This window comes from Aythya marila, assembly GCF_965140915.1.
Source record: "Aythya marila genome assembly, chromosome: 5".
Lineage (NCBI taxonomy): Eukaryota > Metazoa > Chordata > Aves > Anseriformes > Anatidae > Aythya > Aythya marila.
Genome location: NC_139046.1, coordinates 61,300,059 through 61,412,668, shown reverse-complemented (window position 1 = coordinate 61,412,668; position 112,610 = coordinate 61,300,059). Strand labels below are relative to the sequence as shown.

Below are 112,610 nucleotides of genomic sequence, written 5' to 3'. Positions count from 1 at the left end.
CAAAACTTTTCATTGCAGAGGATCACAGTGTTGTCTAGAAAAGAGATCTAAACAGACTGATTTTAATTATCTAACTTACGTTTAAGCTTTGTGATTAATAAATAATAATAAAAAAATACTTTGATGTGAAATAACTTTCTTTCTTCAACACTGATATATAAACAGGATATATAAACATTTTAAGTGAGCCTACCAGCCTTCAAGTTACAGTGAACTTTCAGCAAATACTCCTGTAGTCTCTGCTCTAATGCCATTCTGTAACAACTTCCTTACAGCAATAAGTGACTCCCGAAAGGTCTGCTTACTCCACCTGCAGTAACGGAACAAGACAGATATTTCCTTTCTTTTGTCAAAAGTATATTAGTTTTCATAGAATGCTAAACTACGCCAAGACTCTATTGTTCTGTATATATACTGATAAGAACAGGAAGTAATGTTAGGAACCACATTTCTGGTAATAAAGAGGCAGGATTTTTTAAAACTTCACACTAGAGAATTAGAGGAAATCTATACAAATGAAGAATTTTTAGAGGCCATATCAACTATTACATAGGTACATTAAATTGCAACTTCAGCATTTTCCTGCATTTTTTTTTTTAAATGTGTGGATAGAAAAATACATCCAAAACTTCAAGCTATGAAGTCCAGCTATTAAGAAATTCCTCAAAACCAAACTGGCTCAAGTACTGTGGCAGTGAAAAGTGTTGCACGGGAGCTTCTTTCCCTCATTTACTGATGAGCTGGGCAAAGCAGCGAGGCAGGCACTGGATGGAGTTTCAGCTGCTCCCCCGAGTGCTTCAGACAGCGTAACTGCTACCACATTCCCAAGGCAGCAACGCCAGGAGGTTATTAGAGACAGGAGTATTCTCTACGAACCAGGAAGTGCTTAGAGGGCAAGGAAGTCATTCACTTCCCTCTGAGTACTCCTGTGTCCTTAGGCTCAGTCTGAGCCCTTTACAAGCAGGTGCAATTCCAGTGCTTTTGCAGTTTATTTCTATTCACATCTTGGATGCACTACCGTTTAAAAGTACAAAAATGAGAGAAAGGAATCAACAAGGCAAAATCAAATAGCTCTTTTTCAGTTAACAAAGTTATCAAACCAAAAAACAAAAACAAACAAACAAAAAAAAATTTATATATATTTTTCCCAAATGTACATATTACTGAACAAACAATTACTGAAATGAATGAAGTTTGTGGTTTTCCAGTCATCTAAAGTTGTTACGAAAATTTGAATGAAGGCCTTAAATTATGGTGTCAGTAAAGTTTAAGCAATGGACAAGTGTGGTGGTGACCTCTGCACTAGGGAAAATGTCACTCCTGATATATTTAATGGTGTACAGTGGCCTGCATGAAGTGATCTGACAGTTTTAGACAGCTTCATAGGAGATAAAAATCCTTGCCAAAAGATTAGAGCAATGCAGGCATAGCTGATTGACACAGCAGGAAAATGTGTGCTTCTCACTTCTCCTCCGATGCTGGAATTGGGTGCCATTAAAAGCAGCAGGTTCAAGAAAAGACAAGGATACTTACAGAGACACAGAATATCTGCACTGTGGAAATGCTTGCAACTGAACACAATTTGGTCACAGATTCAAAGATCAGCTGGACAAATTCATAGACAGGATGACTTTTCAGGCCACCTTGCAAAACTGCTGATACAATATTTGAATCAATTGCAGCAGGGAAAAAAACAGCAAACCTAAAATGAGCATATAAAGTCTCAAGAGAAATTAATGATGCTCTTTTGTTCTGTTACATTCCCAACGTAGTTATAAACAGCATCTGACATCTGAGCAATGGCAGGCTGGCTCTGAAGAGATTAACATACAGGAACTAAAAGGGAAGGGCACTTACGCCCTCCCTACTGCTGATTCATTAGAGGAAATGATATTCCACCAAGTCCACCTTTGGGATACCACTCATGATCAATCTGCATTAACCATTGTGCTGCTGAGTACTATGATCCTGTAGTTTTACGGTGTGGTTTTTTTTGGCTCCAACAGTAACACACCCAGCATCTGCACATTTTGTGCTGTGTAGGGATAGCAGACTGCAAAAAAAAGGAAAGAAAACTGTTGTGCTAAAATAAGAGACAGACTGAATTAAGGTGGCATCTTCATCCCCTTGGAAAAGGGGAAAGGACAGGGAGATAATGGAGCCACTCCTGGCAGATGGACGACTTATTACTGGCAAACGGCAGTGCTGTTACCATTTAACAGGTAGGAATGGTACCACTGTAAGATTCAAATCCATTACTTTAATTTCCTTAGCCTGCATTTCATGACTTGTGTTGTACAGCTTTCTCCAGTAAGTAGCTGTTTACATATAAGAATAAGAGCATTATCAATTAATCTCAATATTCCTCAAATAATAATAATAATGAAAACCATTGTTTAATATCTAGTAGGTGTTGGGAATTTGATTATTATTACTGGGCAAAATAAGTGGTCAATATTAGCCTCAGGAGACTTGTAAGGTACTGGTTTAGCTAAAGAAAATGAATGGAGAAAAGGTCACGAGCCAGGCAAAGTGACAGACCACTCCTACAACAAGTGGCATAACCAAGAAAAAGTGGAAACAAAATATTAGAAGCTGCTATGAAATACCATTGATGCTCTATAATAAGTATGCCAGCATACCAATAGAAGCTACAAAATACCACTGTTTCACATACTGCCTTTCCATTTTGCCATTTCAAAATTAAATATTAGGTAACAAACAAACGACAACAAACAAACAATAAAAAATAAATTATTAATGAAACAAAAAGTTTTAGGCAGTCTTTGTTGTGGCTTTGTAACAATGCTACACCTGTTAAAGGGAAATGTGGGATGTTGTAAGAAACTAAGAATAACAAAATCTTGAGACAGGAAGAATTTTATTTGTACAGTTAGATCTTTTTTTATATCCTATGGTCCAAGTACATTTGATACTCAAGTCACCTAGGCCAATATATGAAATGGTGGGTACGCTTTTCTGAAAATGAGTACAAGACTCTCTTAGAAATGATAATCAGGAAAATGAACAGACCTTGAAAAGTAGTCTTCACTCCCCTATTAAATCTTATCCACTGTAGTCTACAAATACATAGGGCAGAAATAGCAATCACATGTTGTAGAAGACCCTTTAATTTATATGCCATATTTAGTAGGATTACGTTTAAACCTAATTTAGTCTCAAGTCACCATGATTCACCATCACCTCACATTAAACTCTTACATTTCTCAAGTTGATGATTTTTGTCCTTTGATTTTAATGCCATGAACCTGGATCTCAATATATACGGTAAAACTGGCCTTAAGAATGCCCCAAATACCCTTATTTAGACAGAAATGTGAAGCCAATGTTCCATCTTCATGAATGTTTTATCAAAATAAGGCTACTTAAGATTAAATTGGATATTGTCACATCACATTCAGGACTGTACATTTTGATTTTTTTTTTTATTTTTTTTTTGAGAGCTGTCATACTCTCTTGACAATGCAAACTGCAGACTGTCTATACTTGGAAGCAATACAGCTAATAAATTTATGGCTATTAATGGCTATCATTAATGGCTACTTTATAACATCTAGAATTACTTAATTTTAAGCATCTGCATGGGACAGTCAAATATGATGACATGTCCATCAACTAGGTTAAGACTGACAGCAAATATTTATGACAGCTGCTGTAAACATACATACTTGACCCTAGAATTATTTAACGATGATCTCAAAGGTCTCACAAAGAAAAAAAAAAAAAAGAATGAATCATTTTGCATTCAGTATCATAAATAGGAAAAATAACTTGTCCCTACAAAAGATGCCAAATTCCTTTCCTATTCTTCTGCAAGTTCTCAGGAGAGGTACAGACATCATTTCTCTATGAGACATCAGTTCTCTATGAGAGCCTTGCATTTATGTTGCCAAAGGCATTTTTAATGGTTTTAAACTACTGGCCAATTCAAAACACTTCAATATTCTGTCGTGAAAAATGTTAGTAATACAAGACTTTAAAGTTAATTCCTATTTTTATAAAAATCCATAGCTTTTGTGAACTGACATCAGTTGCCCTTTTCGGGGAAAACCTTCAGAACAACTAACCTTGTTTGATCACCACAGCTGGTTGAGAATGATCAGGCAGTCTGGAAAGCAGGATAAAATAATCCATGTGTTAAGAGAACTGCACAAAGGAGAAAGGAGTCTGGTTCTTTCTGTCCAGTCCTGGAACAGATAAGGGGAACAAGGTTCAACACAGCAGTGCTGTTGTAGCATATGTTAATAATAGGAATAGTTTTGATTTGTAACTTCTTGTTTGAATAAATCAAACTAAAATATATTTAGTTTGAAATTCATGCAGATGTTATTGCTAGTTCTTTCTTGGTCTTGAAATTTCTTCATGCCCAGTGAGGGTTTCTCTATCACATACATTAATTATATAATAAAAATATATATTTTGAGCTATAACTTGCTAGTTTACTTTAGTTTATTTTACTTGCTAGTTTACTTTACTTGCTAGTCTAGGAGGTGTGATTTAAATTCTGTATATTGTATTGTTTGAGTCATCAAATGATGATGATAATTCTTCAGGTGTCTGTTACAGGAGTATTGTGAAACACCTTATTTACTTTTCCAAAAATCTGTTAAGCTTTTTATTTCAATGAAAAAACAGTAGTTATTTTGAGGGTCTGAGCATAAAAGCACATTTTCAGCATGCATATTAGTGAATAGGCTATTTCAAATATATAAATTGCTGCTGTTGACTCATTTTTGGATTTTTGATTATGAATAAAACTGAATCAAAACCAATCTGTCAGACATTCAACAGTAGATACATAACATTCTGAGACAGACATATATGAATTACACGAGTTCATGAATGAATATTGTGTCAGTTATATTAATGATGAAATTTTTCAAAATTTCTACCTGTGAAAGAAATAATTGTCAGCAAAAGTTGGAAATCACAGAGTGATACAGAGACAGAGAGAAATCCTTTGTAATCCATGAGAACATTAATGGATCCTATTTCCTTACAACAGACATTATTGTCACATTAAATTAATGGCTAGACAAAGTATTACCTTCTTAGTTAGGCATTTACATCCCATAAATATTTTAAAATGAGTACTTATACATGGATTGCACAATGAAAGGTTCACAGAGTGTTTTTGCACTCATCTATTGTTGCCAAAATTTTCTGCTTGAAAAATGGAAATGCATTCACATACACAAATAAATTTGACAGAGACAATTAAACTATGTTTTTTTTTGTATAATTTAAAAACCAGGAAAGACCACCCTAGGAATGACTTAACATTCCTGGCAAGACTTAAAGGATTTGCATGACACTTAACTTTACAGGCATTTTCAAGTGCTATAGGAGCATTGAACTTACTGTAACCTTCAGTCACTATTTAGGCAACAATTCTGGTTGTTTTTCAAAAAGTGACTCAAACCATTCATAGCATGGATTCGGTTTTTGATTAGGAATGACTACAATACAGAATTACTATGCAGGAAAAAAAATAGATGTTTGAGTAAGCTTTAGTCTTAAAAAATCTTGCTGTCATCAGCCTCTTCTTTTTCTAGCATTTGCCAAGCTCCTAATTTTGCTGCATGCATTTTAACAGCTTTGCTGTCATTCATATCCCTGGTTTTCATAGTACAAATTTTGTTTGGCACTGCCATCTTTATTGCATATATTCCAAAACTAACAGCAGTGGGAACAGAAACCTAAGCCTGTCCTGACAAACGTAAGATAGGTTCTGGCAGCATAACGTCCATTGTCTTCCATTGTTCTCGCAGATGACTGAGCTCAGACAGTGCATCATGCATGCCTAAATTGTGAACAAATTCCATTGATGTAAGGGTGGTTCGAAATCCAAAGTATTTGGTGCAACCCTTGGCTTCTAAGCCCAGTCCATGGAAGGATGCAGGGAAAGGCCTGAAGAGCTCTAAATTAATTCCAGTCTTATTATAACCCTGTCTCAAAATCAGCTAGTGAGTATCTAAAAACCTCTGCAATAGTTATTAGCATATTAATATTAGCATATTAACATAGTCAACCCATCTGCACAGCTGGCTTTGATTTTAAGAACTATAAATCAGCTAAATTTGTGACTATTTATGTCATTCACAACAGGTTCTCTAGCACTAAAACATTTTTGAGATGTTCTTATCACATCATTATAACAACATGAACGATTCTTCAGACAAACAGAAGATTCCATACTTGAAACAGGGAAAATAATTTTACAAAATGAGAAAATCAGAAGATCTTTGCATTTGTATAGACCCTTTCAACTATCATATAGCGATTAATAAAAGCAGGGAGATACTTTTGAGCTTGATAATTGAGCATGTGCCTCAAGATTTTGAAAAGCAACCCGTGACTGAGGTTATCACTTTCTAGTTATGCAACTCAAAACACATTAGGGTGATACAGTTTCCAGAAAGTCCTGAGTACCTCCTGGTTTCAGTGAGCAGCAAATGTATTCTCACTACTGACTTTATACAATATTCAGTACACATTATTTCTTCAAAGTAGCATTCTTACCACTAAAGCAAAACATTACGTTAATTTGTTTAGGATCTTACCCCAAAAAACATTCATACAATGCAATTTTAAGTATGCCCTGGTGCTGCTTCATAATCAGTAATTACCAATCTTCACCCAAGTATTCACAGGCTTGCCGTATATCACTGATGTGACACCAAAATGTTTCTAAAGCTAATCACGCTCATCGTCCATTTCTTTAGGTATTTTATTCTTCAAAATATATTCAACTTCAGCTTTAAAATCCAGTTTCTAAGTTACAATCTTCATATCATGAACGATGATTTTTTTTTTTTTTTTTTCTGCACTGACTTCAGTATAGCCATGGTTTTAATTATACTTGGGACACGTAGTTTGTATGTGTGTACTTCTCCAAATTTCACACCAGAAGCACTCACATTATTAAAGGATTAAACTATATCCTGGGCATCAACCTATGGAAACAAATCTCTGAATAGTCCTTTGGCCTAAATCTGATAAACCATAAAGAAGGAAAGAAACTCTAAAATATCAGAAAAACAACTTTGTTATGCATATTTGCATTTTTACAAAAAGTTTTAAGAATGTAACACTTGCAACTGTAGCATATGAGTAAAATGACAGCAATGCTTCATTGCTTTGGAGTGGTTTATGTCCCCTGTAGCAGACAGGGGTATCAAATTGACCAGCTTTCTCTAGTTACTAGCCAGGGAGGAATGCAGTATGCTATCATTTCTACCAAGTCCAGCGACCATGAATTTCACAGAATGTTTCTCAGATCAGGAAATGTCATTTCTTAAGTCGCATTGCTGCACATGCATATCTCCATTTTATGGTCAGTAACTTTGGTCAGTATGGTTAGTAACTTTTTAAAGAAAAGTTTTAACACAAATCTAGCTTTGTGTGCATTCTTCCATACTTTTACTTTCTTAATGTGTACTTCTTCCCAAGATCTCAATAGCATAAGATGTGAAGGACTTGTGACAAACATTTGACAAGCACTTAAAAGTGTAAGTACCATTTCTGACCACTCAAAAAGTGTTCAGAAACAGAGGAAACAACTATGATGTTCAGACCGTACTTGAAAATTGCTTCATGAAGGAGACAAAACTACTAACCCTTCAATATACAATTTCTACAGTATCAACAAAGCCAAAGAAGCCACCAGCTTGGAAGTGCCCTGCTGAAACAGCTGTCAGATAGACTGAGCTGCCAGAGGAACCCAGCTCCATCCAGGAAGCACAGACAATGAGGCCAAGGACAGGGAAATTGACTTTTTTTGTGTATCACATGGTGAATTAAGTCTACTTAGCCCAATACGTTTGCCTCCTATTTGTTCCTTTATTAATCATAGTATTTCTCTGATGGGCAAATAAATAGTCTCTGGGCATTAAAAAAAAAAAAGGAAAAAAAAAGATTTCAATAATGAAGTTGAATTCAATAGAGAAGTTGAAATCTTGATGTCAAGTCAGCCTTATGTTCATACTTAAAAGATATTGATGTGAAGGCAATGGCTTGGGATACTGGACTGAAAGACAGTAGATTTTGGCATTAGTGCAGATTCATAAATAAGTGCTGCTTACTATCAGCTAGCTTTAGCTATTAATGTGATCATAATAACCGTTTTATCTTCCAAACAACTCTGAAGATTAGAAAACGTGTGGCTGAAATGGTTGTGCCTGTCTCATTTAACAGCTGAATAAGCAGCAGGTCTGGAAGACATTCTGGAGGTGGCATTGCCTCTTCATGTCCAAGGAAAGAGTCAGTGTTGGTTAACCATATTCTTGAAGAGAGGTGCCCAGAACACTCTCCCAAACTTCCTGCCTGTGATACGGATGCTTCAAATGACTTAATCTATATTTCCAACTCATTCAAGAACCCAGGCAGATTTCTAGCAGGAACATCTCACATATGATGCTTTACTGCTCAGGAGGACAGCACAGCTCCCTGATCTCAAGTCACCTGAGGACAACTTCTAGCCAAGAAAGCAAGCATCTGTTACAAAGACCTTAAAGAATGGGTAATTAGGTAATGATATTGCCTAGACTCAGCCACAAGCCTGTAGTTTACAACCAGTTGAAGAGCAGATAGTCCTTCCACTTCTGCTTGCTTCTGGTAAGATGTTCCAGCTCACACCCTTTAGTGTGTACCTTTGTAACGGCTGCTAAGGAATCATTCTTTATAATTGTTTTGTTCTCTCTGGGAACACAGAAGCCAAGGAAATTGCCTAAGAAATAAGGAGGAGGTGAAAGCACAGGCTGCTGTCCCCGCTGCGTCACGCAAGGCTTGCAGGATTCTCGTAGATGACACATTGCCCTCAGTAATCAGAGCGCCCAGCTTCCTGCACGCGGCTTTAGGCAGTAATCAGGCAGTAACATTAGGCAAAGCTTCTGGCAAAAATCTTTAGGCAGTATCTTTAGGCAGATAAAGGTCAAAAGATGGTCAAAGATCTTGTGAAAATAGTATGAGAACACAAGTTAGTTCCAAACTTAAGTGAGACTGAAGTCTTTACAGAGCACAAGTAACTCAGGAGTTCTCGGAGAAGTAGCCTTGGATGGTACTTCAACACTGAGGGGTTTGTGAAGATCTAGAGCATGGGGAGATCTTCCTTCAGGACATTACATTACTCTGGTGTTAGAGCTCTCTTTGGAAAACAGGCAGTAGGAAGCTGCAGGTCTGACAAACCTGCAGCCCACATTGGCCCACATTGCTGCCAGGTACTAAGGTCTTGGTCAGCAATCAGAGGGAGAAACAGAAAAAGATGTCAGATTTCTTATCAGAACAACAGGCTTTCCTGGCTGTTTCCAGGCTGTCCTGGAATATATTGTTTGCATTCCATGTCTAAATAATTTGGACTTGCATTTGTGAACTCTGTCCAGTGATTAAGTAGTTCTAATACATGGAACATACCTGATTCTGCAGGTTGATGTTACACTTATATTAAAATTTCTGCAAGTCTTTGTGTCATGTAAGGCTAACTTTCCAAGTAACTGGTAAAGCACAGCCTGATTTCACAAAGGTTTCATAAAGACATCGTAAATAACTAATGCCCATTTATGGAAATAGTTTAATAATCTTTTACATGAACAAAAAGACAAAATAAATGTACTTAATGCATAGTGCTCTGGCAACTGGAATCACTACCTCACATCCAGTAAAATAAATGATTATACACATTTATGTCCCATGCCAATAAATTCCCATATCTGCTATTAAAAACTACTTTTAGCTAGATGTCTCAGAAGCATGATCCTGCTTCTAGATGGTTACTGCCTAAAGCACCATTATAAGAAACATCTGCTAAAGCAGCATTCCTGCCTGTCCTCTCTAAAGCTCCTTTATTTTGCTGGGCAGTGTACAGAATCAGGCCTCTCACCTCAAAATCTGAATACTCCTCAGTTACTTTAATATCCATGCCAGATTAATGTATTTTACACCAATTCAAAGTTATTCTATTCAGAAATATGTGAATCGCAGCATTACATCTGGTGAAGACCTACTTGTGTAGGAGTCCTGGCTGCGGAGATATCTGAATAGGATTTATCCCAGGTTTTCATTTAACACTGTCACTGCTCCATGCACATTTTAAAAATTCCAGGAAAGCAGAGCCTAAACTATATAGTGCATAAACAGAGCTTGGAAAATGATTTTTTTTTCCCCTAATATATCAGAAAGCATTAAAAGTTTAACTAACCTTTTCCTTCAAATAGGAATGCTGTTTTACTTCTTCCCTCTACCCCTTTCAGAACTTGCATGAAAAAATGTGGCAATCACATAGGAAGGGGACACGTTAATAAATCAAGGAAAACTACATTTACACGTAGAAAATAGATTTCTCAATTTCAGCATTAAAGAAAGCAAATGTGCCAAATGCAAAATGCTTTAATTAATAGGGCTACTTAAGCAACTTCCCAGTGAGTAAACTATACCAAAAGTAAAGAACAAAAAATCGAGCTTAAACGCAACCTTTAGCAATACCTTACATCTGATGTTCACTTTTAAACATAAAATGCCTCAGAACTAATAGCAGCAATTTGAACCCATGATGTGAGCAACTTCAGTCAAAGTACGTCACTCAGCTTCTTTGGTATTTGGCTAACTCCCAGGTACATAGCTGTTTTGGCATTTTTATACATCAGATAATGAAAGCAGTGTGTAGTGTTTTAAATCCCAGAGGTTGCCTGCATCTGTGAGACCTACAGTTAGCAAACTGCTACACTGCAATAAGCCTTACAAGAATTAAGTACTAAAAAACAAATGACCAGGAATCACAAACTTTCAAACTATTATCTAGCACGTGCTAGCATATTATGTGGTAATTCTTAGGAATTATAGATTCTTTGTAATTAACAGCACTCCCAGAGAAACTGATTATAAATCAGCAAATTTTAAAAATCAGCAAGTAAACAAAACTGAAGGTTAACACAGGGCACACGTTCACTTCATTTACTAATTGTGCTATGTTTGTTCATTATGCTTTTTTTCTCTAGCAACATATTGCCCTAATATTAATATTAAATAAACATAATTCTAGTTAAAAAAGACATTTTGAGTATAGCAGTACAAGTAATCAAGTAAATGTTGCACTGCAGTTTGTTGTGGATCACTGCTAGGGAAGACTGTCAGTGAAATTCATCATACCACATCTATTTCTCTGGAAAAACAATGTTTGAATGCTAAATAAATAAAATCCCTGTAATTCAGTTCATGACCAATGTTATGATAATAGTTCTGATAAAGTAAGGCACGTGCTTTTCAAGTAGTTTGCAATTGATTTGACACTTTTGTCCAAATCTAAAGAAAATGCCACCAAGGCCAAACTAGACAGGTTTCTAGGTCTCAAAAACACTCTCTGGACTTATTTCCATGCCTCCATAAACTCTTGCATGAACAATCACAGCAGGAATCATTATGGAATGGTTTAAAGAATACTGCAATAAGAAATCAGTTAATGATGTAAACTTAAACATAGTTCTTTACTGACAGAGTGTTTGAGTTTGGTATATTAAGCATCAGTCATAGCTAACTAGTTATTACTAATCGAACATAAGTGCAAAGATATCATAATGTAAACTTCTGGGTCTCAGTGATCAGCTCCAGTAAAACCTATTGCTGTGGCCAATTCCCTCTCTTCCAACGTCCTTTCCTCTCAGGTTGTTGGTAATTCAAACAGAAAACCTCCAAAGCAACAAAAGAACCATTCTAAATGTGTTGCTTTTGCGTTTGCGGGTCAATTATTATTCTTTCATTGCAAGAAAGATCAAACAGGTGCACGACTGATTGCTTCTACATCATTACTTTGTACCCAGGTATGCCAGACACATTCTAGTTACAAATAAGCACATAAAAATTAGTCAACTGAAAGTTAATACACTTGCATTACCTACAGATTCAAAATTTGACAAGTTTCCATAGCGTACTCTCATTTTTGCTTACAGTCAATTCAAACATGTTTTTAAAAATAGGGGAGAGTATTTTTTATGATTGACTGGTCTTTGCTGCTTGGGTAAACCCCACAGCGATTAGCAGTGTTTTCTAAAAGCTCCTATTCACTCTTTTGGAGCATTACCTAAGAAAAATGACCATCTTGGAAACATTTAAATACATTTTCATATCCAACTGTTCTTCCTCTTCTTACTGTAAAACTATTCGTAAAAGTAATAGGCACTAGTTTTGAGCAGAAAAACAGCTGGATTTAATCATCGTGTGATTTATCTGTTACTCAATCTTGTGAAACTGCCATCTGCTTCACCTACATGTTCGCCTTTGACAACTAAATACAATCCCTCCGTTTGGAAATAATTACGATGCATCACTATATTACGCAGATGGGACAGAAAGCAGCAAACCCTTCGAAGTTACAAAAGCATTACGAGTCTTTATTTGGTGCGCAGTTTCTGATGTGGTAAATTCAGGCTCTGAGCTGTCTCAAGCCCAAAGTAAGCTTTTCTGTGTTCAGAAATTGTGACTGCTGAAAAGGAAGGGGGAGCTTCAGTTACGATGCTAAAAGCAGGCTGATAAATTACTGCAATTGTACACAGTATTGATTACAAATGCCTAAACAGTCATGTTGGATTATATAAGTAAGAAAGGTAACTTTTAGCTAAATATGTGGACTTAAATGCAAATAGGCAAGATTGCCAAGACAAGTTGTTTGAAATGAGAACTCATTCACTGAGTGTCATGACTTCCCGGACAATATATAAGTTTCGGGTTATGTATAACGAACAATTTGGTCTTAACAATTAATCAAAATAAAATTAACCTAAGAAATGCTTGTGCATCGCTTAGCTTTTAGAGGACAGACACAAAACACAAATTTATCATTTTAAAACCAGACAATTTCTGTCTCCAGCCACAATTTATTCCTGTCTGCTTTTTTACACAGCTGAATTCTTTCTGTGGCTAGAAGGACAAAATACTTCCACATTAATGAGCTAATCAGCTTAATTGCATAAACTTGCCTTTGTGTGTGTGTTTTTTTTTTTTTTTTTTAATCTCAAGTTGAATCTCCAGAAGAAATAGTTACGCAATCACCATTACAGGATTCTGTTATTTTTTCTCATAAAAGGAGAAATGTAAAGTTTTTTTTTACTTACATGTTCTTTTTCTGGAGATTCATTTACAACGACTTACATAAGAGAGCATTAAATATAATGAACTTCTGAATACATTAATGCCTGCAAGGCTTTCCTACACATAGCTGAATGCTACAGTACAGCCAAGCAAACAGTTGATACTCGAGCACGTGCTGAAACACAGGCCAGGCTCTGAAGAGGTACAACTGAGCACAATCTCTTTACTGGTTTGTTTTATGCCTGCTGACAATATAATGTGATTTCAGCAATTTAACAGAATTCTAATGAATGCTAATTAACAAGGACCTGTCTCAATGATTTAGGGTCAATACAGTGGGTACCAAAAGGCATGGAAATGAGAGAAGCTGACTGAAAGATTCAGCTCGCTTTTATCACCACCACCACCTGCAATAAATGACCAGGCTTAGACTGATTTTGATCTGTTTCAAAACATATTTACGCATATGATGCTCATGTGTAAAGTCAGACTTCTCTGGAAAAACCAAACCAGTTCCCCAGTCAGATTTAATCTTCAGCAGCATTAATGAGTGGAGTCCATCAAATGCCTCTATTTCAATTCAAGAGAGAAATGTCAATTAGCAAGTAAGGGAATGAATTACCATAGAAATATTACTGTGTATTCTTAAGTTTAATGCTTTTTCACTGGATGGGTAGATTTTATAATAAAATATGATGTAGCATCAAGTAAACTTTTTATAGTGAGAGGCTACATATGAAGCCACCTATTTTATTAATCTTCAATTTTGCTTATAAGATGACAAATTTTACTCAGTTTTGAGAAAGTGAAACCTGTCAAAAGTTTCTTAATTGAGAAATTTCTGCATTTTTATTATCAACAAATTGAACTCTCTATTTTCCAAATAAATAAGCTCATGTGAAACTGCAGTACCACATATAATTGTGCAATTCTCTAAGAACTTAAAGGCAGAATTTTGACAGCGATTTGTTGAACTTGATAGCCTGTTATCATCATTTTTATTAGGAAACAAGCATCTAAAATCACTGGTACTTTAGGGGGGGGGGGGGGGGAATCAACCATAGGCATTTACATTTACTTAAATGGGCACCAGAAAAAAAAAATAGAGACAAGATAAAGATGTGTTTTCCTAGTTTTTCTTCAGATTTAGAATATTTAATTAGGTTGATGCAGTATTTCTTCTATGCACTGATTGTTCCTCAGGTTTGTCACTGCTGAGCTATATCTCGGAGCCTGCCATCACACTGATGTTCTGATACTTTCCATCTCCAGAAATAGGAAGTCTCATCTAACAATGCCCTATCACGCTAGCTCCATATTTCCAGTGAAAATGGAACACCCATGCTTTTAAAACTGACTAGTGCTGTATCTGCTAGAGACATCTTATCATACAAGGAACATTTTTTTCACAACTTCTTTCCAGTTTTCTTTGTCACGTGTCTGTTTTTGAGAAGTTAAACTCACAGATGCACTCTGTAGTAACTTGGTCTTTCCTGTCATATGCTGAAGATCACAACGCTGTGACTTACCTTTGAACCTGACTGCTTTGCTTGATGTGGAATGCAACTGAATCTCTCTTCTCACCCTTAGACATGACAAATACATCGGCTTCTCACTGCAAGTACAATGACATCATGCATAGTAAATACACTTCCAGAAGACTCTTTTCCTGTCGTTTTTTCTCCACTTAGCAGCTGCATGACTATCCTTCATTCATTTTTTTTTCCCATTATATCTGGTTGCCTGTGAACCACTGCAGATCTCTCTAGGCCTTTAGTGCCGAAGACATACAACATCACCTTCTAAAATACTTGTATCCTGTGTTTAAAAGACAGCACATTACACAAATATGTTTGAAATCATCCAGCACCCAGTTGCATCCTTAAGCCTCCAGCTGCAAGCACTCAGTGAGCTGGAGCACACGCTTCTCCAGTTCACCACCCAGAGCAGCCACAGTGCTTGCCTCAGGACAACTTGAGAATGGTAACACACAGCACTGGTGTTTCTCCAAACACTGATTCAGGTTTGGTTAAGCCTTTTGATTTCCCTAAGGGAACTGCACTTGTATGAGTATGCATGTGTTCTCTGGGGGTATGGTATTTCTTTTGTTTTCTTTGCTAAGTGATTGTGATTGTAGTAACGCCATTTCTTTAAGCATCTAATGTAAAACTGAAAACAAAGCTGAGGTAGATACAATTACTGCTTACACCACCTTAACTGTCTTTGCATTAATTTACAAATTAACTTCCCAACAAAAGTCTAATGTTCAAAGAAATAAATAACAAAATACAGCTAACATTTCCACAAAGACATCTACAACTGCATTTACAAGACAGCAGGGATTCATACAAATGTTTTGGTTACACACAATTTAAAAAAATGTTTTGCAAAAGCCCAATTCACTTCTGATTACTGCAGCCTACAGACAACTTCCTCATAAACAAGAAAGAAAGAAAAGCAGTAATTGTAACAGCCGTCCAGCTCAGAGCTCCAACAGAAGACACATCCTCTGTTCCCACCTTCTTTTCTCAACCACACTCACACTACACCAGCATTCAGGTAGTAGCAATATGTTCCTTGAACAAGGCATCAGTTCACTCATTCTTCAGTTACACAGAAGAATCTCTAAGCAAATGAACCCAGATTACAATTAGAAAGCCAAGCTATTTAAGCCATGTAGCTGGTTTTAATTTTTTGTGTGTTTGCTTCCAATTTCAAAGGATACTTTGTTTAAATAATTCGGTACATCTAAATACATTATTCAAAATGAAGCTTAAGTATGACAGGTATACGTAGGCTAAGATAAAGTTCAGTCCTCAAGAAAGCTATCAACAATCACTGAGACAATTTTGTAACAGAAACACGCAAAGGATTTAGAAAGCATGGATGGCTCTCATAATTTGCTGTGATACTGCCTTGTGAAAGGTTCCAAGTTAGGCATCATAATGGTAAACCCTTTCCCCATGTTCAAAGTGCAAGGTCTACAGTCGGGGTACGATTATACACTGTTAGATGTAACTATTATTACTTTGACGAATACACCATGGAAGGCCTGAAGACAAGCTTGGAAGATAATTTCTTAAGCTTTGATTAATCTTTCCATGCTAATACAAGAGAAAGCAGAAAATAGTTTCCTGAAGACCTGGGCAACTGCATCCCATATTATTAAACAGATAACAAAGTTGTCCACAGGGTGAGAAACTCACCAGAATCACAGGACTAGATGAGGGAGGAAGGAAGGATCAGATTCTGTATATGATGTGTCTGAAGAAGGAGACAATAAAGGTACTCATAGGTAAAAACCATAGCAATTCTGAACAGCACAGGAATTATCCAGATTCCAACATTACAGGGCACAATAGCCAGGACATGGCCAATAAAAAAAAAGGGCAGCACAGACTGGAGGGAATGATTAAAACTTAAAAATATTCCAAGGGATGAGGTAAAGTTTAGAGATAGTTCTGGATGTGCAGGTCAAAGAAGCGAAACAGGCCAAAGATGCCAAAATTACAGCTTTGAATGACAACACTTATGGTTATACTCTGTTCTTTCCAGTTACAATGGCTTGGAATGGGGAACAGACAAAGGAAACAATAACAATTTTGAAATATCAGCCTGATTACATGAAATTAATGTCTTCACTACAGCTTAAATACTTTGTCTTTTACTGCAACATTTTCTGTATTCAAGGAATATTGGCCTACCAGTGGACAAATGAAAAGATACTTCTTTACCCTTAAAATTTCTCTCTCCCAAGAAGAACTTTAGTTAATGCTCCTAATGATGGCTTGAGTAAGACAGTATCTAACTTTTCCTTATACTGAAATTGTTCATGATTAGATTGTAAATTGCTCAGGATGGGGATCTATTAATAGTCATATCCTTTTACAAATGAACACGCTAAGACAAATATTGTTAGGCAACAGGGATGCTACGAGAGAAAAAAAACATTCTCCCGTAGAATGAGCTGTGAAGACATTTCTTCAGGGTGTTTTTGCACAAATGTACCATTGAATTAAAAGCTAATTACTTCATGATAAATGATCTGAAGACAAATAAATAGTAAGGTGGTGGAGTATGCTGTTGATGCTAAGTTACTGAGGGCAGAAAAAATAAATCTAGCTGAGCAAATCTGCAGCCTCATAAATACATATGCAGGTCAAATTTATGGTAAATAACCAGAAAGTACACTGGGGAAAAAAAAACAAAACTCTATCTTTGATTTGTAAAACTATCTGTCAGCTGTAGATGTTAACACTCAGAAATGATATCCTGTCATCTGTATAGTTAATGTCATGAAAACAATGTTCAATGTTTGTTCAACAGAACAACACTCAACAATCCACTTTCTTTCTTCGTTAACAAAACAAACAAACAAGACTACAGGCATTTTAAAGAAAAAAATCAATAATGACACAAAAACCATTATTTTGGCTCAGCATAAATCCATCTGCTCGTGTCTTGAGTACTGTGCGTGACTCCTTGTTTCCTCATCAGCAAAAGCCTATGCTAGTGTTCACAAAGTACAGAATAAAGAGAGGAACTGTACCATGTGAAAATATCAGATAGACTAGAACTCCTCTGCTTGGAAAACACAAGACTCACAAGCCTGGGGAAAGATATAAAATCACAAACTGAAGAAAAAAGATGACTTGATAGGAACTGTGATCGATTAAGACAGATAGCAAACACGAAAACCATTTCACACAACGCAGTCGAGTTGTACAGAGTAAGGACCTCCTTCCTGCAGTACACGGCAGATGCCACAAGCCAACGTGGACTTAAAAGTAAACGAATACATAACTGGTTGTGCAAATTCATGGAATAAAAATGCACTGAGGACTGTGTTAAATATAAGACACCACTTCTGATTCAGAAAGCGCTAATGCCACAGTGGGTTGCATATGGGGTATTAAGGGGTCATATGATGTCCTATCTTTGTACTCTTCCTTTGTACGCTTTCCAATGCCCACTGTTATAGTTGCTTATATTCATGGATGATGTTTATATGAAGATTACAGTATCTGTGAAATACGAAGTGTTTCAGGAATGCATTTATTTATAGCTGAATCTAAAAAGTGAAGGAGCTGTGCAAAATAGCAAGATTCATCTCAGCCCTGAAAACATTCACGTGTACACTTGATCGCAGGCTAACTGATGTCAGTAGCATGTGAGTTAAAGTCAATGCAGGATTATTAGCCCAGAAGGAAATTCACACGCTCTCTTTTGAAAACTTGTAACCGAGGAATCTGTGCCATCATAGCGGCTGTAAGCGTGGCAAGACAGGACAGAATTCCTTTTGCTCTTTTTGGGGGAAAGCGCGTAGGAGGTGTTTCTGACAGAGGGAGGCCTGTGACGGCACTGAAGTTCCGCCGATTTGCTTTGCCTTCTGAAGCACAAACCGCTGCTTATTTCCAACTTCTTACGTACAGAAGCGACTCTGTTCGTCACCGCGCATTGCAGGCGCTGTCAAAGCGATCACGCTGGACGGCTTCTGCTCATCGTCAGCCCTCAGGCCCGGGCCCTGCAGCTTCCTCTTCCCCCCGCGGGCTGAACGAGCCCTGCGGGCTGGCAACCAGGACTGCGAGAAGCGCAGCGAGCCCCGCTCCTCCTGCTCCCTTCCCGAGCGCTGAACGAGCCGGGACGGCCCCGGGGAGCACCAGCACCGGGACCGGCTGCTCCCTGCACGCCGCCTTCCCTTCGGGGGGTGCCTCGGGGAGCCCCCAAACTCCTCTCAGGGTGCGTGGGACCTGCCTCGGGCTCCCTCACAGCCTCCCGGAGCCGATCTCGGGCTCCTCCGCTCCGGGGCGGCCGCCCCAGGGCCTCGCCCACCCCCGTCCCCCGCCCCCCGTCCCCCGCCCCCGCCGGGCTCCGCCAGCGGCCGCTGCCGTCGGTGAGCGCTGGGAGGCGGCCGCGAGCCCCTCCCGCTGGATCCGTTTCGGGGCAGAGCGAGCGGGCGAGCGGGGCTCGTTACCTTTTCTCTCCTTCCCCGCCGCTCCCCCACCATGCTCCGGCCGCCGCCGCCGCTGCCCGCGGAGGAGACGCCGCGGCTGAGGGCGGCGCGGCCGGGCCGCCGATAGCGCGACCCGCGCCCTGCCCCGACCACCATGAGGGACGAGAGGGAAGCCCCCGCCGCTGGTCCCGGTCCCGGTGCCGGTCCCGGTGCCGGTCCCGGCGCCGTCCGAGCCCCGCAGCGCTGCCAGCAGCCGGACGGCGGCGCGGAGAGCCTGCGGAACGGCTACGTGAGGAGCTGCGCGACCCCCCTGCGGCAGGACCCCCCGAGGAGCTTCCTCTCGCTGCTGCTGCTCCCCTCCTCCTCCTCCTCCTCCTCCTCCTCCTCCTGCTGCTGCCGCCGGGCGCTGCTCAGCCTGGCCGCCCTGGCCGCCCTCGTCCTCTCGCTGCTGGCTCTGCCGGGCCGGGGCAGCGGCGGGGGGCAGCAGGACGGGGGCGGCTGGAGGAGCCCCCGGGCGCTGCACGCCTTGCTGAGCCTCTCCCGCTGCCTCAGCCCGCTCTTCAGCATCGCCTGCGCCTTCTTCTTCCTCACCTGCCACCTGGCCCGCGGCGGTGCGCCCCGCTGGTGGCTGCTGGCGCTTCCCGTGTGCTGCTACTCGGGGGACTTGGTGGCGCTGCAGTGGCTGCCGCCCCCCGCGGGGCGCCAGGAGGAGCCCCGGGCCCCCGGCGAGCCGCAGATGCTGGCGGGCCGGCTGCTGACGGTGCTGAGCTCGGTGGCGGCGCTGACCCTGCTGCAGAGCTCCCTGCAGCTCCGCCGCCGCCTCCTCGTCTTGCTCTTCTCCAGCCTGGTGTGGCTGGCGTCGCTCGGCAGCCTCCCCTCGCTGCCCCCGGCCCTCCGCCCGCTGCTGGCCGGCTGTGTGGGGGCGGTGGGCTGCCTGCTCGCCCTTTGCTGCGGTGTCCCGGCGGCCCGGAGCCGGGCACAGCAGCAGCAGCAGCAGCATCGCCAGCACCCGCGGCTCCCCAGCGGGGAGGAGAAAGTGCCTGTGATCAGACCCAGGAGGAGATCGAGCTGCGTGTCCCTCGGGGAGAGCCCGGTCAGCTACTACGGCAGCAGCAAGATGTTTCGGAGGCCCTCGCTGCCGTGCATTTCCCGGGAGCAGGTAGGTTTCCTCCGAAACCGCAGGGAGAAACTTTCCGAGGGGTGAGAGCCGCTCGCTCTGCCCGGCCTCTCAGTGGGTGCTCGCTGCTGTCAGGCGCCCGCTGAAGAAATGGAGGAAAATAGTGGTTCCTCAGCGGGGCTTCGTTTCTCAACTTGGGTTTCTGCACGGCCGCTGTGACCCTCCCTTTTGGTCTGTATGGGAGCTAAATCCTACCAATGCGTTTGCAGTAGCATACAGGGCTCGCTCGCTTTCCATGCGATCTTAAATATTAAAGCGTAGCCCCTTTTCCTTAAACAAACAAACACCTTCAGCTATCAGCTACCTTGTCTCTTTTCCAAAGCCCAGCTCCTCCACTTCTGGCAGACTTCACCAGAGAAAGAAACCACAGCTTGCTAGCTGCTCGGCACTTCACTTTCTTCCCTGCTTTCTGTCGACAAAAAGGTGCTAAAGAAAAACACAAAATCAGGTTTTGAGGGATATTTTGTACCGATGTTTAGCGGTGTTTGAGTGGCATGCGCCCTTCTGCCTTGCAGATTTCTCTCTCTGCCTCTTAGCCATCTCTTCCTCGCTCCAAGTAACTTAACATTAGGTTGGGGTTGATTGGATTTAAGCAACTACTTTTTTTTTTTTTTTTTTTTTTTTTTTTTAAACTGAAGAGAGAGCTGTTCAGTAGAGCCTGGAAAGATGCCTGCAACGTTCAGTTTTCTTGAATGGAACTCTGTTGGTTTCTCCCTCCTGGAAAACTTGTCAATGAGTCTTGTTTTTTCGCAGCGCGAAGCCCCGTGTGGGGCCGGGTTTGTTTATGTTCGGCACATTGCACGTGAAATGCAGGACTCCGAGCAGTGTGCCGGAGGGAGAACCAGCCCTGGATGGACGGGGAATGAGGGCACAGCTCGGGAGGAACGTGTGAGCCAGCAGCTCCTGCAAGGGGTGGTTGCCGCGCAGCCCCCCATCTCTCCTTGTCGTGGATAAAATTCAGGAAACTTGCTAAATGCAAGTTTCTAACCCCCCTTTATCGTGTGTGCCAGACTTGTGATCGACTGTGAAATAGGTCGGAGGAAACACGAGGTGAATCTGAGCGAGCAGGGTGGTTTTCGAGCATGTCGTGCTCCGCGTTTATGTCCCAGAGTAAGACAGCAGCAGTCGCTCTTTGCAGGAAAGGTTGAAATGCAAGTGTGCTGCAGCACGCTTCGGAAGTAATTCAATCAGTAAGTTTTTAAATTGTCCAGTGCAGACTGCGAAACGAACGATAAACATTGTAATAGCAATTAAGATACGTAGGGAGTATTGTGTTGTAACTTACTTTCTCTGCCCTGATCCCTTCTAGATAGCAAACGCTCTCTTTTTGTGTCATATAGTATAAAAAAAAAAAACTCAGAAAATGCAATAACAGCTTTCATTAACCTCTCTAGATGATAAAAGATATTTGTTCTCATCCAACTTACTAAATGCTTCCTTTGATATGTAGCTCACTTCCTAAAAAAGTGTGTGTATATTTCAAGTTGAGGCATTTATTATTCTTTAAGTAACATCATAAATGTCAACCAGAACTAAATACATGGAATTTATTGGCAGTACTTAAATCATACGTGTTCATAATAAAATGCAACTGTTTGGTAGAGTTCCAGAATTTGATATCTTCATTATCACCAGAGGTGAACAGAAACAACAAAGAGATCTAAAGTTCTTTATTTTACTAATAGTCTATTACACTTTACAATAAATATTTGTGCTTTGTTAGCCATGGTTTAAATTGGATTCACGGGTATATGTTCTATGCAGTATTTTATGAGTGGTTTTTATAAGGATAATACAGGCTAAATCCTCTGATCTCCTGTCTGACTTGGAGAGAGATCAGACATTGCAGAGCTGATAAAACGTCAACTGTTTGGGCTGGGGGTGGTGGCATGGGGTATAGCCTGTGACATTATTTGAATAAACACTGTAAGGTCTTTATATTGCTTCCTTGAAACAGAAGAAAAATACACACTTAATGCTCCTCAGAGAGTGTTTGTTTTGTGAACTTTCTTGAAAGATTCATTGCATGTTTTGCAGATGTTTATACAACGTTGCAAAGCTTCTTTTTCAATATTAATATTTTAAGATAGTGAGCTTAATGAGCATTGTTTGGAAGATCAGTGCAGTACAAGGAATGTGTGGCAAGTCAACCATGCCAAGCATACTTTGGTGAATGACAGCTGAGTAACTATTGTGATGATATTTGATGTATTTTATCCAATTATTCATGCACATTGAACCCCTGCAAGCAGGGACACACGAGAACAAAAAAGGCAGATGTAGATTTTAGTTACCCTGGGGAAAAAGAGAGAATGCTACCATTGACCTTAAGTTTCCACTTACTTGTTGATTTGAAATTATGGCTGACTCTTGTCTAGTTAAAACTATGAGAAAATAATTGTATTGGGTTGACTGTTTTTTTCTTTTTTTTCTTTTTTTTTTTTTTTCCCCCACAAATAAGCTGAAGCTAACAATTGTCAGGGGGGAGCAGGAGTGGTCAGCAGCTCCACGTATGTGCACCCAGCAGCGTGCACATGCTGGAAGCAGGTGGAGCTGTCACTATTTTCCAGGATAGAGGTGTGGGAAGAGGCCCTGTGAGCATGATGCTGCAAGTGCTTTCTAATCTGAGCAGCGTGTTTGTCATATTCAGAGTATTGCTCTCTGTACTTGAACAGCTATGGCTACTATAACACTGAAAGGTTGTTAAAACTTGTTCTTACTTTTTATAGGAATGTCCATGCTTACTTAGCCACCAAAACCTACGAATTCATGGTGCATATGTTTTTTTCTGCAGTATGTGTGGCTAGTGATGTTGGTTGGTGAGTGGGGGAGAAGTCTTGAGTGGATTCTATCTTTAAAATTTCATACGAGTATACTTAAATGCCATTACCAAATATATAAATAGAAATACACATAGAACAGAAGAAAGCAATATGACTGAAATTAAGGCTAGAAATCATGCAAGTGCAGTGTCTTTTCTGACCTCTACTATATTAACAAGAAAAGTTCATGGAAATTCATATAATTTTAGCAGTACACAGGCTTTTTGAATCCTTACTTCAGTATTCTTCGACCTAGGGAAGAATTGCTTATTAGCAGTATGATTGCTATACAATATTTTGCATAGAAAATGTTTTGATTACATGTATTAATCAAATGCTAATGTCAGCTGTACCTGCTGGTATCAAAGGGATTATCTTCATTGGCTGATGAATACTTACCACTCCGTTGCTTAATTTTATTTATTTATTTTTTTTCCTGAAAGACAAATCAGGATTGGAAATCTCAAAGGTGTTTGTCAGATCTTTCTACATAATATTCGTCTTGAAAAATCCTGTAGTAAAGCATTATTTTTCTTTAACAAGCTGGTGAACGTGTATATGAGAGGGAATAACTATATTTAGGTTTTCTAAAATGTCCATTTTTTCTTGCAAAAGAATAGGCCTTCCTAATTATGCATAAGAGACGTGTGTCCAAAGCAGCCTGCAACTAGAGCTGACTTTTTTTCCCCCCTAACTCTCTGAGTAGGTTCAAACAAATAAAGAGGCTGAGATACTTCCTTGATAAAGACATTCATGTTGCATCCTTAATCAAGGAGGAGTTGTCTTGTAATTAGGCTGCTGAATTGACCACCACCTCCTGCCAGTTTCAATTTGTGGCTATCTTGTATATTTTATGCCTTATCTTAGGAAGGTAAGGACTTAATTTTAAGAATCTAAAGTGTTTATGTAACTTGAAATTAATGCAGTAACTTGAAATTAATGCTCCTTTATGTAGACAATTCGTGTCTATTTCTTATTCTTATATTATATTTTGTCCCTAAGTATTGAGGCTATTAGCTTCCTAGTGGAGAAGCTATCCGTTGGTATGTATTTTACACTGTCTTAAAGTTATTAAATTCTGATACCGCTTGCAGCCTTAGAAACCTGAACATTTTATTATTGGTTGCACCCAATAATATGAATATAATATGAAATGGAGCTTTTTTTCATCGTACACAATTAGCCCTTTGCAACGTTCAGTAGTGGCTGCAGTGACCTCTGCCTAAAGTGCACCTGCCTGTGAGGATTTGTTTCTGTTGTTACCAGAATCTTTGTATCTTTGGGGTTTTTATCATCTGTTTTACGTGAAAAATCAACGTAGAAAGGGTGTGTTGAGCTGTGAATGTAATCAGTTTCAGTGGGAAGCAAGTGAGTGTTTGGAATATACAAAGAAAATGACTACATGGTGAAACTGACTGTCTCAGGAAGCCGTTTTTGCATCTGTATTTTTGATAAGTAAGATTATTTCTGTTTAGTTCTCTCTGGCCTTGAAAAATCTTTTGTGCTTGGTGAAATGAGAAGACTGAGTGCAATTAAGAAGACTGACTCCTATTAAGAACTCTGTTAGCTAAGTCCATTGTAAGCTGTTCTTTAGATATGCGAAACTTGATGGCAGTTTGTTTTGGGCAGAAGTAGTACACTAAAAAGGAGGGAAAGGTGTTTATAAGTTGTCGGTGTAGCAGAAGGGGTTAATTGTTTCTGCAGGTGTGACTTCCTGCAGAGAAGATGTAAAGAGAAAGGAAGGAAATCAAAGACAACTGCTGAGGAAATGATGGAGAAATTTGGAGGAAGTATTGCAGGTGGTGTATTGCAGGAGTGACCAGAGTGCAAGTAGGAAAGAAGTGGAAGGAGCTGGAAGAGAAGTTTCCAAGAAGTGAGAGAGTTTCCATCTGTTGTCAGTACAGCTTTATCAGGAGTTCATAAAATAGACTCTTCTGAAAGTGAGTGAAACTTAAGGCTTGCAGAGGGAAGTTTTATCAGTTTTACTGAAACAACAGCTTAAATATGAAACCTTGCACAGGCGTTCTGGTATTAGTGTCTCTTTTAACCTTCATTATTGGTCATATTGTATTTTCCTGTGACTGGATTAAACCCTTTTAACAGGATGGGAACTAAACTAAAGGCTAAGAAAGGCATTCTTACACTAGACTCACTGTCCCCATCCTCAGCATGATTTTTGTTCCAGTGTGGCCTGAAATTAAAGGCTTATAAACACATTCTGGATCTCTGGGTCACTGCTTTTCCTAGTTCAATTTTATAGATGCAGTTATAAACTATATTGTTTTTTCTAAAACCTTTTTTCCTAGGTACTCTTGGGTGACACCTGTTTCCCAATTCAGGAATCTTGTTCCTTCTGTCTGGCAGATTCTCATAAAGGAATTCTGAGTCACTGGGTGCTCTAAGTTACTAACGTAAGAAATACAGGTTAAGAACAGGTATTGGTGAGTTTTCTAGTACTTTTGGTTCTTCAGAACAGCTTAAATCCTTTAATGGAAATTGCTTGTACAAATAATATTCTTCAACATTTGATTAGCCTCTCAGCTGGGCTTGTAGCTTTGGAAGCTTTTGAATATGTACTAGCTTCTTGTAAGCTTTCTCTGAGGCAGGTATTGATTTCTGTATTTCCAGGACATTGTTAGTACTTAATAAAATTCCGTGTCATACATGTAGTTTAATGACATTGACTCTTTTTTAAAAAAAAAAAAAAAAAAAAAAAAAAAAAAAGTATTTGAGAAGTCTGAAGTGATTGTCTTGATTGACATCTACAACAGCCTGCATTTCATCTGGTTTGCCATCTAAACATTGTAATGTGTAAACACACAGGTTCTTTGATATCCACTCCTGCAGTTCTGTTATCCTGTACATTATCAGTCCATCAGAATTATTCTCATTGCGGAGTCTGAACTTCAATTTCAGTTCATTTAGGCTGCATTTTCGTAGATACGAGTGGTTACGGTCCCATGTGTGGGTAGCAAGGGAGGTAAACTGGTGTTAGAACCTGAAGGTGTGATGAGCACCTGGGAGAAGTTTAATTCCTACTGTGCCTGTGAAACACACTGCCCTGATGAATGGGCTCTGACTGGAAGACGTAAAGGCACGTGAGCAGTTTTCCTCTTGAGTTGCTGGACCTGTGAGATGCAGGCTTTAGTCACCCAGGGAAAGCTGAACATTGATCTGCATTATACTGCTCCCTCTGAGATGGTACATACAGAAATGCACTGAAACAGAGGTACGTCTACTGTGAGATGCTGGTTACAGCCTGGGGTAAGCAAGCGCATGCATTCATCAGTTGGGGGGCTTTGCTCTTCCCAGTGTGTCAGTATAGGATAGAGCAGTATCTTTCATATCTTAATTAGAAAACACAGCTTTGTGGTATTGACCCCACATTTGTCCTATTTTTGTCCTTTTTTTCAACCTGCTCATTTTTTTGGGGGGCAACATACCATTCATATGGGGGTTACTGAAGTGTTCTTGGAAAGCAAATTTCAAATGGAAGAAGTAGAATTACAATGAGGGAACTTCAATTGGTTATGCACATAGATGTTTATTGGCATCTTCTAGTTTTTTTTTAATTTTTATTTTTTTTAGTAATAAAAAGCTAAGCAATGTTACTTAGGATCTTTCCAATGAATTAAAGAAATGTAGCCTGTCTAGATGAAGTTAAGATGAGTGATTACCATTATGCAAATAAGAAATAACAACATTGTGCTGTTATAGCAAAGCATAGTTGAAAGTATTTTGAAGACAGCCATCTGTTCACTTATTTTATGTAGTTATAGGAAAATATTAATTAGAGTCTATCTTGGAGTTACTTGCTATTCTTTTATTCATTACGGCAGACTGCTTCCTTGCTGTGGTAATACTGGAAATCTGTTTTTTCCTTCTATTTGGAGTTTCTGGTGAACAAATTTACTTGAGAAGGTTTTGGAACAGCTGTTGTGTTAATGACCAATGTTCATGTTGGTTTTAATTTTATTTATGTCTCATGACTAGCAGCACTTCTGTTCAATGAAAAAATTTTTGAAGAAGCTTGAAAATAACAGGTTTGCACATGACTTTATGATGTCGGGGAGGAAATAAGACATGAGTAGATGAGCAGAGGCAGACACTGGCTATTGCTTTTAAGGTTAGCCGATGTTTTCAGACCCTCTGAGACAATGGTCATTGCATCAAAGACTTCTGCAAAATGTTCTGAAGAAAACAGCACTTCAGCCTGTGTGAAGGATAAAGATTTTTATTGAGAGTAAAAATCAAAACTAAGATGCTGAAGTCGAACAGTCTTGGTAAAACCAAGTAAAACTGTGTTTACATATGAAGTGTAACATTGTTAAGATTATTAAGGATAAAAAATTCAGGACAAATTAATTTGGAATTTAGTGTTGTATCTGAAAACAATAAGTTGATACCTTGTTTGAATTTGTGTTCAGGAAAGACTCATACAGCTTTGGAAAAGATGCAGACAGTGTTTCATATAATAAAGAAATGCAATTTCAGAACTAATAGCAAGTCAATATAACTTCAGTAATGCACGTATCACAGTTCTCCATGAAGGTGTCATTTTTCTAGTATGAGCCTAGCTAATGTTAAAATTTAATTGCTAAAGATTCATAAGTTTTCCATACTTGCCTTAACATTTGTTCTGTTAGGAAGCTCTCTAGAGTCTGCACAGAGCACATTAGCTTTCAAATGGAAAAGAACATGTGTTTAACAGTGTTTAAGGAATGAGATTACAGTTCTCACTTGTTAAAAATTCACAGGGTTTAATGTAATTTATAACTTCAGCTCTAGTTGTAGGTGTTAACAACCTCAAATGAATGCATTCTTAAAGCTATGTTCCTTCCTCCTACCTGATGATGGACAGGTTTGGTGTGCATTCAAAAGGTTCATCTTTTGTTTTAAATTAACTTGGCCTTGAAAGTACAAGAAAAATAATATCCCAGAAGATATAGTACATATAGTTCAATAGTAAATTGCTTACTTGCTTGTCTGTTTTCTCCGTAATTCAATTTTTCCTTACCATTCCCTGTCCTTAGCTGTTCCTAATTTTGCAATCGTTTTAATACCTCTTCTCACCAGTGTGTTCTCTTTCTGCACATTACAAGACCGATAACTTAACTTTATCCAAAATCACAGGTGTCTTTCAGCAAAGACATAAAAATGTCCTGACTGGAAATATTTTCACTTTTTTTTTTTTTTTTTTAAACCTTTCAAGCTAATTATTAGGAAAAAAAAAAAAGGCAGAACGTTTGGTAACACAATTAATTAAACAGAAAAAATAAGTATTTATTTGAATTTACAGCATTAAAATGTTTCTAGAATCCCTTACATGAATACTATATAAATGTCTATGAATGAAAAAATGACAAATAAGTAGACTGCATTTGAAAAGGCGTGTATATTTCTTTTTGATATACTCATACAGACCGTATCCTTTATCTTGATCATCTGCAGTATTGTGAAGTTCTTTTTTTTCGTTTTGTTCCTTTAGTTCTCTAAGTTACAAGCAAGGTGTTCACTCACCTGCTTCATTTTCTATAAACATAACTGCAATTCTCTTTGTGAAATGTGAGCTGTTAATATGTAGACTTCTGTAGCTGGGAGCTTATTCTTTGCTACTCAGAGAGAGTCTGTACCTCTTCAGTAGTTGCAAAGCTGGAAATAATCCTCCATTTATTTTTTTGCATAGATGGGACAGGTTTTCTAAGTTTTCTTTGGAGAGCACCAAGCATTTAACCATTTTGCTTATGGTTTGCCTCTTTCCTAGTGTAAGCAAGCAAAGAGAGCAGTATTGGATTGGGTGCTGTTGCAAGAGTAGCTACCTGACAGGTAAGGAATTGTGCCTCAGAAAATATTTACTGAACATCTTACTCTCTTCAGTTCACCTCCACTTAAAAACAAAGGCAAAGAATTAGAGGATTTGTATCCTTCAAAATTCTTACAGCTCTCAAACGGTGCAGGAAGGAAGCTTTGCCTGATCTTTTTGATACTGAAGTTCATATGTAAATTTGAGGTGTTAAATTCTGATTACAGTTTGGGTTGTAACAGGATCAGGAGGAGCAGAGAAATATTTTCTGTCTTGAGTCTTGAATTCTATTTGCCTCCACAGGGCAACCAAATTAAGCTGAACTTTTGCAGAACTTATTTTTAAAAGAGATTCTGAACTGTATTTCCAGTTTCTCAGTAATACTTCAGCTCAGCATTTCTGCTAGACTCCCAGCTGTGTCCCGGGTCTGTCTTTTTCTTCCCATCAGCTCTGCTTCGCTGTTTGAGATGTTCTGCAGTGGTATCCCTGCCGATTTCAGGAAGAGTTATAAGCTGAGAAAAGCCAGAGTCAAGAAGAACTGTGAGTTCCCTGGATCTGTCTTGTCACAGATGTCATTTGGGAGGTTATCCAGCTCAGTGGACAGAGCTGTATTTCTTCTTTTGTCACGGGCAAAGTATGGCTGGAGGCAGAGCTGGAGAAAATGTATCTGATGGTGGTACCTCCTGTAGCTTGTGGATTGTTACGAAGCATGGAACAGTTCTGCCTGTTGCAAAATGCACTGGATCATTAGTAATTGGATAGACTTCCAAGGCTATCTGAAGGCTCACAGAGGCTAACCCTCTCCGCAGGATGGCTGTGTTATACATCAATGACATAACTGAAATGGTGAGGTCACTTGGTGCCTATTCAGATATGAGCCATGCTTTGTGCCTTCTGAAAGACCTCGTCTGTGGATGTTCCTCTGGTTCTAATCCAGACAGCTAAAAACTCATTTTATCAAAGACATCCGATACAACCATTATGTTAGTTTTGTAAAAACCTTCCTGAGCCTTGAGTCCCATAACCTAAGGCCACCAAGTGCCATTAGAAATATACCTTGAAGAACTAACAGAAGAAAATTGCTATCAACAGTTCTCAGTTTGGATATGAGATTTTTCTCAGGGCTCTCTGATCTCTTGTTGAATAGGGGTGAGAATCCTTTGGATCCCAGGAACCAAACAACGCAGCAAAGTTAGTCTCCCTGGTTTCTGCTGGCTTGTTGTTTCTCCATTCAATTGAAGAAAAATGCTTATTGGTGACGAAAATGTTTCTTTCCTTGTCATATTTTTCCTTCTGCTTTCCTATCTGCTATACTGGTGCTGAGACATCAGAGCAAAGAGGAATGCAGGTGTGTGGGAAGAAACTTAGAAGTGATGCAGTGGGAAACTATACTAGTAAGGTAGAAAAGCCTGCTGGCTGAAACATCTCTGGTCAGAGCAAAATGTCACTGGGAGGCTAACAAGTAGTTAATTGCTAACTAAGCCTCAGCATTGATTATATCGTGTAAACATGGTGGCCCTTTTTGTTTCTGCTTCTCCAGATAAGTGTGCTTGCCAGTGCATGCCAGCATACCGCTCTTCAGAGCCCTATGTCAGGACAGTCAGTTGTCTGTGCACCTGGGCTTCTTGCCCTAGTGCTTTATTTTTCTAATATGGATAAATTGTGATAGGAGATGTGAGCAAGAAGGCCTCCTGAGGAACTGGAGAATCTAATGAATTTGAAAGGTCGAGATTATTTCCTGTTATTGGAAAGCCAGGACTATTTTGGAGTTCCTTTCAGAGTAGTTCTAGCTTGGTGTGAACCCGGCCTTTTTGAAAAAAAATCAATAGACAGTCACTAGCTTGGTCTCTCCTTGCACCTTGACATTTCTGATACCTAGTTCTCTTTTAGTGGTCAGGAAGCTGCTGTGACAGGTCGTTCTTGTGGCTGTCATCTGTCTGTTTCAAAATGCTTCAGGGGATTTCCCACTTAAAAATGCTTTGAGTACATCAATCAGTGAAGGCGGGAGGCTTTTTTTTTTTTTTTATCAGTAAATTTCACATGCATTTTGCCTTTATGAAGCATTGCTTACAGTTTTTAATTAAAAAAAAATGACTTGATCTTTCCTTTTTGCTTTCTTTGTGCTGCATGTTTATTCCAGAGTACAGAAAAACAGTTAAGTTTGACACCAGATAAGCACCACTGTCAGCACGCAACAGCTCTGTGCTAGAAATAGTTTGTTGCATGTTTATTTGTGCCCTGAAGTGGCCAAATTCAAATTCGCATTTAAAAATAAACCCTCAAATTATCTAAATTGTCTTGTGCAACATGTTGTCAGACAGGCCAGTGCTTGTGCTTTTTGATTAACATCTTAGATTTTATTATTTTTATTTGCTCTAGGATCTGCAGTTCCTCTGGAAGATAGCTCATTGATGATGAGGCCAATGCCCTCTGCACTTTTTGTTAAATTAAAATGCTATTTTTCTTTTCCTGTGTGTATACAGTTACCGTTTCTTTGGTACGTTTTTAAAGCATGCTCCTGACTGATATATGAATACACATCTATTTTAAGCAAATGAGAAGTAAATTTGATATTTGTATCTAACGTGTTTTTGGTGTTGTGTAAAATCAGGTAAATTCTGGAGTTAGAAAATTAAAATCAGAGGCACAAATAATTTTGATATTTTAAGTAAAATCTGCAGGTACTTAAACTTCTGTACATCTAGTTTGTAGCAGATGCTTTCAGTAGTTTTCCTGCATTTTTGTTTTAAGTGCAAGTAACAACTTTATTTTTTAAGTTTTAGATGGTTTCTTTTTCGTGTTCTCCTCCTCAATTAAAAAGAAAATGCAGCATGGACAGTTGTTGCCAAGGTGTGATACAGTTAAAAACATGTTCGTAAAAGGTTGCTGTGAGGGCTGATTTCCAGATCCGATAGGTTAGCTGTTGAGATGCTAGTTAAGGGTTAAGCTCGGCGTGTTTGGCTGGCTGCTGAGTGAAACAGGATGCAGTGACTACATTGTCAGACTGCTGGTGTGAGTGCAAACAGATGAGGAAATGCTGGATCAGGCACTTCAGCAACTTGGGCTGTAACCGAGGAAACCGCTTGCGTCATACTTGCCAGCAATTAGCTTACAGTTCTTTTCTTTTTGATAGTGTTGCAAGCTGAACTCAACTGTTACAAAGGAAAAGACTGGCTTCATCTCCAACTGTTAGGTTGCGGCTGAGGCCACGGTGCTCATAAAAATTTGCAAGCGTAACTTAGGGTAATGTGAAATTATCAAAACTCTCCAGCTCACCTCTGCAAAGAACATTGCAGTTGTGCTTGGTTCTGAAAGATGTGCAGTCATTTTTTTTCTTGTTTGTGAGAAAGTGATCGTTCCTAGCTACCAAAATGAAGTACTGTGCAAGGCTCACCGGTGCCTCTGATTATCCCCACCATTTCTAGCACTTACACTGAAGTATTCTTGTGTGTGCTGCAATGTTACATATTAAAAATTAATTTTCAAAGTAGGTGCTACCTGAGGTTTAACCTCTGAAGTAAGGGATTCTCTTCTGAAATCCTGCTTTTTCTTTGTTGATTAAAATTCAGCAACTTTTAGTGGTGTTTAAAGCAGTGGGTGCTTTGTCTCAGAAAATCAGCGTTTCTTTTGCATTTCACTTACAAACTGAACAAGTTCACAGCTACTGATTTAACACTAATGTATGTTTTTAATATGAATATTCCCTTATTGGCTAGCTATGGATAGTTTCTTTTTAGAGGAAAATCACATAGTGAGTATACTAAGCCAAGAGTGCTTGGTCACTGTCTTTACCTTTGTTGCTGTTGCTTTTTGTTACTTGAATAAACTTAGATGTTAGCAAATGACTGCTGTAGTACGTAGTTGCAGGCTGAACCTGTTAAAATGTCAAGGTTAGTACACAATACACATGTTCCTGTGTTTGTATGAAGGTTAAAAAGTTAGTATCTTTTAAACGTTTGAGCACTAGGATTTTCTTTTTTTTTTTTTTTTTTTTTTTTTTTTTGAAATAAGCTGTTCCTATTAAAAAAAAAATAAACAAAAAACGCAACTTGTTGAAAAATAACATTGGCAGATCATCAGTGAAGGCTGTGTCAGTATTTGAAGTGTAAACTCAAACCTATTTAAAAAAACAAACAAACAAACAAACTTGAATGCAAGGCACGGAAAGACTACCATGGGTATCTGTGGTTCTGTGCTTTTGCGGTAGATAAACTTGGCTGTGAGAGCCTAGCAGCCCATATTTGGGGGGGAACGGGATGGGACATTTTTCACACTGAATGCAAGTGCCATTTGTATTTAGCTGGCCGTTCGTATTGCATTCCAAATGGAGACCACAGCCTGCCTTGCCAGGGATCGCTCCTTATTCTCTCTTCTTCATTGTTATTATTTTAAAATAAATATAAGATTTGAGTGGGTGGAGGTGTTTAAAGCACTGAGATGTCATTCTAAATGAAGACCAACTGTTTCTGCTGTCCATTAAAAATCACTTGGCTGACTTCTCCAGCCTTACTAACACATGTCATTGCATGTGGTCGCTGCTTTGTATTTGCTTTATGTGGTGTGCTTTCACTTTAGCTCAACTGCAAGTTAGGAAGTTTTTCCATTGGAGTTAGTACTGGGATTTAAATCTAGATGGCTAATAAATGGTTAATGTAGGTGCTAATAAAAACAGTGTCTGGAAGTCTGAAATTTATGTGAATTTTGTCCCTAATTCTATTTATTGCTTCAATTCCTGACAGTAAAATGGAAATTACAGTGTCGACAGATCACAGTTGGTTCTGTGATTGTATGCTTTGTAACTTTGCCATTTATTTAGGTGAATGCCTGCAAATTATGCAATACATCACACATATTGGATATTGTGCCTTACCCTCGTTTAGTATTTTTGCCTCTTAAGCCTTGTCAGTCTTTTTAACTGAAGATTCTCATCCCTGTTTTTCTGCACAACTTCTAATATTCTTTAATTATATGAATTTAATCGTCATTCTAGTACTTCCTAGTTATTTTCAAAGTGCTTATATGAGCTGACAATATTCAGTTGTTGCTTCCTGAGTTTCATATTCTCAGCCAGACTGTTTGGCATACAAGCATGTTTCAAAAGATAAGCCTGCAATAACAGATGCAACAGCGGTAGGAGTAGGACACTCTTTGGTATGTAGTCTTGCAGGCCTTATAGTAAGGGACCATGTTTTTCCAGCAAAGTCTGTGAAGTTCCATATGATTCACAGGAAAATATTTGTTTTGTATATGTTGTGGTCTCCTGACTTGATAAGTCAACTCATCTCATACTGTATGTTCTGCAGCTTTTAGAACCAGACACATAGGGGGGTGCTACGAAAGAAAAGGCTAGCTTCCATCTTCTTGTGATCGTGAGGCAAGCAAATCCATAACCAGTTATTTGAAACTCTTACACTATGCAGTAGTTTGTAGAAAATCCACTGAAAATGCCAAGGAGATGGCTGCTAGTCCATTATTTCTTTATGTATGTAGCTAAAATGGCTAGCTGTCAGATCACCTAGAGTAGAGAGTTCTGTGTGTCAGGAATATTGTCCTGCTTTTCAGAGCAATACAAAGGGGTTTTTCTTCATTTTGTTTTCTGATACAACAGTTATGTTCTTAAATGATCATTAGAATCACCTAAGATTATTATTATTTTAATATTGTTATTCCCATTGTCTAATTTGAATAGATTTCTTTCAGGCCTTTTTGTTTTCAATCCATCTGTGCCAGTTACACAGCCTTGTCTCAATGCAGTGATGTAGAACTACTACTCTTCATCAGCTCCTTTTTCCCAATTTCCCAATGTTAAAATATCCTTGCTTCCTCTGAATAGGAAGTTTCTCTGCAGCTCCACCCCTAGGAAATCCCAAATTCATTGTGCATTAAACCTGTTAGTGGCCTACTTTTTTTTCTTTTTCCTTAGGGGGAAATAAAGGCGAACATGTCTTTGGCATCTCTGGGAAAAAAAAAAAATTAAAATCCTGGCATGTCACAAGATTTCCTTTCCTATTTTGTGATTTTCAACGTTTATTTATTGTCTGTGTCCAAGTAACTCTTTCCCAATTTCTTCAGTGTCAGGCTTCACCTCAATCTGTTTTGTATCCACGTAGAATTTGAGTCCTTAATTCACCAATATAACTTATCAGTTGACTAAAATGCTGTGGATCAAGGAGCTTGTTTCTCATTCTTGTTGCCTTAGATGACAGTTGCAGGTGGTCTTTCTCAGATTTCATATCCCACCAATCTTTTCCTGGGATACTAATTTTATTTAAATAAATAAACAAACCTGATTTAAAATGATGTTCTTGGTGTACAGCAGCTATTTAGAGGAAATGTTTACTAAGGATGTACTTTGGAGGCAGGGATATCAATGGCTTTTAAAGACAGGTAATATCACTAACTGTCCCATACCTTTTGCATTTGTCTCTGTTATCTCCTTTCAGCAAGCCTTCTTCATTGTTTTTTTCACACTTTGATTTTATTTTTTTTATTTCCCTTTGCCTCTTTTCTGCTGATAACACCACCAGCAGAATTAACTAAACTGTAAGGTTCAACAGCAGCTTGTTGTCTGGGAGGTACAATTGCAGTGCAAGTTGTAACCAAAATCTTGAGCTCTGGTGTTAGAACATCTTAATCATATATGTATATACATATATTATGCTAAGAACTACATTAAATTGATATAAATCTTTACATAGCCGTTAAATATATATATATATACACACACACACGCCTTTAGACGTATCCTTTCTAATCTGAACATCCCTACTCAACTGTTGCAATTGCCTGAGTGCTTCCTAGTGATTCCACTGCTGGGAGTGCTCCTTCCCAGCACTGTCTGCTTATTCCTGCCCTGGCCCCATCCCCCTCCGTGCTGACACAAGCATTCATGAGACTACGCAGTGAACTAAATTGGGGAACTAATCCATGTTAAAACTAATCAGTTCTTTTTGTAGTTCCTTGCCATGTGTCTGCGTGAATGCTTTTGCTGCATAAGGAGGGAGTGACACGGGTTGGGAACGAGCAGCTGGGGGAGGGCAGGGCTGCTCCTTTATTGTGGCGATGCCAAGTCATGCTGATTTAAGGCAACTAATGGCAATGCAGTGTAAAGAATGGATGTGTTAGAACTTCCCACCAAATAATTCAAAATAGCATCCTCTCACCCCCAAAAACTTCTGTGTGTTTTCTGTGTCTTGATTGAACTCCATGTTTTGCATTTTTTCTGCTTGAAGTGAAAGGAACAGGAAGCTTCAGTATTGGAGAGCTGGAATATGCCTAACAGGTACCTAAAATATAAGATATTAAGCAACTGCTCTCATGTGTGGTACCAGGTTTGCCATATATAAAATATACATGAAGTCCCTGAATAGGAAGGTGTAATTTAGGTATCTAAGTAGCCTTGTATTTGAAGTGAGGCAGAGGGTTCATTTGGAAAACAATTTAGGATTGTGTGGTAACAGACAAACATACCACATTCGCAGGTGAGAACAGAACTAATTGGTAAAGGACGCATGTGAAACCAGATTCCGTCTCATACCTGGGTATTTGGCTCTCATTTATAACAGTGTTTTAATGTTAAGTTTATGTGAAAAGCCTTTGTTATTTTCAGAGTGAAGTAAAATAACATAAAACTGTCAAAGCACGATTTTGGGTCACCTTATGAGTCTTGTACTCAGCAATTCATCGTGCTTCCATCTACAGGGCTAAATATGTAATATGGTAATGGAAAAAGGCTATTATCTTAGAATGTAGAAGTCCTGTCATGCTGAGTCAGGAAGTATGGCTCTCCCTCTTTGATGCTCTTAGGTGCTTTGATAATTTTTCTGCCTGCTTTTGTGAGTACTTTAAGTTTCAAATAAAGTAAATTGCTACAGTAAGAAAGTTTCAGTCTGGCTCTTTGCAGTAACCTTCCTTGGCTCTTACTTCTCATGTTGCCAAAAATTGACAATTATGACAGCAAGAAAAGGGAAATTGTGATTAAAATAACCATTTCTTATCATTAGTTCAAGCTCAAACTGAACTTCATGGGGCAAACAGGTCCCATAACTTCATTCCTGCCAGCTTCAGAGATCTATCAGGTTTATAATTTTGTGTAATACAGAATTGTGCAGTCCACTCGTGTCACTGATTATTTTCATAATAACTCAGTCTGTTATTTTAATGTTATAGAGATCTTTGCTTATATGTTCTTTTCCACCATCCCAGTAAAATCACCCAAGTGAAAGGCATTAGCCATTGCCCTCAGTATTCATAGCTGGAGGGCTTAGGGATGGAGAAATGGAAGCAGGTGCACCACACTTCTGACTTCAGCTTTTGAATAATTAATCTGTTGGGGAGTATACGCAAATGGCTTCAGTTAGCTACTTCTGTTGTGATGTTTTGGAGGTTGTTTTCTACCTCGCGCTCGAGGTTTGTGTTCAAAGAGAAACTCTCGTGAAAGTACTTGCGCTCCTGCCACTTGGAAAAATTTTAGTTCTACATCTTTATGAAATCCAAAACAGCAGATCTTTCAATGTGCAACTAATAATGTTTTTCTAATACAAGGACAGTGTCGTCTGATCACCTAATTGAGGTGTTGGTCTGTCGTGTTCTCCCTCCCTCCCCCCCAAATACTAAAGAAGATAAAGTAGACATTTGCATTTAAATTCACATTTTTTAAACCCAAAGCATCAACAACATTATTGATTGTATCAATGCTTGTCAAAGATTAGACCCAGAAGTGAGAGGAAACAGAAAGAAACAATAAACTTTAATCATATAAAGGAGAAATGTAACTATAACCAAAAGAAGCATAAAGCTTAAAAGTGAACTAAATCAAAACTTGATTAAATACAACAATACTTTATGTTGAAAGAACAGGCTAAAGCCTGATCAGCCTGATGATTCTTTATATTTTTTGATTTTCCATGCCAATTATTCCTAGCCAGAAGGTGGAGTTAGAACACTTTTTTGATTAGGTAAAAATAAGGATTTTGCAGTTCTTAGTGCTTTATCTATTTTGTGAGCAACAGTACAAGACAATCTGTTCTGAACAATGTTGTGTGAAGTATGCAGTGTCCAGGTTCTTCTGTCACCGGAATTCCCTGAATGTGGTCTGTAAGATTTTTTTAAATAGTATGGCCAGCTGGCAGAAATATGCTGGACTTAGAAGCAAAGGCTTCTAAACTGAAAACATTATTAGAAAAATATTGCAAGTAATAGTTGAGAGAAAACATTCAGGGAGTGAGAGTTGGGCAACGACTTCTGAAGAGTGTTAAGAGTGTCCCTTAGCAGTCAGACATTATAATGACTACACAAAAGGATAACGGCCCTACACCATTTTAAGAAAAGGGGTACAGTTTGAGATAGTTTCATAAAATCTTTATCTAATGCTGCTAACAGTACAAATGAGACAATTTACAGCATACTGTGAAACCTGCTGAGGAAATTGGGTGGATGTTTTGCATTGAATTATATTCTGCCATTAATCTTTTTTGACTAATTGAACATTTGGAAAAGGAGCCTATAATGCTCAGGTATTTTGCCAATGCTCCTTTTTGTGTCTGATGAGCTGTCAGAAGCTGTAAGTTTTGTGAAATTTAGTCGATGTTTTCTGCAATTGGTCAATGCTGACAGGGATCCAAACCAAGGTCAAACAAGGTAATTTTAATCTGATTTCCCTGCCTTGTTTTCTAGCCTGCACCATCTGGGAGTCTCCACTGAAAAAACTCTTTTCCCCTGTATGTTAATGTCTTTGTTCTCCATGCAAATGTACTGTGTGTTGATTTGATTAATTCATTAGTCCCGTGTGGGTTGAGGAAAATTCAGGATTACTGAATTCAGGATGATCTTTTATATATAGATCAGAAACATCAAACAGAAGCAATTCCAGAGTCTCTTATGTATTTTATTGTATTGGTATTGAATACAGCTTGATTGACAATAAAGTTACAGAGGGTTATAGATTGTGTTGCTAAACAAAAACCTCACCCACAAGCTGTAATGGATTTGTATTTATTAGACTTGATTGTATAAAATGTAACTTTGCTGTGCAAGTGTCCTGAGAAAAGAAAGAGTACAGGGTTCTTATTTCACCAAAACGCTTAAAGATAGCATTCCTGGTAGATAATATTTTGTCAGAAAAAATATAAATATTCAAAATGTTTTAAATTTTCAATAGGGAAACTAGGAATATTGAGATTATCGTGAATACTGTGTATTGAGTGGATGTGGATTTTTTTTCCACTTTATAACTTTTTTTTTTTTTAAAGATGTATAGCTTTTTGGTTTTATTTGATTGAAAGATTACTGCATTGTGCTAGGTACTCAGTAATGACTCTTTTTTCAAGTAAATCCATGTACCCTTAATTCTAAAATTTATAGATGTTAGACACTTTTTTACTTTTATTAAAACATTTTGCTTTTCCCACTCAGTTTTCAAATCTGTATGTTTAATGACTAACCTGGTATGGTGTACCTAAATACAGTAAAATGTCCCATATGTTCACACTGAAGTCTCATAACTTCAAAACAGCTACACAACCTTTTTATATTAGGAAAACTATTGTCAGTCAAAACAATTGTCCAAAATTTTTGAAAGGGACAGTTTATCCTCCTAAAGTGCATGTTTTTTTTTTTTTTGTCTTTAGAAACATGTTGCTTAGTATTCTGACTAGTTTCAACATCTGCATAAACTGTACAGTGTGCTTCTTTCTTTAAGCATCAATAATCCTTTTTAATAGCCATTTATACACACTGAGAAACTTAATTTTCTACTTTGCAAAGTAGTAGTTCATTTTCCATTTCCTGATGCAATTAATTTAAATAGTTTAAGTGTGATAGTGAGGGTTAACATTGTTTAAGCGTAATAGTGTGAGTCAGTCTTACAGTGTTTGCAATAACAAGTTTTCACGTCACTATTATTTTAAGCAGCAGTGTGATTTATTTTTTTTGCATTGAAGTATAAATCATTGTAACTGTTCCATTCTGCAAATTAGTCAATATTTCTTTTCTAGTTAGCTTTTCCTCGTCTTAACTAATACGTTTTGGTAAACTCCAGGTTGAGTGTCTTCAGCTTGCACTACCTTTTGAAAACAGTCCTTTCAAGAAGTCAAAGCATCTTTAAACTATATAAATGATTGTTGATGATGGTTATCTGACAAGACAAAAAGCTTTAAAGAAATAATTTCTTCTCTCCTATTTTACCTCCTTCTTAAATACAAATAAATGACACTGCCCCATGCTGTCAAATACCTGTACTTGGAAAAGAAATCTGTTCCCTTACCACAGGCATCTAGTTTTTCCTGGCACTCTGAAGTTTCTATTTTGTACTTTAAGTTGGAGCTACCTCTATAGATTAACTTGCTGGCAATATAGCCCTGTATTAAATTATGACCTTAACATTTCCTAAATATTTATGGGTACCTCAGCAAGAGTTTTTTTTTTTACTACTAAAATGTGTACAAAGCAGTGTATGTGCGTGTATATGGTGCGTATGTGTGCACGCAGTCACTAGCATGACTGGTGTCATCTAAGTACGTCTTTGTCTTTTGTGATCATCCATCCCTAGCACCTTTGGATCTATTGACCTTTCAGTTAGATTTGACAGAGGATAATGATCTTGAACCCTACATTTCCTGTATGTTTCATGAAAATCAGTAGCCAGCAAGAGGGGAGAGCCTACTAGCACCCTTGTTACGAGAAATACCAAAAGAACCACAAAAGACAGAGAGAGTGAGTACTCTAAAAAAGGGAAAACGAAGCACTTAAAGCTTACAGCTCCAAGGTGCCAAGTCATTTAGTCATAAGACAAATGTCCCTAGGATTTCATCACTTACACTCCTCACAGAACTACTTATCCCTTTTTCTGGAAAAGCATGCTTACTCTTAAGATGTTTTATTCAAGTTTTGGGAAGATGGTCTTCTGTGTAGTGCAACACGATGGTGTATTTCCTGTCATGTTATAGGACTCCGTTTACTCCTCTTCCGTCTTTACCAGTTTCAGAAATAAGCTGTCTGGTGATGGCAGCCTCATGATCAATGAAATGTTGCCTTATTAATTGGCCAATTTACTTATCCTCTGAGCTTTTCTTGCAGTAGACTACAATTTGTTTGTTTATAACAGAGTTAGCTTGCTAGGTGGGAATAGCAGTGGCTATGGCCTCTCTTTGAAGGAAGCACTTGAACAGCTTTTGCTTTACAAAACAGTTACAACAGTTTACAAAACTGCTTACAACAGTTGTGCTTTACAGTGAAGCACAAGGCATGCTTCCCTGCCATTCCTGGGATATGACAGCAAGCTGCCTTGCCGGATTTTATTTTGTTGTACCTATTCAGAAGCAGAGGAGTAGGTCACAACCTATTCCTGGGGAGCCCTGAATAGTAGAATGGACAGCAGATAAAAACAGTAGCAAAGCAGTTTGCTTTCCAGGGAAAAGAGGAATTCTTACAGGATTTATTTGCACAAATTAATCACAGTGATTCCCATTCATTTTCCTCACAGTCTTTTCTGATGTACCAAGTTATTTTTTCCCCTTTAAGAAAAATAACTTGTGTGTGACTGAAGTACGTTTGTCATTGTATCTCACAGATCATCACATTGTTAGCAGGTAAGATTTGTACATTTAGAATCTGGATGTTGTTTGTTTCAGCGGGGAAGTGATTTAAAAAAAATAATTAGCTAACATTATGAAGGGCAGGATGAAGAAGGAAACAGAATATAGGTATTTAAAACTTGGCTGTTTCCTAAGACCAGTTATAACAACAACAAAATTGAATTGTTCAGCCTGGAGAAGAGAAGGCTCTGGGGAGACCTCGTTGCAGCCTTCCTTAGGGGGCCTATGGGGAAGCTGGGGAGGAACCCTATCAGGGACTGTAGTGATAGAACAAGGAATATTGGCTTTAAAATAAAAGAAGGTAGGTTTAGATAAGCTATTTGGAAGAAATTCTTTACTATGACTGTGGTGAGGCCCTGGAACAGGTTGCCCAGAGAAGCTGCGGGATGCCCCATCCCTGGAAGTGCTCAGGGCCAGGCTGGATGGGGCTTTGGGCATCCTGGTCTGGTGGGAGGTGTCCCTGCCCATGGCAGGGGTTAGGAATTTGATGAGCATTAAGGTCACTTCCAACCCAACCCATTCTGTAATTCTATGATTTCCTAGTAACTCCCACCTTTTTATGGGATATGGAACTGGTATTGAAAAAGCGTAGTTCTAACCTAGAATTCTGCAAGTGTGTGCTTAGTGCATTGGCTGCCCTTTCAGCAGTAATCTGGACACTTGCTTATGGGCCTTTGCTTCTTATCATAAGTGAAATTTAAAATATTATCTGAGAGGCTTCTGACTGCTTCTATATGGGAGGTTTACCAGCAGTGAGGCTGGGGCAACCGAGTCTCCTGGTTGTGCTGCCCATCGAAGCACTGTTGAATCGTCTTGTAGCCCTTCAAAATTCCTCAAAGTATAGAAGAGTTGGAACAGCCAGGTGTTCCCTTCGGCACCTTGATTGTTTCCAGACGCAGCAGCAGAAAAAAATGATGCTTTGTTTTCCAAAGGGTGTTAGAAAGCTGGCAATTCATTTCTTAGCTGTCGTGGTGGGAGGTGTGATGGAAAGTAAGTTCGGATTCCTGGAAAAGTAGTCTGTAGAGCCCAGAAAGCAAGCTGGAGTGATTTCTGAACAATCACAGAATCGATGAGGAAGGCTTCGGTGAATTTAGTAGAACCAGTTTTTCTATAGACTTCTCTGTCTTGATTTCCAGGTAAACTAATTTTGGACTAGATGTCCTTTGAAGGCCCCTTGCAACAGAAATATTATATTTGATTCTACTCAAACCTTTTGCTGTTGTCAGTTCAGTTCAGTTTGTTCAGTTCTGTTGTTCAGTTTGGGATCAAATACTGATTTTTGGCTCAAATTACTTTTAGACATTGTCCAGAAACAACATTATTGTGTTGTAACAGCAGGTGCAGCTTTGTCCCATTTCTGACAGCAGACCCCTCAAAAAAACATTTTGAGGTGAACAAAACCAACATCAAATTGTTGTTACTTGCTGCTTTTCCTTGCTTTGATTTTAGAGAATCTGGGGATGAATTGTGTGAGATGGTCTGCGTGTCTTGAAGTCAATATTTCAGAAATGAGGATTATCCTTGTTTACTGTCTTTTATGTAGTTTTTCCACTTTGCATATGGGTGGTGGCTTGGCAGGGGGTGAGGGGAGAGTGGTCCTGATTTTGATCACTTCCACTTGATACAGCATGTGTTCCAGTAATCCTTTCCAAAATTGTAATAGTTCTTGTGTTAGCTTGAAGAAAGGAGATTTTCTCTTTTGGTGCAGTTTTTCAGTCAGAGATGTATACAGTGAAAAACTAGTAAAAAGCATACACAGCCTCTTGTCTGAGAAACTAATTTTATGTCAGGGGTTGAGAGTGAATATGCTTTATTCAGATTTATATATATTTTGACATATAGCTATATGTTAAGAGGAATATGAAAATAAACATTGTTTTTGTAATCCTGACTCACTTTTCTGGTTTCTTCTCTGCAATGGTCTTTTCCTGGCCATTCTAGTTTTAGCTTCTTTCTTCATGTTTTCTTAGAGCAAGTAGGAGGAATGCTGTGAGCACATGTGGGACAGACTCTCTCTGTTCAGATGTCTAATGTTACAGTGCGCTGGGATTCCCATTAGGCCCAGCTCTAATGAGAACTCCTTAAATTCCATAGCCTGAAGCTGGAGAGTGCCTGCTATAGGTGTAATATGTGAATTTAACACTTCCAATAATATTTTTTTAAGCTCTTGCAAATCATTCAAAGTTGTGTGTTTTTTTCTTCAATAGATTTTGACAAGTGTAACAAAACCACATGCTTCATGTCTGTACCTTACTGTCGGTTTTCAAGACCTTGTGCCAAAGCATGTTGCCGTAATACACATTTTTTAATTTTAATGCAGGTGAGATGCAATCTTTTTAGAATAATTCCAAAAAATAGACAATATTTTCTTGCAGAAATTAAAAATAAAATAAATTGGAGAGGGCAGAGGGGAAAGAAAACAGTGGACACCTTGCACTTAATTTTCAGTGTTCTGTGATTTGGACACTTAACCATTTAGCCATGGCTTGTAACCATTGTGTGAAGGTTACAAACCCTGTACTATGTTGTTACAGAATGGGAAGTATCGGGCTATTCAGAACTTGGGCTTCGTTCTTAAATTGCGATGGACTGATGGAAGAAAACTGTATATTCACTTTTCACACACATTTTTTCTAAATTAAAGTTCTGGAACTGGAAAATAAAGTTTGAAAAGCTGTCACAAACTACTTTTGCAGCTCTACATGTTTATTCTTGAAAGTCTTCAAAATGATTTTTGTCTCAGGTTATTTAAAGCAGAGCACTGTAAAGCAGAGCAGTAGAGCTCTATTATATAGTAAATGCTATCCTTAAATGCTAGACTTTCTAAATATTTGTCTATTTGGAAAAAAATGATGGGATGATTATTTCTATTGCTGCAGGTTGTTTTGTGAGATCTTTTTGCTTTCCTGCTCTGGGAACAACAGAGCTTTGTCCCCATAAACAGTTACCCGATGAAGTTGTTACTGGATTTGAATTTTTGTTTACAGATTAAACAGAAGTGAAAGAAGCTGAAAGCTTGCATTCCAGAACTGGTGACTTCTGGGGAGGGGGGAATTGTACCATTTGAAATAGGGAAAAAGAAATCTATTGCTCTTGGTGGAGTAATAATGACTGCGAATTATTTATGCAGATCAATGTTCTTAGAAAATCCAACAAAGCTTTTAGAAAATATTTTTTTTGTAGGTTTATAGATTTTTTTTAAGTCCTTTCCTGACGCTATGGTGAGTCCTGCATACTGTCATTCTCCTTCAATTGTAAACATAGTTTCGGTACTACCACTTTTGCACCAAACGCTGTTCCTAAGCGACTGCTGACGTCAGTTGGTGCAGCACAAGAAGGTTTGTGTGTTTATCTGCTGTGGGCAGACTCTTAGAAAAGACGAAAGTATTTAACTAGATTAGGCTAAAGAGGTTGCTGCTTTAAATATGCATACATACTGTTTGCAATGTCGTACTTTATTTTTTCTGTTTTATTTTGATTAGCAGTTGTATCTTCTTTTGCATATGCCACAGTATCCAGTTTACAGGAGAGGATCAGGAGGGGTGTACATATTCTCATTGCAGTTGCTTTAAAGGGAAAGCATTTTTTCTTCTTTTCTATAGCATAGTTAGAATAATTTAAAAGCGGCATGAATGTCATAGCATAAAGATTTCAATACCTGACTGCAAGGCTAGAAAATAAGAGTATTAGAAATGAAAGCAGGCATACAATTTCCAGTTCAAGTGAAACATTTACTCAGAGATTTTTGGCTAGTCTCTATACATTTAGAAACACTGGAATGATACTTTTGGAATATTTTGCTGCGCGCTTTTGTATTAAACAAAATCAGAGTATAGCTGGTTTAGGAACCGTTGTGAATTTGTATTTGTTCTTAGTTTTACTTGCAACACACCCACACTGAATAAAAATTACCTGGGGGGAAAGGAAGGGAGGGGGAAGAAAAAAACCTCACCGTTGTATGAAAGTAAAGGAAATAGTAGTGGGACTGCAGTTAGGGCAGTGCAAAGAGAGAAGCTAGGCAGTTTACAGGAAGTAGTACTACACAATGAGTTACTAAGGCAGTAAGAAAAATTGCAAGTGTTTCTGGCATAAATCTTGTCTTCAGATTGAAGAATAGAAGCAACAAATTTCAGAACTAAGTAAAAGTTGAGAACAATTGCTCCAAATTAAATTAGATTTTATTTTATTTTATTTTATTTTTATTTTTAAGAGAATGCTTGTGGGACATAGGAGCACATTGGTAAGCACAGAAGTGAACAGCTAAATAAGGTTCAGACCAAACGTAGCTGTTTTGATGGCCTCATTGGTCTTGAAGTCCATTTCAATTTTGTTATGTTTCCTGTACTGGTATATTGTGTTATCTAATTTGGCCTTGAAAACCTCTGAGGCTGGAGGCTGCACAGCCTCTGGGCACTTTGCTCCACCTTGCCCTACTGCCTGTCTGTCTTCATAATGAGAAACATTCCCCTTACATCTAGTCTGAACCCCTCTTGCTTCAACACACTCTTGTCCTCCCACTGTGCGCTGCTGGGTACAGCCTGGCTGCCATCTCGATGACCTCCTAAAGGACACTGGCAGGTGGTTGTACATCCCCCCGAAGCCATCGCTTCTGCAGGCTGAATAAACCCATACTCCCCAACCTCCCCTCACAGGGTTGAGTTTTCGGTCCTGTGGTCATCTTGGTGGACCTCTGCCAAACTTGATCAGTTTTAATGATGACTTTTTGTGTTGGAGAGTCCAAAAGTGGATGTAGCATACTAGGTATGGTTCAAAGGAGCTAAACAGAGAGGAATAATCCCTTCCCGTTAGTGCAGGACAGGATAAGGCTGGCATTTTTTGCTGCCAGGGTGCGCTGCTGGTTCGTGTTGAGCCCCTCATCTTTCCCAGATGCACAGCTCCACTGCCTGTGCCTTTGCAAGGGATTCTTCCTTCCCAGGTGCAGGACCTCACCCTGTCCCTGCTGAACTTCATGACTCCAATTGACCCCTTCCTTCAGCCTCTCTAGGTCCCTCTGGATGGCAGCCTTGCCCTTGTGTAGACAGTCTGCTTCACCTAGTTCAGTGCCATCTGTGAGTGTGTCTTGTAAATGTTTTCCGTTATTCAGAAAAACATAATTGGTTTTAATTTTTTTTTCTTTTTTCTTTCTTTCTCTCTCTTTTTTTTTTTTTTTTTTTTTTTTTTTTTTTTTAAGTATTTGTGAGTGCTATTACTTCTCTGCCCTTAGTGATTCTTTTTTCTAGGTTTTCAATGAATTTTCACCCCCCTTAACAATATTTTCTTATGATAAAAATCTCCTCTTCAGTTTTTTCAGTAACGAAGGAGTTGGAAAATGACGGCGAACTTTTTTTTTCAGTCAACTTTTCTTAAAGAAATTTTGAAGTAACTTATGAGTTTTGTTAGTGTAAAAGAGTAAAAATGGCTCAGGTCCATGCAGCTTAATATTCTGTCTACAACCCCAGGTTTTTGACTGAGATCAAATTCAACATCTGCTAACCTCTGGTTTTGACTGAGGTCAAATTTAACATCTGTTCTTATCAGTTAAATATCTCCCACATCCTTGACCTGAAAATGTCATATTAAACAGATTTTTTGGGACTGAAATATGGGCTAGAACTTTTCCCCCAGCTCCCATGCATCTGCCTGTTATTGCAGTGTCTCCAGGAGCAGCACACGAAGGGAAAATCAATAAGAACAGTAATCGTAAGTAGCTGCTTATCACTTCCTGCCTATTACAAGGGCTAGTGTTCAATTAAATGCATTAATGATCACAGGGGGGAAAAATAAAGCAGCCATAATCAGAGGCCGATAGAAGGATGAAGAATATGAAACATATGATGCTCTTTTTCTCCCATCCTGCCTTATGCTTCCACCTGTTTTCAGTTCAAGGGACTTTCTGATGTGGTTTAGCTGTTTAGTGACAAGTGGCTCCCTTTCAACTTCTGAGAACTTCTAACTTTGCCATGTCTCCCGTTGAACTTTTGTAAACTTTTTGCATCCACGTGTTCCTTTGATAAGGCAGGTTACTTAAAGAAAAAACTGCTTTCTGTTTTGGACCTGGCTCATCCTTGCCCTTTCTAATGGCTTTTGGTTCTTGTGCTGTGAAAAAGTAGTCTTTTGTGTTTAACTTGCTACTGACTGTTCCTCGGGCAGAATTTGCAACCATCATGATTTCAGCATAGCAGTATATGTGACACCTAGCAGTGAAAATAACTAGTTTGTTTAAAAAAAAATAATCACTTTAATATGATTTCAGGAACCAGTTTATATCAAAGTTCACGACTTCGTGTATTCTTAGAGTGAATATATTGCAGTAATATGTAGTTTTCCTGTTTTCTGGAAGATAACTGTCTGTCCTTGCAAATTTTTGCTGCAGGATGTGCCACTCCAAGTGTTGCCCAATGATATCAGACAGTCTTTTGCAAAATACCTGGAGACAAATGAACAGAAGAAAAATCTGTTCACTGAGAAATGATACCATTCTATAACACTGATTTCCTTCTGCAGGGGAGATGTGTCAATTATGCGTAGTGTGAGTAGGGATGGAATTGATATAACTGTCTTTGCATAATTACAGAGAAATGGCTGCATCTTGGACATAAGGTCTGGGTTTTTACAGGTATTTGTGCTGCTGGTTCTGCTCATGTTCAGAGAGCAAGCTGTGTATTTTTGATAATACATAGATTATTCCAAAAATTGTCCATTGTGTTACTGACTTCAGAAGGCAGCCACAACAGAAATCTCAGAATACAATTCTATGAACAGAAAAAAGGTCACTCTTTCCTTATTAGGTCACATGTTAAGAGTAGAAACAAGCAAGCCAGAACAAAAAAGATAGAAGCTCATTTATGATGTACGATCTTACAACAATTCTATTCCGAATTCTCAAAACTATTGCCCTGGGATACCATTAAAATTTCCGTTAAAATTAATTCTAATCAAAATTGTGTAACTTAAAAAAATATATATTTAAATTGTTTGCCACTTTAAAATTATTGTAATCTCTTCTTGTATTAAGGAAATAAAATATTAAAATGATTTCTTTAAGAACACCTGTGGTTTAACTGTAATTACCTTAAATTGAGACAAAGCAACAGGCTTTTATTATTTTTCCTAATTGCAGTACAACCTATAGTAACCATTCTGGGCTCAGGTTTCTTGGTTACCATCCCGTATGTTCTGTTTGTGAAACTATAGCTGGGCTCCACTCCAAAAACTTCTCTCTGGAAATTTATAATAGGCAAAGGGGGAAGCCTTTCTCTTTAGACTTGCAAACAAAACAAAACAAAACAAAACAACCCATGCTGGTTCTTTATAATTTTTTGGTAGTTTATTTGTTGGATTTTTATTTTTAGCAGTCCACTGTTACTTTTTGAAAAGTGATATTTTCAGTGCAGTATCAACATCATTAATTAACATTAGTATTAATGCTGCATTATTTTCTCAATCAGGCATTTTTCTTTGGTTTTCAGTACATTTAAACTGACTATACACAACTCTAAAATTCTGAAACTGTGTAGAGTCAACAGAATCTTTCAGAAGCATTTTGTTCATTTACATAGGGAAAATAAGTTTTAGTAATGAAGTGGAATAAATAGTAGAGATGTGTTAAGCTAGTATGAAACATACTGGAGTTGGAATAGTAATTCACTGATGATTGGCTAACAAGAGGCTTTTGTTGTTCTTTTCATTGTTTATACAATGATTATGAAAGTATAAATTTGATCTATTTTTGATCCTGTAAATTTCTTCTTCCCACTTTCCTTCGATTCTCGCTTTTATTCCAGACATACAATTAAACAAGTATAAAGCTAATTTATTCAGAAATGTCCTGAAAGGCCATGATTCCTCAATAGATGTGGTTTAATTTTTGTTAACATGTTTTAGACAGCAACTAGAAGGACAGTTGGCTGATAAGATGCATTTACAAAGTTATAACTTAAGTATGCTTGGATGCAAGTGGTGAAGACTTTTTTTTTCTGTCTTTTTAGGCCAGAGTAAATAATTCTGAGGTATAGTCCACATATGGCTGCCAGAAAACGGAAAGTTTTATAGATAAGCTACGCATGACTGCTGAAAGAATTAGTTTTAACTCAAATGTAGTAATACTTCTCTCAGTCTTTGTGGAGGTAATTTGAACGCATTTTAAGGCTTTATTTTCTAATTTCTTTTTGAGTAGTTCTTTATTGGAGGCAACCACTTTAACTGATTGTACCAAGAATGGACTCTCAGCATATTTTGCAAAGAAACCCTAGTCATTCTCTTTCTGCTTTTGGTAGCTTTGCCTCATTGGTTTATTTCAGAAACTGACCTTTCATTTTGGCCAAATACTCGACTGAGTTACATGCTGCATGATGTTACAGTGGTTCCCAGACTAGATGGGATTGCTAACGGTTGCTAACCCAGTTTTGGTTCCTGCAGTTGCAAGGGGAATTTCATTCCTGACACAAAACCAAACTGCTTGTTAGTATCAGCAGTTCTCACCATGGAAGAAATGAGGCTTAAAAGCAAAATTATCACAACATGGGAAATAAAATTGGCATCTATACTTTTTGGAATAAAGGCAAGACAGGGAAAAGATGATATTTCTTTCTTCTACAGGAATCATTTACTATTGCCATACCGTGACTTTATTTCTCAAGGTTTCTTTCAAATGGATTTATCCCAAAAGAGGATGTATCTTGTGGTGTAAAATTTTGTGGGGACATACCTAACTAGTTCAGGTACTGCTGAGGGCATGTTTGCAGTAGCACATAATTCTTCTCAGGCTGTGAATTCTGGGAAAGGAACTGAGCAAATATTTAAGTATTGAGTCAATGTTGAACTCGAGCCACTGTGGCTACTGAGCTAGTACTACCTAAGCTAGTTAGCTTGTAGTTTGCAAGGAGTTTTCTAGCATACTTCTTGCTAGCTTGTATGAATGAACTAGAAGCATCTAAGTGCCTTCAACTACTATTTGTAGCTCTTCTGTTGTAGCGGAAATAGGCCATATGATGTTACATGTCCTGTCAGTCTTTTCTTGGATTTTAAACCTGAAAAAAAAAACCCAAAAACCTAGAGAGATACTCATGACTTTATTTATCCAGTACTTCAAACAATCTGTTAGTTTACTGAGTTAATATAAGCTTATCAGTTATTATTTCAAAATGTTCTGGGGGAGGGGATGAGATGTATATTGTTCTGAAACATGCATTTTAGATTGCCCTTAATATGTTCTCACTGTATAGCACACAAGCCATAACAACTGACATAAGTCACATTATGCTATTAAATATTACTAAAACTTGAAAGATTTTGTTAACGTGATATACATCTTAAGTTGCACTGATGTTTTAAGCAATGCTTTGATTAAATTTTATGAATTTGGGAGGAAAAATGTTCATGTGCTTTAATGATATCTTGCAATGTTCTTTAACTGCAGCATTATCTGCCTTTAAAGCCAGTGACCCAAGTCTTCAAAAATTAAAACCTTTTTTTTATATTGTTAATTTAGTTCTCTTGTCCCCACACTGGTATTGAAATCTCTGGGTTCTTTAGCACTGCTGAAGTAATTTGTGGTAGAATAAGCTTTGAAATGTATTTTGCTTAAAAGCATGAATTTGTACTTTCCTCTTAAGATGTCTGTTCTGCATGAGAGAATTATCAGGAAGCTGTACGTCTTAAACTGGGGGAAGAAGTGGTATCATTCAGTTCTTGGCCTTCAGTAGATTACATCAGCAAAGTATGTATTAAAATGTATAAAATACACGTGACTCACATTAGAATTCACTAATTGTTTTATTCTGTAAGCAGTCTATCTAATTCTCAGTTTGTGAGTCATACCGACTTTTGTTGTTTTTCATAAACAGATTACAGTAGATTTTGAACCCATTGATTTTTAGTGTAATTGCTAGTAATTGAGCTAAAGAAATAATACTGAAATCTCTGTGCAGACCTGTTCCTGAAGAAAGATTTGATGAATTTTTACCCAGTTAATTACTGAACCTTGTTGTGTTTTGTTTTTTGTTTTTTTTTTTTTTTTTTTTTTTTTTTTTTTTTTTTTTTTTTTTTGGTTTGGTTTCAAGTGAAGAACTGTGCAGAAGAATCCTGGAGTAAGAGGGGTACTGGTCACACAGCAAGCTGAGCTGTCACTGCTTAATCAGGTTGGCGTCTGCTAGGGCCTTGCTAGATGTCACTCTCCTCTGTTGGATTAAGGTGCTACAGCATGTTTGGAGATGGATTTTTAAACCTTGCTAATAGCTTCATTAACTATTAAAAGTGTTGAAGCAATGGTTTGATAGATTGGACCACTAGAAGTTGTTACTAAATCCTCTGTAACAGAAAAATGTGCTTCTAAGGTCTATAAGGATTCCTCGTTGCCTTGGTAGTATGCTGGATGTTTCTGTTACACGTATTTTAATTAGGTAGTCCCTTACATGAGTCTTTATCAAGAAAGTTAATAATTCCTAGTGCCATTATGGCTAGAAACAAAACAGTGGAAAATCTTGCAAAAACTACTTGCTAAACCTTTTACTAATAAAATGTTTAATTAATTTTTGGCAGAATGTCTGCTTGCTGTATTACATATAATCTGAAGAAAGTATAAAATATACAAACTCATCTATGTATTTAAATAAAATTAGTGGAAAGCTCAAATTCAAACAAGGTGGCTGTAAGCTGTTGGATGATACTGAGTGAGTAGAGTTGATATTGTAACTAGTAGATAAAAACTGAAATACATATAATCACAGTAAAATCAGAATGTTAGAAGCTAGAATGAGTATCTTTTCATTGAGATGTACTATGCAGTGTCAATTCTGTCAAGAGTTACTACTGAATATCTAATTCAATTGTTTAAGTGAGTAAAAAGATAAATATTTTTTACAGATAATGTGAATATATATCTTGAGCTGTGTATATATATGAACAACTATGGAAACTACACATATGAACAACTATAGAAACTCCTCTAGGCATTTCTCTGCTCCTCTGCTATCAGCTAAGAAACTAGCTAAATAGATAAGTTTTCTTGAAACTTAAAAAAAACAAAACAAAACAAAACAAAAAACTTGTTGTCCCATCAGAGATCCATCCTGTATTTTGTGGCACCTTGAGAACTTTAAACTACATTAACATATCTTTATGTAAATTGGTTAGATTTTATGAGAGTGGGATGCTCAGATTACATGGAAATCTTTACGTACCATCAATGATTGTTTATTGAAGCTGCCAATCAGGGAAAACAGAAAATGAAAAGCAACTGTTAGGTTCTTCCTGGGAATATTTAGAATCTGCTTTAAGATAGCAATTGGAGATCATCCCTGTATCAGTGATTGCAATGTCAGTGATTGTTCAGAATTCATACTGGAACAATGCAAACCAGAAGATCCACTACACCTGTGCTTAAATAGAAAATTTATCAGTCAGAAAGTTTGTTAAGCTGAAAGAGGGAAGTAAATAAAGCGAAATTCCTATAGGCAGCATTGGGCCTATTCAAAGACATCATACTGGAAACTTGAGGTCCCTCCCCCCCCCCCCCCTTTTTTTTTTTTAATAAAAAAGTGAAAAGAAACATGCCATGATAAAAACAAGGCAGCAAAAGAGGCCTAAAGGAAAAGTAAGTGCTCCTGAAAGAAAGTTAGGCTTCTGTCTAGAACATATAGGTTAAATCTAATAGTCGGAGACAGGTGAAAAAGAATTTGAAGAGCAACATACAGAAAATACAAAAATCAGTAATAATATTTCAAATGCATTAGAAACTTGAAGTCACTGAGTGTCTTTAGGACTGATGAGCTCTCAGAAGCAGAGGGAGAATCTGTATAAGATGAGGCCGTAGCAGGAAAAGAAATGATTTTTCTTATGTTCACTGTGAGAGAACATAGAGAAAATTCTGTCCCTGGAAGTTTACAGGCAATGCTTCAGATGATTTAAGTGTTTTTAATAAAAACAGCAAAATATCAGGGCCAGATAGTTCAGGCTTAATGTTCTCAAAAAAACTAAGAATGAAATAATTCAATTGTTGACTGTAATGTGCAGCTTTTTACTTAAAATGGGTGAGGTCCCAGTGGAGTGGAAGACAGCTGATGTCATATCACTTTATGAAAGTTCCTAGGAGATCTCTTAAAAACTGTTAGCCAATAACGATGATGTTCATAGCAAGCAAATTGGTAGAAATCATAACAAACATTAGCATTATTCATTTCAGATAAATACGGTGCTTTGAGGGAGAGTCAACACTGCTTTTGTTAGCAAGTCTTGCAGCAAACAAAACTGCAACAGTATTTGGAAGGGGTCAGCAAGTCTGTAGATGATAAAGATCCATCTGACACTGGCAAGAGTGGAAAAGAGAAAAGAAAGAGGTAACAGAGCTAATAAAATCTATTGCAACAGCTTTTATACAAGGAAGGATTTATGGCCTGTGGCTGCAGCAGGACAAAAGGTATCTACAGGGAGAGTATGACAGTGAAATCATGAATGACAGGGAAACCCAACTTCCCAGGGGTTTGACTGGATCCAACAGCCATGTAGTTCCCTATATCCTTCTGCTTGTCTTTTAAAAGTTGGGTAACAATCCTCTGCTCACTCTGAGCTTACAGAGACACCAGACATCCAGTGGAGACATTCCACCTAGTCCAGTCCAGCTTCCTTCATCATCCTCAGCTTGATCTGCCTCTGCTCTGGATTGCATTGTGGGTGGTACCCTAACCTCTGGAAACAGACCAGATACTTGGGAAGCTTGAGGCCAAAGGAAAGAAAGCATTGGGCATGTTGGGCTTCTCTATATCCTTTGTCACTCAGTCATCTTCCCCGTTCAGTGATACACTAATGTTGTCTTATACTCCTCTGTTGTAGAACAGGACTGGAAATTGAAGAGGAATGACCTTTGTGCCACGTGTGCATCATCTTTGTGAAAATCTGCCCTCACAGCTCTATTTTTAAGATTGTATTTCACGTATACTCAATAAACCCTTTTTATCTTTAGGGCACAGCAATTGAAAATTCCACCATAATGTGCACAATCCTATCTGAAGTGGTCTTGGCCTATAATTTCAGTTCTGAGCTTGGGCTGTGCCCCAAAACTGAACAGGAGGATGGTTTCTTCCACTCTTTATCTCTTCCTTGGCTCGTCATGCATGATTTGATAGGGGATAAAAACTGTGGGGGAGAAAATACAATAAAATGTTTTGGTAAGCAAAAGGAGAGATGCTGGGAGCAGAGTTTCAAATGGTGGTTTGAACATGCATAAGAATATCTGGAGTTTTATATCTGGAGTAATGAGATTGACATGCTAGTCGAGGAGGTTATGATGAGAAGCTTGAGAAGTAAACATAATTAGAGAGAGATGAAGAAATGGGAATAAGCAGGCAAGAGATGGGTCTAGATTTATGCTAGAAGGGACAAGGCTCTAAATCTTGTATTTGGGAGAGCAAACAAAAGTTTGTGCCTGCTGTGGAATGCTGGAGCCTGAAAGACACTGTCCCCCCCCTGTTGCAAGAAAGACCTGAGAAGTGCTCCTATGGAGTTTTACTCTTACTGTTATCATTTTTTTTGCGTGTTGTCAGATCTAGGGTGAGTCACTAAAATCTAACTTTCATAGGTGGTTACTAATTGTATGGGTTTGTTTGTTTGTTCCCATTGAGACTGTGGATCTGATGTTCAATAATGGTAACCATCCTCGGCTATCATCTATACCTGGAACATCTAAAATCTACATGAGTGGTGAAAGAAACTGTATGGTCGATTCTTAGCCATCTACATGTATCATGATGATTTTTAGTCTTTGTCTATCTGAGATACTAATCAGTAAAGTACTTCAATATCTTATGAGCATTTTGTAACTAAATCTGTGGGAATGTTTATTAAGTATTCAGGTGTTATGGTAAGCACTATATAAAAGGCAGAGGAAGTGTATTTGTTGAGTGATTTTGAACTGCATTCAGCAAAGATGGGGCCATACTCTGAACAATAAAAAAGCAGAATACTGTACTCATTCTGTGGACCTGATCTGTTGTTCTTTTTTTCCGAGTGTGACAACTGACGTTTTGCTGTATTCCTCTTGACAGACCAAACTCCTATCTCACTAAGCCATCTGTAAATCCCTTGCAGCTAAATCCTCTCAGTTAGTCTGTATGCTTCTATTTCAATTTAGGAAATATCATGCTAACATGTATGTAAGCATAATTATTGTGCCAGATTAGGCTGTTTTATGAGATTAAGGATTTCATAGGTATACGTTTCCTCCATTGAATTTTGAAAAAACGCATTCCATTCACTTGAGTCAGTGATGGTTAGCTACGTACACACATCACCAAAAAGGAATGTGACAGCTAATTAAACAATTGTTCTTTGCAATGGAACAAGTTCTGTTGCTCATGAATTGAAATTATTGTTTATAATGCATCTGCATGTCACAGTGCTATTGTGATCCTAAAACGTTAACCACGATATTTTTAATATCAAGAACAGCGTGAGTGCTGCTTGTATATTAAACATCTGTATTACAAATATGTGTAAGTATAGTATATTTTACATTATTGTACATCAGCTTTTCATATATTTCAGTTATAATATTGCAGTTTTGTGTGCATTAAATGTAATGCTTTTAAGAAACCTACATTTATGCTTTACAGTTGTGCTGGAAATGTTACGATACTAATGGCTCTAAACTGATGTCAGGTATATGTGATTATGATGAAGCCTTTGATTTTCCAGCAATAATTTCTTTTTTTTTTCCACGTGCAGGTTAGATGTATTTGGAAGAACTAATCTGTGCAGATAATGTGAAATATGCAAAAAAATCTATAGCTAATATGATGTTTTGTCTCAGGGTTGAAAGTATGACAAGTAAGGATCACTTTGTGGTTGAAATAATTGAATGACAAAACATCTTTGTCTGATAGTGTTGTTATCCTGATAACCAGCCTATTGCAATTGCCTTTGTCTTGGTCTGTCTTTAAAACGTTTATCATAAAGCTCTCATCTTTCTTGGAGAAGATAGAGACTTTTATTTTTTTATTTTTTTTTCCCCAAAAATTAACATTATAGAAAATTCATTAGAAAATTCATCTTTATTCCATTAACAGTTTGGAAGCTTTATGGTAAAGGATATATGAGGTCACATAAAATGTGTGAAATAGAAATATTGAATTGTTTCTGAACTTAAAATGGTCTGTTAACCTTTTATGCCATAATTGTTTAGATGTGAGTATGTTACCTTGCCATTGTTATCTTATGATACATCAGCTATCCTGCAGTAATTGCTGATGGATTTACTTTTATTCCCTGTGTAATAATCCATTCTCAGTGTATTTTCTCTGAGGGGTGATATCTTGAAGCATCTTGTTTTTTAAAAACAGAGGCTTCAAATGGAGCAGCTGACAAGTAGCAGCTTGCACCACACTAATTGCCTAATGGATGCCTCTGAGAGGGCCTAATGCTTTCAGAAACATCCCACTTCACTAGGGTAGATGCAGCTCTGTGAAACTGCAGCACTTTGCATATCTTGAGTCATGCATTATCAACGTATTTCCACCAGCTAAGAAACCAGGTAATTCACATTTCCTGGAGTTGAGGCATGTATGTTGAGAGATTAGGATTTATCAGATTGCTTTGAAAGATCATAATTTTAGTGCTTTTGTTACAATATTTGTGACTTTCAGGAGGTTTTGTTGTAGTATTGTAAAGAAAGTGCAATGTAACCTGGACTTCTGCTTGTACAGAAGATCTAAGAATGTTAAATGTGTTGGCTTACTATTGTCACAAACCAAATATTAGGAATCTCAGCATTTACTGTTGGTTTGAGTACATGTTCAGTTAACATAATTTTGCCCTTGTAATTTGACCCAGGAGTTTAACATGGTGACTTAGTTTTAAACTGATGATGGAAATATCTTGATTTTTTTTTTTTTTTTAATTAAAATATTTCACTATTCCATATACATGGTTTAGGTTAAAATTGTTGAAGTCGTGTTCGCTTCTTGTTGGACAGCTGTCTCCACTGCTGGCATCCGAGTTATTCTAAACTGAGTGGAAAACAGGTCTCAGACTTTCATTGCCTATAGTGTTATAAATGTGCTGTTCAGAATGACAGACTTCATCTGTTTACTCTGTAGTATGCTGATCTCTCAGCAGTTTAACTTTTTCCTTTCCCACCAGCCTCTAGTAATTTGGTTCAAACATTTGCATGTTAATAGTACAGAAAAGTCAAATTTGCATCTTTTACCATGAGTAGTCTTTCTCTGTACAGACTGATGATGCAGTAAGGAACCAGTTATGAGGGCAGCTCATGAATATAAATAGTCCCCTTTTACAAGTATTTTGCCAAGGTCAGTGGGAGAGAGGAGGGAGGTCAGAAGTAGCTCCTTAGTCGCAATCACATCTGGAGCTGAAACAAACTCTTCCTTTGTCTGTAGAAATTTGGCAGTGCTTTAGGGTTGCCGGAGTTTAGATGCTAAAATCTGGGACAATGGCAGAGAACTAAACTGTGCATAGATTAACTGTGCATGGAAAGTACAATTTATCTGTATAATAACTACTTTTCCGGATGCCCCATAGCCTTGATTTCTGCATGTTTGGAAAAACAACTGTTACCACAGAAATACAGGAAAAGCCATACCCTATATGCTTTTCATAAAACATCAGATTTGACCACTAGATCATAACATCTTAATTATACAGGACATCTGGCAATCCTGTGAGGTTCAGTCTGCATTTTTTCCCGCATCACAGAAAAAATATTAATGCATCAGCAGAAAGCATTCTTTGGATACAGTGATTATTGTTCAAGATGGCACTACTGGCACTTGGTTTTGACCTCTCCGCTTATTTCTGCTTGGCAATGCCTTTCAGTATTGTCTGAGTCCAGACTGGTGTCTTCTCAAAGCAAAAATATTTTTGTTTTCTCTTATCTGTCAATCTGTCCACTTAAGTAGCCTCTGTCATCATAACATTGTGAAATACAACTGAGAAATCTCCTTTGAGTGGGGAAAAAAAGCGTGTCTGTAAGTTCAAAAAAGAGTAGTGTTTACATGATTCTTCTCAGTTTAATACTGGCTTTTAAAGAAATTGTCTTGGGAGTGTAAGCACTTCAGGAAAAGAGGATGCGGGTCACTTGCAAAAAATAAAATGAAACAACATTAGCAACTCAGGGATGGAACGTTTTTATTGTTGCTACAAGGAACGTGACAGCCAGGGAACATGGCAGTGGGTGCTTTCTAGGTATTTCCCAGCCAAAGTAGTCTCCTCTCTTTGTATACAGCAGTTCTTTTTCCTCCATATCCAATGTGTCAAAGTGATGGAGTACATAAATTTTTTCTGTAATTATTGACCAGTTTTGTAGTTTGACTGAGCAAATACTATGAGTATGTTTAATGACTGTTAAATATAGTCTACAATAATGCCGTAAAGACAAATCACTGAATATATGCTGCAGGAATATAGACTCTTGGCTGTGAGCTAAGATACGAATCCTTGTATCCTCCTGTCCCCTGGAACATTCCCAGCAGTTTGAAACACTGGAGATGGTACTTTACCACTTACCAAATTCCAGACCTTTTATGTTACAGTTCACTTTGCCGTAGAGATTTGGGAAACTTGGGAAAAGTACTTTTAAATTACCCTTCGTTAAGGGACATTCATCTTCTGAGTACAAATGATTTTTTCTTAGTGAGAACACTAATGACCATGGTAATATAGGTTTGAACATGAGACAGTTATGGTAAAAAATTTCAAAGTTGTCTATTTTTTTTTTCTTCTGCAACAGATGAGGACTGGTTCATTATCTGTTATTTGTGCTGGAGTGAAGGCAGGAGCAGCACTGCTTATTGTGAGCTTCATCTGCCCATTGCAATAGCCTTCATTACCTTACTAAATAGCCTGGAAAGAGAATTAAGTTCTTCCAAATATTTGATTTCTAGCACCTCAGATAGTTTGTTAGAATGGTAGCTTGAAATAAGATACACCCCTAGACCATAAAAAAAAAAAAAAAAAAGTCAAAACCCTTGTCTGAATCCAGTTTTTAGTAGCTGTGTATCAAATTATGACCCTTGCGGATAATACAGACTGGCACTATCCTCAGTTAACATCAGCAGCTCGAACCATTCTGAAGAAGGAAAGCTTTTCAGGAATGTCTTTGGGAGGGCATCAATAGCCTGTCTCTGAGAAGGTTTGTTCACTTATGAGAAAGCCATATCGTGAACCATGCAAATAATCAAGTGATTATGGGGGGACAGTTATTTTGGATCAGAGCAGAAAATGTGCTGAGGAACGATGAGAGGGAAGTACTGGGATTTTATTTATTTATTTATTTATTTATTTATTTATTATTATTATTATTTTTTAATTAAAATAGAGAAACTGATGATAAAGAAAAAGCCTACAGGCCAATTTCACTATCTTTTCATGCAATTGCAAATGTCTATTGGTTGGGGGGATCAAAAAGCAGATTGGCATTATTACAGATTGAACACATCAGAAAAGAAGAGTCACTTTATACACAAGTTCTGTTGTTATGCGTCAGTCACATAACTGCACTTTCCAAGTTAAACTTGATTTTGCTGTATTCTTGCACGAATGGACTTTTTCACAAAAACCTTAAATCCTACTCTTCTTACAGAGTACGCAAAACAAATATTGCATTAAAAACACATTCTTTTTATATATATGTATATATAATTTATATATACACTATAATATAATTAATATAGTATTATATATAATAGTAATTATATATATATATTGGCTTAAGCTGCACATAATGTCAGGCACTATGCTTGGCAGGAGTACCGTGATGTAGTACGGAGAACTCCATACCTGTGTTCCAGTGGGGCTGACCGAAAATCTCCATACAAGCATCCTCAAGCATCTTCAAGCATCCTCAGTACCTTAGTGACTGACAAATTGCTTTTTGTTTGTTGAGTGGTCCAAAATACAGTTGTGTTACCACCATTAATTTGTTGAGTAAATGGCAGGCTTCAATATGTGCACAGAAGGGTTTCCTTAAGTCAGTCATTAGCTGGGTAAATCTAGTGTCAAAACAGTTCATAAGATTGTTATCTATCTGGATATTTTTATAGGTTTTGATCCTTTTTGTTTCATTACTTAAAGGTGGAAAAGGTATTTGTGATTATTGACAGTGAACCTAGTGTCAAAATTTTTAAGGCTTACACAGCTGAATTCAGGATGATAGAAGCCACAAAACTGTTCTATAATTGAGGCTGGGCTAGCTATTGTCTTGCATGGTCTCAGTGCTTCCCTGTGACGTGTACAGAAACGGTGAGGCAGTGGCAGGAGAGAGGCTGCAGCTCCTTTGCACCCCTTCGCCTTTCCTGGCACTTTGTCATGTTATTTGCAGTTCTGATGCTTTGGGTTCATGTGATAGACAGGATTATGTTCTTATATTTCCACTTTTAGAAATGAGTAGAGCAGAAAGAACAATTCCTGTAGAAGTATGCTTATTCAGTAAGTAGTATCTGAGGTACAATACATATTTTAGCTAGGTTTCCGGAGAAAGCAAAGTATGTGTGGTTCTGCCCAGCAGGCAGAAAGGTGCAGGAGAGCATTTGTGCTGTCTGTATTGGCCTGTGCAGCTGTCCCCTCTTGCCTGCTAGTTTTTGAACCTGTTGCATCACTTCAAAATCAATCAATGAATTGATAGTGGAGTAGTTATTTTACTTGTGATGAAGTTCTTTAAGTTTTATGATTGTAGTTAGGAAAGACATGTGAGCTCCACTACTTGGTAGAGGTTACCCATGGGAGAGACATTAAGTGCACAATGATTTCAGTTTCAATTTAAAATGTTGGTGTCATTTTTTTGACTGTTCCTTTTTTTTCCCCCATGCAATATTTTATTAAATGAATCTTGAGGCATTTATACTTTTTTTTTAATTTATTTTGTTTTGTTGTTTTTTAAAACTTTGATAGCCGAGTCCTTTCCAAAAGATTTGCTAAAATTATGAGGAGCAGAGTTCCTTTCTGTAAATCTTTAACTACATGGATGGCAACAGCTTATCAAGCAGAGTTTCCCTTCTGCCTTGTTATCCTGAAGTTTCTGAAGATGTAGCCTTTTTTCTGGTTCTATCCTACTCCAGCTGCTCCTTCTCTATTCTAAACAGGTCTTGTCTGAGTAGGCACATGACAGTTACATACCTCTTTACAGTTCTTCACTTTTTAAATCAAAATTTGCCAAGTAATTTTGCTGTTTTGAATTCTGGTGTACCACGATATTAAGTATAGTTATAACGTGTGTGTGTGTGTGTATATATATATATATATATATATATATATATATATATATATATATATATATATATATAATTTTTTTTTTTTTTCTTCTGTAAGTGACAACAAGTCAGAATTTGGGGAGAGAGGGAGAAAGTAGGAAGAGAGAGAACTGATTTAGGACTCTCCTCAGTTTTATTAGCTTTGAAGACAAAAATAACTTTTATACCCTTTCTTTGGGGCAGTAGCGTTGAGGTAGTAACATAGGTAGAGCTGTATTCTTCATTTTAGAGTATCTTCTACTCTAGTGACAGCTGCCAGGCAGTGATGCTATAATAATTTTTTGGCAAATAACCAATCTTAGAATCTTAGTATGTAGTCAAATAAGATGAAACCCACCATCACCACGTAAGGCATATTTACATGTTTAATAATGCTTCTGTTTTGATTTTTTTTCCATTATGCATGTGGATTAGTGTTTGTTCTCTTCATAAACATGGAGATAGTCTCCTCAAATTCAGGTCTTCCTGTTAATATGTCAGAATACTAAATATTGTCTAATATTTTGTTTTTATCTCTAACATAATCTGCCTTCTGCCTGGTGAAGAGATTCTCCAGAGAGTCTCCAGAGATTGAAACATGCACAGACCTTAATTTCCATGTATTTTGACAATTAGTGAAAGCTGTGCTGTGAAAAAAAGAGCAGTGAAAAAATCAATTTGATATGATACAACTGCCAAAACTTACTCAGATGTGCTCAGCTTGAATCTTGCTACCTGCCAAAAAAACTAACCCTAGCTGCTTTTTGTTTCCCAGATGGAGAGGATTTCTTTATTACGTTCTTTTTTTCTTTCCTTTTTTTTTTTTTTTTTTCTTATAACAGCAAATTATATGAAACTCAGATGGTATTACCTGAAAGAATATAATGCAAAAAAAATGTTTGTTTTACTTTTACATAAGTTGGGCAAAAATGTCACTAGTGTAAATATTTATTCACGCTTTTGTCTTGAATAAGTACCCTGTATGTTTTGAAAGAAAGGTAGCATTACATGAGTCTTGGACTTAAACAATTATTTAAGCTATCTTCCTACAATTTAAACATTGTAGTTTGGTTTCACATTTTTAGAAAATCTTGCTAGCTTTTAGGTAAAATTGAATTTCTCACTGTATCTTGTGTAAAAGCTGCCAGAAAGATTGGGTGGTGCAGCAGCATCCATACACTAGCTGAGTGTTGAGAGTTCCTTCAGGCTGTCTTACTCTTTCAGCCCTGTTCTGAGCCCCAAGATTCAAAAATGCTTGCATAATTGGGTACTGTTTTGTGACTTATTAATTGCTCTCTTGGGTATATAGTTGCATGTGAGCCAGATTGGCTCCTTTCCCAGCTTGCATCACTGGCAGCTGTTTTGCTTGAGGCAGATGGCTTGTAAGAGAAGCACCCATAAATTAGGGCATTGCTACTTTTCTCAAACCATTTTGTGAGTGAGAACCTGATAAGATGATGTTTCAAAGTGTTTTCTTGTATGCCCTAATAAACTTCTTTGTGTCTAAACAGTACATTTTACAGTAATCTCTTTTTTAAAGCATTTCAGATAAATGTAGATTCTACAATGGAGTCAGCATGAAAATCTTATATTAAGAGCCACTGATGATATTTTCTACACAAAAGATTGTTCTGGAAGAAAAGAATTAATATCAGAAAGATGAAAGAGCCTTTATACTGAGAGTAAGAGCATTTATAAGGCCTGTAGCTAGAGAAGAAATGGAATAACATGAGTAGACCACTAATGTTTTCCTAACATAAGAGTTTTAGACGTATCTGCTTATAATATTTTTCTTCTGGAGTTAATGCTCACAGTTCCCATGTGCTTCTGATACTTCCCGTGTGCTTCTCATAGTTACACTTCCCATATACAGTAATAGCTGTACATGTATTTCTACAAAACTGCTCCTAAGGAGAAATGTAAAACTTGTGCAGTTTCCTTGTAGCCAAGCACTAGATTTTTTCTCCACCCATATGTTCATTCTGTAGTTATGCGCATATCACTGCTCTGGCAACTGGAAAACTTCTTGCACGAGCAGGATCCAGGGACAAGCACATAAACATTGCCGTAGTATGTCTTTACCAGCACAAACCAAAACTCTTATCCTATAATCTTCATTTCTTACAGCTATATAGCAATTTCAATCCAGAAAAGTTTGTTTCTTTTGTCTGTTTCTTCTTTTGTTTCTGCACTGCTGTATTTTTAAAGCAAATTACTTTTGTTGTTGTCGTTATTTCTTTTTTTCCTAGTTTGTTCCTCAAGGATTCTTCTTTATTGTTGACTATGCCTCCACTCCTCCAGTGGATTTCAAGAGCCATCTTCACCCTAGACTGCTTCTGAAATACATGTTTCTAAGTATGTCTTCACAGAAAGGCCTGCGTTTGAGAAATGTGGTATGTGAATTGGATTCACACTCCAGGAAAAAAACGATTACTAGAGGAAATATCAATAATTTCCTCTAGCGAAGACCTAAGCTTTTATGCTTTGATGGCAAGCTGGGAAGGTTTTTAAATTCAGGTTAGGCTCAGATAGGTCTCATGTTATGAAGAAGGGAAAAATAATTGATCTCTAATTCAATTTAGCTTGGAGAAAATAGTTTTTCTTTCTTCCATGGGGAAACAAAGTTCTTCAGATGAGCTGTCAGAGCTTTTGATCTATGATATTGGTCCAAACTGCCTTTATATATGGACCACTGTTAAATCTCTGTGCTTCATTGCCTTCTTGCCTTACCTTGAAGATGTACTCGGAAGCACCTCTGCTCACGAATCAGTCACAGAACCAAACTGTGCTTATCCTGCTATTGTTTATAAATCATGTTGTAGTTTGATGATTTAAGTCACTTAGCTTCTGTGGTTATGACAAGTGTTGGATTATTTGTTTTTCATATTTTTAATTTTCTCTAAATGCCAGATTTTCTCATCTCACTTCTGAGAGGAAATGCTGAAATATAATGGTGGTCTTTCTGCTCTGACCTTGTTATTTAATTCCTCTTTGTATGTGTGAGAGACACTGAGTGTGTGCATCTTCTTTTGAAGGAGAGAAGGAAGTTGGAATTTGGAGATAGATATGAACTATCTCTTGAACTGTATCCAAATCAAAATTATTAATTTTCTTAAATTACATTAATCTGGGGAGGCTGGGCTTTCTGAGCTTCTTCCCAGCATGTAGAAGTGAAGTGATTTAGAGCACTCAAGTTAGCATGCATATGACATAATCTAGATCAAATATTTCAAACAATCACACATTTTCTCTTTCAACTGAAGTTAGCTACTGTGAAAAGACCCAGATGTTCTCCTAAAAAACAGGCTCTAAATTAAACCTGTCAGTAGTTATGGGCTGGGTGCAGAAATTACTACGATCTGTTTTATGTTGTATGTAAGGAAGGAATAAAAATAGTCCTTTTGGGACCAATATTTCATAGCTTCAAGTGTCTCCCCCCCTCCCCTGCCTTTTTTTCTTTTCTTTTCTTTTTTTTTTTTTTTTTTTTTTTTTAAATCTTCTGTTGTTAAAGCATAACTTGACTGCTTTTACTTCTCCAGTGTTAAGAGATACTTTCGGCAATTGGTGACATAATTGAAATGAGGGCAACTGTGGTCACAGAGCTCCAAACCAGGAGTGTCCTTTTGTGGTTGTAATGAACTGCAGTTAGTAATTGGTCTCAAATGGGTGTCACTTCTGACAGATGTCTACTTACCTGTCTTTATTAACCAAGGAAGCACCACTGCAAAGTGTAGGCCAGGAAATTTCAAATCATTGCTCTGAAGGAAAGAGGGGTTTGAAATAAAGACAAGCTTTGCTTTTCTCTTTGTTAAAATGTGGAAGTAGGAAAAAAGGAAGTTAACATTAAAAGCTGTTAGCAATTTTCAGGGTTTTTTAGTCCATCTCCCTCAAAATCTGAGAGAGGTTTATGGTTTGTTTGTTTTTCCTGCCATCTACTTCCTACTGACTGATCTCTGGGTCAAATTCTCTGGTAATACTTACGGCAATTAGCCTATGTCTTGCTGATCTAATTGCCCTTATAGGCCAGCTGACTGGCCTTGGCAAAAAGAACCACAACAAAGTTAGACAGCATGAACAGACAGACTGAAGAAAGAGACAGAATGGGGCAGGGCAAGAAACCATAGAAGAAATTGTACCTTCTTTTCATTTATTTCAGACAAGGTTCTGTCAACCTGTTTTTATATTTCTGAGTTTATGGCTCCTGACTTTGATCCCGTCCTTCTCTTTCAAAAATTTGGTCTGTAAAGTGTCTTTATTTTCAACAAAATTCCTGGTATAAAAACAGAAATGTCAGTGATTGCCAATAACAATGGAGAATCTAAATAACATAAATAGAAGCTTTCTATATAAAATTTGTTTCCTTTTGTCTTAAATACTAATTATTTTCTATAATCAAGTTGCAGCGAAGAGAGAGGTGTTCTGCATCTTTTGTCTACTACTTCTTAAGGGAATAAGTTATTGGTTTGTTCTTTTTGGTTATCCTCACTTCCAAACATTGCTGCTTGAATATGAACGTTAAAGTAGTTTGTTATGCTATTTGCAGTTGGATAAAGAAAATACTGCAGTGTGAGACATGATGAAATCTAGCATGGCTCAGAAGAATTCATACCCTTCACTTGAAGATTTGCTGTTCTCTCTTCTCCTGTCATATGACCATCTTTATTTAAGAGGACACAAGCTTATTTTAAAGCAGTTCTCTCAGATTATTTGATCCAATACAGTGGAAACTGCTGGTATGATCATTCTCCATCAACATTGAATTAAAGAGTAAGCAATTATGTAGGCAGAGCAGATCACAGACCTTTGTATGATAATCTGGGCAGTCAGGAAAATGTGTAACTGTGAAATAATTCTATTGAAAGCGAATAGCCAGTTAAATAAAGGTAATTTAGAATCTCACTGGAATATTAGTCATTCCTTATTTCTCTGTTCCTCTCCCGAAGGTGATGCTCATCTTGTTTCTCTCCAAACAGTATTAGTAAAATTTTTGGAGATACAACAAATGGGGAAAGGACTGAGGTTGTTTTCATTCAAGACAGTAAAAAATACCTTTGAACCTAAAACTTCAGATACAGCCTCTGAAGGACACTTGCTACATATAAGGAAAGTGCTGATTTCCTCCAGAATTCTTAAACATCTTTCTGAGTTTAGTTTCTTTTAAGCCCATTCAGTGATACAGTGCTCAGTTTAGAGACGTATTCTTTTTTGTCCATTAGGACAGTGATAGTGCAGTTGTGGCTGTGCCTGCTTGCTCAGATTAGAGTTGCAATTTACTTTGCCAATCAAAAGTAGGCTCTATTTGGATGTACTGCTAATAAATTCATTAGCCTGTTTGTTTAGTGAAGTATGATCATGGGCATATTCTCAGGTTTGTTGGCTTTCTATTTGCAGATTGGTTCAGTTTTGTGTTTATTTTAATATTTGGTGTTACATTCTAGTGTTTGGGGCTCTGTGCTGCTGAGAACACTGCTTTTCTCCTTGGTTGTCACCATTGAACCACCCTGAATGTTCTGTACTAGCAGCCTGATATTCACGTTTTGAAAGTGTCAAGAGAAATAAAGTTGAGATATATTTACTGAAAGAGCAAAATTTCTGAGCTTATGTTTTTCCGTAGAAGGAGGTGAAGGAGGGCTGGGTCATTAGGATCATTTATTCTGCAAGAGGAGCAAGAGGATTAAGTCTTGTATTTGAGCCATAACCAAATCTGGTGGGATAAGTTCAGATTTATAATAGTTTGTATCATATATAGGGAATGACTTGGTTGTGTGGGAACTCCCTGGAGGGAGTGGAAAACTGCTGCTGCCCTTGGGAGCACGTTGGGAATTTGGGCAGAGGGAGAGGAGAAGCTTTCAGACTACAAGAGTGGAGGAAGAATGAGATTTACAGAAAGGAGCTGGCAGCCTGCAGTTCAAAGACAGAGGAGCAATTCTATGACCCAGGCCTTGGAAGGAAACTTCCCATGGATACAGAAGGACAGTACAGTTTGCAACCAGGAAAACTGCTGAGATGGGTCTGTTTTTATAATTACTCATTTTGCATCAATTGGAGATCAACCTGGTCTATCGACCCCAGGTTTTTCATCTTTAATAACAATAAGTAGCAGCATTTATTTCAGAAGTGGATTTTTTCCCTTCTGCGGTTCTCTGCCAGGTTCTGTCAAACTGTGGCTTGGGCCTCCTTAGCCAGAGGATGATGTGTCTGAGCCATGGCTAGTAGCCATGGGTTGACCAGTCTTGGGAAACTTCTTTTGAAATATCTTTGGTTACACCTGGCTCTGTAAAAACCTGAACAGGGAGTGCGATAATTTAACGATGCAGTGTACGAGAAACACCCTCTTTGGCATGTTTTAAGCCTGCTGCCAGCTGATCTAACATGGCCCTCACTCATACTTGTGAGCAATACTGACTAACTGTTCCATATTTACCTTCTCCATAACACTGGTAGCTGTAGAGCACTGTTATACCCCTCTGTTTTCTTCACACTTGAGGTATCAGTCTGTGTAGCTCCTCACAGTAGAAGCTGCTCTATAACATTAATTTGTCTTATCCTGTCCTTTTTTATTTCTTCCATATTTCTATGTTTACACCCACTTATATTGTGGATGTAGCATGGACTTATGCAGTAGCTGTGGCTTTCTGTATTGTCTAATCTTTCTTTTCTAATATTTCATTAAAATCTTTGAGCACTGGGCTGATGCAAATGACTTCAAGATCTCTTTCCTGGCTGATCTTCCTAATATTTCCTGGCAATGCAAACCCAGCTTTCTGTATATATAGTTAAAATTTATTTTTGTTCTCAGCATTTGTTCATTAGTTATTGCTGAGTTTCATCAGTGTTTTATAGCCTGTTTTACTCATTATGTTACCATCTTTTGATGCTTTTTCACAATCTTCTCTGACTATCCTCAGAAACTGTATGTCAACAGAATGTTGACACCTCAGTTTTTTATTGCCTTTTCAAATCATTTTATGAGAGGGTAAACTAGTATAGATCCCAGCCTGAATCTTTGAGGAAGTCCATTTTGATTTGTTTTTCTTTTGTATGAACTTTCTACTGGTATTCTTTGCTTTGTACGTTTTAACAAGTTCCTAATCCAGAAGAGAGTTTTCTGTTTCTTTCCGTGTCTGTGTGGTTTCTTCAAGAGCATTAATGGGAGACCATGTCAAAGATTTTTGCAAATCAAAGTACGCTGGCTGGTTCACTTTTAATCAGTGTGCACCGTCTGTATCAGAGTCCAGTAGGTTTACAGGACATGGAATCTATGTATGAAAATTCTGCTGATTTTCTGCTAATAGTTCATTTAAATGTTTAAATAGTTTAAATTAAAATCTATAAATTCTTTTTTTTTTTTAATTATTTTTTTCTTTCAATTTCTTGCCCATTTCCTCTTACAGCTTCCCCACGTTCATCTGCATCCCTTTAAAAGGTGATGTTATACTTGGTGCTTTCTGTTCCTGTGGTACAAGACACAACACGCAATTGGTTCTACTGCACAGTACAGATTTTACTCATTTGAAGGTTACTATAATAAAATCTTATCTTTCATGTGTTGGATTGGGCATGAATAAATATTTGATTATTTATTTTGGCCAGTCTTCATCCTAGTTTAATTTGTGTGTGCTTTACAAGGGTGTTTGATTAATATATGCATTTTGAATGTCATAAGTTAACTGATAAATTTAAAACACTTGGGAAGAAATTCTAATGGCCACATTTCATTAAATGCTGTGAAAGATATTTTTTAGTATTAATTTCAGAATGAAATCTATAATTACTATAATAAAAAAACCTTATGGTTTTTAAAGCATAAGGTAGATAGTTTCCAAGTTTAAGAGAAATGAATAACTATACAATTATTTGTCTTTTTCATAAAGATCATGAAGGTAGTCTTTATTTATTTCATGGAATAGACCTATCAGTGGTCTGATAGGTATTTCTTTGTAAAAGCTTTTTTTCATGTCTCACTGAGACAGTATTCTTCTAGTCAGATAGTGCCGAGAACCTCGGCATCCCATACTTTTACTATAGTTAGTATTAGTTTTAATTTCAAGGCATCTTCTCTTTTCTGCTTTTAGGAAAAAAGAAAACAAAACAAAACAAAAAAACAACAACAACAAACAAACAAACAAAAAACAAACAAGAAACTTAAAGTGTGAAAAATTCTAGGATAAGCTAGCTGAGAGATGAATTTTTGAATTTATTGGAAAGAATATAGAAGTAGACACAGGTGAACGTAGGCTCTTTTTGTTGGGTTCATCATATTAATTAATATTTTGAAAAGTATAGACCAAAAGAGACTTCATAGCAAGTACCCTAAAAGCTGTTAGAAAAAGAGAAATGAAATAATTACTGGTATTCCCCAGGGAAAAGTTACTTAGCATGTATTTGTAATACTTGATGGATTTATTGGGTATGCTGTGCTGCAAACTTGTAAATAATACTTGTCCCAAATGGCAAATGATATTCTCACTGCAAATTTTGTAATTTTGGGGCCTTTATGTGATTTTCACAGTTATGATGAATTTGCTAAGTGTCTTGCAGTTTAAAAGAACATCACAGTACTTTTCTGCTTGTATAGAAAAGGCTGGAGAGCTGTTCTTGTTATTGTACAATCACTGGAAGATACTTGACCCATCTTGACCTCCTTTCATATTAGTTTCTCCATTTGAGTCATGCTGCCAAAATGAAAAAGTTTTTTTGTTAACTGAGTATGTTTAAGATCAACTCAATACATTGCAACTTTTTTTTTTTTTTTTAATTTATTTTTGTTTGTTTGTTTTTATGGGGGGTGGGGGTAGGGACTAGAGGGGCATATCAATTCCACTCATCAAAATCCTAGAAAAACCTGACATAGAAACAGAAGCTTGTACATTATTCAGAATAAATAACAAGTCAATTTCACTTTTTTCACTTTTGTGCTAGGATTTTACCAGTCTGTGATGAGAAACCTTTGCAGAAAGAATGGTGTAACTAGCAGTAATCTGTGGTCTGTGCATGGGGTAGCAAAGTGGCTTAGAGAATTTAGAAGTCAAAACACTGGAGTGAAAACAGGCTTTTGAGTATAATTTTCCATTACCTTTGATTATAGTTGGTTATATAGTTATATCTTCACATGTGAGAGAATACTGATAGTTTGAATAGAAGAATGGAACATGATTTATGAAAAGGCTAAAGAAGAAAGCCTGTAGTTTTGGAGATGCTGATTGCAGGAGGAAATTTTGCCAAAGCCAATCATTTTATTTTTTTTCTTTGATGGAAATGTACCTTAACTTACCACATTAGCAGAGAGTGAAATTCAACTTAAGTCTACATAAGTCAATCAATTCCAGAAGGATGTGCTATTAAATGTTACAAAAACATAACATTTCACAACAACTTCTGGAGTCTTACAGTATTTTTTCCCCTCTTAACTGAAATTTGAACTTGTTCGGTGCCCAGCATTTTCATTCAGAACTTTGTCACAGCATGATTAGTAACTGGTAACAATTACCAGGGTATGCTGCCTGCATTATCTCTTTATAGAAGAAGGAGTTTATCACAAAGCAAGGTGGAATTGGGCATGTGGCCCTATTGAAATGCTGTGGGGAATCCTTTATTAACATTGCACTTGCAATATTTGTTATAAAAAGTTATTTGTGCAAGAAGAGCACACATACGAGCACAAAACCAACCAACCAAAAAAACCCAACACCAGTTATCTGAGCAAAACCCATAAACAGTTATCTGTGCAAAGCTCAGCATTTTGGGGACAAAGTGGATCTCACCAAGTATTTTTATTTAAACTAGTCTTCTAACATTTTAAAATAATAATCTTTCTCTCCTCCCTTCAGTTGCTTAGGAAGATGCCAGCTAAAATACCACTTAACATGAATACACCAGAGAAAAAAAATTGCCATTTTCTGTAGAATGCTGCAATTTGCGTTCCCTCATTCTTCTCAGTTTCTGACAGCAATCTGTATTATGTTCTTCAGAGTTTCAATATTTTTCCCCCAGGAGAGCTCATCTTATATTTCCTGGCACTGCATCCAGAAACTTGTCAGTAAGATATTTTTTAATGCCGATTTAACTTTCTCTAACACAATTACTCTTGTAATCAGACTGACAATTACAGTCTTTCATCTGTTTTTAAGTTGTTATTTTTAATTCTTTAGCTTGAGCAACTGAGAATGTCATTAGTTCAATCCCCACGTATAACTTCCAACCATAGCACTACACCAATATTTATTTTCCTTTATGAAATAGTATCTTTTTTGGCTTCTTGACCATGTTCTCCCAGCTTACTTCCCTAACTTCAGTGTCTGTACTATTACTTTTAGAGTCATCATCTTCCTCGACTGGGTAAATTATTGAAAGAAAAAAACAGTGATTTGTGTTGATTTGTGTACCTTGTGGCAATTCTGTTTAGAATATATAACAACAATTAATGCAATCATATTCAAAAAAAAAAAAAGGCGGCGGTGTTTAGTAAATTAGTGTTTGTTGTTGTTTTTCTACATTGAAGGCACTTTGTCTCTGAAGTGTAGCCTGGAGAATTTGAAAATACTGTCTCATCTTCCAAAAAAATACCGTCTCTTGTGCCTGCAGGTAGCTGGAGAAGAACTGTGAGGTTTTGTAACAATAATTCAGTGGGTAGGCTGCCAGAATGCAGTGGTGATTCCTTGCTGTAGGAATTCGAGGCCATTGAATGGAGCAGGTTGACAGATTCAAAAGGAAAAGGAACTTTGCATAATCTGTAATTAAGTTGTGAAACGCTTTTGTGCATGATATCCTAACTGTCAGAAGTCTACGTGGATTCTGAAAGAGTGATCAGACAGATGCAAAGACCAAAAAAAATCAGTCAAGAGTATTCTGAGAAACTGCAGCTAGCTCAGGAATATTCTTATCTTGAGGTGGCTGTGATTGTCGGTGGCAAGATAGCAACTAGATGAACAGATATGGTCTAATTTACTTGGTGTGAACCATTCTCATGTTCCCTGGTAACTTCTGGCTACAAGAGCTGTACAGCTTTAGTTTATGCTGCTTGTTGCAGAGTGGGTGTTGGAGCAAGCAGAGGACTGTGTTTTTGTGAGATTTTAAAGAGAAAGTTTTTGATAGAGAATTTTTCACAAATGTGCTTTATCTCCTGTTCTTCAGCTCAGCACTTGCAAAAAACTCGACCCACCATCATGTAACAGCCCTATGAAGTAGTTTCTCTCAGTGTCCTATGGAAACAGATCTGAGATACATTCTTAAACCTCTAGTGTAATAGGTGGAAAAAAACACTTGATTTGAAAAAAATAAGTTAATAGAGGAAATCAGTTCATGTCTAAATAAAGTGTTTCAGTTACTGCATTAAGAATCCATCAGCATAAGATTTGTGCCCATCCATCTATTGCAGAAGGAAGAAATTTAAGGTTACTGTCTCTGTTGCACTAACAGTGTGTCAGCACACCAGTAAAGGTGTGTTTTTACTGTGCATTATTTTAAAGCCATGTCAATAGGCAGATGTGAAATGGATGCTTTGGGAACAGCTTCTAGATTATATTTTTCATAGAAGAAACACAACTTTAAAAATGGTTTTAGGTTTTGGATGACAGCAAGAGAAGCACAGAATGCCAGAACACCGGAGCAACTGCTGGATCAGCGATGGGAGCAGTAATCCACCTAGCACTCTTTCTTCCCTTTGATGGCGATTAGAACCACATGCTCCAAAGGAAAATGCTTGTAATGGGCAATTAAAGGATCTGCACATAGCAGGCTTTTTTTCCTCTACCCTCCCTCCCCCAGTTGCCATAAATTACTGGTTGGCCTTTACTCTGACATGCAAGTCTGACAAAACCTAGAAGGAACAGGAAATGACCTAAGTGTGGTTTTAGCCAGTTTTTTTTCATTAGCTACATAAAGGAGGGGGGAGAGGAAAGAAAAAACACACAGAAAGAGAAAAACACTTTCCCTTAATAAGCAAAACACCTTTAAAACCTTCTTGAAACACTCGAAGATCTCATAAAATATTGAAAGGATGTTCTGAGCAAATAAAGTAAACAAACAAACCAAAAAAAAAAAAAAAAAAAAAAAAAAAGAAAGGAAAGAAGAAATCTGTAAACTTTCTGCAACAGACAAAGTGGAAACTGACCTGCTGATACTCCTGGTTACAAAAGCAGAAGTATCATGTCTTGTTTAAAAAAACAAAACAAACCCCAACCAACCAACCAAACAATAAAAAAGTGTTATTTCACCCACCTGTAAGCATTAATGTGAACTTCCTCCATAAGCCTGCTGAAGGCTTATTTGAAAGTTAACCTAACCTATCAGTGGAGTGTTTTTGCTCTGTTTTTGTATCTTGTGGGTATGTTGGAGTCTAGTGACTACACTGGTGTAGCCAGGCACCTGTGTGCTCCTGTCTGGTTCTTATCGGTCCAGGCAAGTATTTTGTACATCCTATATAATGTATCAAATAAATATTTAATTAAATAATTAAGTAGGAGCAACTCTCTTTCCATTGAAGGAGTATTTTAGATTTCTCACAAAAGCGAGGATAATGCCTTTGATGAACGAGTTCAGTCAAGTCAGTGGAAAAGGCCAGGACGTGACCGTTGTAGTGAAGTATCGTCATGACTTTAAATGCCTTAAGTATCACACTGAATGCTTTTTGAAGTGCCATATCATGCCTTGTTTATGATAATCTTCTCAAATGGCTGTTGTTCTGGCTGCAGCAGGATGTTGTCTTATCTAAGTAATGCTGCTGCTTTGACAAAGTCATTCTTTGGTTGTATCACCATTAGTCCTGTACAGAATATAACTTTACTTACTGGAATAGAGTTTTTCAAAACCTGCCATTTTTACACAGAGAAAAAAAAAATAGTTAATAAGATAGGGCTTCTAGGTTATATGGTGCTGTGTTTGCTTTTGTATCATGAAACTACAGGGGTTTATAAAGCCAATTGATTTTGAACTGTCACAAAAGAACATTTAAAAATAAAAGCAATGAACCTAGCATCAGTCTTGGTTGACAGCCAGTCATGAAAAGAAATGGATGTGTAATGCAACCTTTCTTGTACTTTTCAATAAATTAGTTTCTCAGCTGGTTGTAGAATTCAGCTTTTGAATGAGGTGATGCTCTACAGAGTTGGTTTCTGAATCAAGTTGCTATGGTGTTGGTTTCATTGTTTAGGCAATTCTCTGCTGGTCGCTATGGAAATGCTTATTTACGGAGCTGATTCCTAACCGTGTCAGCCAGATGCTACTAGCAGCTGGGAACCTTTCATATTTCATCAATGAAAGGCTTGGTCAGAAGTAGAAACTCATTTTTCTACCCACTTGTTCTCCAAGAAAATTTGAGAGCATGGAACGCGAACGGGTGCAGTCAAATCAGATGAGTTTGCTTCTTCCCAGTGAGCGACATGGAAACCAGCACCTCCTGGGACCTGCTTTAGGCGATCAAACAGCACAGCGACTGCTGTTAGTGGTGTGTATGGCCTCATATGGACTTCACACCTCAGCGCATTAGGGTATATGGCATATTTCTAGGTTATGTGCTAGTTTGAAAACTGCTTTTTAGTTTTATAAGCTCTGAAACTTTTTTTTGTAGTCACTGCGTAGGCATGGATATTGTCCTTTGTATAACTCTGGAAATTTTATGCTTTTAAATGCACAAAAGTAGGTAATTCTTGACTAGTTAAGATATTATGGATTTGTATTTTACATTAAGCTAAATTACTCTCAAAATATCATCACAGCTATGTACCTAATATAGTATCGCTTGAGCATTAAATTTGAAAAAAGATGTTTAAAAATGCTTGAGTTGAGTGTCAGCAGTAATTTCAGTGGTTCTAACTTGAGCAAAGTAAAACCTGTAAACTTTTACTGTGCTTGAACTTTTAGAAGATTAAAATGCTCCTCAAACAAGTCTTTAGCCAAAGGGAGCTGTGGCAGTCACGTGAAGAAGATCCAAAAGGATTTCCCCCCCCCAGCTTCTGGAACTTGCCCATTACAGGCCCTGCGAACAATGGCTGCACCGTGATAGGAACGTAAATTTCTGTACAGAAAAATATTCAAAGGAAACAACACCCCCCCCTCCTAAAAAAAAAAAAAAAAAAAAAAAAAAAAAAAAAAAAAAAAAAAAAAAAAAACTGCCATTTTTCTTTGACTGTTTTATCCCACTTTTTACCTGTTTTTTGTTTATTTAGTCTATAAGCTCCTAGGAAGAGTGATTTTACATTTTTCCTTACTTTTCGTTTGTAAAAATTACTATTGCTTGTTCCTGTTGCTGTGTGAACTATAAACCGTATTAGGGAAGGCCTTTAATGCTGTTAGCTTGTGTACATTTTTAACAAATGTTTCTGGTGTTGCTAACAACATGTGCTTTGCCAAAGTGCCATGCTTAAGCTTTGGTAATTCTCAGGTTGTTATTCTACAGTCAGCCTTTTTCTTTTCTTCTATTTTTTTTTTTTCCTTTTCTTTCTGTTCTCTTGTTTTTTTTTTTTTTTTTTTTTTTTCTCTTCCTTTCCTCTTCTTTCCACCTCCTCCTCCCTCCCTCCCTCCCTCCCTCCCCCCTTTCTTTTCTGTTTCTCCCAGTAAATTTCAAATGGTGTCAGACTCACTGATTCTAAAATTCTTATGTTCAAATTGTAAGGCATTCCTCTGGAGCAATGGAAATGCCATTTTCATTGTTTGAGAAATATAATACATAAACCAAAGATATCTGTCCAGGTCTCCATAGATCTGACTCAATATCCATCGAACTGAATTAATTCCTCAGAATAGTGACTCTAAGTTGTTAAGCTTCAACAGTTATTTTACAGTTTTTAACTTTATTTCCAATGATGTAAATTCCCTCTGTGGTACACTTAGTCTGGTTGACACGTTTCTGTTCAACCTAAAGCCAACTGCGGCTAAATCAGAAAAGGCCACTTGTATTTCGAGTTCTTGTAAGCTGCTTTGTCTCATTTCAACTGCACTGAAATTTATTTTATAGACTAGATTTGTTTACTATATTTAAGCACGATGCAGCCCCTGACTGTTAACGAACATACTGCTAGAGGTGTTTGATTTTTGTTTGCTTGTTTGTTTTATTAACTTTCTCCTTCAGAAACATGACCAGCTTAACAGGCAATTAGATAAAAACAGGAAAGTGTGCTCATTGCTCCGGGATGAGCAGGGAGTCTCCAGGATTAGCATGGGGCTGAGATGAGAATTTATCCTGCAGGTTGACTGGTAATTTGTTGTACACGATTTTGGGGGGAAAGGCCGTAGCTTTCTAACCTTACCAGAAATTCATAAGCATTATTAGAGTCCTCCACAATTTTGTTTTTGAAGGAGCTTGCAGTTCTGTGACTTTTGTGGTGGCGGCACTGCAAATTGATGCTCGGAAGCTTTGTGAGTTGCTAAGCAGAGGTTTGTGTTATAGCTTGGAGCCTTAATGACTGAAGTTGCTCCTAGATCAGGTGTTTCTTGATGCAGGAGGTAAGGAAGAATGTTGTATGCAAGGGAGTTACAAAATCTTGGTATTACAGAGCACAGATCTTTCTGCAACACGTCTAATGGTTGCAAAATCACAAATTGCTGAGGCTCTGCCTAAGACCTATTTTAAGGTCTGTTCACATTAAGTTAAAATAAACTGTACCCTTTTACTCCTGCTCTGCTCTAGGATTAATGGATTAATGCAATTCTGGGAATACTTTGTGACTTTCTACAGATGATCCACAGTAATTAATTAAAGGCTTAACTGCCAAACTCTCAAAAATAAAAATTCTGGATATGCAGCTTTTTTTTTGGTTTTGTTTTGTTTACTATGCCAGACTGAGGTTGCAAGGCATGGTATTAAGCTAATTGAGCTAAGTCTGGTGGGTAGTGAGAAAGTAAGTATAGCTTCCTTACAGGTACTTTCTAACTAGAAGGGTAAGGATGATTTTGTGAAGAAGTAGAATTTATCAGCTGATAACCTTTAAAACTCATCCCTTCCCTCAAACCATTTCAGCTCTGCAGAAGGTTGGTGAAAGAATATGCTGCTGGTTTCTGTTCCTTTCTCTCCGTTGTTTTGGGGGGAGGCTTTACGGATTTGAGTGCCATCTTGTGGTCTATTATCAGCATCTAAGGACAAGGAATAACCCCCTTTTCATTGTTAATCTGTGACGTTTTGAGTAATACAGTGATTTACCAAGTTGTATTTACCATGGAAAAATATTCCTCATGTGGTGATTGCGGGGGGATTGGACTAAATGATCTTTCAAGGTCCCTTCAAATCCCTAATATTCTGTGATTCTGTGATCTACGCTTTTTCACTGTGCTTGGTGGAAGAGATTGTTACTTTGCTTCTAAAACTTTCATCAGCTAATTTAATTACTTTAGTGTGTGCCACATGGAAGGAGCCCTGAAAACTTCACAGCTAACATAGACTGTGCTATCCTGGTAGCTGCAGTGAAATAATATACCTGTCTTCTCTCAGGACATTTGGCTTTTAATTAATGGCAATAGATAATGAATTTATATATGTATATGTATATACATACATATTTGTTGGTAACGCATAGGTGAATTTGTGCCTGTTTATTTCAAAACTGTTTTAGTTTGTTTCCGTGAAAATTGAGATCAGTGGCAAAGCTCAATTCTTTTGGTTTAAATGCCAACAGAAAATTTTCTATCATGGAACCAATCTGTGAAATTTGTCTTTCAAATAAAATTGTGTGGAAAATTGTGTGGGGCCCTGCTATTTAAAATACCAAATCATTATTTGCATTGGAAGTAGATTTTGCATGAACTGTGCATGTTATTTTACCTTGTGTCTACTGTATGGGTATAGGACACAAAGTTTAGCAGGAGCACTTTTCACTGAGTATTTTATGCCTCTCAAACTTTGAACTTTTTTTTCTCTACCAGAGTAATGCTAAAGCAAAAAGGAAGCCTTTGAACTTCTTTAGTCCTATGATCGATTCTCCAAAATCTTAACAGTACAGCTTACGTGAAAGTGTGTAAGTATACGTGTGCACATCTGTATGCATGCAGAGACAGACATGCACACAAGAAAGCTCCTGGTGGCTGAAAGGATTAATAAAGGATGGGTCATGTCAATAAAAGGAGCTGCATTTAAGGGCTTGGTACAGAAACTTTCTGGAGTTAATAAAATGCCTGTGCTCTTGCTAAGATCTTGCTTAAATAAGTAAATAAAATCAGCTAAGGTACCATGTTTCATATTAGAAGAGCTGGGGGAAGGGAAGCCTCCCATGTGTCCCATAATGGAGGTTGTGAGCAAGCTGACAAGGTTGCTGATGCAGCTAACAAAACTCATGCGGACACCCGATCGTCCTGGCTGGTTAAGAGAAAAGTCAGTGAAGCGGATGGGCACAGTCACCATGTCCGTGCTGAACAGCACACAATGAAACCACAAGGTCTATCTCTGTTTGACTTAAGTAAGCATCAATCTGGAAAGAGAAACTTAAGAATGAAGAAGAGGGTTTTGTTTTGTTTAAACTGTCCAGATGGACAACCCGGAGGTAAAAACCTTAATCTTTACAATGATCTGGCTAAAACCGAATGCCTCGTGCAATATGGGTATGGCCAGGTAGTGTTGGTTGCAATTGTCATGCTCCTTACTGACAGGACAACAGTCACCTTGTCCATTTATTTTTTCAAGTCTTGATGTATGAGGCAAAGGTAGCTAGGTTAATCACAACCCAAAACCTCAAATTCTTGATTCTTGGATCTAGATCTGCTCACTTTATGTAACAAAGCTTTATTATAGCGTAACTTGTTCCCAGTCTATGTGCATGCCTAGAAATCAATTTTCACAGCAAGTGGATGTCATCACTAATAACTTTAAATGTGGTGTTTAATGGTGTCTGTGTGAAGGTAACAGAAAAGGAGCCAGTGAATGCTGCCCTCACCTGAGTGCCACTGGTGCTCAGCCCGTGATTCTTTACCTCTCTACACCTTCTGCTTGACCAGTGCCAGCCTGGAACTTTGAGATTGTCCCAAGGAAAGCTGTTAGTCCTGGAGGAACAAAACTAAACAGAGCTCTCACCTATTTTACTAAACAAAAAACAAAGGTGGGGCGGAGGGGGGAGGTAGGCAAACAAAAGTTCCAGGACTGCAGAATATGAACTAACATTCAGGGATATTGATACCTCATTCATGATCTGTAGTTATAGATAGAAGAGAGGAAAAAAGGGTTGTCTTTATAGTTGTTTAATTTGTGAATGCATGTTGCGCAAATGAATTCATTTATCAGAATAATTAGAACCTTGTCTACCAGCATATTTTAGTGCCTGTCAAGAAGTCAGAAAGACTGAAGACTTTTTGAAACGTAACAGGCATCTGAATTTCATTTCTTTTATGCTGTTTTTATTTTTGCTCCCTGTAGAAGAAAAGTTAAGTGAGCACTGTTGACATACTTGAAGCTGATAGTATCTTTGGATTGTGTTGCTGACGTTTCTTTGTGGGTTTGGTGGGTTTTGTGAAGTTATTTTGGCACGTAGATTTGTAGCCATACTCAAGTAGAAACTAACAAAACACCCCTCCTGCAAGACAATGCTTTTTAAAATACAGATAAATTGTTTTTAACCTGAAGTACTGGGAAGCCTTTTGGTTTTATTCATTTATTTTTAAAGTGAATTATATTAACGTAGTGCTTTCTGAACAGAGTTTACATAACTGCTACTGTTTGAATTGTTCTGAAAAGAAAACAAATATTTTAAATTGCATTCTGTTCGATATGTTTAAGAGAATGGAATATTAATGCAGCTGGTATAGGTGGCTACAAGCTGTGAAATTCATGCAGTTGTGTTAAAGAATTATTTCTCTACTTAGTTTCTATTTATATTTCCTACAATATATAAATACAATGAATGTATTTAACTTCTAGCCAATGTCATTACAGATGCTATATTTCATTAGATTTACAGAGCAGGGAAAAACAATAGTCACACAACCTGACTGTGGGTACGTAATAGGTTGTTGTAATTTAATGTGACTAGTGACACTGGATCTGTGTAATAGGCATTTTTTTCCTGAGAGCTGCTGCAGTTTCACAGTTACTGTGAAAACAGGCCCAGGAAAAGAATATGTATACAAATCAGTTTAGTTAAAGACTAAAGACATTCATTCAGAATGGTAATTTTATCAAAAACTGTATATTCATATGGAACGCTTATGTAGGGAGGTGCATGTACTGCCAGGAGACATTTGTTTTCATAATTTCTGTGGATGTTTCTTTACTCAGTCTGTTGTATTTAATTTTTATCTTATATCTTAATTAGTAACGGAGAACAAATGTATAAAAAATGAGCTGGGACTCAGACTAAGAAATGATCAAAACATTGCACAATATTTTAACATTTATTAATTGTAATATTTATTTTTTATTAAAAATGTTGAAAATGAGCAAAATGTGAGTGCAAAATATTGTACTGGGAAGGTACTTGGACAGAGTGGCAAAGATGGCCTGCTTTCCCAGCTGGAGAGCACTTGGTTGCTGCTTGCTGCCCATTTGACAGTGTGGTAGTCAGTGCGAGGCCACCTCCAGTGATGCTAGTTCCCATCCTGATGGACTTAGCTGTATTAAGGACTTAAGGACTTTTCCTGTTATGGGCCCACTCATGCATGTGCATATCTCAGGTGACTCTTCTCCCTTCTGCTGCTCCTTTTAGGAATTAAAAAGTGAAGGGCTTTTTCCTAGATTGTCCTCTAAAAAAATAAATGTGTTCTGTGAGCTACAAAAATAGCAAATGATGATTTCTAGGGCTTTCTGTCCACCTTTTATCATGTACCTCTGTCACAATATCTCAGCTTCCTTACATTCAGTGTTTCCTCTGAGCCTCTGACCAAAATGGCCAATAAAATATTATGACTCAGGAGTATGTAGGCTCCCTGTTGGTCAGATGTGTCAAAAAGTTATGGGACAAGAAAAAGATGAAGAAACCAGAGAGGCAGTTTGGTTGCTCAATCTTCTATTTATATGAATATATATGTCCCCCCATATGTAAAATATTCTTTTACTTTTATATATAAAAGTTATATAGATAACTTTTGTAGAAATTATGTCTAAATATCTGTCCTACCATGGAATTGCTAGCTTCCATCTATCAGCTGTTGCAGTGTCCTTGTTCATGTATGTTAATAAACTATATAAAGCCTCTATAATTGGAGTAATAAATGAGCATAAATGAAAATTATAGGTTCAAACCTCCAGACCTTTGTGTTGGTAATCCTGTGTATGCAGAACCATTTGAAAACTTTCAATGGCTTCTTTTTGAACACTTTTTTGACAAGCTCTGTAACTTACATAGGAAAACTTTTGTTCTCCTCATGCATTTTTTTTTTTTTTTGGTAGGATTTTAATGTTGTAGTATTTTTTTTTTCTTTTTAAAGAAAAGTCTTTCATCTGTTCTTATATTTTGCCATTTTTTTCTTAAAATCTTATTTACAGTTTCTTAAATTGTATTATTCACAACTGTGTTAAATATTCTAAGAATTATATTTTTCATACATTTAGCAAAATTTCAATTTGTAAAAATTCTGAAATATAAATTTGTTGATGAGGATGTTTAAAGTATTTCCTAATCATGAAATATATGGGATTTTCCTAAAAATAGAATTGCAGTGAATTTCTACAGTCAGAAATTCCTGGGACTAAGTGAAAACAAATGCTGTGCTATGAGCTGTTCCTTGAGTGGATTTGAAAATTAATGCAAAATGTATCCTCTAACTTGAGTTTTTCTGTTGTGAGCTTATTGTATTAGATACAGGTATCTAATACAGGTATATACCTGGTATATACCAGGTATATACCTTGTATTAGATACAGGTATTTACTTGTACATTCACTTTAATGTTGGACACCTGTTATATATATATATATTTTTTTTTTGTTCTATGCTTGTGTAATTCATGTAGGAAGTTCTACTGTGAGATTTGTCAAGCCTGGTACAGCCCATATCCTGAAGGGAAAAGCATATGCTATTAGGCTTCTTTTTTCTCACTACCTTTGGAGTATATTTTATAGTTTAAGGAGGAAAATGTTGTTGGTATACTTTTCCTTTCCTGCGTCTAGTAGCTATATGCTGGTTCTCTTGATAATTTACCTACGTTTATAAAATATATTGGAGATTTTAGAATAGGTTTGCTTATATCAGTCTAGGTGAATAGAAACAGGGAAGCTCTATCACAATTTAGCGTGTGTCTCAGATGTTCTGTCAACAATCCAGAAGTATTGAAATAAGTCTATATATTTATGTCATCATCAAGACATCTCTGTTACACACAATTTCTTCAAATGTCTCTTTAGGACTTTTGCTGTGGTAAAAATGAGAAAATGACCTCATTTTCATATGAAAAAGCATGAAGAAAGAAACATTTTATGTTACCTCATATAATCAAGATTTATTCTGTATTAACATATCACCTCTTTAACAGTATTAACATATCACCTGTTACTCTTGTTACTCTTTTATTTTTTTACAGATGATACTTTGGGATTGGGATTTGAAGCAATGGTACAAGCCCTATTACCAGGTCAGTGTGTTATGAATTTAATTATTCTATTATGAATTTGTCTAAATACAGACTTCTCTGTAAACTGTTAGACTTATCTATGGATGTTTTTGTTACCGAAGTGGCCCTAGTACTTTCTAGCTCTACGTATCTATGTAGCAGTGACTAACTATTTAGCAGTCTGACCAAGCTGACAAGGATCTGATTTTGGTGAGACCAATATCAAACCCAGTTAATATGGGAGTGTGGGGGGCATTTTTGTTGTTTTTGTTTTGTTTAAACAGACATTAGCATAAGGTTAGGGAGTAATTTTCCAACTATGTCATCAAACTCAGGCCCACAAGGATCTCACTTTTTTTCCTGATGGCTTGTTTCTCCTTCTCTTTCTTGTGTCAGTACTGGCATCTAATTAGCTATTACTGCTCATCTTCAGGGAGCTGTGCCAAATAAAAACTAATGATAGTTTTTGATAATTTTTTTAGGATTTGTTTCATTAGATTTAGAAATAATAACAATAGTGAGGTTGTGGAAGTGGTACCTCTGTGAAGGTCTCTTAACATTTTGCCAACCAAATTTACTGTTGGTATTGGAATACTTAGTATTCCAAATTTAGTATTCCATATTAAATTTAATTATAAGAAAAAGTAATAAAAAAAATGAGGGAAGAAAAATTGACACAGGATCTTCATTTTAAAAAGAGAAAATCTGGTAGCTAGATTTGAATTCTGAAATATTTATCTTATTGCATGAGAAATATTTGCAAAAAAATTTTGAGATTTGTCTATATTTTTTCTGTAAAATAAAAATTCTTTCTTTATTTTTTAACTTGTAATCGGATAAGATGCTTATTTAAAACTTAAAATGAAGTGAAACTACTTGCCATGTTAATGGTTTGCAAAAATTCCATCTGTTTTAGAATGTTGGCAGTGGAAATGGAGTTGATCTATCAGGACTAAATGAGGCTCGGAGCATGCTAGCAGACCTCCTGACTGACCCATCCCTTCCACCGCATGTGATTTCTTCCCTTCGAAGCATTAATAGTTTGATTGGTGCATTCTCAGCCACATGCAGACCAAAGGCCAATCCATTCACACCATTTCCTGGTTTCTTCCCATGTCCTGAAGTAGAAGATCCTGCTGAAAAAGGAGACCGAAAGCTGTTCAAGGTCAAATGACTTTAATTGTCACTATATATATGTGTTGCCATTTAAAAAAAAATTAAAATAATCTGGAAAGAATGCTTCTGTATGTATAGCAGCTTCATTGCTGAGTACCTGCACTATGCTTAAAGTCTAAAGAAAGAAGATGTGAAAATTCTTTTTCTGAAATGCAGATATGTACCAAGATGAAAATTCAAATTATTGATGGGTAGACAGGTAAAAAGCACCTGTCTGCATTCTGAACACATTTTCTCAAAATAAACACAGGGTTAAAAAAAAAAAAATGAAAAAAAAGAAAAAAGAAAAAGCAAATATTGTTAGAACACAATATATTCATAATATTTTCATCTTATATGGGATAAACAGGGCTGTTCTTAATTCTCTTGCATTCTTGCTCTAACAATTATTTGTTAGATATGTTGACTAACCAATTTTTTTTTCAAAGTAAATTAATTTTTTGTAAACATCAAATTAATCATCAAAAAGAAGCAAATCAGCTATGTAAAACATTCACTTCTTCCTACGGAGCACATTACATTGTGGGGCAAGTGTGTAAATCCATTTATTATATGACACGTTAAGGAACATGGTGGAAAAACCATGTTTTTCATACAAACTCAGCTGTGGTGCACCAGAGGTAATAACTCTACAGTCGCATGATGCTGACATCTTGAAGCTGGTTATTGCAGAGGCTGCTGCAGTGCAGGTGCTTCTCTTTCCAGGCAGTGGGCAGCTTGCCCCAAACTGCTCAGCTGGTTGGCTTAGTATTTCAGGGTCAGATAAACTGCTTCATGAGCCAGATTCAGTGCAGGTATTGGGGACTTATTTCAATATTGTGCTAACACACGTGCCTGTTTCAGGGAGTGGACTTTTCTGCTGTTGGGGATTTTCAGCTGTGCTCCTTGTGTTGCAAGAGAGCACACAAGCTAGATTGATACGGTCCGCTGACATAGAAGTCTAAACCTGAGAGCACGTAGTGCTCAATGTTGCGTTATAACCAAAGGCTGGGCTCAAACAATTTGTCTGCTTTCCCTGGGCTAAATGCCCAGGGTGGACGAATTTTTGAGCAAACGCTTTACAATTACAACTGTTTCCTCTACTTTCCTGGAGATTGTCTTAAGACATTAGTCCATTCTATCTTTGTTAGACAATTTCAGATACACATTTTGCTTTTGTTTGCTTAAACTATTTCTGCCTAGCAAATCGCTCTTCAAGAGTGCATGGCTTAGTTGACTCCTGTTGCTCCCTGTCTGAAGATTTTGCTGTAACTGGTTTAGGTAGGTTAGCAGAATTGCTCCTCTGGTTCTCCTTGCAGTAGAGCTGGCTGGTTAAGGACTACTGCAGGTTTCTGTGGGATATGGTGGTTCTTTGTCCGGTTCCACCTTTCTGGCTGTGCCTGCTGCTTTTTGCAGCAAAACAAACAGGGTCAAGGTGCATCTCATATCAAAGACTCAAAGCAGTCTGATTTTTCAGGGTGAGAGACTAGTTGCGTGTGTCAACAGTTTCATTTTTTTGAAGTATATAGTAGTGAGTTAAGTATGATCTTTGACCAACTGATGAAGCTTAAATTGCAAAGTCAGTATTTCTACAAACCTTCTGAAGTGCTAGTATCCAAGGGTCACCTGTCCTCATACAAGACCCTGAAGACCTTACTCAATATTGCAAGTATCCCTTTGTATTTTTTGCTTTACATACTTTTTCCTGGCTTTTTTTTTTTTTTTTCTTTCCTTTGTGAGGTCTAGTTCCATGTATCTGAATTATGTGGAACATCCCCATCTCCTCACCCCTCATTGCATGCCCAAGTTTAGGGGCAAGTTCACATGTGGATTGCGGACTGAATGCAGTCAGATTGCTTAAATTTGATTAGAATGCAACGGATAGGTTTTCTGTGCAGTGGAGGCAGATATGCCAGAGCTAGCTTTGCGGTTTCGGTTCAATGATCTTATTTCTGTTACTTAGCTTCTCTTAGTTACTATTTAAACATGGCTATACATTTTTGAGTGTAGTTGTGTAAGGCAGAGCTAGGAAGTCCTGAGTTATTTCCATACCGGGACCATTGGAGTGCTGTCCTCCTGCAGCAGAGGGCTTTGTGTTCAAGTACAATGGTGATTCCACGTGTTTGAGCTTCAGCATGTCTAAACTAACAGAGCTTCGAGGCTGGGAATGGAGAGGTGCCTGGGAAGCCTCCTTGGTGCTATGATGCCAGTATGCAAACAGAGGGAGCCCTGATGGACTACAGCTGACCTTGTGTATTGTGCATTGCCCCTTCAATATGTTCCACTGCACATGCATTGTCCTTTCCATGTGGCCCACAATACAAGCATTACCAATTTTTAGTATCTGAGCTATTGCCATTTCAGGCTGTCCTGGATGCTGGAGACTGTATTGTGTAGCCTGAAACTGTAATGGGTAGAAAGGTGATCTATAATCCTATATCAATTGACCATCTCTAGATGACCTCCATTTTGAAATCCACATGGTCCAATAATTACTCTTTGAGTGCTTTTAAAAGTACAAGTACCTTTACATATTTTAATTTGGGAAAAGAAAACAAAATTATTTGCAATGAGCAAAACATTTTTAATTTTTTGATTTTGATTTTTTGATTTTCTTAATCAGTAAGAGTGAATATGAGATACCTTGCTTCCTGTTTCAGTATGAATGATTAACAATAAAGTGTCACATCCTATCTTCAGAAAGTATAAATAAAGTTTTTTTTGTTTAATTTCAATTACATAAATTTTAACCATAATAAATTATTCAATAGGGATTAAATAGCAGGAATAGCCTACCAACACCACAGCTGAGACGAGCTTCAGGAGTTTCTGGCATTCCACCTATAGAATCGCAATCTAGATGGGAACGGAGTAACAGCAAGAGATCTCATCAGGAATACAACACATCAAGGTAAGCACCTAACCAGGTTTTAAGGGTAGAATAATAAATGTTGCTCTTCAAAAATATTAATTATCTGTAATGCAGGCACTTGTCAGGAGAAGTATTTAATATAGATTGTACTATTTAAATATAAATTTAGTATTTATTCTTGTAGTTGAATTAAGTCTCCAAATTCTGATAGCATAAATTGGAAAACATTTCAAGTTAGTAATATACTATACTTTACTATGCTTTTGTAACTCTGGTCCCAACTAGAAATGAGGTCATTCTGAGGTTGAATGGTGTGTTCTGTTGTACTGAGTGGGATGGCATATCAGTTTTAGTAGGAAATGAAAGCTAAGTCCAATAAAAATTTCTTTTGCAATTGTGTAAACTCTAAATCATTACCGACTTTATCTTCCTTTTTATTTAAAATAGGTATCACTTTCCAACTTCCACATATCCAAAAACTGTTTTTTCTAATTAAAAGGATTATATAACCTTCTTGTATTTGGTAGCCACTGCTGTGTGTCTTACAACATTTATTATTCATACAGTTATCAAGCAAGCATTAAAGCATACTAAGAAAGTATACCTTTCTCTTCTTGTCAGTCAGTATGACACACAAAAAATAAGCTTTTATTTCTAAAATTAACTTCTTGTTTTGAATTAGGAATAAAATTAATATACATTTTTTTTTTGTTTAATATTGCATATCAGAGTGAAATGTCTTGCATAATTTAAATGTGTGGTTTTGCTTGATATCTTGTGAGAAAAGTGCAACAGAAATTTGAAATTGTGATGCAGCTTAAATTAATTAAAAAAACGCTTTTTGCATATCTCTACCTTTTAAGATTAATGGTTTATAGAGAGACTGTAAGGTAAGTAAATAGATGTTTTTTAGAAAGAATGTGAGGTATATTTGATGATTACTGGTAGTGGAAGAACATTTCTATACACATGTGCAGTAATTTATTAATCAAGATAATATTTCACTTTACAGTGAGCCGTTTAAACAATTTGGCAATTGTCAGTAGCTTTTACTTCTTCCTTGAAAAAAAATATGTGCTTCATGTTTTTATGAACTAAAACTTTGGTTTTTGTATAAATTATGCTTGAAGATATATTTGAATAATACTTGAAAATTGTCACAGATAACTTTCCATTCCTGTCACTGTCAGGTTGACAGCAAGATATATTTATATTATTTATGGTTTTAATACATTTGATATATATGTGTATATATATATATATTTAGTCTGGATGAATTTAACATTAATGGAAGTTTAACTAATTACTGTACCTTTTCTACTGCTCATCCATGGGCAATAATTCCATTATTTTTTTTAATCAAATCAGGTGCAATATGAAAGCACATCACAAATGCTCACTGCTGTATGCTCACTATGGCAGTAGATGAAGTTTATAATTTCTTGATAATTTGGTTATCAGTGTTTGAAAAAATCTAGTCAGTTAAATAGACTGGAAATAGAGAGGCAGTCCTGTGTTCCTAGATCATGACCCCGTCTCTTTGTCCCATTGGCTCTGGCTCTTTAAGTTAGCCCCTTAAATTGTCAGCAAAATAACTTGGCAAAAGAACAGGCATATCTTTTCCAGCCTTGGGGAGGTGAGTCACCCCTACAAGGGTTCCTGTTAGGACTGTTAGAAAAGAAGCAAAGATGCGCAGGCTAATAGTAGAAAGGGAGAGTGAACCAGGAAGCTGTTTACTATGAGGAAAGCTTATCAACAATCAAAAGATTATTACATACAGTGACTACTTTCGCCTGAATTCTAACTGAGATGAGAAAGACGTGACATTAAACAGTGGTACGTGACAGTACACAGAGCTTTGCATGCAGGCTCTTGATTTGGTTTGTCATTCAAACACTAGTTTGAGGTGAATGGGCCTTGATTAATATATAGTTTTCATATACTAAATACTAATGCAACATTTTTATATGCTTTAGATGCATGTAAATCATGAAAGCTGAACAGCATTCAAACAGCAAAAAATTCACTCTGCCCTAATTGTCGACCTGAACATTTTAAAAAAAATTGTCTAACAAGTCAGCATCAGACTTCAAGATAATAAATCTGTCCTTATTTTTTAACTCATTTTTTGCTATATACTTAAAAAATCTGGTATTTTTTTAATGTTTGACTTTTCTTTGAAATCTGATTTAAAAAAAAAAAAGAGACTAAAGCTGTTTGAGTAGATATTGTTTTCCCACACTGAAATGAAATAACTATTTTTAGAAGTATTCTTATTTTAGATTACATGTATACAGTTGCTTTTAATTGCATATCATGTTTTTATTATCTAACAAATATATAACGGGAATTTTGGAGTGCAATTTCATGCCTACGACAGCAGATGGCATAATTTAACAGTCGAGTTTGACAATGTATCTACTGAAGTAAAATATGACAGTCAAAAACAACTTTATTTTTAAGATAATTTATGATTAATTAAAAATGTGGAGCTGTTTTGAAAAGCAGGCTGTAGCTTCATAAGGCTGTCATGATATTTGCAATGTACCTAATCAGAGAATGTTTTGGGTTGGAAAGGACCTTAAAGGCCATCCAGTTCCAACCCCCTGCCATGGGCAGGGACACCTCCCACCAGACCAGGTTGCCCAAAGCACCTTTCCACCTGGCCTTGAATACTTCCAGGGGAGGGACATCCACATCTTCTCTGAACAATATTTTAAATGCTTTCAGAGCTATTAGAAAAAAGCCTGCTTTGTTAAAACATACACTAAAGTATCTGATATTATCCCAGAAGAATAAAATTATGTGTTATTGTGTAATATTTAGCAGGGGTATATTAAGCAGTCATTCAAGACAGAATAATTCAGCAAATTCCAGTTACTTCATAATCTTGAAAATCTGTCTTTTCATAGCATTTCTTAAAAAGTGAATGGTCATGAAAGAATTGAACGGTGTTCTGTGGAAAGGTCTAGCTGACGAATGTGATTGTTCAGAAGAATATTGGACCCCTTCTAGACAATATTCAAGAAAAGTAAATAAAATTTTAGACAATAAATTCTATGACAAGTATTCTGGTTATATGTATTATTTTAGGACCACATAATATTTGCTGTGGCTTTTATCTAGTACCTAGATGATGATGATTATTCTACATAATCAACATATTGTCTAGCTGATCTTGCCTTTTATTTCTGTCTAGTACTCTCTTTTTCTTGAATGGTAGTGGAACTTAGTCTAGCTGTTTTACAAGCATTTTATTTGATAAAATAAAATTTATTGATGGAATACAAAGGTAGGGTAGAATAAATTTTTTTTGTTTTTGTTTTTCAGCCAAGGAACTCATTCAAATGGATCGTTTGGTGCAACTCTGCTGACAATACCAAAACAAAGGTCATCTTCAATAACATTGGCTCATCATTTAAGTTCCAGACGAACAAGTAAGATTGTGTGATTTGTATAGCCTAGTGGCAGGATGTCAAAGCAGTACATCGTGTGTTACAATTGTTTATATTTATTTATTTAATGCAAATGTAGTACCTGTATAATACCAACATGTTCTATATACATTATATACACACACACACACACTTAGTATCTAGACGTTTTTAATCTGCTTCTAAGAAATTCAAAGTTACAGTTAACATAACTTTGTAAAAAGCTCACTAGTCACCTAATGCAATGTATCTGCAAGTTGTTATATTCAGCATGGTTGGTAATTGTTGAAAATTGCTAAGTTCACAGACCTTAATAAGGACCTTTTTTTTTTTTTTTTTTTTTTTTTTTTAGTAGTGCTGCATTTTGTAATGGAACAATGTTATTTATGCACTGTAGGCTTCAAAAAATATATATATTTTACATATAACAAAATGCAATTACTTACTTCTCTTGAGGTATGTGAGTCAATTCAGTGCAGCCTGTGATACTGTTTGAAGCGTATAATGTATGGATTCCTTTTTTAAGGGCAGTTAATGCCTACTGTATGTTCTCTTAGTAATTTGTTGTCATGCACTACCAATCACAAAAAATATGATGGAGTTTTTGCTTCATAGCTTGCAGGACAAATTCATCAATGGAATATCCAAAGAATACTTCATGATTTTGCTCTTTGAGCCATTGACAAAGAGCACTTTATTGTTTTTGATGAAAGTATGTTTACAATGGTTATAACTTACCTTTTGCACTCATAGACCTATATTTTTTGTATTTTTGCATAGGAAAGAACTGATATTTGGCTTAACACCAAAAGTTGTTGTAAATTCATGTCAGGCACATAGTAGTCAAAGTGCAGTTTTACCAGTTTTCTTTCCTAGATTACCTGAAGTAAAACCTAGCTTAGTGTTTGAACAGGAATGGTGAATTTCATGGAAGATTAAGGTGCTTTTTTGTTTTGTTTTGTTTGTAAATATCTAATTACAATGAACTTCAGTTGTTTTTGTTAATTTGTTTTTAACGACTTAATAGTCAGATTTGGACAGATTACCATACCACTAACAAAATGACACATCACTGTCAAAATGGCCAGTATCTGCCAGCTTTAATCCCTTGCTTCAAAAATATGATTACTTTTTTTTTTTTTTTTCTTTTGTTTTTAAAAATGTCATTAAGTCTATTTTTCCTTCATTACAAAACAATGAGGTAAAAGAGTTTGCACTAGGTCATTTATCGATACTGAGGTTTTTTTGGTCATTTGTTCTGGAAAAAATGTGATCCTGAATCAGAAAGGAATAGAGAAAATTTCAGCAACCAATTAAAGTTTTCCAAAGCTAAAAACAAAACAAAACCTTCAAAAGCTAGATGTTATGCATTACATAGTCTGCTCCTTCAGATATATTGCCTAGACTGTTGTATATTTGTAGATCTCAAAATCAGGAATAAATCTTGCTGATCTATATGTTATTAACAATGTGAACTGTACACCGCATTTTGAAAACTTCCACATTCTTTACAATTCATAAAAATTACTGTTGTTTATTTTCAGTCTTTCTAAAGAATAAGACTATTATTATAGTCTGAACCCAATGTTATATTTGTTTTGGAAGGTGCTTCTTCTGGCCTGAGTCCTGTGGGTTCACCTAATCATGGATCTGTCTCCAGTGGGACCCTCAGCAGCTGGTCACCTGTAGAATTTCCTGATACCGCTGATTTTCTTACAAAACCAAGCATTAATATTTATAAGCCTCCAGCGTACACATTTAATTCTTCAGATTTTCAGCAGCAAGTTAAAACACCTATAGGTCATGTGTGTAGCAGGTACTGTAATCTGTTACATTTTTAGTAACTTCATGTGTATTGAACATACTATTTTCATTGAAAACAATAACAGGGCCTATTATTTGTTAATATTGAGGAAAAAATAAAAGAACATCATCTCATAATAATTTGTATGTATATTATCCAGGGAACTAAATGATGCTGTATCATTGAGTTGTGTACTAATGTAGTGAAACACTTCATCCTTGGTAGGAAATGCAGTAGTTATTGTAGAGCAATAATAATTTACATATTTTAGAGAAGGATGACTTCCGACCTGGGAATTTAATTCTAACACTTCCTAAAGAATTATCTCTATGTTGTTAATTCATGGAAGAGAGTCCAGGGGAGGTGATGGCTGATTATTTTCTAAGTACAGGCTAAATCTGTATGTACTTAATTTAGAAGAAAATACTAAGGTCACTTGGTGGAGGAACCTTGAAAAGCATATCTTTTTAAGAAAAGTAATTTGCAGATTTTTTTCAATACAACACAGCAATAGCAAAAGAAGAAAATTACTGAATGTTTTAAATATTTTTCATGTATTCTGTAAGCTGTGGATGTCACATACTCAAGGCTGTTCCAACACCAGAACAAGAATTTGCAGAATATAAAGACAAAAAATCAGGTGGGATTTCAAAATAGACAAATATTTGTGTTTTCTTAAAAGCCAGTTAAATTAATATTTTTATATTTCTACATGAAATTTCACTATACTTTAAATAATTTATATGCATATTTTATTTCAACTTGCCACTTGGGATAATTTGGATAATCTACAATATTAAACTGCTTCAGAATAAGCATTATATAATAGGCTTCCAGTCATAGCTTTATAGACCCCTACTCAGTATGTCAAAAATTTCTGTACTATCTCAACTAAACTAAGCACTGCACCAATTTGTAAAAGTAAAAAGTCATGCTTCTACTTTTTCTAAATCTTCGAATACATTTTGTCTAATAGATTTTATCCCTTGACACTTTGTTGTTAAATTCTTAAATAAGTGTTTTAGAAACAATCCATTATTTATCTTTCTGTGAAGAAATCCGTAAAAGTAAAAGAATTATTAGTCATTAATATTTTACAAATAAATGATTGATATAGTATTTATCTATTTATTTTCTTTAAGGTGAAGCTGGAAGCACTAGTGTTCCAAAAGAATCTTTCTACCATACAGAGAAGACAAAAGATGAAAAGAAGGAAACAATCATTCAAACACAAAATAGTCCACTTGTAAGCACAAAATTGCAAAAGAACTTGCAGTAACTTCTATCAATAAAATATCATTTGTAACGTGTAGTAAAGAGGTTTTATTATTGCTAATATCTGTAGTGACTGAAGGGAAATGGTGCATCACTGGAATTCAAATTTACAGTTAATAATAGGGTATTTCTGCCTCACAAGAATTTCAGTAGCAAATAACAAGATGATGACTTGCACTAATTACTGTTGACCAAAATTAATTTGTGTGGATTTAATGTAGGTAGTATGTTCAAATACTAATTGACTTGTATTTTCTCTTTGAAGTTTATGAGTGATACATCAATTTCAGTGAAACTATAAAGACACTGTTCACACAATGCTGCATATTGGTAGTGCAAGAAGACAAGTTGTTGAATACACCTTTCTACCATTTTGGGTCTATACATCAATTTTTCAAATCTGGTTCAGATAAGGAATTGTCAAAGCTCAGTAAATGTTAGCTTATGCATGTTTTTGCTTTGTTTTATTAACTCAACTTGCTTTAATAATAATAATAATGGTACCATCTCAGAAAGCTTCCCCCAAATATGAAAAGCCAAGCAATTAACTGTGCTATTTGAGCTGTTGATTTACAATTTTTCTCATAGCCACAGTTACGGCACCATTCAATAAGTTCAATAAGGTTTTATCATTTTGATGTTTTCTTGTCAATATAGCTGACAAATTAGTTTTCATTCTTATTTTAGAGATGATTAAGTGTCTTACTTTCATACAGGTAGAGCAGAATCCTTCATTAGAAACAATGTTAATAGAACATGACTCACTAATGGAGAAAATGAACAATTGGAACTTCCAAATTTTTGACCTTGTACAAGAAATGGGAGACCAGTCTGGAAGGATCCTTAGCCAGGTTTGTTGTATTTTATTATATGAGGGAGAGGGAGGGCGTATAAAACTGTCAAGCTTTTATATTTTATTTAAACTATTGTAAAGTTTTGCAGTCAACATAAATTTGAACACTAACTTGAAAAGTGGAAATACCATTTTTCACGTACTCCATCTCATAGTAAACCATAAGTGATTTATTTATTTACAACTTGCTCCAATTCTTCTGAATTTTATTTTCAATGTAAAATAGGTTAGATTCATGCTTACTGGAATGGGTTTTGTAGTAATGTGCCATTTCCTACTTAAAAAAAAAATAAAAAATGTCTCCTGCTTTCAGAATTGCTACCTTGTTTGTCAACCATTTCTTTTTTCTTTATTTCAGTAAAATAATTCTGCCAGAGCTACACCTGTGGGGGAAGAGAAGTGATCTTTTAGGCAGTCTTTTGCCTCTTGATCCTACAAACAATGGGATTTTTTTTCCATGCTGCTTTCTGCATGTAGTATCCCTTTTATCTCTTTCTGACTTACTACTAAGCTCTTTCGTGCAGTTTTATGTTGTGCTGAAGCCAATCTAATGGCAGGTGCAAAATAATGATCCTGTTTGGTCTTTCCCAGCCTCTCCTATTCATTAATGTCATCTGTAAACTTCTGTTTCTTTCTTTATTCTGGATTTAGAAATCATGGGGCTATAGTATGAGGTGGATTTGGTTCTAATACAAAGATGAAAAGTTTTTTTTTTTCTTGCTAGTATTTTATTTTTTTACGTTCAGGTAGAATGTATGTTTCTTTTGGTTCAAGGGTAGTGTTATGAACAAGTAGCTGGAAGGAAGGAAAATGATTTAAAGGACTCGTGCAGGTGGAAAAATAGATCTGCATCTATACTGAAGGCATGGAAAAAGCAATGAGGAAAACTTCATTTTTGTCATTAGGCACTGTCTTTTCTTTTATTATCCACAAATATTCTGGCTATTGTTTTAAGTCTTCAGTTGTTTTTTTTTTTTTTTTTTTTTTTAAGCAAATGTTGACAGGTTTTTTGTCACCTCAGTTATTGACTGCTGTTAATGTGCAGTCGAGAACGCCACAATCCATTTTTGAGTGGTATTTTTACAGTTGTATACTGGTACTTTGGGATCTGTATTAGCTTGCGTTTCATTTGTGTGCAGTCTGGTATTCAAACCTGTAAGTACTTAAGTGTGCAGGTTTCTACTTAACTCTATCACATGTTCTGGAATAGTTCTGTATACATGTGTATCACCTGTCTTCTTCCTCCTCCTCTTCCCCCACTCCTTTTGTTAGTTGTTCTGTAAACATCCAATATATACTTTGGTTAAAAGCCAAATAAAAACTGCATTTTACCATTATCAGTTGGAAGGTTCTCAGATTGAGTATGTGTAAGGGGGCTGGTTGGGACAGCTGGAAGGAGGGATGTCCCTTCATTTTGCTCTCATGTTTCTTTGAACACCTCCCACACTTCAGAGATTTTCACGTTCTCTCAAGTGTCTGGGAAGGAGGAGGCAAAAGAGGTGTAGTGTCTTGTTTTAAAAAGCTTTCACAATATTTGTGGCCTTAACTGGTTTTCGGTCTTTATAGTCACTCTGTTCTACTTGTACAGCTTAATGTATTTGCACAGTATTTGTCTGTACGTGTCATGTACATGTTAAAAAATATTTTGAAATATTTTTTGGTTTATCAGACATATTGTTTTAAAAATACCCGAGATATTTCACAGGGGTTAGAAAGAATAGAATTTAAGTTCTCTAAAAATAAATAAAGGTGTGGGGTGACTCTCTACCTTTTCCCCTGTCCTCCCTATTAATGGATCTGCTACGATAGTTAGGTAATCTGAATTTTAGAGTAATAAGTAAGAATATAGATTTCTTCTTTTTTAGGTTACTAATGGAACGTATCATGGATAATTTTAGAGAATGTTATTAAAATAATCAGTTGGAAATATAATTTATCAGTAGAGAAAAAAGGTTTTATTATCCTGTATTTGAGAGGAATATAAAAGTGCATATTTTTGGTGTTAAAATGATTAAACATGCAACTGTATGACATTAGCTTTCAGGTAAATTTTAATGGCATATCAGTAATTTCCAGCTCTATCGGCAAGCAAAATTTTAAAAACAAGAACATTTTTTAAGTTGCAAAAACAGAATATGCTTAGGAATCTTTCAGACTAAAATTCATTTTAATGTATGTTTAGGTAACTTATACTCTGTTTCAAGACACTGGTTTGTTTGAGATTTTCAAAATCCCAATTCAAGAATTCATGAATTACTTCTGTGCGCTGGAAAATGGCTACAGAGATATTCCCTGTGAGTAATATATAATTGCGTGTGTTTTTTCTTATATGTTAGTGTATCTCTTTGAGTTCTGTATTAATATTTAATATTGAGGAATAGGTATGTTTTAATTATTATATTTCTCAGAATTTAGAACTTATTTAATTTACTGCACAAAAAAGAAAAAAAAAAAAAAACGAAATGGAAATTGTTAATGTATAGGCTGAATATAATCTTAAATTATTTGAATGAGTAACCGAATCCAACATACTTAAATCAATAGAACATCTGTTGATTTAGTAGAAAATTGGATTAGTCCTGTAGTAGAGCTATGAGAAAATAAAGAACTTGGACAGCAATCATTCATCTCTCTGTTTAGTGTTGCCAAATTTAAAAATAAAATAAAATCATGTCACAAGTGTTTGTGCCAACCCAGATGTCCCTAGGTGTCAGAATGGTATCTATCAATGCTAGTAGCTCACTATCACTGATTTAAAAGGTCACTTAATCCTTTCCTGACTCTCAGGTCAGATGAAGTATGCGTAGAGAATGAACAATTTTTACCTCACTTATTTCTTAAAAACACTGTGATATAGTGTCTACTACCAGTTCAATTGTTTTTTTTTTTTTTTTTTTTTCTTTAAATTTAATTGAAATTTTCCTTATATTTGGTCCATTAGATTTTTTTTGTGGTTCCTTTGTGATAGATAGATGGAACTGTTGTTTAATCACATTCAATGCATTTTCTTGTACTTTGAAGGCCTGCTGGGTTACTTTAAAGTCCCTTATTATACACAAAATTGGTTCTAATTTTACTTTGTAAATCCTTGATCCCTATTCCTACTGTATTCCACGTCTTCTCTGGCTTTACAAAATCCAAGAGTGGCAGAACAAATAATTTCAGGTTTTCACATAACACATCTTTTAATAGTGTGTTTAGTTTTATAGTCAGTCTGTGATCCACTGTAGATCTCTAATTCTTTTTGTGGCATACCACTAACATTCTATGAGATCCCATTAGAAATATAATTTTAATGGAAAACAAATGGATTACATAACAAAAATAGTTCTTTAGATATTAAATAGCAAAGCTCAATTCTACCTTGGGGTTTTAACCAATTTGGAACTAGCTGATCAGTCCTTTTACTGATTTTTCTGTACTGATTTGCCCCTGGTATTTCTGTAGAAATACAACACTCAAAAACAGTTAATTTCATGTTTTAATAAAAGAAAGTAGAGGTTTGGTTTTTATATGAATAATGTCACAAGAAGTACAGTGTCAACAAGTCCACTCAACTGAGTTAGTTCCATTCTTTCTATCTGTCCTTAATTTCATTTTTCTGCTCGTTTCTCCAAGTTATTAATGTAAGTTAAACGTAAATAATTGTTTTGATGTTTTGTGTATTACTACATTTTTATTTTTATTTATTTATTTATTTTTTATAAGATACACAGTGTATCTTATGCGATGTATGAATATACATAAGTGTTAGTGTTTTTTTTTTGTCTGGAAACACTGGTTACAGTAAGTTTACAACACAGGTAGGGAAAAGGAAAGAATAAGAAAATGTCATTGAATAAAGCTTCATGAGAATTAAAAGTCAAATATAATGTATCATGTCTGTGTGAAATTTGAAAAATATTACAAATAGTTTTGTTTCTATTTTCTTTTTCTTTATTTTCAAGATATATATATATATATATGTTTTTTTTTTTTTTTATGTGGATTTTTAAAATTAACTTGCACACCAAAGCCTGAGTAAAGGGTGTAAAGTAGCTCACTTGCTTATTTGTGTTTTTGTTTGTTTGTTTGTTTTTATAATTTTCAGATCACAATCGTATACATGCCACGGATGTTCTTCATGCAGTATGGTATCTGACAACACGGCCCATTCCTGGATTTCAGCAAATTCATAATGAGCATATAATGGAGAGTGATATGGGTATGTATCCACATAGTTTACTTCTATTCATTTGCTGTAATAATATTTTAATGAAACTACAATAAATTAAACAAAACTGCAGCTCTAGGCAGCATGCTGTAGTGGTTGGCAACCCTGCCAGAGCAGGGAGGTTGAGACAAGATGATCTTTAAGGTCCATTCCAATCCAGGCCATTCTGTGATTCTCAGGGGAAAAAAAATAAATTCTTGTAACTCAAATATTATTGCTTATATTTTAATATAAGGCAGTAGATATCTGACAATATTAGTATATACCATTCAAATATTAGTATAAACAATTCAGAAGTATCATGCAGTTGATTTTAGAACAGTTATTAGATGAGCTGACTTGTTAGCCAAGAATACCGTTTCACTTAAGCTTTTTATGCTGAATGAAACCTCTGCATACTGCTACAGTCAGTACATGTTTAGCACTTGGAATACATTAGACTAATTTTTTTTTCCCACATATGAGTAGTAACAGCTCTTCCAAAAGTCTTTTTTATTTGTGTGAATGATAGTTATCTTTCAGGACTGTTGTGGGAGATCATGTCTGAAAAAAAGATCCCTAAGGTATATTGATATCTGCATGCAGTACTAAGGAATTGGTTTTAGAACAGGAACATATGGCTTTTCCATTCTGGGACACTTCTTAAATACTCCAGAATGTCCTGCCATCCTATTTAACATCTTTAAAATTTTCTATATATTTGTACGATTGTATCTACTATTTTGGATAACCAATGTAGTCATGAATTTTCTGCTTACTGGCCTTTTTAACTGTAATTCAAAATTGCTGGGAAAAGCAGTAATATGACTTTTTTCTTTTCCTTTTTGTTCCTTCTTTAAGATATAAGAATTCCTTCTTTGATAATTATTCATCTCCACAATTGTAAGGATAACCTTATTAAGATTATGTTAGTATTTTAAAGTAACACTGAGTCATTTAAAATGTATTAAAAATATAAATGAATCACATTCTAAATATTTTATTTTTCTATTTTCAATTTTTGTAGATGAAGCTAGTGGTGTTGCCCCTGTTCAAGTCAACTATATTTCTTCAAAAACCTGTTCTGTTGCTGATGATAGCTATGGGTGCCTGGCATCAAACATTCCTGCCTTGGAATTGATGGCTTTATATGTAGCAGCTGCCATGCATGATTATGATCATCCTGGTCGTACAAATGCTTTTCTAGTAGCTACAAATGCACCACAGGTAAGAGATTCTTTAACCAGAAAATTATTTGTCTCTATCTGAAATCAAAATAGTATAATTGCCTTTCTTCTATATCACTACTATTGCCTGTTTAGGGATCATTTGCCCAATATAAGGCACAGGGAAATTAATTTATATTTACTCGTGTAACAGTTTTTCCTGATAAATTCCAATGTGTTTCGTGTGTATCGGTTGTGCAAATATATAAAAATATTTTTCAGTTTACAAATCTATAAGCAAAAAAATAAATAAACGCAGGTTATAGTAATAGATTATTTCAGAAAGCTGGTTCTACAACTGTCTAAGCAGCGAAACTCGTGGATATATCACATTTTGGGAGTCTTCTGTAATCATATTAATTTCTGCAATTACTATAAAAAAAAAAAAAAAATAAAAAAATTTTAGCAGTTCAATTAACTGCATTTCCTGACCTCTGAATCAGTCCATTATGGTAAATAATTGTTATCTGTAAGGGTGGATGAGTAAACTAAGAAAAAATATGCAAAACATCCTTGCTTTTGTCTCTCATATTCAAGTTTGTTGTTAGAACAGACAGTAGGAAAGTAGAGATTCTCTTCAGGGTTGAAAAGACAATTATAATAGATGCAAGGGAGAGCAAAGTTTTAAGGGAGAGCAATTTTTAAATAAAAAAAAAAAAAGTGGAGAGGGGAGGGTGTGGTGGGGAAGGATATTCCACTGAATAAAAGATAACTGAAGTTCACAGTGAAATGTTTTTACTTAATGAGTGCAATACCGTCGGGGAAAAAGAATATGTATCATAGTGATTTCTATCTCTTAATAAGCTTGAGAGGAGAAACTGAAATAATAATAACAATAACAGCAGTAAATCAGAAACTAATACAACTTGTCAGGAGATGGAGGCTTTAAAAATGAACTTCACAGTCAGCTTTCAAGGATTTCAGATTTAAAAATAAAAAAGTTATGCGTTTATACTGAAAACAATATGTAAGGAAGAATCAAAACAAATGACATCGACATTCATCTCCACTTTTCAAAAATGAACACATTCATTTTATCAATAATCTCTTCATCTTGTCAAAAATTGAAGATTTTTTTTTGCAGTTTTCCATGAAAGTCTTTTCAGGTCCTACTCAATTTATATTCAAGTGGTTATATTCTAAGATATTTTGTATAAACACAGGATTTGTGAGTAAAATCTACTACTGTTTAATATTTGTAATTCATTTACAGTTAAAATGTATTCATCAGCATTAAATGTAATATATTGAAATAGTGAATCTCTGCAGCATTTTGCATTAGCCACAGTTCTTAATTCACTTTAGAGTTTTTTTCATTTTCTAATTTAATAAATGATTCTTAAAAACAAAACACTGTACTGGAACTGAGAGGAATTAACAGCATATAATTAGATCTGTGGGTTTTGTTTTGTTCTGTTTTTGTATTAGTGTGTGTGCCCCATACATATTGCCAAACATACGAAGTCTCCATTTTAAGTGTGGGGTGTGTGTATGTGTGCATGTATGCCTAAAAGGATAAACGGAGATCTAGGAGACCTTTAAGGACTTTTGAAGAAAGAAAATTTTTTTCTACTTTATTTCCTCTTATCTGCCACTTTTATTTCACTTTTAACCCTCAAAGCTAGAAGGTGAAAACATCATTTAATATTTTCATTAAGAACAACAACAAAAAAGCTGTTAGTCCATTAAGCTTCAGAATATTTAATTATAATTCTAAATATTAAACCTATCATTTATGATTTTCTTCTTGTGTAGGCTGTTCTCTACAATGACAGATCAGTCTTAGAAAATCACCATGCTGCTTCTGCCTGGAATCTTTTCTTATCACGACCAGAATACAACTTCTTATCAAATCTTGATCATGTAGAATTTAAGCGTTTTCGTTTCTTAGTGATTGAAGCAATTCTTGCCACAGATCTCAAGAAGCATTTTGATTTCCTTGCAGAATTTAATGCCAAGGTTAGTTACATTTTAATGTTGTCACAAATTTCACGATGGTCATGATATGCATGAATAGCAATGTTTGCATTGCTATTTGATAGCTTTAATAACTTGCATTTGAAGTTTTAAATTATTTATATTTAAGTGACTCCAAAAAATCAAATATGTGTAGAACAGTTATATGTCAGTTTGTGTATCGCATAGTAGGCTTAGCAGATGCGACACACAGGACTCATGGGAGACCTCAATCATATCTCATGGTTCAGTCTTCTCAAAGATAGAAAGTGACTTTGAATAAAAATGACAAAACAAAACAAATTGAAAAAACAAAAACAACAACAAAAAAGAAAAACCTTAATCAAGTGTCTGTCTGTTGTGTAGAGCCTGAAAATATAATATTCATTAATAGTTTTAACTTAATTTTTAAAAACGTATGTACTCAAAACAGGTCAATGATATCAACAGTCATGGTATAGAATGGAGCAATGAAAATGATCGCTTGCTTGTCTGTCAAATATGCATAAAACTGGCAGATATTAATGGCCCAGCAAAAGTTAGAGAGCTGCATCTGAAATGGACAGAAGGCATTGTTAATGAATTTTATGAACAGGTAGGTATGGAAAGTTTTTTTTTTTTTTTTTAATTTGGGACAGACATACAATTATTTACTTTAAAAATATGTAGCTAAATATTATTCCTTGCCTTAAATCTTCAGGTAAAGTATTTCCACCTTCTCTTTCTGAATACTGTCAAGTAATTTTTATACTTTATATGCTAACATAATCTTTTACTTCCTATTTTCTTAGAAGCTTGAAAAAAAATTCCCCACTAATGTTGTCCATTTTTCACATATTAGTTTTGTGCATTCCCCACCTCTTCCTTTTAGGTTGATACTGATAAGCTAAAATAACTTCTTCCACTTTGGGAAGTTAACAGAAATGATTCCATGTCAAAGAATATTATGGAATCCACAAGACTGGAAATGTATATTCAATGAATCCATAGTGCCGAGGCAGAAGACATTAAAACTTTCAAAACCAAATATTAAATATATGCATTAGTGATTGGCATTATTAAAATGTAAATAAATGTTTACAGTGGAACTTTAATGAATAATCCTATTGTAAATAACTTAAAGTCTGAAAATTGGGTGTCTATTTTTACATCTAGAACTTCTGTAAGGCCCTCCAAATATATCTTACAACATTTCTACAGTTATTTTTCTGTAGCCAATTTCCTAGGGGATTCAGTATTTATAAGGCAACAACCAGGGATTAAAATATCTTTCAGACTAGGATAATACAAGTAAACTACAAAAACACTTAGGAGACTTAAGTTTTCACTTAGTACCTCAAGTGCTTACACCTAGTGTTCTAAGTTATTCCTTTAGGAAAAAAAAATTCAAACAATCATGTCCCACAGAAATGCTAAGACAAGTTGTTATAAATCAGAGCAACTGCTCAAATTTTTCTTCTCTCATTTATAAAAATAAATACATACGTATATAATATTTATATATAGATATATGTAATTTATATTGGATGTTGTGGTTCCTTTCAATCTACCCCATGCTTTTGGAGGGAGCCATTCACCAGAACGCCTTACTCTATTTGATTACTTTCCCATTTTCTCTGTTCATCAGCTTAGCAGCTGAAGTCAAATTTCTGCCTACCCTGAAGCTATCCTATAAAGGCAGAGGAATAGCAGTCCCAGTAGAACTAGATCTTCATCCATACAAAGGGTATCACAGCAAAGCTGTAGGGAGGATTATGATCTGTGCAAATCTGAAAATGTCTTTATTTTTCATCATTATTTTCCTGTTTACATTTTCACTCATTTAGTCTATATTATTATTGCCTTTGACAAATAGACACAATTCATTTAATATCTATTTCGTTCCGAAAGTTGATCTTTAAAAATGGAATTTAATTTTTTGAGAAGTTCTGTATTTTTGGTCCTTTCTTTTTCAGGGTGATGAGGAGGCAAGTCTTGGATTGCCTATAAGTCCCTTCATGGATCGCTCTTCGCCACAGCTTGCAAAACTGCAAGAATCTTTCATCACTCACATAGTTGGACCCCTTTGTAATTCCTATAATGCAGCTGGGTTGCTTCCAGGGCAATGGGTTGATGAAGAGGAGGATGCAGAAAGTAATGAAGATGATGATGGAGCACAGTCGGAGAGTGATGATGAGGAAATAGAAGACGATCTTATTTTAAGTAAGTTTCTGTATTTGAGTTTGCACACGCATTTTTTTATTTAATACATTCAGGAATAACAATGATAGTTGAAATTGTGGAGTTCAAATATTGTAGATTTTGTGATTATGCACCTTAATTTTTACTCATAATAATTTTTTTGTTAATATCAGGAGACTTGCAAATAAAAAAAAAGTCATCACTATACTTTTCCGTGTCACTGTTCAAATATTCTGAATAAGAATCTGTGTTTTTTCTCAAATTTACATCTGTTTTTCAACATGGCATTTTATATGTATGTATAAAATGTAATTACTTTGAATCCCAAAAAATCAATTAATGCTTTTAATTTTTCAGAAGCTCAAAGAAGAAAAGGTAGACGACGAATATTTTGCCAGCTAATACACCATCTAAGTGAAAATCACAAAATATGGAAGAAAGCAATTGAAGAAGAAGAAAAAAATAAAGCTGAAGGAGCTAAACTGCTGACTGAGAACTCATCTTTACCTCAAGCAGATGAAATTCAGGTTATTGAGGAAGCTGACGAAGAAGATGAACGACAGCTAGGAGAAGAAAAGACATGCTGAGAAAACTTCAGTCATGTCCAGTACAAAGATAGAAAGCTTATATCTATCTATATCTATTTTCACTGTGTTGACTTTTGCCTAACACAGTTCACTTAAAATTGAAAGGCCTTAATACTGTGAGAGGATTCTTTCTACTCCAGTGGAATCCCTATGCACTTTCGCCACACAGAATACGAAACTTTATTCAAAGATTGAGTATTGTATACCTGATGCAAAGTTCTTTATGCCTTAGTTGGTATAAAATATTCTGATATAATGCTGCCTTGCTGAAAAAGGAACTCCTGTTTTCCTTGAGGTACCTGCAATTTTTAAAAACATTCAGTGACTTTAGTTACCAAAGTGGCAAGAACTTTTTGCTAACAAGGAAATGTTGGATGAATTCTAATATTGTAATGAGTTGTGTATTTCATGTTGTTTTTGAACATGAATAAGACAAAGTCTGTGCCTGTATGAAAACCATGTTACTGTTGCAGTGCAAGCCTGTTGTGGGGTGTCTACTTAGTGCAATAGTGTGCTTAATGTAGTCATCTCAGAGCAACTGTTCAAGGACTGTGACATAAATGCTAAATTCTGGTGTTTGTGGTTTAAAAAAAAAAAAAAGAAAAAAGAAAAAAATCAGGTGCATCTATTTCTGATGCTTTTTATTCTTGTGCATAATCTGATGTTTTATTTTTGCAGAAAATATTCAGGTTTGCAGTGGGTGTTCACGATAATTCATTGAATATAAGGCCATATCTGTTGCCTTGCTGTTTTGTGGTAGAACATTAAAAATCTGTTCAGCTACTTAAATTATTAAGGGATTTTATTCTCTAGTTAAAATGTTATATTTCCTGCCCTTTCTCAGGTTCCTGTTTAAAAACAAGTCAACCACACAATAGATTTTATCTTGCACCATTTTCTGGTATTAAATTTTAAAGTAATAAGATCGTATTTCATTTATTCTTTGTATGTAAAACTTTAGGAGAATTAAAGATTTTTTTTTTTAAAAAAAGATACAAAATATTGTTTCAAAATGACTAGTGTATTTTAATGTGTCCTGCATATTTTCTTTTATCACAAACATAGCTTATATTGCCTCCAAGTGTGATGTACATCCTGAAATATACATATGGAAAGCAGAATGTGAAAACTTCATGTAAGGCCTAATAGTAAGATAAATATCACTGTACTATATTACACTTTAGATAATTTAGGTTTTAAATAAGCTTAGACAATCCAAACAAATATATTTTTAGGAACACTCCCATTGGAGGACTGATTGCAAAAATAAAAAATTAGGCTGCAAGTGCATGATCACCTTATGCAAGCCACAAATAAAGCAAGCTTTAAAAGTGCATCTTTTAATACTAAACACTTACATGCTATACTGTTGAATGGAATTTAAAAAAAAATGCACACGTTCAAGTTGCTAAATGTATTTTAGCACATTCTTGTTTACATTTTTATCAATTGACTTGAAAAAGAGGTAACATTCCTAAGCTAACCTTGTGTAAATTCTATTGCATTATTTTACACAACTGAATTTCTGTTTTGCTCTTCGGACAGCTTAAATAACTGAGAAAGATTATTATTTTTTCTATATTCCACTAATTACCTTTTTGTGGATTAACTTAGAAGACCGCTGAATTGTGCATTTGCTATTTTATATAATCAGTGCCGAAATCTGCTTTGCTGCCATTATGACTATCACTGCATTTTTTTTTTTTTTGTAACATGAGCAGCGTTAAAAACAGATATTTCTGTCATTAATAAAGTATTGCAGTATTGAATGAGAATGTAGAGCTTAGAAATATGGTTTAGTGGAGGACTTAGTGTTAGGTCAGAGGTTGGACTACTTGGAGCTCTCTTTCAGCCTAGATGATTCTGTGATTCTGTGAAGGTGACACTTATCACTCCCTTGTATTTTACATTTGGTGCTCATATATTTCCTAACAAATCATTTGAGGACTACAGAAATTATGCGTGTTTCAATATGCTATGTTTTCAGCATTTTGTGGTTAGTTTGTGTTTTCATGTTTAAAAAAAAGCGGGGGGGGGGGCACATTAATGCAGTTTAGTTACATTCTTGCTTTTACTTACAAAAGAATGCAGATGTGCTTGTTTAAAGTTACAGTTACGGTATTTTACATGGCAATTCTCCATTTAGTTTCCATTTTTAAAAGAGCATTATTAAAAAGTATTATAAAGAGAGAATAATAAGGTGACAACATTGCCAGCAACTTTATCTTAGGTTTCCATTATATTCTTTAGAAATATGGAAGAAGTTTTTAAATTTAGGAAAAAAAAAAAAAGAAAAAAAAAAAAACAAAAAAACAACAACAACAACAAAACAAACAAAACAACAAACAACTCGGTGTTTATTAAACTAATAATAGGTATAAAATATTATGCCTACTTCCAATTAGGTATTTTCAAGTTACAATATCTTGCTTCAATATTTAGTTGTGGATGTATTCAAGAGCACCTTGAAATGTCTTATTTATGCATACATATTATGTGACTTATTGTTTCCCTAGGAGCAAATGTCACCAAAGGTATGTTCAGGGCATGTTTGTAGAAATGGATGTAGCTTTAACTGAGGCACCTTAATCTTTCAAAAATGTCAATGGAGGGTCATTTGAATGTTGATTGAGCTGTTGTCAACAATAAGATATATATCCTTATAAGACAGATAGATCACTCTCATTCTGGTAACAGACCAGAATGAGAAAAAATTACAACTAATTTTATGCATCAGTTCACAGCCACCAAGGGATGCCTACACTGAATTTTATGCTTCTAGATAAACATTTAATGGATAACATTCTCAGTTTTAAGTGAAGTCTTTGCAACATCTTTTCTGTCAAGACAGTGTCCCACCTCCTCGTTGCCCTCTTTTGCAATGTGGGCAACGTTACTTGCTCCCATGCATACAGAGCATACAGAACTGAACTACTGAGTTTTTTTTCTGTAAAGAGCCAATTCCCTCTATAGCTCTGGAGACCTCTGAATGTCATGGTGGTACTAAATAACCAGAGTCAAAATCAACTTGGATCATCTTCCCATGAATTATTCACAGCACATTCAGATGGTGAGTCTAGGATTCAAAATGGAAGGACAGGTGTAACATTACTTCAGGTAAGTTCAAGTTTACAAAGTTTGGGTAAATCTCTATTTGCTATATGCATAAAACGTTTTTTTTTGTTTGTTTGTTTGTTTTTTTCTGTGTACTTCTTGCGTTCAACTTTCTAATAAAAGGGATCAATTGGAGGAGAGTTCTGTCAGGTGACAAAAGTACATTGTTCTGAGAAAAATAATTTTATTGCTCTTCTTTCGACGCCCTTTTCATTTTAAGTGAAAAGAAAGGGAATATTCTCATAGGCGTTGAAACTGACAGACATTTATCTGTCGAACACAAACAATGGCAGGTGAATCAACAAAAGGTGTTAGCAGGATTTGAGAGCTCACTTCTAGCTCTGGTGCTTCCTCCTGGGTACATATAGATGAAGGCTGGTTTATGATTCTTCTAAAAGTATACAAAGAAATTGAAGTAAACCAGTCTGGAACAAAAACGCCTGGGGCAGTACTTTCCCTTTTGTTTGAAAAAATGTTTGAAGAAAAGTGAGAGGTGCAGAATTGAAGTATCATTTGCTGATGAGTCTGAGATCAGGAATCCCAGCCTATGATACTTGAATCACCGAATTAGCTTAGGTGATGAAAATTAGGAAAGAAGTAGGCGGGGCATAAATATAATTGCACATACACATGATACATTCTTATATGGAAGAGAGACACAGTTCATAATTTCAAGTCAGTTCATTGTCTTCAAAAAATATGGAAACAGGGTATCTTTTGATATGTCATGATAATTTTCATTGTTATTAAAAATACGAGTCATACCACTAATAATAATAAAAATACAATAAAATAAATCTATAAATAAAAATACCACCAATAAAAATACAACTACCATAACTCAAATGTTGCAAATTTAAGAAAATTAATTTTTTTTTTCTGTGACAAATAAATGTTAATATGTTTAGAAATGTGTGGACAAATATGAACTTGATCAAATAAGGTGTAAAAATATGATCAAGGTGGTGTTTTATTTTAATTATTTTTAATTTTATTATACATATAATTTTCCTACAGCTTTCCTCAGAATTGGTTTTGGACAACTTGCCTCCTTGTGTCTGTTCAAAGGCAAATGAGGTGATCAATTGCTTTCATTTTTGCATCGAAGAATTTTCCTTCTGATATCTCCAGAATTAAAACTTTATCTTGCTATGATAATCATACCGTGACTTTTCAGAGATGAAGTGGGCAAAAAACCACAATTGTTAACTAGTCTTAACTGATTCATATGTACTTAATAGGGTCACAAGCAATCAGTATTTTATTTTATTTTTTTCCTGTTAAATGAGAAAATAATGGCTTGTATTTCTGAGAAAACAGGAAGGAAAGCTAAGCTACAATAGGATAAACACTCCAGTGTACTTGAGTTGAAAGTTATCCTCCTGGCATAGTATATGTACTCCACACCCTCCAGCAGATGTATAACCCTTAAAGACATTTGTGTATATATACGTAACTCTTGACAAAGCCGTCTGTCTTAATGGTTTTGTTGTCCATTTCTACTCTCATTTCTCTAAGATACTTCTGGTTTGCAGTTGAAATAATACTTCTGGTTGGTCTTACTTTTGTTATCTTTAATACTCCAAAATAATAGAGTAACTAGCAATTGCTTGTTTTGTTAATGATAGCATTAAGCTAAAGAAAATCATCCCAGTAAAGAAAAAGCTGTTTTTCTTGGGTACTGAGATTTAAAAGTCTGTCCAGAAAATGACTAATTTTAAATGCCATGTTGTGATATATGCAGGATACTGAATAATGTGTTTAATGCACCTAAGGGATTGACACTTGGTTCTATGTGATACTACAACCACCCTTTAAAAAAGGGCACATCATGATCAGAGATGTTTGACTGGAAGGCTTCTTTTGGAATCTGTACACTGTGAGTCATCTTTTGATTTCTGTACTGCAAGAGATCATAGGTGATAGCAACCGGTGTCTATGATAGGTTCTACTACCTGGCACAACATTACTAGTTGGCAGAACATTAGTATGTGTGAAACCTAAGAGAGTTAAAAGCTTATACAGAGCAGAAACTTTGTCTTGTGGTTTGCCTGAGGTTTCAGAAAAATAGAAATAGAAATGCTTAACATTAAAACAACAGAGCCTTTTAATAATGATGAGGTGGCATAGTGTTTCAAATGATTCCTATCATTCACCTTGTGATTTGTCCATCTTCTAAGTACCTTGCCAAAAAACAGGTGATGATTCACTCCTGACTCATCTCTCCAGATCAGCAGAACCCTTTGCACCTTGGATGAGATCAAAGTCTTTTCATTTTACTTATAAAGCGGGGACTAATGCTCGGCTTAAGATATATGCATTATAACAAAAATCCAAAAGGTAAGCTTAATATTGCTTATAGCAAGTGAGGAGCAGACTGCTTTCAAACTCATTTGTCACCATGCCAGTTAGGCATGAAAACTTACTCTTGTGTGGTCATTCAAACAGGCTTCTGCGTCTTTTATCGTGACATTGATCCTGCTAGTGTTAATTAATCTCTGTGGTATTGTTAATTTATCTGATTCATATGCTAACAAAGGTTCCTCTCAGAGAAGTGAATAAAGAAGCACTATTATTTATCTTAGAGAATGGGTTTATAATCATTTTGTTCTACTCAATGTACATAAGGAATTATCAAAGTATTGTTTCTAATTTCATATGTCACACCCGAGGAAAAGTATGTCCATTAGATAGACTGCTGAATTCCAATACAGATCAGTGTGACCGGTCAGAAACACAGAAGACATGTCCTAAAGAGAGAAGAAGATGATTAAATGAATTCGAGAGATTTTTCTGAGTCTAGAAAAAAAATCAGACTTAAGTAATTATATTCAAAGTCTTATAAGGCTGCTTCAAAGAGCAAAGTAATCAGAATAATGTTTTCAGTGTTCATAGTGTTTAGGACAAGTAGTAACAACTTTAAGTTGCAGGAAAGAAGATTCAGGCTTGAGGACTGAGAGTGTGATTCACTGAGAGATATTACCTTAGTGTACAAAGGAAGTCTTATAAACAGCTCTGAGAAAAAAATATATTGCCTGGGTCAGATGAGCGAACTGTATAACTTACTGACCTTATTTCTGGACCTATATGCTAAATACTAGAACTAGAAATAGGATCTCATGTGAATCACTTTAAGGACTAATAAGAAAATGTGCACATTCTTAGAAATATGACAAATACCAACGTTCAAAAAACAGGAATTGGAAGTATCTACTGACTCAGTGGAACTGTCTACTAATTTTGACTGTACTTTAAAAGAGAAATATATGTAAAATATAATGGGAGAAGATCTGGATTCCTTGAGGATCTTTAAAAAAAACAACTCTTATGCTCCCATGAAGAACAATTAAATGAACTTCCTTACCTATACAGGCATGAGATGTCTCATAATTACCTAGGTTTCTCCTGGAAAAATTAGACCAATTTAGTTCTGCTGTGGTGCGTGTTCACGACAAGCATTATTTTAACTGAGTTTATTGTGCAAGTTGAAGACAACCAAAGGGAAGTTGGACTCCCTAAAACTGAACGTGTGTAAAGAAAGTAAACTTTGCTTTAGAATAACTGGAATTCTTTAAGGTGTTTTATCAATAGTGATTCTATTACTTCATTTGCATTCTTTATTGATACGAAATCCTACCTGCATTACCCATATTGGTGAAGGACCTGAACAATATTTGAGTCATCTTTTATTGCCTCATTTTAGTAAGAGCATAAGAGTATTCAGTGTGGACCCTGTTGTCTAGATACTAGCAGTGGGATTAATGTGGTTAAGCACACTAACAAATTAAGTGTCATGTAAAAAGCTCTTTACATATGTTACTTTATATGTACATTACTATATGTAATGTATATATGTAATCTCTTTTCATGCTTTTTACAAGTAATAGTTTATACAAATTAAGGATATTTCTTTTAAGATTTTTTAGTACTACCCTGGACGAGCAAGTCAGCAGTTAAAAACAGCAAGGGAAAAATAGTAACTGTATTATGTTTCCTGTTGTATTACTATAGGCTGTTATAAATCACATGTAAAATGTTGGGCAAGCAGCCATCTGCTGCAGTAATAGTAAACTATTGGATTAGATTGCACATTCCTGATTTGCTCCATTATTGTAATAGATTTAATCTATTTGTAATGTTACTTATTCAGAAGAACGTAGCAAACGTAATGTCTCCTGAATTCTGGCAGTCTTCCTAAGAAATGACCACTGTGAGTATGGGTTCTGCCTAATTCTAATCACATTGACATCAAGGTAGTTGACAGCCTTCAGAAATATCTAAAAGGATAAACCTAGAAATGGAACAATCTAGTGATCCTCAAATTGTATGAAGGACAGAATAAGGTGTAATTTTTCCAGAAGTTTAATTTGATCTTGATTAGACAAAGGCTTCAAATTATGAAGCCCAATGCCTAAACAATACCTCCGATATCTAATTGCTATGAAAGTCTACGTCTGTACCTTTAAAGACCAATTTATCCTGAGAATTTGTCCTCACTATGCAGGCAACCACAGAATCCAATTATGACATACCAAATCAAGAAACAGTTTGCTTGATATGTAAACTCAGGCTGCTTTAACACTTGAATAACTAGTAGAAATATGGAATTCAGAATGAACAGTACACTTTAAAAAGGTGATGATTGAGATGGGAGATTATTGTGACTACAGTTTACACCTCATGCTGAAGGCAATTCAAATTATAAGCAGAGAACAGGAGAAATGTCTGATAACTGATTTTAAAATTTCTATAACTATCCAGGGATATCCTCACTGTTAGTTAGATATCTAATTCTTCATCTACAGCAGTTTCAATGTAT

The 112,610-nt window shown here is 36.3% G+C and overlaps 1 protein-coding gene across 1 annotated transcript; it reads left to right on the top strand.

Moving 5' to 3' along the window:
- Nucleotides 1-19,058: 19,058 nt before the first annotated feature.
- Nucleotides 19,059-106,529, top strand: PDE3B (phosphodiesterase 3B). Its single transcript, XM_082762654.1, has 16 exons — nt 19,059-20,210; nt 83,113-83,163; nt 84,059-84,307; nt 87,069-87,208; nt 90,500-90,606; nt 92,209-92,419; nt 92,974-93,047; nt 93,550-93,653; nt 94,399-94,533; nt 96,718-96,829; nt 98,626-98,739; nt 99,755-99,954; nt 101,709-101,912; nt 102,343-102,504; nt 103,865-104,111; nt 104,448-106,529. Exons 1-16 carry the CDS (start codon nt 19,206-19,208, stop codon nt 104,675-104,677), a joined length of 3,345 nt encoding a protein of 1,114 aa, XP_082618780.1. The 5' UTR covers nt 19,059-19,205; the 3' UTR covers nt 104,678-106,529.
- Nucleotides 106,530-112,610: the final 6,081 nt, after the last annotated feature.

What these genes read in the sequence shown, in the direction of transcription:
- PDE3B (XM_082762654.1), top strand. Translation starts at nt 19,206, where the DNA reads ATGAGGGACGAGAGGGAAGCCCCCGCCGCTGGTCCCGGTCCCGGTGCC. An exon ending in AAACACAAAATAGTCCACTT is followed by an intron (nt 93,654 to 94,398) that starts GTAAGCACAAAA and finishes ACTTTCATACAG; the next exon opens with GTAGAGCAGAATCCTTCATT. An exon ending in CTGGAAGGATCCTTAGCCAG is followed by an intron (nt 94,534 to 96,717) that starts GTTTGTTGTATT and finishes ATGTATGTTTAG; the next exon opens with GTAACTTATACTCTGTTTCA.